Source organism: Phyllobates terribilis, unplaced genomic scaffold (genome assembly GCF_046119375.1).
Source record: "Phyllobates terribilis strain yellow unplaced genomic scaffold, ASM4611937v1 Scaffold_1__5_contigs__length_1240528914, whole genome shotgun sequence".
In the NCBI taxonomy this organism is placed as follows: domain Eukaryota; kingdom Metazoa; phylum Chordata; class Amphibia; order Anura; family Dendrobatidae; genus Phyllobates; species Phyllobates terribilis.
Window position 1 is genome coordinate 857,774,162 of NW_027362761.1, and position 144,179 is coordinate 857,918,340.

At 44.8% G+C, this 144,179-nt stretch overlaps 1 protein-coding gene across 2 annotated transcripts; it reads left to right on the forward strand.

Moving 5' to 3' along the window:
* The first annotated feature begins 2,679 nt into the window (after positions 1 to 2,679).
* LOC141153732 (alcohol dehydrogenase 1-like) lies at positions 2,680 to 109,701 on the forward strand. Of its 2 annotated transcripts, XM_073638819.1 has the most exons (9): positions 2,680 to 2,819; positions 9,850 to 9,951; positions 25,586 to 25,727; positions 29,203 to 29,290; positions 45,059 to 45,275; positions 61,490 to 61,750; positions 61,828 to 61,963; positions 63,268 to 63,406; positions 109,168 to 109,701. In XM_073638819.1, the coding sequence occupies exons 1-9, from the start codon at positions 2,802 to 2,804 to the stop codon at positions 109,190 to 109,192; spliced, it is 1,128 nt and encodes a 375-aa protein (XP_073494920.1). In that variant the 5' UTR covers positions 2,680 to 2,801; the 3' UTR covers positions 109,193 to 109,701. The 2 variants fall into 2 exon arrangements, with proteins under 2 accessions (XP_073494920.1, XP_073494930.1); XM_073638829.1 differs by lacking the exon at positions 9,850 to 9,951 and having other exon boundaries at positions 2,787 to 2,819.
* Positions 109,702 to 144,179: the final 34,478 nt, after the last annotated feature.

The window sequence follows — 144,179 nt, forward strand, 5'->3', positions numbered from 1 at the left end:
TTTTCCCACGCTGTCAGTGACGTGCATGAGGTGAGCTGAGTTCATTGGACATGACCTCGGCTCATCTGGATGCCGTCACAGCCTGACACTGAGGAGCGCAAGCATGCCTGCGCTTCTCAGTGTCTGCGGGATGACAGGCTGGATGGCAGCGTTCTGCTGCAGTCCAGCCTGTCATCTCGATGTAGCAGAGCTGGAGCTATCCTGGGAACCATCGAAAGGTAAGGATGATGTTGCTTTATTATTTTTCTTTTATTGCAGGAGATCGTTGGCTTCAGCTGGAATGGGCGTGATGGTAAGTATGGTTTAATTTAGAACAATAAAGAATTGTGTGTTTATTTCAATTAAAGGACTTTATTCTGGGTGTTTGTGTTTTTTTTTAACTTTGACTATGGGGTTAGTAATGGGGGTGTCTTATAGACGCCTCTCCATTACTAACCTGGGCTTGATGTCAGCTGGCATTATAAGCTGACATCAACCCCAACCCCATTACCCCACTGCCACCGCTACAGGGCAGTGGGAAGAGCGAGGCTAAGTGCCAGAATTGGCGCATCCTATGGATGCTCCATTTCTGGGGCGGCTGACGGCTGGTGTTTCTAGCCTGGGAGGGGGCCAATATTCATGGCACCCTTCCTGGGCTATTAATATCAGCCCCCAGCCATCTGCCTAGCCTTTGCTAGCTATTAAAATAGGGGGGACCCCACATCATTTTTTGGGTTGGGGGACCCCATTTTAATAGCTAGTAAAGGCTAGGTATTCAGCTGGGGGCTGATATTAGTAGCCTGGGAAGCTCCATGGGTATTACCACCTTCCCAGGCTTCAAACATCTGCCCCAGCCGTCTGCTTAACCTCCGCTAGAGCCTAAAATTACGGGGAACCCCACGCCAATTTTTTTTTAAATAAATCCTTTATTTTAACACTAAATGACAAGTACAGTAAACAACACTGTCACTGTACTTCTTATATATGTGACTGACATGTTTCTATCTATCTAATCTATGTGTGATGCTCTATCTTTCTGTTCTAAATTGACGGGTACCGCTGCTGAATTGCCGGCCGGCTTTTTTAAAGAGACGGTGCATGAAAACACTAATATTTTTTTAAATAAATCCTTTACACTAAATGACAAGTACAGTAAGCAACACTGTCACTGTACTTCTTATATATGTGACTGACATGTTTCTATTTATCTAATCTATGTGTGATGCTCTATTCCTTCCTGTCTAAATTGTCGGGTACCGGTGTATGCCGCTGCTGAATTGCCGGCCGGCTTTTTTAAAGAGAGCGTCTTCTGAGCAGTTTGTCAGCTTTTGGACACCTTTGAAAGTGTTTTCCATGTGTTTCTATGTGTTTTTGTTTGCCTGCCATTGGTTTTAACGGTGTTCGACGGTGTTCTAAGGTGTTCGACGAACAGTTCGATGAACAGTTCCTCGAACATCTCGGTGTTCGACGTACCGAACCGAACCCGAACACTATGGGGGTGGCTCAACACTAGTAGTAAGATTCCAAACCCTAATCAAAGAGAGGAAACATACCCAGTTCACTAGGGACTTGGCAGAGTTAAAAGAGAATCGGGCATATAATTTTTTTACATCATCTGTGTCTGAGGTATCATCCTCTGACGCTGATACATCAGACACAGAAAAAGAGAGGGGGGATCCCCATTAAAGGAACAACTCCTGGGATAGAGAAAGGAACTCAATACCCAGATGGAGACATACAAGAGATGCAAACAGACAGGTCACACTGTGGAGGTATTCTTCCCTCAGTGGAAACAGACACTCCTCACCATCTTCCTCATCCCCACGTTCTTTTTTAGAACAGAGAGCCCCAGCTTACGATCTAAGGAAAAGACAATAAGCACACAGGGGCAAAACATCAATTTAGCAAACTAAATAAGGAGGCATATGGGGTTCTACAGAGGGGTCTCAACTTTGTTTCAACCAACAACTATGATTGTTTTAGATGGGACAAAGAACTAAACAACTTTGCTAGAAATCTAACATGTGAGTTATCAACACGCTCAGAAATAACTATGTAACAAGTTGTGCAGTCCATTTTCTCATGCTATTCCTTGTAAAAGTGAAAAAATTATTTGAGGCTAAAAAAATAATTTAGCGGAAAAATGTAAATTTTTTTTTCTTTCATTCCACTGTGCATTAATTCTTGTGTAGCAGTTGAAGGGTTAACAAAGTTCCTGACAGAAGTTTTGAAGTATTTGAGGGGTGACATTTTTAAAATGGTATCATTTTTTATCAGTTTCCATTACATGCCCCTCAAAAGTCCATTTGAATCTGAATATGTCCCTAAAGAAACAGGTTTTATAAATTTCTTGAAAAAATAAAAAAATTGCTGCTAAGCTTTTAACCCTTTAAACATCATGTTCCAAACACATTTGATAAAATAAAGATTATGTGCCTAACCTTGTTAGCTCATTCTGTAGCCAACAATGGGCAGTGTACTAGGCCATAGAAGGCAAACGGTGCAAAAATTTTAATGAAAACCAATTGCAAAAATTATTTTTTAGTCCCAATTGCTTGTCCCCAAAAAGTGTATAACCCATTTAAGGTCAAAATTGTCTGTTACTAAGGGGTTAATAGATAGCCGTAGAAGTTTCTGGCTTCTATTTTACTTGTTTACAGCATTGGCATATCTTTGTGTTTTTTATCATGGTAGGAGTCCTAGGCATTTTGCCATTGATAGTTCAGCAATATTGTCAGTTAATAAATAACTTCAAATCAAGGTTCACTGATTATCAAACTTGTCTTTTGTAAGTAAGGATTGTGCAGAGAAGGACAAATCAAATGGCAACTGCTGGAAAAGTAAGTGCATAGCATTTTATACATTATTTTTTCAAACTTTTGGTAAAACACAACTGTGTAGTCATCTTGCAATCACAAAAAGTGGTTGTCGGTGTCTAACCACCGAAAAAGTGCATTTTTTTTTATGCGTTTTTTTTCAACAGGATTCTATAATGAGTCTGCAACTAAATCACGGAGATGTGTTCTAAGTGCAGATTTTCTGTAGTAAAATGCTTTAAAGTAAAGAATGCTTGCTCAAATCTTCACCAAAAATGCATCAAATAAAGGTGAAAACACAAAAAAAACCAGCAAAAAATGCAATAATCAGAGAAGATTGTTATAGAGTGTTTTGTGTGGACACCTGCAGAAAATATGAAGATAAAATGCAGCACAAAAAAACACAGAATTAATGCTACATATCAACATGGCCATACATGGCTTGCACTACACATATTAAATGTTTTTGGACCATTTTTCTGACTCGCTCATCAAGGGGCAAGAATTGGGAAATAAAGTGTGGCTTTATTCAAAATGAACAAGGCTTGAGATGCAACAACAAGAGGTGAAATGCACCAAATTTATCACACATTATGAGCTACTTTGATAAATTTGGAGCATTTTAACTTTAACTTTTCAGTGTGTAAAAATTAGTCAGTTTAGTAAATTTAACCCAATAAAAAAAAAATGGTGTCTTTCCTGTTGGTTGTTGTGTTTTTTTTTTTTTTTTGGGGGGGGGGGGACTTTTGGGAGATGCCCATATTATATGCGTTTAAGGTTGGCCACCTTGTGAGTTGCAACCTGTCAACATTTTTCTAGCATGTTGCTGTTATCACAAAAAGGCCACGGCCCCACTATCAGTATTTGGTCAGTATTCGGTCAGTATTTTTTCTCAGGAGTGGGAGCCAAAACCAGGAGTGGGGGATAAATGCAGAATTGGTGCCTTGTTTCTATTATACTTTTTCTCTGATTGTTCCTCACCTGCTTTTGGCTCCCATTCCTGAGAAAAAATACTGACCGAATACTGATCAAATACTGATAGTGGGGCCGTGGCCTAAGGTACTGAATATGTACAATGATAAATTGGAGTACTCAACAAGATTTGTTGAAAAGTCAAGGTGAACAAATCTGTAACTTCATAGAAATTTTAGCTTTATTTTTATGATGCACAGGTCCAAATCTTCTGCATAAATCTAGAAAATGTAATCAATAAAATGATTAAATGATATAGATATAAGAATTAGGGTATGATACATACAGTAATTTAACTACCACTAGAGGGAGTTCAGCAGCTTACTACATACTGTTCTGCATTAAACTCAATTCCAGTTAGCAAGAAAACCCAGATGTTATCTTATAAATCTTTAACAACAATTCCAACAAAGTTGTGGCACCGAATAAAATGTATAGGAAACAAGAATGCAATAATTCGGATATATATTGTAGCCATATTTCATTCACAATACAACATAAGACATAGTAAAAGTTAAAAGTTAGTAATTTTTCCATTTCAAAAATGTTGTATTGCATCCCCACTTCTTATACAACAGTCTGGAAACATCTGGGGGGAAGTGAGAAGACCAATTGTTGGAGTTTTGGGAGAGGAATGTTGTCCCATTCTTGTCTGAATTTTAGCTACTCAATTATCTTGGGTAGAGTAGGGCTAATTTATTTGAGTGGAATGGAATTGAATTCTACTAAAATTTTACAAAAATGCACATTCTCATGAATGTCAAAAATTATCCCTGTTTGGGAAATAGCAATTTTTAAACAAGTTTAACTAAAACTATCCCTTTTTGTAATCAGCAATAGGTTTTCTGACTAGAAATAAAGAAAACAATGGCATTTTAATGAGCCATTCAAATATTCTCTCTAACTTGGGATCAGGAATAGGTTCGCTGTTTAAAAGTGAACCAGCAATCCTGCACAAGTGTGCAAAAATAAAAATAGTTTTTAACATGCATAAACTGTGAGATAGATAGCCGCATTTCAATGACTGAATTGTTTGTAATTTTCTTTTGACTTTAAAAAACAAACAAAATAATATTTTTCACCCCTTCACAAAAAACTGCACAAGAAATGAAAAAACTCAGAATAGTCACTCATCAGTTGTCACAAGCACACAAGCACATTTTTTCTAGCTAGCACTAATTTTAATTTTAGTTTCTTCAGCAGAATAAAATGGTACTTTGAACTGGTTTCCAGCTTTCTTCCACTTATAGAATAAAGAAAAAGTATGCAATTCACAGGCAGCATGACATGGTCCAATCCCTCCATGAGTATATCTCATTTCATTCTCTCCCTATATTAATGGATTCAAAGTATAATCCACAGACTATTATTCACATGTTTTATCTTCTACACTGTAGTTGTACACCACTCTGTTTAAAGTAGTTATTTTTTTTTAGCTTTTAACTCAATATCTATAATGCTTAGTTGTGTACTTCATTCCAAAGTGTGTGAAATTGCTGCTGCCTTCCCTGCCTCAGCTTTTATAGTAATGATTGACTGTGCTATACCATGTGATATGATAGCTGCCAGACACCATGAGAAAGATCGCACAGCCACAACTGATTCCATGTGAACAGTCTGGCTATAGTTATTTTTGGCAATATATTAAATGGTGGTGATTTTTATTTTTGGCACCAAATTGATTTTCAAGTTGTTTGATCTCACCAGGGCCTGCAAATTTAATGAAATCGATTTTCTGCTCATTTCTATGCGCTTGCCATCTATCCTTTTGCATTTGAATTACACATTTTTTCTCTTTCTTCTTAATGCACTAGGAAGCAGCAGTTAGGCAGCTAAATATTTTTTACAGAAGAAAAATCTGTAATCACTGTCAATCAAAAAAAGTGTTTGCTTGTGACAAGCGATTTTACTGAGATTTTGAGTTTATTGTGATTATTTTTTTGTGAAGGAGAAAATAATTGTTTTTTTAAAATAGAAAAGAAAATTCCCCAACATCCAGACATTTAACTGTGACTATCTACCTCACAAAGTGTGCGTGTCCCATAAAATTCATTTTTATTTTTTTTGCACACCTGTTTCATTAGTAATGAAACTTTACATCAATACATGCCACACCAATAAGGCAGGTGTTGGCTATTTGGACATGTGCATACTTAACATATTTTGTCACACACTAAAAATTTTGAAAAATTTTAAAAGAATCTAGAAATGTAATTGTGCATGTCTGTTTTTGCACATCTGCTTTACTCCTTACTAGTCCAATTTGACAACTGTACATGCCACACCTATACTGTGACCTGCTGTCACATTTTGCTTTCTGTACATCCACTTACCTAGGTAGCATTTCTTGTTGCTCCCTTTTTGGCAAGGGTTAAATAATTACCAGTGTATTAGTATATAAAAAAATTACAAACAATTCTTACTCACATGATAGAATTTACCTGGATCCAATATAGGCTGCTCTGTTCACCATTCAAACAGTAGCAGGACTTCCAAAACCTGTGACTGGCTGACGCAGTTAGGTGACTTCAGTAGTGCATCATCGGTGATGTCAGCGAAGAAGTTCTGCTGAAGTTACCTTTGGAAGCCAATCACAGGTTCTGCTGCTGCTTGAAGGGTAACATCTCTCCCCCATCCACCTTTCCCCATCTCCTGAACTTGTCATCCACTCTGAAATTTTGGATTCCTCTATGGAGCGGTAAGTGGAGAGAGGAGTGAGGAGCAGAGAAGGGATCAGACAGAGCAGACAGAAAAACATTGTGCAGAGCTCTGTAAAGAGTGTTTTACTACACATTGGAGCCTTATTCAGATCAAGACAGCTCAGCTCTGCTGTATAATGCCCTCCATGTTGCTACAGTTTGTCTCTGAAGGCTAAAATGTGAATGAATAGCAGGAATTCCCCTCTCTGTGCTGTGCTGTCTATGGAAGAAATCACTGCAGCTTTACTCCTACCCCCAGCTACCAGTAGATTGCAAATTACAGATAAAGCATGCAGGGGGGAAAACTGGTGAGGATGCAGGATGAAAGTCAAATAATGGCCAGAAATGGTGCTATTCCTCATAAATACACACAGGGCTTACTCTGGAAAGTTAAAAGCGCAGTTACCCTTTAAGATAATTGAACAAGGATCACTAGTTAAATGTGAAGACTATATTTTAATTTTAGTACAAGAGAGAACTGGGGAACAAAAAAGTGCAATGGGGTCTTATCTGATAAAAGAGAAGGTATAAAAACAGGGAATATGCTCACTTGGTACAGTTGTGTACCACACAACAAAAAAGGAACTATGATAAACCAGCTGCTGCAGATCCAAGGGTAAACGAACCATAAAGGAATAGAAGTTTGGATAATATGTGGCTCCTCTGTGCAGCTGAAGGAGGTCCAAAGTAAGAATCCAGGAGACACGATAAAACTTGATGGGGTTTTATTATCAACGCATTTCAAAGTCAATCGACTTCTTCATCAGGAGATAACCACAGCGTCCCACTGTGGTTATCTCCTGATGAAGAAGTTGGTTGTCCTCTAAATGCATTGAAAACTGCATCAAGTTTTATTGTGTCTTCTGGAATCTTAATTTGGACCTCCTTTAGCAGCGCAGAAGAGCCACATATTATCCACACTTCTGTATATTTTGATTTTGTCTCCTATTATGGATACATCCTCACAGAATACACAAACTGAGTACTATACCAGAATAATATCTATGTCCATTGGAGAATCAGCATGCATCCGAAAAGAACAATATATTCTATTCTAATCTCAAGACCTACTTGAGATAGATCTAGTAATTGTTAACAAATGTGTACTTCAAACAGTCAAAACCTCTGTTATAGGATCAGTTGTGTGGTCAGACCATGCACAATTATCATCTTAAATACTGGAAAAATATAACTGTCTCTGTTCTTCTTCGAAACTAAAGAATTACCTATTATCCAACCCTAAAATAAAAGAGAGAATAAAGGAGCAAATTAACCCTTTCATGACCAGATCACATAGAACCAATATAATGTATGGGGATCAAGAAGCAGCTAACAGTGAATGCCCTAAAATTTAACTTTTAATAGATATGATTAAAAATACTCAAATAGAATGTGCTCAATATACATGAATAAATAAGGTGCAAAACATCCTAAAGTGATATAATGCAGATGCCACTTATAGTATAATCCTATAGGATAACAACCTATATACCACAAGCAAAATGGTAGATACCATATACACTGCTCAAAAAAATAAAGGGAACACTCAAATAACACATCCTAGATCTGAATGAGTGAAATATTCTCATTGAATACTTTGTTCTGTACAAAGTTGAATGTGTTGACAACAAAATCACACAAAAATCATCAATGGAAATCAAATTTATTAACCAATGGAGGCCTGGATTTGGAGCCACCCCCAAAATTAAAGTGGAAAAACACACTACAGGCTGATCCAACTTTGATGTAATGTCCTTAAAACAAGTCAAAATGAGGCTCAGTATTGTGTGTGGCCTCCACGTGCCTGTATGACCTCCCTCCAACGCCTGGGCATGCTCCTGATGAGGTTGCGGATGGTCTCCTGTGGGATCTCCTCCCAGACCTGGACTAAAGCATTCGCCAACTCCTGGACAGTCTGTGGTGCAACGTGACATTGGTGGATGGAGCGAGACATGATGTCCCAGATGTGCTCAATCAGATTCAGGTCTGGGAAACGGGCGGGCCAGTCCATAGCTTCAATGCCTTCATCTTGCAGGGACTGCTGAGACACTCCAGCCACATGAGGTCTGGCATTGTCCTGCATTAGGAGCAACCCAGGGCCAACCACACCAGCATATGGTCTCACAAGGGTTCTGAGGATCTCATCTCGTTAACTAGTGTCAGTCAGGCTACCTCTGGCGAGCACATGGAGGGCTGTGCGGTCCTCCAAAGAAATGCACGCCACACCGTTACTGACCCACTGCTAAACCGGTCATGCTGAAGGATGTTTCAGGCTGCAGATCGCTCTCCACGGCATCTCCAGACTCTGTCACGTCTGTCACATGTGCTCAGTTTAAACCTGCTTTCATCTGTGAAGAGCACAGGGTGCCAGTGGCGACTTTGCTAATCCTGGTGTTCTGTGTCAAATGCCAAGCGTCCTGCACGGTGTTGGGCTGTGATCACAACCCCCATCTGTGGACGTCGGGCCCTCATACCACCCTTATGGAGTCGGTTTCTAACCATTTGTGCAGACACATGCACATTTGTGGCCTGTTGGAGGTCATTTTGCAGGGCTCTGGCAGTGCTCCTCCTGTTCCTCCTTGCACAAAGGAGGAGGTAACGGTCGTGCTGCTGGGTTCTTGCCCTCCTATGGCTCCCTCCACATCTCCGGGTATCTGTTCTATGCTCTGGACACTGTGCTGACAGACACAGCTACCCTTCTTGCCACAGCTCGCACTGATGTGCCATCCTGGATGAACTGCACTACCTGAGCAACTTCTGTGGGTTGTACTGTAGACACCGCCTCATGCTACTGTACCTCTAGGAGTGAGAGCAATGGCAAAATGAAAAAGTGACCAAAACAACAGCCAAAAAGGATGAGAACAGAGAAACGGTCTGTGGTCACCACCTGCAGAACCACTCCTTTATAGGGGGTATCTTGCTAATTGCCTATCATTTCTACCAGTTGTCTGTTCCAGTTGCACAACAGCAGGAGATACTGATTCACAAGCAGTTTTGCTTCATAACTGGACAGGTAGATTTCACTAAAGTGTTATTGACTTGGAGTTACATTGTGTTGTTTAAGTGTTCCCTTTATTTGAGCAGTGTATATATGGCCCCTATATCTCTATGTTAGGAGAAAAAAATAATACCAAAAGGACACTTCAGCATGAATGTCAACAGACAGCAGGACAAATAAATCGCCTAGAATGTAGTTTGGTCAACTTCATACTATATGAAGTCTGTGTGCACTCTTAGTCAAATTCTTTTCCTCACATGATGTGCACTTAAATGCCACATGCTTCCCATACTTCGGCTGTTTGTTCTCATTTGCTATATTTTTTCAGGATCATTGTAAAATGGACTTTTCAAAATCAGCCTTTCTAAGGTCTTTTTCTTTATAGATTATTAAATGTAAGGCGGCAGTGTGTTGGGGACCCAACAAACCTCTTACCATTGAGGAGATTGAAGTTGCACCACCAAAAGACCATGAAGTTCGCATCAAGGTAAACTCTGTTCTGCTTTTAAACTTCTACATAGGTTTGATAAAATAGGAGCTTAATATTTTGCTGTGTTACCCACTGCAACATAATGGAAGCCAATTCATAATTTGTGAGTATTTTTAAGTAATTTTTCTTTTTGCTTAACTCATGGTATGTGTTAACTTTTTTCCCACCAAATTTTTCAAAATGGTGCATTGGTTCATCAATTTTGCATGAAATAAAAAAATGCTATTTTTGTCTATTTTTTTGTGAATTTGTACCTCAAAACATGCTTATTCTGCTACAATGTTGCAAAACTTGTGTAAACATTTCAAACGTTCATACTGTACATTCAATTCAAGTGGTGGACCAGGGTAAATTTGCATAAAACGTATATATGACCCTTTTAAAAATCGCAAGTGATGAATCAAAAAAAAAATTATGGAAAACCCTAACCTTGCTCAAACATTACCGTTAGTAACACACTACGACGTCATGGATTAAAATCCTGCAGGGCACGCAAGATCTACCTGCTCACTCCAGCACATGTCCGGACCCATTTGAAGTTAGCCAATAACCATCTGGATGATCCAGAGAAGGCATGGGAGAAAGTCATGTGGTCAAATGAGACCAAAATTGAACTATTTGGTATTAACTCCACTCGCCGTGTTTGGAGGAAGAAGGGTGAGAAGATGGGTCGGGGCTGGGTCTTCCAGCATGACAATGACCTGAAACACACAGCCAGGGCAACTATGGAGTGGCTCTGTAAGAAGCATTTCAAGGTCTTGGAGTGGCCTAGCCAGTCTCCAGACTTGAGCCCAATAGGAAATCTTTGGAGGGAGCTGAAACTCAATATTGCCAGCGACAGCCCCGAAACCTGAAAGATCTAGAGAAGATCTGTATGGAGAAGTGGGCCAAAATCCCTGGTGCAGTGTGTGCAAACTTGGTCTAGAACTACAGAAAACTTCAGACCTCTGTAATTGTAAAATAGGTTCATGTACCAAATATTAAGTTCTGTTTTTCTATTGTATCAAATACTTATTTCATGCAATAAAATGCTAATTAATTATGTAAAAATCATACAACATGATTTTCTAGATTTTTTTAGATTCTGTCTCATAGTTGATAGATACAATATAAATTACAGACCTCTCCATTCTTTGTAGGTGGTGTGGTAAGACGACTCGCTCGGCAGCTTTCAGAAGTAGACTCAGGAAACGGGTTTTCTCTGCAGGCTTTATTTTATGGCATAAAGCTCTGCAGCTCCAGCAACATAAAACACGACCTTACTTGGCAAAATGACAAAACAAAAGATAAACAATAGCACAGTCCATAGGAGTGTGGGGGTTTTGCCAACACTGGTTGTAGTCTCAGCCTTACTCAGATCCTTCCTGAGCTGTGGCTTTTCCAGTCTGTAGACCTTACCTTTCCAAACTCCACAAAAGAAAAAAAAATGGTGACTGAGTATTTAAGCTTGCTCAGCCACAACCTGAGGGGAGGTAGAGAATGGCCTCCCACCCTCTTTGCCATTCCCATAAAACCACACCCCCTTTTAGAGTTAACCCCCCAGCACATAACATGCTGGCAGAAATTGAGTAGGTTTCAGTTCACACAGGAAAGCAACCTGAGTGACACATACCTCCCCTCGTTTATCACGCCAGTGACTCTGTCACAGTGGGAAAACTTGCAAAATAGGCAGTGTATCAAATACTTATTTTCCACACTGTGTGTATATATATATCTATATATATATCTATATACAGTGGTGGCCAAAAGTTTTGGCACCCCTGCAATTCTGTCAGATAATACTCAGTTTCCTCCTGAAAATGATTGCAATCACAAATTCTTTGGTCTTATTATCTTCATTTAATTTGATTGCAAGAAAAAAACACAAAAGAGAATGAAGCAAAAATGAAATCATTGATCATTTCACACAAAACTCCAAAAATGGGCCAGACAAAAGTATTGGCACCCTCAGCCTAATACTTGGTTGCACAACCTTTAGCCAAAATAACTGCGAACAACCGCTTCCAGTAACCATCAATGAGTTTCTTACAATGCTCTGCTGGAATTGTAGACCATTCTTCTTTGGCAAACTGCTCCAGGTCCCTGATATTTGAAGGGTGCCTTCTCCAAACTGCCATTTTGAGATCTCTCCACAGGTGTTCTATGGGATTCAGGTCTGGACTCATTGCTGGCCACCTTAGAAGTCTCCAGTGCTTTCTCTCAAACCATTTTATAGTGCTTTTGGAAGTGTGTTTTGGGTCATTGTCCTGCTGGAAGACCCATGACCTCTGAAGGACACCCAGCTTTCTCACACTGGGCCCTACATTGTGCTGCAAAATTTGTTGGTAGTCTTCAGACTTCATAATGCCATGCACACGGTCAAGCAGTCCAGTGCAAGAGGCAGCAAAGCAACCCCAAAACATCAGGGAACCTCCGCCATGTTTGACTGTAGGGACCGTGTTCTTTTCTTTGAATGCCTCTTTTTTTTTCCTGTACACTCTATGTTGATGCTTTTTCCCAAAAGGCTCTACTTTTGTCTCATCTGACCAGAGAACATTCTTCCAAAACGTTTTAGGCTTTCTCAGGTAAGTTTTGGCAAACTCCAGCCTGGCTTTTTATGTCTCGGGGTAAGAAGTGGGGTCTTCCTGGGTATCCTACCATACAGTCCCTTTTCATTCAGAAGCCGACGGATAGTACGGGTTGACACCGTTGTACCCTCGGACTGCAGGGCAGCTTGAACTTGTTTGGATGTTAGTCGAGGTTCTTTATCCACCATCCGCACAAACTTGCGTTGAAATCTCTCGTCAATTTTTCTTTTCCGTCGACATCTAGGGAGGTTAGCCACAGTGCCATGGGCTTTAAATTTCTTGATGACACTGCGCACGGAAGACACAGGAACATTCAGGTCTTTGGAGATGGACTTGTAGCCTTGAGATTGCTCATGCTTCCTCACAGTTTGGTTTCTCAAGTCCTCAGAGAGTTGTTTGGTCTTCTTTCTTTTCTCCATGCTCAATGTGGTACACACAAGGACACAGGACAGAGGTTGAGTCAACTTTAATCCATGTTAACTGGCTGCAAGTGTGATTTAGTTATTGCCAACACCTGTTAGGTGCCACAGGTATGTTACAGGTGCTGTTAATTACACAAATTAGAGAAGCATCACATGTTTTTTCAAACAGTGCCAATACTTTTGTCCACCCCCTTTTTTAGGTATGGTGTGGAATTATATCCAATTTGGCTTTAGGACAATTCTTTTTGTGTTTTTTCATTGAAGACAAATTAAATGAAGATAATAATACCAAAGAATTTGTGATTGCAATCATTTTCAGGGAGAAACTGAGTATTATCTGACAGAATTGCAGGGGTGACAATACTTTTGGCAACCACTGTATACAGTACAGACCAAAAGTTTGGACACACCTTCTCATTTAAAGATTTTTCTGTATTTTCATGACTATGGAAATTGTACATTCACACTGAAGGCATCAAAACTATGAATTAACACATGTGGAATTATATACTTAATAAAAAAGTGTGAAACAACTGAAAATATGTCTCATATTCTTGGTTCTTCATAGTAGCCACCTTTTGCTTTGATGACTGCTTTGCATACTCTTGGCATTCTGTTAATGAGCTTCAAGAGGTAGTCACCGTAAATGGTTTTCACTTCACAGGTGTGCCCTGTCAGGTTTAATAAGTGGGATTTCTTGCCTTATAAATGGGGTTGGGACCATAAGTTGTGTTGTGCAGAAGTCAGGTGGATACACAGCTGATAGTCCTACTGAATAGACTGTTAGAATTTGCAAAATGGCATGAAAAAAGCAGCTAAGTAAAGAAAAACAAGTGGCCATCATTACTTTAAGAAATGAAGGTCAGTCAGTTTGAAAAATTGGGCAAACTTTGAAAGTGTCCCCAAGTGCAGTTGCAAAAACCATCAAGCGCTACAAAGAAACTGGCTCACATGAGGACCGCCCCAGGAAAGGAAGACCAAGAGTCACCTCTGCTTCTAGGATAAGTTTATCCGAGTCACCAGCTTCAGAAATCGCAGGTTAACAGCAGCTCAGATTAGAGACCAGGTCAATGCCACACAGAGTTCTAGCAGCTGACACATCTCTTGAACAACTGTTAAGAGGAGACTTTGTGCAGCAGGCCTTCATGGTAAAATAGCTGCTAGGAAACCACTGTTAAGGACAGGCAACAAGCAGAAGAGACTTGTTTGGGCTAAAGAACACAAGGAATGGACATGAGACTAGTGGAAATCTGTGCTTTGGTCTGATGAGTCCAAATTTGAGATCTTTGGTTAAAACCACCGTGTCTTTGTGTGACGCAGAAAAGGTGAACGGATGGACTCTACATGCCTGGTTCCCACTGTGAAGCATGGAGGAGGAGGTGTGATGGTGTGGGGGTGCTTTGCTGGTGACACTGTTGGGGATTTATTCAAAATTGAAGGCATACTGAACCAGCATGGCTACCAAAGCATCTTCCAGCGGCATGCTATTCCATCCGGTTTGAGTTTAGTTGGACCATCATTTATTTTTCAACAGTACATTGACCCCAAACACACCTCCAGGCTGTGTAAGGGCTATTTGACCAAGAAGGAGAGTGATGGGGTGCTACGCCAGATGACTTGGCCTCCACAGTCACCAGACCTGAACCCAATCGAGATGGTTTGGGGTGAGCTGGACCGCAGAGTGAAGGCAAAAGGGCCAACAAGTGCTAAGCATCTCTGGGAACTCCTTCAAGATTGTTGGAAGACCATTTCTGGTGACTACCTCTTGAAGCTCATCAAGAGAATGCCAAGAGTGTGCAAAGCAGTCATCAAAGCAAAAGGTGGCTACTTTGAAGAACCTAGAATATAAGACATATTTTCAGTTGTTTCACACTTTTTTGTTAAGTATATAATTCCACATGTGTTAATTCATAGTTTTGATGCCTTCAGTCTGAATGTACAATTTTCATAGTCATGAAAATACAGAAAAATCTTTAAATGTGAATGTGTGTCCAAACTTTTGGTCTGTACTGTATATATATATATATATATATATATATATATATATATATACTGCTCAAAAAATTAAAGGGAACACTCAAATAACACATCCTAGATCTGAATGAATTAAATATTCTCACGCCTGGGCATTCTGCTCATCAGGAGCATGCCCAGGCGTTGTAGGGAGGTCATACAGGCACGTGGAGGCCACACACAATACTGAGCCTCATTTTGACTTGTTTTAAGGACATTGCATCAAAGTTGGATCAGCCTGTAGTGTGTTTTTCCACTTTAATTTTGGGGGTGACTCCAAATCCAGGTCTCCATTGATTAATAAATTTGATTTCCATTGATGATTTTTGTGTGATTTTGTTGTCAGCACATTCGACTTTGTACAGAACAAAGTATTCAATGAGAATATTTCATTCATTCAGATCTAGGATGTGTTATTTGAGTGTTACCTTTATTTTTTGAGCAGTGTATATATATATATATATATATATATATATATATATATATATATAATATACGAGGGTCAGTCAATAAGTAATGCCTCCTATTTTTTTCTCCTTTTAATTGCCAAGAAATGCAAATGCAATTACATAGGTTGAAAACCACAACATTAATGATTAATTTGTCACTTTTTTCAATATAATCTCCATCCATTTCCACTGTCTTGGTCCACCGTTTAACAAGTGCATGTATTCCAGCATGGTAAAAAGCATTCTTGGGACCCACCGTGCACATACTTTTCTGTATCCCAGTTGTCCAATAATTATCATCACACTGCCTTTACTGAGGCAGATAATGCCACACAATTCATCTGCAGACACCCGGCGGTCACCACGAATTATGTCATCGACTCGCTGAATGTTGCTTGGAGTCACTGCGGTTACTGGCCTGCCACTCCGCATTTTGTCAGCCAACGGTGATGGCCCATCAGCTGTGTTACAGCGACGAACCCATCGTCTAACAGTACTGACATCCACTGTTGCATCACTGTACACATTTTTCAGTCTCTCATGAGTTCGAATGAGCGTTTCACCTTCTGCATGCAAGAATTCAATCACAGAACGTTGTGTAATACGAATATCGATGTCAGCCATTTTGCAAACGGATACAGTCCTGCCACCTGTTGGTGCAGGAAGTTGCAATTGCTGTGGATTGGAGAAGATGGTTTGAGGAATTGTGCCAAATTCGAATATTTAACATAACTACCTTATTTAAGGAGAAAAAAATTAGGATGCATTACTTATTGACTGACCCTCGTATATATACACAGTTGAAACCAGAAGCTTACATACACTATGTAAAAAGACACATACAGTGCCTACAAGTAGTATTCAACCCCCTGCAGATTTAGCTGGTTTGATAAGATGCAAATAAGTTAGAGCCTTCAAACTGCAAACGAGAGTAGGTTTTATGAACAGAAGCATAAATATTACAAACCAAAAAGTTATGTTGCTCAGTTGAATTTTATTAAATTTTAAACATAAAAGTGTGGGTCAATTATTATACAACCCCTATGTTTAATATTTTGTGGAATAACCCTTGTTTGCAATTACAACTAATAATCGTCTTTTATAAGACCTGATCAGGCCGGCACAGGTCTGTGGAGTTATCTTGGCCCACTCCTCCATGCAGATCTTCTCCAAGTTATCTAGGTTCTTTGGGTGTCTCATGTGGACTTTATTCTTGAGCTCCTTCCACAAGTTTTCAATTGGGTTAAGGTCAGGAGACTGACTAGGCCACTCCAACACCTTGACTTTTTCCCTCTTGAACCAGGCCTTGGTTTTCATGGCTGTGTGCTTTGGGTCGTTGTCTTGTTGGAAGATGAAATTACGACCCATCTTAAGATCGTTGATGGAGGAGCGGAGGTTCTTGGCCAAAATCTCCAGGTAGGCCGTGCTATCCATCTTCCCATGGATGCGGACCAGATGGCCAGGCCCCTTGGCTGAGAAACAGCCCCACAGCATGATGCTGCCACCACCATGCTTGACTGTAGGGATGGTATTCTTGGGGTCGTATGCAGTGCCATCCAGTCTCCAAACGTCACGTGTGTGGTTGGCACCAAAGATCTCGATCTTGGTATCATCAGACCATAGAACCTTGAACCAGTCTGTCTCAGAGTCCTCCAAGTGATCATGAGCAAACTGTAGACGAGCCTTGACATGACGCTTTGAAAGTAAAGGTACCTTACGGGCTCGTCTGGAACGGAGACCATTGCGGTGGAGTACCTTACTTATGGTATTGACTGAAACCAATGTCCCCACTGCCATGAGATTTTCCCAGAGCTCCTTCCTTGTTGTCCTTGGGTTAGCCTTGACTCTTCGGACAAGCCTGGCCTCGGCACGGGAGGACACTTTCAAAGGCTGTCCAGGCCGTGGAAGGCTAACAGTAGTTCCATAAGCCTTCCACTTACGGATGATGCTCCCAACAGTGGAGACAGGTAGGCCCAACTCCTTGGAAAGGGTTTTGTACCCCTTGCCAGCCTTGTGACCCTCCATGATCTTGTCTCTGATGGCCTTGGAATGCTCCTTTGTCTTTCCCATGTTGACCATTTCTGAGTGCTGTTCACAAGTTTGGGGAGGGTCTTAAATAGTCAGAAAAGGCTGGCAAAAGAGATCTTTAATCCACACATGTGAAGCTCATTATTCTTGGTGCCTGAACTACTTCTTAATACTTTAGGGGGACCAAACAGAATTCTTGTGGTTTGAGGGGTTGAATAATAAATGACACTCTGAATTAACTTTTAACGTTTTTAAAAAAAAACAAAAAAAAAAAACAAAAACAAAATTTGCTGCAGTGCATTTCCCACTTCCAGGCTGATCTACAGTACAAATGTCACAATGCCAAGTTAATTCCGCATGTGTCAACCAGCTAAATCTGCAGGGGGTTGAATACTACTTGTAGGCACTGTATACATGTTTTTCTCAATATCTGACATGAAATCAGAATAAACCTTTCCCGTTTTAGGTCAATTAGGATTACCATAATTTTTAATATCTGTCAAATGCCAGAATAATAAGAGAGAGAGAATGTTTTAAAGCATTTTTATTACTTACTGCAAAGTAAAAAGTTGACATATATTTCATTGGTATTTGGTCCATTTCCCTTAAACTGAATGACTTGGGTCGAACCTTTGGGATATCCTTCCACATGCTTCTCACAACAGTTGGTCAGAATTTGGGCCCATTCCTCCTGACAAAACTGGTGTAACTGATCCAGTTTTGTAGGTCGCCTTGCTCGCACTTGCCTTTTCAGCTTTGCCCATAAATTTTCAATAGGATTGAGATCAGGGATTTGTGATGGCCACTCCAAAACATTGACTTTGTTATCCTTAAGCCACTTTTTTACCATTGTGGCAGTATGCTTTTGCTCATTGTCCATTTGGAAGACCCATTTCCACACAAGATTTAACTTCCTGGCTGATGTCTTGAGATGTTGCTTCAGTATTGACACATAATCTTCTTTTCTCATGATGCCATCTATTTTGTGAAGTGCACCAGTCCCTCCTGCAGCAAAACAACCCCACAACATAATGCTGCCACCCCGTGTTTCACAGTTGGGATTGTGTTCTTAAGCTTCCAAGCTTCTCCCTTTTTCCTCCAAATGTAACGATGGTTATTATGCCCAAAAAGTAAAATTTTAGTTTCATCGGACCACAGGACATGTCTCCAAAAATTAAGGTCTTTGTTCCTGTGTGCATTTGCAAACATTAATCTGGCTTTTTTATGTTTCTTTTGGACTAATGGCTTCTTTCTGTCAGAGTGGCCTTTCAGCCCATGTTGATACAGTGCTCATTTCACTATGGCTATTGATACAATCTTGCCAGCTTCTGCCATCATCTTCACAAGGTCTTTTGCTTTGTCCTTGGGTTGATATGCACATGTTGGACCAAAACACGTTCATCTCTGGGACACAGAACCCGTCTCCTTCATGAGCGGTATGATGTCTGGACATTCCCATCTTGTTTGTACTTGCATATAATTGTTTGTACAGATGAACAAGGCACCTTCATGTATCTTGAAATTGTACCCAAGGATGAACCAGACTGGTGCAAGTCCACAACTCTCTTCCTGTTATCTTGGCTGATTTATTTAGACTTTCCCATTATGCTAAACAAAAAAGTAGTGTGCTTCAGGTGTGCATATAATAAAAAATCCACAGGTGTGTCTCTAATTAACTCAGATGTTGTTAAAAAACCTATCACAAGCATCCAAACACATGACATCATCATATGGGCAGTCCAGAATTGTTTAAAGGCATAGTAATCTTAGTGTATGTAAACTTTTGACTTCGCAGTTAGTAATAAAAATGCCTTAAAACATTCTCTCTCTCTCATTATTCTGGCATTTGACAGATATTAAAAATTATGGTAATCCTAATTGACCTAAAATGGGAAAGGTTTATTCTAATTTCATGTCAGATATTGAGAAAAACATGTATATGTGTCTTTTTATATAGTGTATGTAAACTTCTGGTTTCAACTATATATATATATATATATATATATATATATATATATATATATATAAAACGTACTTATTTGATTGGAAGCGAGACTGTTGCATAGATACAAGAACAGAATCGGTGTCTGAAACATAAGTATTCACCTGATGTAAAGATTCAGACATAAGCATGGGTTTACGATGAGTTTACTTGTTTACTCGTATGTCTGACCATCACAGTCAATGGCTATTGGCTAGTATATGATATCCTGTGATTACAGACATCCGATGTCATGTATAGCATAGTATGTGACTGTTACATATTATACTATGAGTACAGAATACCAGTCACATTATATTATCCTGTATTTAACATATAATTTTGGATGTCTGTGTGCACAATAAACCACATATAGTGTACAGAGTAATAGGGTATGATGGTGTACTGGTATGATGATACACAGACCTCAGATGTCATACAGGAAAGTATCTGATGGTATATATTATACTATGAGTACAGACATCAGATTTTACACCAGCCACATATTATCCTGTATATAACATCTGATATCTGTGCACACACTATGCTACATATGGTATACATGTGAATATGTGATGGTATATGAAAACTGTTACTACAGACATATAATGGTATATACAGCGTAACATGTGACTGTTACACATTATGATGACTATAGACATCAGATGTTACACTAACCACATTTTATCCTGTATATAACATCAGTGATACAGACATGAGATGTTGTACAGTATACACACTGTCATTTAGATGTATATACAATGTATATACATACAGTCATATGAAAAAGTTTGGGCACCCCTATTAATCTTAAGCTTAATGTTCTCTAAAAATTGGTGTTTTTGCAACAGCTATTTCAGTTTGATATATGTAATAACTGTTGGATACAGTAATGTTTCTGCCTTGAAATGAGGTTCATTGTACTAACAGAAAATGTGCAATCTGCATTCAAACAAAATTTGACAGGTGCATAAGTATGGGCACCTCACCAGAAAAGTGACATTAATAGTTAGTAGATCCTCCTTTTGCAAAAATAACAGCCTCTAGTCGCTTCCTGTAGCTTTTAATGAGTTCCTGGATCCTGGATGAAGGTATTTTTGACCATTCCTCTTTACAAAACAATTCCAGTTCAGTTAAGTTTGATGGTCGCCGAGCATGGACAGCCCTCTTCAAATGATCCCACAGATGTTCAATGATATTCAGGTCTGGGGACTGGGATGGCCATTCCAGAACATTGTAGTTGTTCCTCTGCATGAATGCCTGAGTAGATTTGGAGCGGTGTTTTGGATCATTGTCTTGCTGAAAGATCCATCCACTTTGTAACTTCATATTTATCACTGATTCTTGAACACTATTGTCAAGAATCTGCTGATACTGAGTGGAATCCATGCGTCCCTCAACTTTAACAAGATTCCCAGTGCCAGCATTGACCACACAGCCCCAAAGCATGATGGAACCTCCACCAAATTTTACTGTGGGTAGCAAGTGTTTTTCTTGGAATGCTGTGTTTTTTTGCCACCATGCATAATGCCTTTTTGTATGACCAAATAACTCAATCTTGATTTCATCAGTCCACAGGACCTTCTTCCAAAAAGAAATTGGCTTCTCCAAATGTGCTTTTGCATACCTCAGCCAACTCTGTTTGTGGCGTGCTTGCAGAAACGGCTTCTTTCGCATCACTCTCCCATACAGCTTCTCCTTGTGCAAAGTGCCTTGTATAGTTGACCGATGCACAGTGACACCATCTGCAGCAAGTTGATGCTGCAGCTCTCTGGAGGTGGTCTGAGGATTGTCCTTGACTGATCTCACCATTCTTCTTCTCTGCCTTTCTGATGTTTTTCTTGGCCTGCCACTTCTGGCCTTAACAAGAACTGTCCCTGTGTTCTTCCATTTCCTTACTATGTTCCTCACAGTGGAAACTGACAGGTTAAATCTCTGAGACAGCTTTTTGTATGCTTCCCCTGAACAACTATGTTGAATAATCTTTGTTTTCAGATCATTTGACAGTTGTTTTGAGGAGCACATGATGCCACTCTTCAGAGAAGATTCAAACAGGAGAACAACTTGCAAGTGGCCACTTTAAGTAGCTTTTCTCATGATTGCATACACCTGGCTACAAAGTTCAAAGCTCCATGAGGTTACAAAACCAAAAAAAGTGCTTTAGTAAGTCAGTAAAAAGTAGGTAGGAGTATTTAAAACAAGAAAATGATAAGGGTGCCCATACTTATGCACCTTTCATATTTTGTTTGAATGCAGATTGCACATTTTCTGTTAGTACAATAAACCTCATTTCAAGGCAGAAACATTACTGTGTCCAACAGTTATTACATATATCAAACTGAAATAGCTGTTGCAAAAACACCAATTTTTATAAAACATTAAGCTTAAGATTAATAGGGGTGCCCAAACTTTTTCATATGACTGTATCTATGACAGTGTGTATACTGTATAACATCTGATACTTATGACCATAAGTATTCAGACCCTTTGCTCAGACACTCATATTTAAGTCACATCCTGTCCATTTCCTTGTAATCCTCCCTGAGATGGTTCTACCTGTTCATTGGAGTCCAGCTGTGTTTAAGTAAACTGATAGGACTTGATTTGGAAAGGCACACACCTGTCTATATAAGACCTCACAGCTCACAGTGCATGTCAGACCAAATGAGAATCATGAGCTCAAAGGAACTGCCCAAGGAGCTCGGAGACAGAATTGTGACAAGGCACAGATCTGGCCAAGGTTACAAAAGAATTTCTGCATTTCTCAAGGTTCCTAAGAGCACAGTGGCCTCCATAATCCTTAAATGGAAGAAGTTTGGGACCACCAAAATTCTTCCTAGACCTGGCCGTCCAGCCAACTAAGCAATCGTGGGAGAATAGTCTTTGTGAGAGAGGTAAAGAAGAACCCCAAGATCACTGTGGCTGAGCTCCAGAGATGCAGTAGGGAGATGGGAGAAAGTTCCACAAAGTCAACTATCACTACAGTCCTCCACCAGTCGGGCCTTTATGGCAGAGTGGCCCGACGGAAGCCTCTCCCCAGTGCAAGACATATGAAAGCCCACATAGAGTTTGCTCAAAAACACATGAAGGACACCCAGACTATGAGAAATAAGATTCTATGGTCAGATGAGACGAAGATAGAGCTTTTTGGTGATAATTCTAAGCGGTATGGGTGGAGAAAACCAGCCACTGCTCATCACCTGCCCAATACAATCCCAACAGTGAAGCATGGTGGTGGCAGAATCATGTTATGGGGGTGTCTTTCAGCTGCAGGGACAGGATGACTGGTTGCAATTGAAGTAAACATGAATGTGGCCAAGTACAGAGATATCCTGGATGAAAACCTCTTCCAGAGTTCTCTGGACCTCAGACTTGGCTGAAGGTTCATCTTCCAAAAAGACAATGACCCTAAGCACACAGCTAAAACAACAAGGAAGTGGCTTGAGATCAACTCTGTGATCATTCTTGACTGGCCCAGCCAGAGCCCTGACCTACACCCAATTGAGCATCTCTGGGGAGACCTGAAAATGGCTGTCCACCAACGTTCACCATCCAACTTGATGGAACTGGAGAGGATCTACAAGGAAGAATGGCAGAGGATCCCGAAATTCAGGTGTCAAAAATTTGTTGAATCATTCCCAAGAAGATTCAAGACTGTACTAGTTCAAAAGGGTGCTTCTACTCAATACTGAGCAAAGGGTCTGAATACTTATGACCATGTGATATTTCAGTTTTTCTTTTTTAATAAATTTGGAAAAATTTCTACATTTCTGTTTTTTTTTCAGTCAAGATGGGGTGCAGAGTGTACTTTAATGAGAAAAAAAATGAACTTCTTAGAATTTACCAAATGGCTGCAATGAAACAAAGAGTAAAAAATTTAAAGGGGTCTGAATACTTTCCGTACCCACTGTATGTACAGTACAGACCAAAAGTTTGGACACACCTTCTCATTTAAAGATTTTTCTGTATTTTCATGACTTTGAAAATTGTACATTCACACTGAAGGCATCAAAACTATGAATTAACACATGTGGAATTATATACTTAACAAAAAAGTGTGAATCAACTGAAAATGAGTCTTATATTCTAGGTTCTTCAAAGTAGCCACCTTTTGCTTTGATGACTGCTTTGCACACTCTTGGCATTCTCTTGATGAGCTTCAAGAGGTAGTTACTGGAAATGGTCTTCCAACAATCTTGAAAGAGTTCCCAGAGATGCTTAGCACTTGTTGGCCCTTTTGCCTTCATTCTGTGGTCCAGCTCACCCCAAACCATCTCGATTGGGTTCAGGTCTGGTGACTGTGGAGGCCAGGTCATCTGGCATAGCACCCCATCACTCTCCCTCTTGGTCAAATAGCCCTTACACAGCCTGGAGGTGTGTTTGGGGTCATTGTCCTGTTGAAAAATAAATGATGGTCCAACTAAGCGCAAACCGGATGGAATAGCATGCCGCTGCAAGATGCTGTGGTAGCCATGCTAGTTCAGTATGCCTTCAATTTTGAATAAATTCCCAACAGTGTCACCAGCAAAGCACCCCCACACCATCACACCTCCTCCTCCATGCTTCATGGTGGGAACCAGGCATGTAGAGTCCATCCGTTCACCTTTTCTGCGTTGCACAAAGACACGGTGGTTGGAACCAAAGATCTCAAATTTGGACTTATCAGACCAAAGCACAGATTTCCACTGGTCTAATGTCCATTCCTTATGTTCTTCAGCCCAAACAAGTCTCTTCTGCTTGTTGCCTGTCCTTAGCAGTGGATTCCTAGCAGCTATTTTACCATGAAGGCCTGCTGCACAAAGTCTCCTCTTAACAGTTGTTGTAGAGATGTGTCTGCTGCTAGAACTCTGTGTGGCATTGACCTGGTCTCTAATCTGAGCTGCTGTTAACCTGCGATTTCTGAGGCTGGTGACTCGGATAAACTTATCCTCAGAAGCAGAGGTGACTCTTGGTCTTCCTTTTCTGGGGCGGTCCTCATGTGAGCCAGTTTCTTTGTAGCGCTTGATGGTTTTTGCAACTGCACTTGGGGACACTTTCAAAGTTTTCCCAATTTTTCGCACTGACTGACCTTCATTTCTTAAAGTAATGATGGCCATTCATTTTTCTTTACTTAGCTGCTTTTTTCTTGCCATAATACAAATTCTAACAGTCTATTCAGTAGGACTATCAGCTGTGTATCCATCTGACTTCTGAACAACACAACTGATGGTCCCAATCGCATTTATAAGGCAAGAAATCCCACTTATTAAACCTGACAGGGCACACCTGTGAAGTGAAAAACATTTCCGGTGACTACCTCTTGAAGCTCATCAAGAGAATGCCAAGAGTGTGCAAAGCAGTCATCAAAGCAAAATGTGGCTACTTTGAAGAACCTAGAATATAAGACATATTTTCAGTTGTTTCACACTTTTTTGTTAAGTATATAATTCCACATGTGTTAATTCATAGTTTTGATGCCTTCAGTGTGAATGTACAATTTTCATAGTCAAGAAAATACAGAAAAATCTTTAAATAAGAAGATGTGTCCAAACTTTTGGTCTGTACTGTATATATTGTGTTTCATATGCATGTGTAATGTGTACATATTTGAGTAATGTTTATATATGTGCACAACTAATGTGTATTTATGTGTATTTAATGTGTACATGCATGTGTAGTGTGCATATGTGTGCACATTATGAATATGTATGTTTAATAATTATGTGCATATTTTATGCTTGGTTACATATGTGTACTATACAATTTGTATATGCGTATTATGAGTATGTGTGTAAATGTTAGCGTAATGTACGTGTTTATTTTATACTTGTGTGTATACTTGTGTAATGTACATCTATGTGTAATGTGTATAAGTTTGCCTAACATGTAAATGCATGTGCATGTACGTAAATAATATACGTGTGTGTGTGTATTGCAGGGAAATCATTTTTATTTATTTTTAAAGCACTATTAATTAAAGGATGCTGTACATGTAAAATGGGTTACATATCATATATAAAACATATAAAGAATAAAGTAAACCGATAAACCGGTACAGAGAGAGAGCAGCCCTAATTCACATCTTACATGGGGGCCTTTGGTGGACTTTGTCTGCCCCTGCTTTGTAGCATATTTAGTATGAATCTTTTCTATAATGATCTTATAATCTTAAAATCTTTTCTTTTATTTCAGATTATAGCCACAGGAATCTGCAGGTCAGATGATCATGTCATAGAAGGGGCACTTGCTTACATGAAATTTCCCATTATATTAGGGCATGAAGGTGCTGGAATAGTGGAAAGTGTGGGATCTAAGGTAGCTGGAATTAAACCAGGTAAGGCTAATGTTCCCAGGGATAACTTTTACATATTATCTATACTGTGCTATATAGTTTCAGTATTTAATGCAAGATTTAGCTTTCAAAGTGAAAACATACAAACTGCACATCTAAATAATGTGGAAAAACAGTAATTTCAAGAACTCAATCTTCAAATTTTCCAAATACAAAAAGAGCTTTCTTGATCCGTTCAAAAGATTTGAAAAATGCTCAAGTTTAAAAATAGAACATCCTGCAAAAATTCCTATGTGTTTCGAACCTAGAAATATGTACAGTTCTTAGACATGGTATAATAGTAATTCACTTCTTTGATCAATTTATATATCTGAACTGAATGACTTATCTAAAGAAGTCCTAACCAAATTGGGTGTGCATATATTCAATTAGTGAACAAGCTACTATTATATACAGCCAATATAAAGCCTGATGCAAACACACTGAACAGTGAAAACATTACAAAAATACCATCAGTAGTATGATAGAAAAGAGACGAAAACAAAAATTATATGTATATTTTTTATTTCATGCAATAAATAATTCCAAATTGCTATTAGAAGAACTAGCTGGGTAGAAAGGCAAAATGAGCAATTGTAAGTACATTATGCTATATAATATGATGACTGCAATATATTAATAGGATAAAAACTTTGATGGGACTGCTTCTTTAACTATATTGTAGTGGTCAATACTATTACAGAATGCCGAGTTTATATGTTTTTACTACTTTGGAAAAAAAAATCCCTTAAAAAATAAACTTGCGTATTGGGTTTTACAGATGCAGAGATACCAGATAAGTGCAGTTTCTATTCCCCTCCTAATATAACAAAACATTCTAACTGTTAAAACTGTGATTTATGTTTCTGTTTACAGTATTTATTATTTCCGCAAGGGAAATTGCTCATATGATTCTTTAATCAGTAGTGATGAGTGAGCACTAAAATGCTCGGATGCTCGTTGCTCGGGTTGAGCAAATCGTAATGCTCAGGTGCTCGACCCTAGTAACGAGTCCAATTTAAGTCAATGGGAAACTCAAGCATTTTTCTGGTGGCTCCCCTCCCCCCGGAGGTCTGCAGAGGGCCTAAAAATTGCCCAAATCGATGGGAACAGGGCTGAAATGACATGGGAACAGCATGGGGAAGAACCCTGGAAGCATTTCTGACTCCCAGGTCACTGCTGTCAACAATGTTGTCAGAGTATTATGCTACTTATATGGACTCACAATAAAACATACAAAAACTAAACCAAAATGGATTTTCCTGTACAAAATGTTAAGGAACATCCTTTCCAGGGTAATGACTTATATATAAGACAAAATAAATAAACAAAAACAAAAATGCTCCTCCACACCTTGAGCTCAGGGGGTGACGAAGGCATTCCCAGCCGAAACGCGCGTAGGGTTGAGGGTGGCGTGTGAGCACGATACCTCGGCTCCAGTTTGACATTGTAAGTATGTAACCTACACGTGGGATTTGCTGTTAGACTACAGATCTTGAGATATTGCTCCATGATAGCTGCTTTTAGATCTTATTTCAGTATTGACACACATGTGTTTATCATTCCTCTCCTCTTTCCTCCCCACTTTGGGGGATACTAGTTGTAGATTAGGGTTGGTATACCTGCAGCTATCTTGTCAGATATAAGGATTATCACTTGTACTAATTTATGATATCCCTCTAGTGTTCATACTGTCAACTCTGACATTGATTTTGGTAGCCGTTTGTCTTCGTGCGCACATATGTCTCCCTCCTCTTGTGTTTTTATATTCGTGTTGTGTTCCATTTGTCCTCCTCTTTTTGCTAGTAAAGTACATATATTTTCTATTCATTGGACGTTTTTCGAAGTTTTTCTCTTGTTTTTGTCTCCAATATTTATAAGGCACAGAGGAATCAGAGAGGACATTGGTACAGTCGGCAAGGTACTCCTTCAAAACTCTTCCCTCCTTGTCAGAGTACCCCGCACATAAGGGCCGGGGCACTAGGAGGGTCTGAGAAAACTGTCCCACACCTTTGACAGTTTTCCCCTGCCTCTGCTGCATCGTATTTGTGTCTCCCTCCCATGTACTCCCTGGTTGTCCAAGGAACTGAGACCACTGCTGCCAGCATTTTCAGATGGGAATTTTTTTAATAATTCCTCAACAAGGGCCTTCTCGTACTGCAACATTTTATCAGACCTCTCTGCCACAGGAAGGAGAGAAAGAAAGTTCTCCTTGTAGCAAAAGTCTAGAAGTGTGACCAACCAGTAATTACTGTTGGCCAAAATGTGTACAATGCGAGGGTCATGGGAAAGGCAGAGAAACATAAATTCAGCTATGTGTGCAAAACTACCAACAGCCAAGTCTTCCCTGTCCTGACCAAGAGGACAATTGTCCATGTCCTTGGAGGGTAATATTTGGCACGCTCCAAACAATGGTACAATTATTACCGCAGTAATATGGGATCACATCAATCAAAATCAAAATCAAAAAAATCTAGCTGTATTCTGCTAATAAGCAAATGGAGCAGTAATATGGTGTACTGTATTGCTCTATAAGCAATTAATCAGGATTAAGAGCAAAAAAATAGCCCTAGCCCCTGATATCTGGGGCTATGAATATCTGTAACAGCAGCAGCAGACATAACGTCCAATGGACCCTATTCTGCTGGGTACACTGTCCGCAAACTCTCCTGCCTAACTCCTACTATCACCAGGATTAATATATGCAGCTGGATTAGTCCTTAGAAGGACTGTTAGTTCCGTACCTATACCTAACTAATAAACCGCCAATTCTCTCCCTCACCCACCTGCAGCTCTCCCTACTCTGCCTGTCTGAAGGGTAGATTGTGACGGGCATAGGGTCACCGGGTCTTATATAGACCTGATGACGCTATGCGGCCAGCCAGTCACTGTAACCACAACTAACATGGCTACTGCATTACAGTAAGTTTCAGGCAATCCCCGCATATTTATTTACTGTCTAAAGTGCCCCAAACATGCGGGGCCCCGAGCTTCCGCCCGAGCATCCCGGAAGTACTCGATGACCGCCGAGCATCTCGAACAGTGAGGTGCTTGGGCGAGTACCGAGCAGTTGGGAGCACGCTCGCTCATTACTATTAATCACATACTTAATACAATGCAGTTTTTTTAACATTGTCTATTATGCCTGCTCATCAATGTTGTACTGTATCATGGGGCGCCAGCACGCTTCAGACTCCTTAGATGGTGTGATAACTATTGACTGCAGCATTGGTTACATGGCTGACATAGTATATCCAGATTTCTTCCTTGTTTCTTACTATTGCAATGACCAGAGGGGATTTTTTAATAGATTGGTAGTATTCATTTTTGAGAAGAAAGTGGCTAAAAAAACTAATGTCTCTTTTCTCTTTTCTATAGTATGTATACTTTTGATTGGTTGCTCATGAAAACAGTTAGACAACTTTATGAAAATTTCAAACAACTTTTGTTTTTAATCCTTACTTTGTATATCTAACAGGAGACAAGGTCATACCGCTATTTTTGCCTCAATGTGGAGAATGCAGAAGTTGCCTTCACCCAGAGAGTAATTTCTGCTACAAAAGCCTGTATGTATTAACTGTTTTGATGCTTTTAATAATTTCCATGTATGAAGTTCAAAAGTTGAATGATTATTCAGAATCCAATATTTAAGGTCATTTGCATGAACCATTACTTGTTAAAAAAAAAAGTCAACTTTAAACCCGTCCCGCCATGGGCAATTTTTGTTTTTGAAACTTTTTCTTCTCCTCTTCTTCCAAGAGCCATAGTTTTTTTATTTTTCAAACTATATAACTGTATAAAGGATTGTATTTTTGCAGGATGAATTGTAGTTTTGAATTACACCATCATTTCACAATACAATGTACTGGAAAACAGAAAAAAAATCCAAGTGTGGTGAAATTGTGAAAAAATATGCAATTTCATCATTAATTTTAAGTTTTGGTTTTTTTCATTCTATGTGTGGTAAAAGTGACATTGAAACATGAGTCTTCATGTCAGTACTATTATGGCAATACCAAACTTTGAAAGTTTTATTTTTATTTCAGCTGTGAAAAGAAATCAGAAATTTGTAAAAAAAAATGGTTTGTGTTACTATATTCTGAGATCCTTTTTTGTAAAATCAAATGTTTTTTATTGATTTTTATAAAGATTTACACAAAGGAAAAAATAAAAAAAGGAAAAACCAACAACAACTAGAAAAACTAGAAAAAACATTGGAAAAACACAGTTCTCCTCCCCCCCAACCTTAAGAAACATTAAACATGAGTTATTTATACATCTTGGCTCTGCAAAACCAGTATAATTAGATGAACAAATATCTGAGCATAGTAACAATAGTCAATCCAATTACATATAACTTGTGGAAGTACTAATAACATTTTTATTAATTTTCAGAGTTTAATTTGAGGCATCATATAAACGTAACTTAAAGTAAGCCAAGGCGAAACCCCTCAGTTCCCTAGATGTCAACCCAGGGCCATCAATCCATAGACCCCATATCTTGTCAAATTTAGAGATAGCATCTCTTTTTAGGTATATGCCTTTTTCCAAATTTACTAGCCAGTTAACTTTATCAATAAATTCTGATATCATAGGCTCCTGATCTGCTATCCATTTTTGGGCTATCAATTTTCTTGCCATATATAACATAAGTGCCGCCGCAATTTTGCCGTACTCATCAATAGTCAGATGTTCAACATATCCCAGTATACATACTAATGGTGAAAGCTCTACGTCAATTGAATAAACCATGTTAATCATTGCTACAACACTCTTTCAAAAGGACACCAAGTTAGGACAGTTCCACATCTTATGAAGCATATTTGCTATGTTAGTTTGGCATCTTGGACAATGGGGACTTGAACGAAATCTTATGTTAAATAAGAATTGAGGTGTCCTATATACCTGGTGTATCACATACAGTACAGACCAAAAGTTTGGACACACCTTCTCATTTAAAGATTTTTCTGTATTTTCATGACTATGAAAATTTTACATTCACACTGAAGGCATCAAAACTATGAATTAACACATGTGGAATTATATACATAACAAAAAAGTGTGAAACAACTGAAAATATGTCTTATATTCTAGGTTCTTCAAAGTAGCCACCTTTTGCTTTGATGACTGCTTTGCACACTCTTGGCATTCTCTTGAGGAGCTTCAAGAGGTAGTCACCGGAAATGGTCTTCCAACAATCTTCAAGGAGTTCCCAGAGATGCTTAGCACATGTTGGCCCTTTTGCCTTCACTCTGCGGTCCAGCTCACCCCAAACCATCTCGATTGGGTTCAGGTCTGGGGACTGTGGAGGCCAGGTCATCTGGCGTAGCACCGCATCACTCTCCTTCTTGGTCAAATAGCCCTTACACAGCATGGAGGTGTGTTTGGGGTCATTGTCCTGTTGAAAAATAAATGATGGTCCAACTAAACGCAAACTGGATGGAATAGCATGTCGCTGCAAGATGCTGTGGTAGCCATGCTGGTTCAGTATGCCTTCAATTTTGAATAAATCCCCAACAGTGTCACCAGCAAAGCACCCCCACACCATCACACCTCCTCCTCCATGCTTCACGGTGGGAACCAGGCATGTAGAGTCCATCTGTTCACCTTTTCTGCGTCGCACAAAGACACGGTGGTTGGAACCAAAGATCTCAAATTTGGACTCATCAGACCAAAGCACAGATTTCCACTGGTCTAATGTTCATTCCTTGTGTTCTTCAGCCCAAACAAGTCTCTTCTGCTTGTTGCCTGTCCTTAGCAGTGGTTTCCTAGCAGCTATTTTACCATGAAAGCCTACTGCACAAAGTCTCCTCTTAACAGTTGTTGAAGAGATGTGTCTGCTGCTAGAACTCTGTGTGGCATTGCCCTGGTCTCTAATCTGAGCTGCTGTTAACCTGTGATTTCTGAGGCTGGTGACTCGGATAAACTTATCCTCAGAAGCAGAGGTGACTCTTGGTCTTCCTTTCCTGGGGCGGTCCTCATGTGACTGACCTTCATTTCTTAAAGTAATGATGGCCACTCGTTTTTCTTTACTTAGAATTTGTATTATGTCAAGAAAAAAGCAGCTAACAGTCTATTCAGTAGGACTATCAGCTGTGCATCCACCAGACTTCTGCACAACACAACTGATGGTCCCAACTCCATTTATAATGCAAGAAATTCCACTTATTAAACCTGACAGGGCACACCTGTGAAGTGAAAACCATTTCCGGTGACTACCTCTTGAAGCTCATCAAGAGAATGCCAAGAGTGTGCAAAGCAGTCATCAAAGCAAAAGGTGGCTACTTTGAAGAACCTAGAATATAAGACATATTTTCAGTTGTTTCACACTCTTTTGTTAAGTATATAATTCCACATGTGTTAATTCACAGTTTTGATGCCGTCAGTGTGAATGTACAATTTTCATAGTCATGAAAATACAGAAAAATCTTTAAATGAGAAGGTGTGTCCAAACTTTTGGTCTGTACTGTATATATGGGACAGTCTATGGGATTCACGTAAAGACAATAGTGGAACTCTTTCCAGTATATCTGACCAGTGATTTTCCTCTATGGGTCCCATTACACTCTCCCATTTCTCTTTTGATCGCATCGGCTGGTTTGTCAATATAATGTCAAAGAGAATGTTATAAAGTAATGAGATCAGTCCACGAGAACTATGTAGATTAGCTATTCTCTGTATTATTGAGTTTTGCGGTTCCCCTCCTTCCAGAACAATGCCTTCCGCCCGATATGCATGCATACATATAAATTGTAAGTATTTATAAAGTTCAGAGTGAGGTAACCCATATTCATTTTGCAGCTGTGAGAATTCCTTAATCACATCACCTATCAGCACTTGATTAAGTCTGTTTAAACCCTTGGTGCTCCAGGAGCCAAATCTCACCAGTTGGTATAGATTTGGAAGCCATGGAGTGTTCCATAATGAAGTAAATTGTGAAACACCTTCTATTCCTTGTAATTTTTTCACTGTTCCCGAGTGTCCCAAACTTATGTGCCTCCAATACCTCATAGAGTTTATCTGATTAGAAATAATGCTGTAGCAACATACGCTGATCTCCCCCTCCTCCAGGGTCATCCCATCCCTGAATATGTTGAAGCTGAGATGCCACATAATATACCCATGGGTTAGGAACCGCAAGCCCTCCCATTGTTTTGTTTCTTTGCAATGTTTCCAGTTTAATTCTCGGAGTCTGTTTACCCCATATTAATTTTCAAAACTCCTGACTGACTTTAAAGAAAAACCTCTGATTTATCCATATTGGGGAGTTGTGTAGAACATACAGCAATTGTGACATCTAGATCATTTTGACCAGGTTAGCATGGCCCACAACCGACAATGGTAACTTAGACCAGGCGCCTAGTTTACCTCTAAATTTAATTAAGACTGGATCAAGATTCAACTTCTCATAATCATTTATTTTTGCCGATATATTGATGTCTAAATATTTAAACTCCGGTACCACTTGTAAACTCGAGTTAATGTAGTGGGAAGCATTCTCATCTGTATTATTCAATGGAAGTATGACTGATTTGCTCCAGTTTATCTTCAGACCAGAGTATTTTCCAAATGTTTCTATAGTTTCCATTGCTATAGGAAGGAACTCAGAAGTTTTAGCCAGAAATAATAAAGTGTCATCAGTGTATAACGCGACCTTCTCTTCACTATTCCCTCTACAAAACCCAACTATTCCTGGATGCTACCTGATAACCGATGCCAGGGGTTCAATGGCCAGTGCAAAGAGCAAGGGGGACAACGGGCACCCCTGCCACTTACCTCTACTCAGTCCAAAAGCCGGGAGGGGTGTCCATTTACCCGTATTCTAGCCATCGGCCTATCATACAGCAATTTAACCCATGAAATAAAACTAGGTCCAATACCAAACTTTTCCAACACCGCCCATAAATATTCCCACTCAACAGAATCAAATGCCTTAGCGGCGTCCAGAGAACATACAGCTCTAGCCCCACCATCATCCACCGGCAATTGAAACATTCTCCAGATATTAACAGCTGTGGATCTAGCAGGCATGAAGCCTGATTGGTCAGAATGGATAACTGTAAAAATTACTGTATTCAATCTAGACGCCAGTACCTTCGCAATAATTTTAACATCAGTTGACAATAAAGATATGGGCCTATATGAGTCAGGGATTAAAGGGTCTTTACCTGGCTTAGGTATGACTACTATCACCGCCTCTTGCTTTGAATGGGGTAGGGTTCCCCCCCTCACCGCTTCCTCGAAGGTAGCCAGTAAGTGGGGAAGTAAAATATTTCCAAATTTCTTATATATTTCTGTGGGAAGCCCGTCTAGTCCTGGAGATTTGTTATTAGCCATAGAGGCTACTGCCATTTGTAACTGCTCCAGCTGTAGTGGTCTATTTAAAAATAGGATAAGATTTGTTCTCTATTAAATTGCAGTTTGGATGTATATAGATCTTTATAAAATTCTAGCAGAGTGTTTGAGATCTGGTCAGTCTGGTTTACTACCACTCCTTCCTTGTCCTTCAAAGCACCAATAAAAGAACTCCCCATCTGGGCTGTTGCTATCATGGCCAATAAGTGTCCTGCCTTCTCCCCCTCCCCAAAGAAGTGTGTCTCGGCAAACATGCATTTGTTTTTAGCTTTTTCCCTGATATGTGTGGTGTACGCTTCTTGTGCCTCTCCCCACTCAATCAGGTTCTCTTTTACACCAGTTAGTACAAATTTCTAAAAACTCCCCAAACTGTTTTGTCTTAGTTTTGGATCTGTTAATGGCCTGTATTAAGACTCCTCGTAAGCACGCTTTCATGGCATCCCATAATGTGTTTTGCGACACTCGTTTGTCGTTTTGCTTAAAATAATGTCCTAAAGTAGATGTGATCAGTGGAATATCTATAATTTGAAGCCAGAAGGGATTCATGGCCCACACAGTCAGAGAATCTAGCGGCCTGGGTAAAAGACAAAGAGTAGTCAGCAAGGGTAAATGATCTGATAGCACTCTGGGCAAATATTCCACTGTTCTTACCAAGGGGGAAATATGTTCTGTACCCAATACCATATCAATACGTGATAATGTTTTGTGTCTTAGAATAGTAAGAAAATTGTATAGTGTTAGGATATTTGAGACGCTATATGTCCACTAATGATAGTTTGATAATATTTCTCCAAACTTAGTTATGGTGGCAGTTTTTGTAGCAGTGTCTGATTTATATCTATCCCAAAATGGATGAACAACATTATTGAAATCTCCCATACAAAAGACTGGAACTCCCGGTATCTTATTCATTAGTGAAGCAATATTTTTCAAAATAATTTTGTTACATGGAGGAGGAACATAGACTACCACGAGTAGAATTTCTTTTGTGAATATTTTATAGTGGATGCCCACAAATCAGCCTTCTCCATCTTTCTTGGAATCAATTAATTCAAAAGGGATAGTCCCATGTACTAGGATGCTAACCCCCCTAGAATATGTGGAGAAGGTGGAGTGGAAACTGTGGCCTAGCCATGAATATTTCATGCCCACAACACTGTTTTTCCCAAAGTGCGTTTCCTGCAGACACACCACTGCAGGCAGGTGATCCCAGATATATTCCATGACCGCTGCTCTCAGCCATTATATCTAGTTACAGTGGGTACGGAAAGTATTCAGACCCCTTTAAATTTTTCACTGTTTCATTGCAGCCATTTGGTAAATTCTAAAAAGTTCATTTTTTTTTCTCATTAAAGTACACTCTGCACCCCATCTTGACTGGAAAAAAAAACAGAAATGTTGAAATTTTTGCAAATTTATTAAAAAATAAAAACTTAAATATCACATGGTCATAAGTATTCAGACCCTTTGCTCAGACACTCATATTTAAGTCACATGCTGTCCATTTCCTTGTGATCCTCCTTGAGATGGTTCTACTCCTTCAGTGGAGTCCAGCTGTGTTTAATTAAACTGATAGGACTTGATTTGGAAAGGCACACACCTGTCTATATAAGACCGCACAGCTCACAGTGCATGTCAGACCATATGAGAATCATGAGCTTAAAGTAACTGCCCAAGGAGCTCAGAGACAAAATTGTGGCAAGGCACAGATCTGGCCAAGGTTACAAAAGAATTTCTGCATTTTTCAAGGTTCCTAAGAGCACAGTGGCCTCCATAATCCTTAAATGGAAGAAGTTTGTGACCACCAGAAGTCTTCCTAGACCTGGCCATCCAGCCAAACTAAGCAATCGTGGGAGAAGAGCCTTTGTGAGAGACGTAAAGAAGAACCCCAAGATCACTGTGGCTGAGCTCCAGAGATGCAGTAGGGATATGAGAGAAAGTTCCACAAAGTCAACTATCACTGCAGCCCTCCACCAGTCGGGCCTTTATGGCAGAGTGGCCCGACGGAAGACTCTCCCCAGTGCAAGACATATGAAAGCCCTCATAGAGTTTGCTCAAAAACACATGAAGGACACCCAGACTATGAGAAATAAGATTCTCTGGTCTGATGAGACAAAGATAGAACTTTTTTGGTGATAATTCTAAGCGGTATGTGTGAAGAAAACCAGGCACTGCTCATCACCTGCCCAGTACAATCCCAACAGTGAAACATGGTTGTGGCAGCATCATGCTATAGGGGTGTCTTTCAGCTGCAGGGACAGAATGACTGGTTGCAATTGAAGGAAACATGAATGTGGCCAAGTACAGAGATATCCTGGATGAAAACCTCTTCCATAGTGCTCTAGACCTCAGACTTGGCCGAAGGTTCACCTTCCAACAAGACAATGACCCTAAGCACACAGCTAAAACAACAAGGAAGTAGCTTGAGATCAACTCTGTGATCATTCTTGACTGGCCCAGCCAAAGCCCTGACCTAAACCCAATTGAGCATCTCTGGAGAGACCTGAAAATGGCTGACCACTAACGTTCACCATCCAACCTGACGGAACTGGAGAGGATCTGCAAGGAAGAATGGCAGAGGATCCCCAAATCCAGGTGTGAAAAACTTGCTGCATCATTCCCAAGTAGACTCATAGCTGTACTAGCTCAAAACGGTGCTTCTACTCAATACTGAACAAAGGGTCTGAATACTTATGACCATGTGATATTTCAGTTTTTCTTTTTTAATAAATTTGGAAAAAATTCTACATTTCTGTTTTTTTTTCAGTCAAGATGGGGTGCAGAGTGTACTTTAATGAGAAAAAAAATGAACTTTTTTGAATTTACCAAATGGCTGCAATGAAACAAAGAGTGAAAAATTTAAAGGGGTCTGAATACTTTCCGTACCCACTGTAACTAGATATAATGGCTGAGAGAGGCGGTCATGGAACATATCCGGGATCACCTGCCTTTTACAGTATTTCCACTTGGTCGGCTTGACCGCTAGTATTTGCTGAACCAGACAACAATTTATAGAAACAAAAACCCTACAAACACATTTAAACAAGTAAACATTAATCCATCCATTCAGTCTGGATGAAGAAAGGCATCAGTCCATCCTGTAGCTGTATACAAGGCAAGCGAACAATCAACCTAAAATGAAAAGGGTTAAACAATTCCTGGGGGCCTGCAATATTCGGACATAGCTCAGGATACTTGTGTCCACTTTGCCATGGGCTAGGAAGTAAAGGATATGACCCCAACAGTCAATCGGGAAACTCCGATGGTATAGATCTTTAATTATCCAGGTTCAAAGTTACTGATTTTGACGGATCCTCTGCTCATTCAGATCAATCCAACGGAGTGCGTCTTTCGGATGTTCAAAAACGAAAGTCTCTCCCAGAGCCGCCACTCTAAGTTTCCCATGTAAATCATGGAGTATGAGGTTTTCAGACTGCGCAGCCTTCGTTTTACATCAAGAAACTGTGCCCTACATTTTGAAACTTCAATGGGGTAATCCGGAAAAAAGGAAATTCTTTGTCCGTTAATAGAAATGTCCAATTTATCATGGACAGCCTTAAGGATGGCATCTCTGTCTTTGTAGTGCAGCAGCTTTATTAATACTGGACGTGGAGGAGCCCCTGGTGGCAATGGCCAGGTTGGCACCCTGTGCGCCCTTTCCACAGCAAAGAAGGCAGACAGGCAATCAGTCCCAAACAAAGACCGTATCCATGTCTCAAAGTACTCATTCGGATTATTGCTCTCAGATTTTTCACGGACACCAATCACTCTTATATTATTTTGCCTGAGTCTGTTCTCCAAATCATCTGTTTTAGCTAATAGGCCATGATCTGTTGTCCATGTCTGTAGCTGTCCTGTGATATCGGAGACTGTCTATCCTCCAGATCACTGATTCTGCCCTCTGCTGCTGTAGTGCGTTCGTTAACCTTTTGTATCCCGTGCCTCATAAAAGAAAGTTCCTCTTTAATCTCTCCCATCTAATTGCTAAGTGAGGTGACTGCTAAGTGAGGTTAAAGCAGCTCCATACTGTGTTGCAGCCATAAACACATCTTTTATTGTGGGCTCATTAACCTGCTGATCTGTATTATGGTGGGAAGCAGTGATTTCTGTGTGATGCTGCAGGGCACAGGAATTTACAGAGACCTTATCAGCAGTGTTATTGAATTCCTCTGAGAGCACAGACAAACCATTAGACTTCAATGATTTGTGTCTGTGCCTCAGTCGTAGTGCAGGCTCCTGTATCTGGATTTCTAGCGAAGCCAGCCAGACTCAGTGCTGTACCTGCAGACACTGACTTCCCTGTTCTGGTACCTGCTGCAGAGGAGCCTGTGCCATCTTGGATTCCTCCATTCCCTCCAGCTCCCCGTCATCTTGCTACTGCTCCTCCGGCCATGATCGCTCCTCCTATGCACACCGGTAAGTGCTAGGATGTGTATAGAAGGGTTAATACCGCTTTTTATGAAGTTAAGGGCCCAGTGGATCCTCCGGCAGGCTAGTTATCCCAGGACCTCTTCTAGCACACTTCCACTCACATATCTGGCCAGGCCACGCCCCCATATTCTGAGATCCTTAACTTTTTTTATTTTTCTATCAATTGAGATATGGGAGTGCTGGATTTTTTAAGGGCATTAAGGGCAAGCTAGATTGATACAATTTTGAGGTGTAGACAATGCTTTAATCACTTTTCTTGCATAGGTCCATCAAATGAAAAATGGCAGTTTTGGCTTTTTCATTTTTTTTGCTCTACAAGTTAAATAGTTTTATATTTTGATAGATCAGGCTTTTATGGACACAGCAATGCTGAATATGTTATTTTTTTAAATATCTTAATCTTATCTTTTTCAAATGAGGGAACAGTTGGGTGATTTGAAAATGTTAGTTTTTTTTAGTCTCCTTAGGCCCCCCTCACATGTCCATGTTTGCAGTATGTGTGGTATCTGTTTTTTTTTTCATGGATGACACATGTACCCATTATAACTTATGGTGATCTTCACATGTCTGTGTGTTTACACAGACGGTGTGTCTGTGTGAACCACAAGGAGACATGTCCATTTTTTTATGGCAGCACAGATGACAAGGGTCAATACAAGTCTATGGGTCCTTGATAAACACGAATAGTGCATGGATTGCATGGATGGCATCCGTGTGCCATCCATGTGCCGTCCATGTGCTTTATGTGTTTAATATTGCGGAGTATAGTAGAAGCTTTGTAATTTCATTGTTTCTATATCTATACCAAAAAAAACCCATTGATGGCGATTTGATGGAACATTGATGGAACATTGATGGCACACTGATCCAAAACACTGATGATAACAGTACTGTTTTTTTCCAGTATCGGTTTTATACTGACGTGTAAAGGGACCTTAGGGACATTGGTGTTACAGTCATTACATAAAAATATAAAAGGAATCTGTCAGCAGGATTTCATACCCCAAACTATTTAAATGCACATGTAGCTTTTTAAAAGACATGTCCAGCAACACATTTACATAAACAGTTCATTCCTCCATTACTGTTAAATAAGCATTTGAATTGATATAAAAATTAAGCTGAAGATCTGAGGCCTCTGTCACACCAGCTCTCTTCTCCACCCAGTGCCCCCCTCCTCCTGCTTGACTGCTGACTTCTTTTCCTGAAGTCACACAGCAAAGAAGCTGTCAGTCAAGTAGGAGGAGGCGGTGCTGTTCGGGACACAAAGTTGGAGTGATGGACACTTCAGATCTACAGACTAATTTGCATATCAATTCATACTTTGATTTCTCAGTAATGGAGGAATTAACTAGCTATTAAAAGGTATTGCTGGACTTGACTTTGAAATAGCTACATGCAAATATAAATAGTTTGGGGTGTGAAATCTTGCTGACAGATTCCCTTTAAAAACCTGGAAAAAGTAAACAATTGATACAATTGTTAAGGTATGACTTTTGTCCCATACCCAAAGAGTTTACAATATTTTGGGAAAACTACAGATTCCAGTATGCCCTGAAGATCTTACTTTAGTTGTTAGTGTAATGCAGGTGCCGGAATGCAACGCACAGAGACACAAGACGAGAACAGTCAGGGATTGATATAACCACTTTATATGTATAACAACTATTCTACAAAGGGGGTTAGTAGCAAGGGTAATAAACAGCAACTTGGAATAGCAATGAGAAATATTTTAGTGAATAACAGTACAGTCCTTTGAAACAGTAAAAATCTCTGGCTGCAGCGTCTTCTCTCTTGGCACCAAAAGACCCCTGCAATCTGGCACCCAGGGCCTTTATACCCAGGAAACCCTCTGGATCACATGATCAGGTCCAGCACACAAAAGTCTCTCCCCCTGCAAAAACTTTTAGGAACTTTTGGTTCCAGCTAACACAATTCTTTGTTTCACTTTCAGTTTGTTCCAGCAGAGGGTGGTGTTTGCTTACAGTTACTTAGTGTCTCTTGTCCATCTCTCTACATTAGAATCTGTCAGGAGGTGCTCTTTTGACAAGAAACCAAGCATAGTGGACACAGCAATCCACAGCAATCCACTAATCTGTGCAAAAAAAAGTGAATGTATAAGAAGAGAAGTAAACAGCTGCACAGACAAAAAATAATGCATATAGAGGCTATGATTTGAAAAATTGTTAAATAACAAATCGATACAAACAAATACCATATTTTTTGGACTATAAGATGCACTGGATCATAAGATGCCCCTAGGTTTTAGAGGAGGAAAATAGAAAAAATGTTTGCACTGTTAAGGGGGAGGGGGTCTGCTGCTTACACTGTTATAGGGGTAATGTCCCCTCATCCTGGTATGCATGGCACCCCTCATCCCTCTTCCTGGTATGCATGGCACCCCTCATCCTGGAATGCATACCCCCCCATCCCTCTTCCTGGTATGTATAGCACCCTTCATCCCTCATCTTGGTATGCATGGCCCCCCTCATCCCTCTTCCTGGTATGTATGGCACCCTTCATCCCTCATCCTGGTATGTATGGCACCCTTCATCCCTCTTCCTGGCATGTATGGCACCCCTTATCCCTCTTCCTGGTATGCATAGTCCTGGTATGTATGGCACCCCTCATCCCTCTTCCAGGTATGCATGGCACCACTCATTCCTCTTCCTGGTATGTGGCACCCTTCATCCCTCTTCCTGGTATATATAGCCCCCCTCATCCCTCTTCCTGTTATGCATGGCACAACTCATGCCTCTTCCTGGTGTTCTTGGCACCCCTCAATCCTGGTATGATTGGCAGCCCCTGATACCCATCACACTGCACACAAAAAAAAAAAAATTATACTCACCTCCTCTCTGCTCCATCGATGCATCCTGCTCTGCTGCCGACACTGATCTCACTGTGTGAGCTGCGCATGGCATCACTGCTATGCTCCCTCATACTGTGAGGTGGTCTGCCGGAATAGTCACTGCTCCCCACGCCGGGACTATGAACGTGGGGAGCAGTGACTATTCACTCACCTTAATAGCGCGCACACTGTACCCGCAGCGCGGCTCCTGCTGCTGCTCTACAGTCTCGAGTGTCCGCTATTAAAGAGCATGAATATTCACTACTCCCCACTCCCATGGGAGTGGGTTGTAGTGAATATTCATGGTCTTTAATAGCGGGCACACATGACCGCAGAGCCGCAGCAGGAGCCGCGCTGCGGGTACAGTGTGCTCGCTATTAAGGAAAATGAATATTCACTTCTTCCCACTCCCATGGGCTGCACCCTCCTATGCCCGCTCCTCCGCCAATGCCGCTCCACCTCACCCCCCACCACCCACAGCCACAATATATATATATTTGGACTATAAAATGCAAAATTTTGGAGAAAAAATGTGCGTCTTATAGTCCAAATAAAACGGTAATTAAAAATGTTTAAAATATACAAAATGTACACAAAACAAAATAGGGGTGGATTTAATCATGCAAAACAAACCCAAAAAGAGTCAACAGGATAAAGACATCTCAAGTCTCCCTGAATAAGCAATAATCAATAAGTGCATGTGCAAAAATGAAACACAGATCAATATAACTTGTATCAAGAAGTATTTAAGCAATTAGATAGAAGCAGATTACAATAAATTACTATTATGTGCACTCTCTGACTCTTTGGAGTGTTGGTTTAGGGTTCAATATTTGCTATATTTACAAGTGGCCCTTTGCTTACTTGCTTTATTAAACTTAATAAAGTTAATTTTTCTTATTTAAAAATACACAGCAAAAAAAATGGTGTGGTTTTTGGAGGGCTGGAATGGATTAATAGCATTTCACTTCATTTTAATGGAGAAATTTAATTTGATATATGAGCAAATTGACTTGGTCACAAAACGAATTAACCTCGTAAGTTAAGGTATTACTGTACCTAGTTCTATATGATATATGAAAATGTATTTTTCTGTGTCTGCATAAAAACTCAAAAGTAAAGATATAAATCACCCATTTATATGATTTTAATAATGTTTGACTCTGTTCTAGCTAATGTTTTGTTAACTGTCACAGGTAATTCATACATAGTCTAAACATCCTCTATACATAAGAAATATCTATCTATATAATTGTCTTATCCCGTCTGTCTGTCTTTCTTTCTTTCTTTCTGTCTGTCTGTCTGTCTTTCTGTCTGTCTGTCCTGGAAATCCCGGGTCGCTGATTGGTCCGGCCGCGGCCAATCAGCGATGCGGCATTTCAGAAAAACATGGCGGCCGTTAGCGGCTCATGTGAGGCACGGAGGTCAGCGGCGATGCAGCTGGGAGATGCAGCCGGCTGCTCGCAGCATAAGTCCCCAGACCGCAGGCGACGCTGACCTACATGCGGCTATCGTCGGAAGATCAGCGGCTACGGCTGCTTATCTCCCGAGGACAAGTGTGACGCCCCTACCCTCCCCTCCTCTCCCCTCCCCTGTCCTCTCCTCCCGTCCCTCCCCCCCGCTCGATGCAGCGTCATACTTACCCCTCCCCTACTCTCCCCTCCCCTCCCCTCCTCTCCCCTCTCCTCTCCTCTCGTCCCTCCCCCCGCTCGATCAGGACCCCGGCGTCATACTTACCCTTCCCCGTGCCTGCGCAGCAGCTCCTGTGATGTCTCAGGTCAGAGGGCGCGGTGACGTCTTTACACCGCGCTCTCTCCTGTCCGGTCACAGCACACAGCGTGAAGATGCCGGCTACGCTGGAGTCCAGAGAAGCAGCTGAGAAGGGAGGTGAGTATTGGATTTTTTTTTTTTTTGTATGGGGCCATAGGGGACCTGCATGGGGCACTATGGGGGGATGGGACAGCCTGCATGGGGAATTATATGGGGGGAGAGGTGACATCCTACATGGGGCATTATATGGGCCAGAGGTGACATCCTACATGGGCCATTATATGGGGGGAGAGGTGACATCCTACATGAGGCATTATATGGGGGAGAGGTGACATCCTATATGGGGCATTATATGGGAGGAGAGGTGACATCCTGCATGGGGTATTATATAGGGGGGATGTGACAGCCTGCATGGGGCATTATATGGGGGGAGAGGTGACATCCTACATGGGGCATTATATGGGGGGAGAGGTGACATCCTACATGGGCCATTATATGGGGGAGAGGTGACATCCTGCATGGGGCATTATATGGGGGGATGGGACATCCTGCATGGGGAATTATATGGGGGGAGAGGTGACATCCTACATGGGGCATTATATGGGTGAGAGGTGACATCCTACATGGGCCATTATATGGGGGGAGAGGTGACATCCTACATGAGGCATTATATGGAGGAGAGGTGACATCCTATATGGGGCATTATATGGGGGGAGAGGTGACATCCTGCATGGGGTATTATATAGGGGGGATGTGACAGCCTGCATGGGGCATTATATGGGAGGAGAGGTGACATCCTGCATGGGGCATTATATGGGGGGAGAGGTGACATCCTACATGGGGCATTATATGGGGGGAGAGGTGACATCCTACATGGGCCATTATATGGGGGGAGAGGTGACATCCTACATGGGCCATTATATGGGGGAGAGGAGACATCCTGCATGGGGCATTATATGGGGGGAGAGGTGACATCCTACATGAGGCATTATATGGGGGAGAGGCATTCTTCATGGGGCATTATATGGGGGAGAGGTGACATCCTACATGGGGTATTATATAGGGGGGATGTGACATCCTGCATGGGGCACTATAGTGGGATGTGACTTCCTGCATGGGGCATCATATAGGGGGGATGTGACATCCTGCATGGGGTATTATATACGGGGGATGTGACATCCTGCATGGGGTATTATATGCATGGGGTATTATATACGGGGGATGTGACTTCCTGCATGGGGCATTATAAAGGAGGGTCGGGAGACATATGCTAGAATACCCGATGCTTTAGAATTGGGCCACCATCTAGTTAAAATAATAAAAGGGTTATTCACATCTTTGGAAATTATTAGCTTCCCATAGTATAGATGACAACTTGCTGATTGCTGGCAGTCCAACCTCTGAAACCCTTCCCAATTCTGAGAATGGGGCTCTAAAATGCCCCATCAGAATGCAGCGCTGGCTGTGCATGTATGCCACCACTTTTATGTATGTCTATAAGACTACTGGAGTCAGACAAGTACATCAGCTAACGCCAGCAGTCCTATAGAAAATGAATTGATTGGTCACTGCTCTATTCTAGTGGCTCAATTCAAAGCAACGTTTTTGTGATTGGCTGAAGTGCCTGCAGTCAGTCTCTTAGTTAATGATATGCATATTATAATCTAGTCTATAGATAGGGGCTCACTTACTAAGATGGAAATAACCATTTTAAAAATATACTGTCACTTACCAACACAATGTTTTTTTTACCTGGTCTAAATGCTGCTGTTTCCATAAATTTGTTGTTATGGTGTTTTCTTTTTTGCTCCTGTGCCTGTTTCTGACATATGCCCCATTTTTTATATTTAATTTCTCTATTTAAATCTAGCATTGTTAGCCAAAGCTGTAGTTTTAATGCCTTTTACTTTGTTTCTATTTTACTCAGCTTTAGCATAAAGAATTCCGTAATGCAGAACTCCACCAGATTCACCTGCAAAGGGATAGGTATTCACAACTTTGCGGGTACTAGCACTTTCACGGAATACACTGTAGTGGATGATATTAATGTCGCTAAAATACATGAGGATGCTCCACTGGAGAAAGTCTGTTTGATTGGCTGTGGATTTTCTACTGGATATGGCTCAGCTATAAATACTGCAAAAGTAAGAAATGAGAACCTGATCTATAATTCTAGCCATAATTTACAAATTGATTAATCACTAGTGTTGAGCGATACCTTCCGATATCGGGAAATATCGGATAGGATTGGATCGGACCGATACCCAAAAAGTATCGGATATCGCCGATTCCGATACCGGAAACCAATGCAAGTCAATGGGACAGAAATATCGGAATGAAAATAAACCATTTTGTTAATTCTACATGAAGGAAAACAACTAAGAATAATGTAGAATGTATTGGGGGAGGTGGGGGAGACAATAAAGGCATAGAGGTTTAGCACAATAAATGGAATAGCTGGAATTAATATTTTTTTTTAAGACGTTCTGAGTTACGGAAATATTGACTATGTTAAGTATTTTTATATTTTGTCAGATATTTATGTTTCAATACTTCCATTCTCTTCACCTTCTTTTTTACTTCTCCCACACTTTCTCCTTCATCATCCTCAGCATCAGCATCTTTTTCATCAACTTCTTCTTCACCTTCTTCATCATCTTCTTCTTCTTCACCTTCTTCGTATTATTCTTTTTTTTTACATTCTTCATATTCTTCTTATTCAACTATTATTCTTCTTTGTAACGGGTCCGGGAGGCGGAACCTCTGAGCTACTATACAAGGGGGCGGCCCTTGTAAGGGAGCGGGTGGCAGTCTCTGGATGAATGGACAGGGAGATACGGCAAGTGATCAGGGCAGTCTCTGGGTGAACGGGTAGGTACGACCTGTGATGGCAGAGCCTCCGGGTAGGCTAGCAGGCAGGTGGTAGATGTGTGCTCCCAGGTGAGCAAGCGAGAGTCTCTGGAATAGCAGGTGGTCACGGCACGTGACGGCGGACCCTCCGGGCTGGCAGGCAGGTAGGTAACGGAGAAGCGCTCCCAGGTGAGCGGGCAAGAGTCTCTGGAATAGTTGATGGTCACCGCACGTGACAACGGGACCTCCGGGCTGGCAAGCAGGCAGGTAACGGAGATGCGCTCCCAGGTGAGCGGGCAAGAGTCTCTGAGATAGCTGGTGGTCACAGCACGTGACAACGGAGCCTCCGGGCTGGCAAGCAGGCAGGTAACGGAGAAGCGCTCCCAGGTGAGCGGGCAAGCTGGTCCATAGACAGACTGACCGGAGTAGTAAAGCAGACCGTCGGACCTCAGGCAAGCAGGCAGGTAGCTGATATGCGCTCCCAGGTGAGCGGGCAGGCTGGTCCTTAGACAGACTGACAGGAGTAGTAAGGCAGACCGTCGGACCTCAGACTGGCAGACAGGTAACAAGTATTCAGGCAGGAATCAGGCAGGTAACTGGCAGGTAACTGGCAGGTAACTGGCAGGTAACTGGCAACGGGACCTGAGGGCTGAAGCACAGGTGAGACACAGGTGCAAACAACATTGCTCGGGCACCTCCATTTTGGAGGAGGTGCCTTTTATATGATGAAGTCCTCCGGCCATTGGCCGGGGACTCTTTAGGGCGGCGCGCGCGGCCCCTTTAAGAGGAGGGGAGCGCGCGCGCGCGCGCCCTAAGCACAGGGGCCGGGAAGGAGCGCGCGCCGAGAGCAGAGCAGGAGGAGGACGCCGGGACGGAGCGCGCGCTGACAGCAGAGCGGGGAGAGGACGCCGGGCAGGAGCGCGCGCTGACAGCAGAGCGGGGAGAGGACGCCGGGCACGGAGCAGAGCGGTGAGGGGAGCAGCGTCCCTGCCTAGCAGAGGGCAGGGACGCCAGCGCTACAGTACCCCCCCCTTTAGGCCCCCCCTTTTTTAGGCCAGACAGAAATTTAGCTAGGATGAGAGGGGCATGGATGTTCTCCCGGGGCTCCCACGTTCTCTCCTCAGGACCAAACCCCCTCCAATCTACCAGAAAAAAGGTCTTTCCTCTTACCCTTTTGCTGGCAAGAATGTTCTCTACCTCAAACTTGTCCTCAGCAGAAACCAGAGCAGGAGGCGTACCTGTAGACTTAGAAAAAGAGTTAAGTACCACAGGTTTGAGGAGAGATACATGGAAGGAGTTAGGGATCCGTAAGTTGGCCGGGAGTTTCAATTTATAGGTTACCGGGTTGATCTGACCGATGACCACCAGTGGGCCGATGAACCGAGACCCTAACTTATAGGAAGGGATCTTGAGTCGGACATATTTGGACGAGAGCCAGACTTTATCCCCAGGACGGAATTGAGGAGGGTCCATCGCTAAATGCTGCCAGGGGGCAGCAGGTACTGGCAGAGGAAGAAGGCGGCCGGCCGACAGGTGTCTCGGAACTTTGTTGCGGGCGCAGGACACACAGGCAGAAACAAAGTCCATAACATCCTTGTGCAGGTTAGGCCACCAGTAGTGTCGGGTAATAAGCTGGAGGGTCTTTTTCCGACCGGCGTGGTCAGCTAGTTTAGACGAATGACCCCAGTGTAGGATTCTCTCCCGATCAGGTACCGATACGAACGTCTTACCAGGAGGGAGACAATTTAGACTCACGGGAGCCACCTGCATTACTCTGGCGGGATCGATGGGGCAGTCACATGGTCTATGAGGTGGTGATGTCTCTGCCTCCTCCTTAACAAAGACATCAGCACTAGACCAATAAGGAAACGGAAGTCCAGGTAGATTAGCTGGGATAGGAGAGGGACGGACGGAATGGACGGGAACCAGGCAGGTTTTATGACAGGCCTGTCCCCAGTGAAGGACTTCTCCGGTTTGCCAGTCAAGCACGGGTGCATGTCTCTGGAGCCAAGGCAGACCTAGCAAGAGGGCGTGAGGGAGACCAGGCAGAACGTGAAAGGAGATACTCTCTGAATGCAGCATTCCCACCTGCAGAGTAATGGATTCGGTGATGAATTGGATGGGGCGAGGTAAGAGGCCCCCATCCACGGCAACAACAGACAAGGGTACAGCCAGAGGTTTGGTGGGGATGCGGAATTTCTCCACCAGGGACTGTGAAATAAGATTTCCGGCTGCTCCAGAGTCAAGTTGGGCTAGTTCGGAATAACGATTCTCCCCGCAGATGATTGAGACTGACAACAGCAGGGATGGAGAGGATTTATTTTTGTCTAGATCGACCCCTCTGAGTGAACCTAGATACAGGCGTTCTCCCGACCTCTCCGGGCAGGCACGGATCAGATGCTCCTTACTGCCACAGTAGAAGCAGCTCCCCTCGGCACGGCGGAAATCCTGACGGGATTTGACCATCTTGGTCTGGTCGACCTGCATAGGCTCAGGAGAGTGTACCTGTGGAGAAACGGAAGGAATGACGGGTTCCTGGAAAGTAGGAGCTAGACGTGGAATCCTTCTCTCACGGGTGACCTCTTTGGCACGCTCCTGGAACCGTAGGTCAATCCGGGTGGCAAGGGTTATTAGATCATCGAGAGTGGTAGGAATGTCCCGACCAGCAAGTTCATCTTTAATACGGCCGGACAGACCCTCCCAGAAGACGGATACCAGGGCTTCGTTATCCCAGGCCAGCTCCGAGGCAAGGGTACGGAACCGTATGGCATATTGGCCCACGGTGAGGCTTCCCTGACGGAGGCGAAGCAGAGAAGATGCGGATGAGGTCCTCCGTCCGGGTTCGTCGAAGGCTTTCCGGAAAGCCATGAGAAAGGCAGGCAAGTCGGACACCAGGGGATCTCCTCTCTCCCATAGAGGATTTAGCCAGGCCAGGGCCTCCCCGGTGAGATGGGACATGATAAAGGCAATTTTGGCTCGGTCGGAGTTAAACTGGTGGGATAATAGTTCAAAATGCAGGGTGCACTGATTTATGAAGCCCCGAGCCAGGACGGAGTCGCCTCCGAAGCGAGGAGGTGCAGAGAGCCGGGGTCCGGAAAAGGATACCATGGTACTGGCGGAGGTTGTTGGTGGATCAGACAGAGTGTTCAGGCGAGTATTAACATTCCGCAGGTGACCCAGGATGGTCTCCTGTTGGGACCTCTGACGGGACAGTTCAAGACAGAGGTCCGAGAGCGAGGGAGCTTGGGTGCCACCGGGTTCCATGGCCCGAGCAAACTGTAACGGGTCCGGGAGGCGGAACCTCTGAGCTACTATACAAGGGGGCGGCCCTTGTAAGGGAGCGGGTGGCAGTCTCTGGATGAATGGACAGGGAGATACGGCAAGTGATCAGGGCAGTCTCTGGGTGAACGGGTAGGTACGACCTGTGATGGCAGAGCCTCCGGGTAGGCTAGCAGGCAGGTGGTAGATGTGTGCTCCCAGGTGAGCAAGCGAGAGTCTCTGGAATAGCAGGTGGTCACGGCACGTGACGGCGGACCCTCCGGGCTGGCAGGCAGGTAGGTAACGGAGAAGCGCTCCCAGGTGAGCGGGCAAGAGTCTCTGGAATAGTTGATGGTCACCGCACGTGACAACGGGACCTCCGGGCTGGCAAGCAGGCAGGTAACGGAGATGCGCTCCCAGGTGAGCGGGCAAGAGTCTCTGAGATAGCTGGTGGTCACAGCACGTGACAACGGAGCCTCCGGGCTGGCAAGCAGGCAGGTAACGGAGAAGCGCTCCCAGGTGAGCGGGCAAGCTGGTCCATAGACAGACTGACCGGAGTAGTAAAGCAGACCGTCGGACCTCAGGCAAGCAGGCAGGTAGCTGATATGCGCTCCCAGGTGAGCGGGCAGGCTGGTCCTTAGACAGACTGACAGGAGTAGTAAGGCAGACCGTCGGACCTCAGACTGGCAGACAGGTAACAAGTATTCAGGCAGGAATCAGGCAGGTAACTGGCAGGTAACTGGCAGGTAACTGGCAACGGGACCTGAGGGCTGAAGCACAGGTGAGACACAGGTGCAAACAACATTGCTCGGGCACCTCCATTTTGGAGGAGGTGCCTTTTATATGATGAAGTCCTCCGGCCATTGGCCGGGGACTCTTTAGGGCGGCGCGCGCGGCCCCTTTAAGAGGAGGGGAGCGCGCGCGCGCGCGCCCTAAGCACAGGGGCCGGGAAGGAGCGCGCGCCGAGAGCAGAGCAGGAGGAGGACGCCGGGACGGAGCGCGCGCTGACAGCAGAGCGGGGAGAGGACGCCGGGCAGGAGCGCGCGCTGACAGCAGAGCGGGGAGAGGACGCCGGGCACGGAGCAGAGCGGTGAGGGGAGCAGCGTCCCTGCCTAGCAGAGGGCAGGGACGCCAGCGCTACATTCTTCATATTCTACTTCTTCATCTTCTTCATATTCTTTTTCTTCATCATATTCTTATTTGTGACAGGCATTCCTGTAGTTGTTATCTATAAAAGTTTCATCATTACACCTTTCGTTCTGCCCATCACAAAAGATTTACAACAGGATTTGTCCGCGTTCAGTTTGGCCTGCAGCAGCAGGTCTTTTCCAGGGGCACCACGAGGAGGAACGGACTCACCCCCATACACTGCTTAGTCATCTTCTGCTTATAATTTAGATATTATCTTTTGCTCTGATTTTTAGTCTTATGCTTAATGTTCTTCCGCTTTTTGTTCTGCAGCTTCTTGTACTTCTGCTTCTTGGTTTTCTGTCTCTTGTTCTTCTGTATCTTGGTGGTTGTCTTCTTCTTCTTTGTCCTCTTGGTCAACTTCTTCAGGGTCATCTTCTTGGTCTTCTTCGGGGTGGTTTTCAGGGTCGTCATCTTCGGGGTCGTCGTCTTCGTGGTCCTCGTCTTCAGGGTCGTCGTCTTCAGGGTCGTCGTCTTCAGGGTCGTCGTCTTCAGGGTCGTCGTCTTCTTCGGGGTGGTCTTCAGGGTCCTCGTGTTCAGGGTCATCGTCTTCGGGGTCCTCGTCTTCTTCGGGGTCGTCTTCAGGGTCCTCGTCTTCGGGGTCCTCGTCTTCTTCGGGTTGGTCTTCAGGGTCCTCGTCTTCGGGGTCCTCGTCTTCATCGGGGTGGTCTTCAGGGTCCTCGTCTTCAGGGTCATCGTCAGGGAGATCCAGAGTGATTACCAAGAACCATTTCAAAAAGCTTGAACTTGGAAATGTAGCAGAAGGTACAAGAAGGCTGAGGAACTGCCGAGAACCAGCTGATGGTACTGGAACCCGGATGGGTAGCAGAAGGTACAAGAGCCAATGGAAATACCGAGGACCAGCTGACGGTACTGGAACTCGGTTACTAAGCAGGAGGTACCTGTGCCAGAAAGCACTACCAAGGACCAGCAGACGTTGGTGGAACTTGGATACCGAGAAGGAGGCACCTAATCCAAAGGCACTGTCGAGGACCAGCTGATGGTACTGGAACCCGGATGGGTAGTAGAAGGTACAAGAGCAAATGGAACTACCGAGGACCAGCTGACGGTACTGGAACCCGGATGGGTAGCAGAAGGTGCAAGAGCCAATGGAACAACCGAAGACCAGCTGACGGTACTGGAACTCGGTTACTAAGCAGGAGGTACCTGTGCCAGAAAGCACTACCAAGGACCAGCAGACATTGGTGGAACTTGGATACCGAGCAGGAGGCACCTAAGCCAAAGGTACTGCCGAGAACCAGCTGACGGTACTGGAACCCGGATGGGTAGCAGAAGGTACAAGAGCCAATGGAACTACCGAGGACCAGCTGACGGTACTAGAACTCGGTTACTAAGCAGGAGGTACCTGTGCCAGAAAGCACTACCAAGGACCAGCAGACGTTGGTGGAACTTGGATACCGAGCAGGAGGCACCTAAGCCAAAGGCACTGCCGAGAAACAGCTGACGGTACTGGAACCCAGATGGGTAGCAGAAGGTACCCATGTAAAAAAAATTTGCAAGGCCGCGAGCCAGCCGCAGTTACCAAAACCCACAGTCCTACAGGTGGTGCTTGTCCTATTGGCACTATGGAACCAGTCTTCATTGCCAGATCCCGCAGCCCACATAGGAGTCACCTAAACTGCAGGCACCATAGAGTCGACTAACCGGACCGCAACACGACAGGACAACGCATTGGAGGCAAAGTGACGCTGACACTACCCGGAAACAGCTGGCGTGCTGGAACCAGGCTGGGCAGGAGGGAGTACCCATGCCAAAGACACTGCCGAGAACCAGCTGACGGTACTGGAACCCGGATGGGTAGCAGAAGGTACAAGAGCCAATGGAACTACCGAGGACCAGCTGACGGTACTGGAACTCGGTTACTAAGCAGGAGGTACCTGTGCCTGAAAGCAATACCAAGGACCAGCAGACGTTGGTGGAACTTGGATACCGAGAAGGAGGCATCTAAGCCAAAGGCACTGCCGAGAACCAGCTGACAGTACTGGAACCCGGATGGGTAGTAGAAGGTACAAGAGCAAGTGGAACTACCGAGGACCAGCTGACGGTACTGGAACCCAGATGGGTAGCAGAAGGTACAAGAGCCAATGGAACTACCGAAGACCAGCTGACGGTACTGGAACTCGGTTACTAAGCAGGAGGTACCTGTGCCAGAAAGCACTACCAAGGACCAGCAGACGTTGGTGGAACTTGGATACCGAGCAGGAGGCACCTAAGCCTAAGGCACTGCCGAGAAACAGCTGATGGTACTGGAACCCGGATGGGTAGCAGAAGGTACCCATGTAAAAAAAATTTGCAAGGCCGCGAGCCGGCCACAGTTACCAAAACCCACAGTCCTACAGGGGGTGCTTGTCCTATTGGCACTATGGAACCAACCTTCATTGCCAGATCCCGCAGCCCGCATAGGAGTTACCTAAACTGCAGGCACCGTAGAGTCGGCTAACCCGACCGCAACACGACAGGACAATGCATTGAAGGCAAAGTGACGTTGACACTACACGGAAACAGTTGGCCTGCTGGAACCAGGCTGGGCAGGAGGGAGTACCCGTGCCAAAGACACTGCTGGGAAACAGCTGGTGGTGCTGGAACCCAGGGTAAATACTAAAAACAGAGTGGAGCCAGAGGCGTAATTGGAGCAACTTTAAAATCTGTAGTAGTGTGAATGTGGACAGAGCAGGAGAATTTGCCGGACACACAATTGGGGATCAGCTAACGTTACTGAACCCCAATAACACTGGAGCAAGCGTTGACTGTGCAGACGGCACTTCTGAACAGCAACTAGCGGTATTGGAGCCCAGGGTAAATACTAAAAACAGAGGAGCCAGAGGTGTAATTGGAGCAAGTTTTAAATCAGTAGTACAGTCGATGTGGACAAAGCCGGAGAAATTGTCAGACACACAGCTGGGGATCAGCTGACATTACTGAACCCCAATAACACTTAAGCAAGCGTTGACTGTGCAGACGGCACTTCTGAGCAGCAACTAGAGGTATTGGAGCCCAGGGTAAATACTAAAAACAGAGGAGCCAGAGGTGTAATTAGAGCAAGTTTTAAATCAGTAGTACAGTGGATGTGGACAAAGCAGGAGAATATGCCGGACACACAGCTGGGGATCAGCTGACGTTACTGAACCCCAATAACACTGGAGCAAGCGTTGACTGTGCAGACGGCACTTCTGAGCAGCAACTAGCGGTATTGGAGCCCAGGGTAAATACTAAAAACAGAGGAGCCAGAGGTGTAATTGGAGCAAGTTTTAAATCAATAGTACAGTGGATGTGGACAAAGCAGGAGAATTTGCCGTCCGCACAGCAGGGGAACAGCTGACGTTACTGAACCCCAATAACACGCCAGCAAGTGTTGACTGTGCAAATGGCACTTCCGAGCGCCAAGTGGCGGTGTTGGAGCTCAGGGATAATACTGAAAACAGAGGAGCCAGAGGTGTAATTGGAGCAACTTTAAAATCTGTAGTAGTATGAATGTGGACAGAGCAAGAGAAATTGCCGTCCGCACAGCAGGGGAACAGCTGACGTTACTGAACCCCAATAACACGCCAGCAAGTGTTGACTGTGCAAACGGCACTTCCGAGCGCCAACTGGCGGTGTTGGAGCTCAGGGATAATACTGAAAACAGAGGAGCCAGAGGTGTAATTGGAGCAACTTTAAAATCTGTAGTAGTGAGAATGTGGACAGAGCAGGAGAAATTGCCATCCGCACAGCAGGGGAACAGCTGACGTTACTGAACCCCAATAACACAGCAGCAAGTGTTGACTGTGCAAACGGCACTTCCGAGCGCCAACTGGCGGTGTTGGAGCTCAGGGATAATACTGAAAACAGAGGAGCCAGAGGTGTAATTGGAGCAACTTTAAAATCTGTAGTAGTGTGAATGTGGACAGAGCAAGAGAAATTGCCGTCCGCACAGCAGGGGAACAGCTGACGTTACTGAACCCCAATAACACGCCAGCAAGTGTTGACTGTGCAAACGGCACTTCCGAGCGCCAACGGGCGGTGTTGGAGCTCAGGGATAATACTGAAAACAGAGGAGCCAGAGGTGTAATTGGAGCAACTATAAAATCTGTAGTAGTGTGAATGTGGACAGAGCAAGAGAAATTGCCGTCCGCACAGCAGGGGAACAGCTGACGTTACTGAACCCCAATAACACGGCAGCAAGTGTTGGCTGTGCAAACAGCACTTCTGAGCGCCAACTGGCGGTGTTGGAGCTCAGGGATTACAGTTCAGGTGGTAGAAACATGAACACAACAGGAGACCTGGATACTGTTGCCAACCAATTATTTATTCTGGAAGAGGACTGGCAAATTCATGAGAGATCCAGGCCTTGTTCATTTTGAGAAAAGTAAGCCGGTCAATGTTATCAGAGGATAGTCGCATGCGACGGTCTGTTAGTACACCACCTGCGGCACTAAAGACGCGTTCCGATAATACACTAGCAGCAGGGCAAGCTAGCACCTCCAATGCATACTGGCTAAGCTCTGGCCATGTATCCAGCTTACAGACCCAAAACTTGAAGGGAGAAGAGCCGTCTGGGAGTACACTGAGAGGGCAAGACATGTAGTCTCTCACCATCTGACGGAAACGTTGCCTCCTGCTGACTGGAGCCGTCTGTGATGGTGTAGACATTTGTGGTGGCGAGGACTCAAAACTTTGCCACATTTCGGCCATACTGGTCTTGCCTTGTGCTGAGGCGCTGCTTCTGCTCCCTCTTTGTGCAGAGCTTCCTCCACTGCCTCGACGCACTGAGCTGCTTTGTAAAGCACTAGCAGCACTGCTCTCTGTTGGAATGGAGAACATGGTGGAATGCACCAGTTCGTCTTGGTACTCCCGCATTTTACGCTCCCGGTTCAATGGTGTTATGAGGCTTTGTAAGTTGTCCCGGTAGCGAGGATCTAGGAGGGTGGACACCCAATAATCAGCCGTGTTGAGAAGGTGGGCGATGAGGCGGTCGTTTCTCAGGCACTGCAGCATGAAATCAACCATGTGCTGCAGACTGCCAACTGGCCAAGAAACGCTGTCCCCTGCTTGAGGCATGATCTCTGCCTGCTCTGCATCACCCCACCCTCGCTCTAGATACTGACTACTAGAGCATTGTGTACCTCCCTCCTCTGGACAGATGTCTTCCTCCTCCATTGACTCCTCCTCATCCTCCTCACAAAGTGTCCCCTGCCTAGGCCTTTGTGAGGAACCACGTTGCGCAGACTGTATAGAAGCAGATGGCATTTGTGACTCCTCATCTTCCACCTCTTCCAAAACCTCCTCCCTTAGTGCTTGCAGTGTTTTTTCAAGCAGGCAGATAAGGGGGATAGTCATGCTGACTGGTGCATCATCTGCACTCGCCATCCGCGTGGAATAATCAAAGGCACGCAAAATGTGGCAAATGTCCTTCATAGAGGCCCACTCAGTGGTGGTGAAGTGTGAACGGCGCGCACTGTGACTCGTTTGCGCCAGCTGCAGCTGGTACTCCATTACTGCTGAATTCCACCTGGTGGGTAGGTCACATATGATTGCGATGTTCCAGAAGACGTAATTGGCTGGAGATTCTCTGGCACAAACCACACGTCGCTCTGCTGCTTGATGGCATTCCAGAGCTCCTGCGCTGTGTGGCTTTGATTCCCCAAAGAAATTAATTTTAATACGGCCTGTTGACATTTGGCCACGGTTGTGCTCATATCGGTCATCATAACAGGTAACCGTTCACGGGTCGATGTGGAGGTAGACCGTGACGGCTCCTGCAGCGCTGATTCAGAGGAACTGGAGTATGAGGAGGAGTCAATGTGTACAGACTGGATTCCTGCAATCCTTGTAGTTGGCAGAACACGTACAGCGCCACTCTCAAGATCTGTACCCGGCTCCACAACATTTACCCAATGGGCAGTGAGGGAAAGGTATCGTCCCTGTCCATGCTTACTGGTCCACGCATCGGTGGTCAGGTGGACGTTGCTACTGACGGCGTTTTGTAGCGCATGTTTAATTTTTCCCTCCACATGCTGTTGCAGGGCAGGGTCGGCTTGCCTGCTGAAATAAAAGCGGCTGGGCACGTTGTATTGTGGGACTGCCAATGCCATAAAGTTACGGAAGGTGTCAGTCTCCACCAGCCTGAATGATAGCATTTCAAGGGGCAGTAGTTTAGCAATGCCAGCATTCAGAGCCGGTGCTCGGGGGTGGTTTGCCGAGTATGGGCGCCTTTTCTCCCATGCCTGTGCTAACGATGGCTGTAGACTGGCCTGAGAGTGTGAGGATGACAGGGAAAGTGGTGCTGTGGGTGGAATTACACTGTGTCTCTGTACAATAGTGCCAGAGATTCTTCCATGGCGATCCTGTGAGGAAGCCGAATCAGCTGTGTGTGAGCTGGAGGAAGAGGCTACAACACGAGCTGAAGAGGTGGTAGGTGGCGCTGTAGGTTGGCCTAGGTCTTCAGTGTGTTTTTGTAACTCCACCACGTGCTTGGTCCGCACATGTTTCCACATATTTGTGGTATTGAGGTTGCTGACACTTTTCCCTCTTTTCACCTTCTGATTACACAGCCTGCATTTGACAAAGCAAATGTCATCTGCAACTGTGTCAAAAAAGGACCAGGCACTGCAAGTCTTGGGAGCGCCCGCTTTGGATTTTGGAAGAGCCATGCTCCTAATGGGTGCCGAAGTGGAGGCTACAGGCAACCAAGTCTGCCCCCTCCCTCTCCCTCCTTTTTGGGCCATTCGGGGAATCTCTTCCTCAGAGCTGCTCCCACCACCTTCCTGTCCCTCACGCCATGATGGGTCAAGGACCTCATCATCTACACCACCCTCTTCAAACAACTGCTTCTCCTGGGTAGTCTCGACAGCACAGTACGCACCAGAAAGTGGCACCTGAGTCTCATCATCAGATGCGTACTGAGGTGTGCTGCTGACCATAGGCACTGGCCCACCCGCCTCTTCAGATTCAGAGAGACAAAACCGTTGTGCATCACTGCATACTACCTCTTCTTCAAATTCTCGAATTCTGCTTGGCTAGCCCCCTCTTTCCAAGCCAAGAGATTCAGAGAACAGAAGTAGAGATGGCTCCTGTCCAGGGCTCTCTGACTGCGTGGGCAATTTGGCAGGTGGTGAAGAGACAGATGGGTGCTCTTCAGTGCTCAGGACCTGAGAGGATCTGGAACTAATTGAAGTCGATGCGTTAGCTGCCATCCATCCCACAACGGCTTCAATTTGGTCCTCCCGCAGCAGTGGGGTACGGCTAGCTCCTGCAAAGCTGCGCATAAAGGACTGTTCCCTGGTAAAACTGGGGGATGCTGAGTCACTGGTGCCAGCAGCAGGCACAGAATCCCCACGTCCTCTCCCTGCAGGCACAGAATCCTCACGTTCTCTCCCTGCAGAAACTCCACGCCCACGACCACGACCACATGCCTTACTCCCTGCCTTCTTCATCTTGGTAGACTGATAAAGATAGGCAGAAAAGTACTAAGGGCTTAGTGTGCTTATTCCTGAACAGCTGCTAACAGGTTTAAGAAACACTAATTTTATAAAGTATGGACTAGACTTTAATTTGAGCAAATGTGGCCTACACAACTGTAAAGTGGAGTGTTTGGTGAACTTTATTTATTTTTTTTTTGTCACAAAAAGACACTGGATGTGCCCAAAGATGTAATACCGATAGTATCACAAACTTTTTGTAGCTATTACAATGTAGGAAGGTAGCCTACAATGCACTAGATGAGGCTACAACAAATAGGCTAATACTTATCTGGCTGGGGCTGCAGGGCACAATGCTGCAGAAAGGCTCCTCTAACTACTCCTATACAGTGTGTTTGGAACCAATTTAGCTGAATACGGATGGAACCACCACACTAATAGGAGAAATCAGGAAAAATTATGAATGGGCAAAAAAGGACAATGTATGAGGCAGTGACACACACTGAGTGCACTACAACCAGACGTGGCTGAAGCACACACTACAGGGTGAGCTGCACTCACACACACAGACCTTGCAGACAGCGTTGAACAGTGCAGACGCAGAGCACTGTGCACTAGCGCTGCAAGACAAAAAAAATTTCTCTATCTAGTCCTATATAGTGTGTTTGGAACCAATTTAGCTGAATACGGATGGAACCACCACACTAATAGGAGATATCAGGAAAAATTATGAATTGGCAAAAAAGGACAATGTATGAGGCAGTGACACACACTGAATGCACTACAACCAGACGTGGCTGAAGCACACACTACAGGGTGAGCTGCACTCACACACACAGACCTTGCAGACAGCGGTGAACAGTGCAGATGCAGAACACTGTGCACTAGCGCTGCAAGACAAAAAAAAATTCTCTATCTACTCCTATATAGTGTGTTTGGAACCAATTTAGCTGAATACGGATGGAACCACCACACTAATAGGAGATATCAGGAAAAATTATGAATTGGCAAAAAAGGACAATGTATGAGGCAGTGACACACACTGAGTGCACTACAACCAGACATGGCTGAAGCACACACTACAGGGTGAGCTGCACTCACACACACAGACCTTGCAAACAGCGGTGAACAGCACAGAGAACTGTGCACTAGCGCTGCAAGGCACAGCGATTTATAAAGTAGCTTGGGTAAAGCAGAGTAGACCAAATAGGTAGCTAAAACTGTCCCTCAGAACAACAGCGTCCTATCCCTAACTGAATTCACAGCAGAATGAGCTGAAAATGGCGGTGGCGGCTTTTATAGTGCATCATGACATCATTTCAGCAGCCAATCACAGCCATGCCATTAGTTAAGATGCCTACATGCCTAACAGGATGTGCCCACACTTCTTAGGATCCTCATTGGCTGAATAAAATGAAACTGGTTCATTGCATTATGGGAACTTCCGATTCCGGTATACTATATTGCAAAAGTATCGGAATTAAGTATCGGAATTCCGATACCGCGAATATCGGCCGATACCCGATATTTCAGTATCGGAATGCTCAACACTATTAATCACCAATTAAATACTTATTAACAGTCCATGCAGAACATTTATGAATGAATAAATGAATATTCAAGTCAAGCTTAATCCAATAAAACTGTATTGGCCAATGACTTAGTAGGCTGTCCTGATCATTAAAAGTGGTTATCACTTATAGCAAACTCATTTTCACCGAGGGCCACATCAGCTTTATGGTTGACTTCAAAAGGCCTCTTAAAATTGTAATGGCTTATTCTTCGAGCACGAACTACAATGGACATTAAGAGAGACATCTCTGGGTAGGAGGGTTATAAGACATCTTTCCCTGGGTAGTAGGGCTATAAGACAGCTGCTCCTGGGTAGTAGTGCTAAGGGCACTGTCTTTGGGCAGTTGGGATAAAAGCGCTGTCCCTGAGTAGTAGGACTAAGAGTTCTGTCCCTGTCTAATAGGGTTAATAGAGCTGTTCCTGGGTAGAAGGGCTAAGAAAGCTGTCCCTGGGTAGTAGGTCTAAGAGACCTGTTCCTGGGTAGTAGGTCTATGAGAGCTGTCCCTGGATAGTAGGGCAAAAAGACCTGTCCCTGGTTAGTAGGGCTAAGAGAGCTATCCCTGGGTAGTAGGGCAAAAGAGCTATCCCTGGGTAGTAGGGCTAAGAGAGCTGTTCCTGGGCAGTAGGGCTAAGAGCACTGTCTCTAAGTAGTAGGGTTAATAGTGCTCTTCCTTGCTAGTAGGGCTAAGAGAGATGTCCCTGAGTAGTCAGGCAAAGAGAGCTGGGTAGTATGGCTAAAATCACTGTTCCTGGGTAGTAGGGATAAAAGAGCTGTCCCTGGGTAGTAGGGCTAAGAGAGCTATCCCTTGTTAGTATGGCTAAGAAAGCTGTCCCTGAGTAATATGGCTAAGACAGCTGTCCCTGGGTAGTATGGCTAAGAGAGCTGTGCCATACCTCAGAGTCCAAGATGGACAACTCCCTATGCTAAGTACTGGCTGCATCTGCTCTTAAAAAATGGAATCATACAAAAGTGCTGGCTGACTGCTTGCACTGTGTTCACTTTTTGTGCTGGCTGACTGCATTCACGGTTTGTGCTGGCTGACTGCATTCACGGTTTGTGCTGCCTGACTGCATTCACGGCATTCACTGTTTGTGTAGGCTGACTGGATTCACTTTTTGTGTTGGCTGGCTGCTTTCTCTGCCTTCACTGTTTATGCTGGATGACTGGGTTCTCAGACTTCACTGTTTGTGCAGGGTGACTGCGATCACTGTGTCCATCGTTTGTGCAGGCTGACTGCGATCACTGCTTTCACCATTTGTGCAGGCTGACTGTGATCACTGCATTCACCATTTGTGCAGGCTGACTGCAATCACTGCTTTCACCGTTTATGCTGGCTGACTTCGATCACTGAGATAACCATTTGTGCTGGCTTAATGCGATCACTGCATTAACTGTTTGTGCAGGCTGACTCAGATAACTATGTTCAATGTTTGTTCAGTCTGTCTGAGATAACTACGTTTACTGTTTGTGCAGGCTGACTGTGTTCACGGAGTGCACTGTTCAGTATGACAAAGTTGGCTCCTACTCCTTGTACTGGCGCCACCTCCTCTTTTTATCACTCACTGCATCTCAGATTCCAAGATTGCATGAGCTCCCTGTGCTGGTTTCACCCCCTCTGCTAAGCACTGGCTGTGTTGACGCTGAACCAGTACTTAATAGACGAGGTGGCACTAGCACAGGCTGCTGCCATCTTAGATTTTGAGCTCCGGCTCACACTTCACCACTGCTCCGACCGGATCTCCATTTTCCATGTACGGAGAGCTGGTCGGACAGTACAGTGTTGAAGTATGTCCTGACCTCGCGGGCTGCACAGAATGACATGGTGGGCCACGGGTCTTGAGTTTGACACCTGTGACTTATAGCATTGTTAATGTCTTTTGTAAGCACACCCTAGTACCTTAATTGACAGCTTGCTCTGTGTACATTAACCCTATATCTGTAGGTAAATATAATTTGGGAACTTGACAGGTCCCCTTTAAGTGTTCAGTGGATGTGCTTTTAATGTACAATGTTGGGAATTGCCCTTTAACACAATGGAGATGCTAAAGCCTTAACATTTTAATCATTACAGGTTAAACCCGGCTCTAGCTGTGCAGTGTTTGGTTTGGGAGGAGTCGGCTTGTCGGTGGTTATTGGATGTAAAGTTGCCGGAGCTTCCAAAATTATAGGAGTTGATTTGAACAGTGATAAATTTGCAAAAGCCTTAGAGTGCGGAGCCACTGAATGTATCAACCCCAAAGATTATGACCGCCCTATCCATGAAGTGTTGGAAGAGAAGACTGATGATGGAGTTGATTATGCTTTTGAGGTCATTGGAAATACTGGAGTCATGGTTAGTAACCGAACTGTTGTGAGAAGTTCACTCATTCTGCACTATAGTATATCTTTAATTCTTGTACATTTCTTTAGGAATCTGCTCTATCTTCTTCTCACTTTGGCTTTGGAACCACTGTAATTATTGGAGTGGCTCCTTCAAATGCCAGGATGACTTTGGATCCAATGTCTTTTCTCACTGGTCGAACCCTAAAAGGATCATCATTTGGAGGTATGCATTATGCAATAGAATTAAACACTAAAAAGTAGATGTTGAATGAACAAAAGTGAATAAACTATGTTGGATAGGTCCGTTTATCTGCCAAAAGTTTCAGCAGTGGTGTAAATTTGCTGCTTGTGAGTCCGAATGCAAAATCTCCATCACAGCCCCAACTATCACAGGTCTTGAACATAATATTATAATAGTCCTCTCATATATTCCCTGCACCCACTATCATTTCACCCCTGCGTTTGAGTTTAAGTGTCATGACATTATGGATCTAAGCTACATATCAATCAAGCACAGTTGGGGAGAGCTACATTATGTCCGCTAGTGAAAAAGCAAACTGGAGAAGTGGATCTAAACCAATGAGGTCACTGGCTCTCCAATGTAAAAATAAATAATGTTCAAAGTTCGCCATTTGGTATGGAAAATTTTCCTTTGCAGTAGTTTTTAATAATGTGTCCCAATTAAATAGGACTACCAAATTCCATCAGACAACTGCCCTATTACTTACATCTTTAGTTCCTTTTTTTCATGAGTTAAATCACAAAAACAATTTGATTTTATTGATAATCCCCATGTGTGCTAAAAATTAGAGTTCTATATATTTTTAATGTGGGCTATTGGAGCTAAAGAGAACCTTTTTTAAACCAAGTATCATAAAGCATTATTCCCAAAAAGGTAAGTTATTCCCTATGCATGGAATAGGGAATAACTTGCTAATCATAAGGGGCCAACTACTTGGACCCCCAAGGATTCTGAGATTGGGGCTCTGCACCTCAGTTCTAAATTGTGCGGAGGATTGCATGTCCGGCCTCCACTTTATTCATTGTCTATTGCACTGCCAGAAAAAGCGGAGTGCTCACCTTGTCAGTCTCATAGACAATAAATGGAGCAGAGGCCAGACATGAAATCCTCCGCTCTATTCAGAACTGAGCTTTAGAGCCCCATTCTCTGGGTATCAGAGCCCTGATCACAGGATTCCTAGAGTGACAAGCAGGTAATCTCCTATCCTAAGGATAGGTGATAATTTGCATTTTTGAGAATAACTCTTAAAAAACCCTTAAATAGAGAGTCTTAAAGCCAACTGATGGTGTGGTAAAGTATAAAGTAAAAACCATGCATTGACCATTATTGGAAATTGTTTCCACTACCATATTATATATAATAGGAAAGTAGCATAATATTGCTATAGTACATAGCTTAACATTTAAAAAAAACAAAAAAACAATGGTACAGAATGATACAGTGCCAGGAAAAGGAATATTAGTTTCAATAATGCATGAGATGCATCTGGCCTTTTTTTCTTCCAGGTTGGAAAAGTAAAGATTACGTACCAAAACTTGTGTGTGAATACATGAACAAGAAATTTACTTTGGATAAGCTTATAACACACAAATTACCTTTGGAGAAAATCAATGAAGGATTTCAACTTTTGCGCAATGGAGAGAGGTATGTATATATGCAAACTAAGGGGATATTTATTTCAAATAAATGGCAAATTAATAGGCGTACATGATAGTACACTCCTCAGCATTGAAAAGGCAACCCCAAGAAGGAAATGTTGTGGAATTGGGGAAATTACAAGATGGATAGACATGTTAATTATTTGTAAATTATGAAAAATTGAAAACAAAATTTTCAAAACAGCTCAATATAACAAATATGAGTACCATATGCCAAAAAAAACCACACTTACATGACTTAGCATCCCATCAATGAGGGTATTAATGGTTGTTAGAGAAATATTTTGCACTGCTGAATGCACCTGGGAATGCAAATCTTCAAGATACACTGTTTATAGCACCCTTTGTTGACCGATGAATTTCTCAGATATACTCAATGACAGACAAGTCCGAAGATGATGCAAGCCATGGTAGCATGTTTAAGCCATGGAAGCTGGTCACGGTAGGACATGCATAATGCGGCCTGCCGTTGCCATGTTGAAAAAATGGCTCCTGAAAAATTTTGGAGCAATGGCCCATAAAACTGGTGTCATGACCCAATCAATGTAACAAAGAGCTGTTATTTAACCTGGACTGCGGACTTGCAGGGTCTGGTTACTACTGTATACTATGCCCCAAACCATAATTTTAGAAGAAGGACATGATGTCCCTCGTGAAGGCCTGTTTATGATTTTGCCCACATGGTCTTGTCAGATTGTAAGAGTGGCACATTAAGCTATGAGCCAGTTGTTCAAATGATCTCACGCCATCATTCTCAAAGGTCATCATTGTGCAGAGCAAGACAGCAATGGAGGCTGAAATGGATGTCTATTTTTATCAATGATGAGCCTGTTTTGTCTTGCATGAAATGATAGCCAGATATTGGTCTGGAGACCATATGGGTAACACCATGAAGGGGTCTTCATAAGCAAACATGAAAGTGTATCAGGATCTGTTTTTCAACACAATATTACTAGAATGCATATTGTTTGTGCTACTGTGAGCAGCCTGCATGGCCTAAACATGCTGCCATGGCCTGCAGAGCTTCTGGATTTGTCTCCATTCAAGCGCATCTAGACATCATTCGTCGGCAATTGCAAAGGGAGTTGCCAGCAGCAGATCTTGATGATTTACATGCCCAATTGCATTCAGCATAACAGAACATTCTTCAGACAAATATTAATTACCTCATTGATAACATGCAACGGTGAACTACAACCAGAGAAAAAACGATCCTTAAAAATACCTTTTATTAATTACGTTTAAAAAAGGACTAAAAAATCCATACACAAACAACAATAATCCTCAAAGAAAATCCTCAAAGGATGGGACTTCACATTTAGATCTTGTACCTACAGGAAGGAATACAGATTAATACTATCCCTATTTTATCCCTAATATCTCTCCCTTCCTGGCAGCGGAGGTTGGCACTTTAATTTGTACTTCGTGGCGCCCCCGCTCCATGTCGATTTCCCTTATATCCCTACAGAAGCCCTCTTCAAAATATTAAAAAACCACAATAGTGAGAAAAGGGTAGAAAAGTAAGTGAACGTATAGGTTTTAGAAGCCGGTATATAGTAGTAAATATGACCAGATCTGTTCAATGGGACAGATACCAGCAACTGGAGACCAGATTGATCCTAGTATTGCTTAAATACAATTAATTCATAGACAATTAGCAGTCAATATCCTGATGCACTATAGTGATCCACTACACATCTATCTTGGTCAATCCCTCTTGAATAATAAATCTCCAGTGTGGATTCCACACAGATAGGCATCACATAAACAGCATAATATAATATCCACAATTAGTCATTAGGGCAAACTTAGGCATTAGAGCAAATTTAGTTATTAGAGCAAAATATTATCTGTAGAGGGCTATTCAGCACAATAATCTCTAGGTTAGAACAAACAATCTGACAATTCAAATGGATAGAGAATGGCACCTAACACTTAACCACTTCGCACCAGAGCCTGTTTTTGCCTTTGTGACCGGGCCAATTTTTTCAATTCTGACCACTGTCACTTTATGAAGTAATTACTCTGGAACGCTTCAACGGATTCCCCTGATTCTGAGATTGTTTATTCGTGACATATTGTACTTCATGATAGTGGTAAAATTTCTTCGATATCACTTGCGTTTATTTGTGAAAACATCGGAAATTTGGCAAAAATTTTGAAAATTTTGCAATTTTCAAACTTTGAATTTTCATGCCCTTAAATCAGAGAGATATCACACAAAATAGTTAATAAATAACATTTCCCACATGTCTACTTTACATCAGCACAATTTTGGAACCAAAATTTTTTTTTGTTAGGGAGCTATAAGGGTTAAAATTGACCAGCGATTTCTCATTTTTCCAACAAAATTTACAAAAACATTTTTTTAGGGACCATATCATATTTGAAGTCACTTTGAGGGGTCTTTATGACAGAAAATACCCAAAAGTGACACCATTCTAAAAACTGCACCCCTCAAGGTGCTCAAAACCACAATCAAGAACTTTATTAACCCTTCAGGTGCTTCACAGGAATTTTTGGAATGTGGAAGAAAAAAATTAACATTTAACTTTTTTCACAAAAATGTTACTTTAGACTCAATTTTTTTCATTTTCACAGGGGTAACAGGAAAAAATGGACCCCAAAATTTTTTGTGCTATTTCTCTTGAGCGCGCTGATACCCCATATGTGAGGGAAAACCACTGTTTGGGCGCACAGCAGGGCTCGGAAGGGAAGGAGCGCCATTAGACTTTTTGAATGTAAAATTTGTCTGAATAATTAGCAGACGCCATGTTGCGTTTGGAGAGCCCCTGATGTTCCTAAACAGTGGAAACCCCCCACAATTGACACCATTTTGGAAACTAGACCCCTTAGGGAACATATCTAGATGTGTGGTGAGCACCTTGAACCCCAAGGTGCTTCACAGAAGTATATAATAATCAGCTGTAAAAATAAAATTTTCACATTTTTCCCACAAAAACGTTTTTCATCCCTTAATTTTGTATTATCATAAGGGTAATAGGATAAATTGCACCATGAAATTTGTTGTGCAATTTCTCCTGAACACGCCGATACCCCATATGTGGAGGCAAACCACTGTTTGGGCGCACGGCAGGGTTCGAAAGGGAAGGAGCGCCATTTGACTTTTTGAATGTAAAATTTGTTTGAATAATTAGCGGACGCCATGTTGCATTTGGGGAGCCCCTGATGTGCCTAAACAGTGGAAACCCCCCACAAGTGACACCATTTTGGAAACTAGACCCCTTAGGGAACTTATCTAGATGTGTGGTGAGCACCTTGCACCCCCAGGTGCTTCACAGAAGTTTATAATATTGAGCCATAAAAATAAAATTTTCACAGTTTTCCCACAAAAAATGTTTTTCATTCCCTAATTTTGTATTATCATAAGGGTAACAGGATAAATTGCACCATGAAATTTGTTGTACAATTTCTCCTGAGTACGCTGATACCCTATATGTGGGGGAAAACCACTGCTTTGGTGTATGGCAGGGTTCGGAAGAGAAAGGAGCGCTATGTTGGCTGGGATAGGCAGCAGACACCATGTCACATTTGAAGAGTCGCTGACATGCCGAAACAGCAGAAACCCCCACAAGTGACCCCATTTTGTAAACTACACTTCTCAAGGAATTCATCTAGGGAAGTAGTGAGTATTTTTTAATTTTTAAATTTATACCATTGGGCAGTGAAAAAAGCATAATTATATTTTTACCACAAAAAAATGTTTTACCCTCAGATTTTACATTTTCATACAGGACAATGGGTAAAAATGGTGCCGAAATGTGTCACACAATTTCTTCTAAAAGTGGCAATACCCCATATGTGGCTGTATCGTACCACTCAGCCATACGGCGAGATCTGGGGGGGGGGACGGAGCGCTATTTGACAATTGGAGAACAAATTATTGTAGAATAGGCATTTGGATTTGGGAGCACAAAATTTTCTGAATTTCTTTTAGGGGGCAAGGGCCATTTTGCTGTTCCAGAGCCTTTCTGCTACCAGTAACTTGGAAGTCCCTTATATTTTTAACAGATGACAGACCTGTGTGGGGACTAGCTTTTTTTGAGGACTGAGTTGAAGCTTTTATTGGGAACATTTTACGTAACATTTATCCGGCGCTCTAGGCTGAGCACTTACATCGGGGTTTCCATCTAAATTTCCAAGTGATGTAATTCAGATGAAACCCCTGCGGGATCCATTCACTGTAATGAGGCAGCAGAGTTACTCTGGACTCTGTCTGGCCTCTGTTTAGTGGTGTCCTTTTTTTCAGAAGTGCACAAAACTGTGGCCAACCGCACTTTTATGCACGCCTAAAACAAATGACACCGTGGGATCACAGGCCAGACGGCATCCACAGTGGCCTATATCTGCATCATTACAGGGAATCTTCCGTCAGGGGTTCCGGCTGAATCACATATTTCAGAGATTTACACAGAAACTCTGGCGTAAGTGCTCAGCGCAGAGCGCAGGATAAATGTGTGCCGAGCCATACTGCGATCTTTGGGAGACATAATAAACAAATCAGTAGCAGGTGAAGAATTGTTTTTATTTATTTTTTTAACGCCGTTCCTAGTGTGATATAACTGATTAGAATACTTTATTCTTCGGGTCGGCGCGATTACAGAGGTACCAGATTTATATCGGGTTTTTATGACTGACAGCTGTCACACACAAAGAGAGGCATTTTTTTTGCAAAATCTAGTTTTTGCATCGCCATATTTTGAGAGCTATAATTTTTCCATATTTCGGCCGACAGAGTCATGTGACAGATTGTTTTTTCGGGATGAGTTGACATTTTTATTGATACCATTTTTGGGTACGGGACATTTTTTGATCGCTTTCTATTCCGTTTTTTGGGAGGTAAAATTAACAAAGACCAACAATTCAGGAATTGTTTTTTGAGGTTTTTTTTTATGCCGTTCTGTGTGTGGTAAAAGTGATCAGGCAGCATTATTCTTCGTGTCAGTACGTTTACAGCGATACTACACTTACTGTATATTTTTTTTATGTTTTGGCGCTTTTACACAATAAAACAATTTTATAGAAAAAATATTTTTTTTGCATTGCTTTATTCTGAGCGCTATAACTTTTTTATTTTTCGGCTGATGGAGCTGTATGGCGGCTTTTTTTTTGCGGAACAAGATGACGTTTTCAGCGGTACCATTTTTATTTCCATTTTGCTTTTTGATCGCATTTTTTTCCACTTTTTGTTTGGCGATATGAGGAAAAAGCATAGTTTTTTGCTCCGTTTTTTTATTTATTTTTATTACGGTGTGCACAGAAGGAGTTAATTAGTGTGACAGTTTTATAGCTCGGGTTGTTTCGGACGCGGCAATACCAAATATGTGTACTTTTTTTATTTTTGCATAAATATACGGATTTATCGGTTTAATATTTTATTTATTTATTTATTTTAATTTATTTTGTATTTTTTTTTAACAGTTTCAAAACATTTTTTTTTTACTTTTTTTACATTTTTACTTAGTCCCTGTATGGGACATTAATTTTTATTTTTCTGATCCCTGATCTCATGTAATGTAATAGACATATATTACATTACATGAGATCTTCACTGACTTTCACAGTCAGAGTCTCCTGCCAGGCTTCAGCTGCAGGCTGCAGGCTGAGCCAGGCAGGACACCATATATGGCAGAGCTGGAGGCGGTCATGTGACCTCCAGCTGCCATAGCAACCCAAGGTCCTGGAAGCTATCAGGGGTCGTCGGAGAGGTAAGTGGACGACCCCCTCTCCTCCTGCTGTCTTCTATATGCCGTGATCACTATAGATTGCGGCATATAGAAGACAGCAAAGGGTTAACATCTCTGGGACCTGATCCAATCAGGTCCCGATGATGTTCCCTGTCAGAGCTATCGCTCTGCACCGCTCCTGCAGTGCTTGCAGGACCCTGGGGGTCCTGAGCGCTGCGGGACCACCCACCGTTTTTAAACGTCCGCGCTGCACAGAGCCCAGGCAGCGTGGACGTTTATCTACAGTGGGCAGTCGGGAAGCGGTTAATAGTCCCATATATATAGTCCCAAACATGAAAAAGCACTTATCATTAGTGGATCCTTAGTCCCTCTGGCAATTCATACAGATAAAGAATAAATAAGACTTAATAGTCCCATATAAATAGTCCCCAAAAAACGGCACTTATCATTAGTAGTCTCTTAGTCCCAACGCGTTTCCCCCTGGTTTCCACCAGGGTTCATCAGGGGACCTGAGGAGGACATCAGTCTCTCTCTTCAGACAACCAGTCAATGCTGCATGTGTGCAAAGAAACATCCATACCCCATATATATATAAGCAATTCCCACCAATGTATAATTAACATACCCCTGCTGTAACTCCCAGAGTGCATATGTCTCATGTCTGCAGCCGGATACAAGTCTGTGGAACGCACAATGTGCGAGTGGAACGCATGCTAGGCGGAAGTGACGACTCACTGATGACACAAACCGGAAGTGAGGTCACTGAAACGCTTCTAGAGTTACCGGAGTACACAGATGGAAGGTGACCAGGCTTAAAGGCTGACATCTAGTGGTGCCTGCCAGAAGTGACAGAAAAAAAACGGCAATACCCAAACAGGAAACAATAGTTATCCCAAAAAAACATGCACTGGAGAAAAAACTGGTGGCACAATTTCAGAATAATGGTGTACTCACATTACCCCACAAGAGGGAATAATGGATATAAGGGGAAATAGAAATCAGCATATCAAAAAATAAAAAATGGGGGGCGGGTATCTCCCTGCATAAAATGCAGGTGTTATCCACATTTATCCACTTATTTGCCCTTCAGAAAAATCAGGGTTGTTAAAGTGCGGATGTGTAGCATAGTCCCAAAATAAAGATATAAAGATAACCACAATAGGTACATATAAGTAATGGCCGAAGGCCAGTATCACAGAAGAGTTGGTTCTCTCTAGCTCTCAGTAGCACATTCTCAGATCAGATGAAGCTCGAAAAGCTCAACTGTTCATTCAGGGCCCCCTGGGCCATTGATTCCATCCAGAAGATCCAGCGGGCTTCCCGTTGGAGTATTTTCTTATTCCAATCTCCCTTTCTGATCAATTGTTCCACAACCTCAAGGACCCTAAATGAAATACATCCAACATCTCCCTCATGTTTGGAGATTACATGTCTGGCGAGTGGTGTATCTCTGCTATGTCTCACATCTCCAAGGTGTTCGCCAATCCGAACAGATAGTTCACATTTTGTTTTCCCAATGTAGTCAATAGGACATGTGCATGTGCAGAGATACACCATCCCCGATGTCCTGCAGTTGGCGAAATCTCTCATATCATACACCCTTTTAGTCACTGTACTCACAAAACTTTTAGACGGTGTGATAAATTTGCAAAAAGAACAGTGACCACACCTGAATGTTCCCTTAGATCTGTTCTGCAGCCATGCACCCTCCTTCTTCTGGGGAGCAAAGTGGCTATGTACAACAGCATCCCTCACAGACTTCCCCCTCCTATAGGTGACTGAAGGTGTCCTTGAAATCAAGGCAGCCAAATCTGAATCTGCCTGTAGGATGTCCCAGTGTCTTTTAAGGATTTCCATGTCTCTTTTTGACTGGTCATCATATGTGCCTATCAACCGTGTAATGGTCTCAGACTCAGGTCTATCCCTTGGGGTAAGAAGGGATGACCTATCTACTGCCCTTGCTTGTTGATAGGCCTTCTTTATCACCTCACACGAAACCTATTGGCCAGATCGTGTGATTCAGACTGGAAATCACTCCACGAGGAACAGTTCCTCCAAACCCGTAGAAACTGTCCCTTGGGGATATCTCTCTTCAAAGGGGGGGATGGAAACTCCCCCACTCAAGAAGACTATTGGTAGCACATGTTTTGCATTACAATGTGGTTTTCAAAGAGCCATCTCTATTTCTCGAGATATGCACATCGAGAAAAGAGATCTCCTCCACTCCTATCTCACATGTAAATGACAAACCAAAAGTGCTGGTATTCAGGTAAGTCACAAAAGACCGAAAAGATGCCTGGTCTCCTGTCCACAGGACGAGGATGTCGTCGATGTATCTACCCCAGAAAAGTATTTGTGGGGCCCAGACGACATCCTCGTCCCTGAACACAAAAGTATCCTCCCACCAACCCAGGAGCAAATTGGCGTATGTGGGAGCACAAGGGCTCCCCATCGCTGTGCCCCTGAGTTGGTGGTAGTACTTCCCCCTAAATAGAAAATAATTATGTCGCAGGACAAATTCCAGTAATTCCAAAAGGAACTTTTTGTGCGGTCCCAAATGAGTTCCTCTAGTCCTCAAATAATATTCAACGTCCGCCAGGCCCACCTCATGCCGAATGCTACTGTACAGGGCCTCAACATTCATTGAGGCCAGGATAGTATCAGCCACATCTTCCAGCTTATTTAGGAGGTCCATCGTGTCCCTCAAATACGACAGAAGGGCTAAGACAAATGGTCTTAAAATCTTGTCCAAGTATATGCCAGAGTTTTGACACAGGGCATCAATCCCTGCAACAATTGGCCATCCCTTTAGGGGACTGATGCCCTTATGTATCTTAGGGAGTGCATAGAACGTTGCTGTCACAGGCCACTTTGGGAAAAGGAAGTTAAACTAATTTTTTTAAATCAAGTTCATTGACCATGCACAAGACAAGATCTTAGATAGTCCCACACTATATTCCTTAGTGGGGTCATTCTGCAGAATTTCATATGTTGATGCATCCGATAAAAGTCCCTGACACATTTCAATGTATTGAGTGCTATCCAAAATGACAGTGTTGCCGCCCTTATCTGAGGGCTTCAACACAATTTCACTGTCAGAACTCAAAGATTCCAGGGCTTTTCTCTCTTTCAAAGACAAGTTAGGACATGTCGGTTCATACCTAGGGTTGATCTTACAGATCTCATCTGAGACTAGCTTTAAAAATATATCAATACTCCCTATATCACTACCTGGAGGCATTCTACTACTCTTAGGTTTAAGATCAGAGAAAGGTCCCAATCCTGTCCCCCTCTGTTCCTTTTCCGATAGTTCAGATAGTGTAATCACGTCTGGGAGATCCTCCAGGGATATGCCCAATTGTTGACATTTCAATCTATCATTATTTAGAAAGAACTTTCTCCATTTTAATTTCCTGGTAAAGAGATTGATATCCTTTATCCAAGAGAAAGGGTCAAACCTTGTTGTTGGGACAAAAGTGAGACCTCTTGAAAGGACAGACCTCTCACAGTCAGACAGAACATGGGAGGACAGATTAACTATCTGATTGTGAGTTCTCACCAAAGGATCTGTAGGAATCCCCCCCTATCTGTATCTTTGGGGACCAGTGCGCTCCCGCAATTTGTAGGAAAGGAGCCCTCTCATCTCTAAAAAAGAAGAGGAAGATGATTGAGCAGATGAGGGTGCAGAGTTGCCCACCCTTTGTTCGAAGTCTTGTCTCAGCCATCTCCTTTGGCTACCCCTCCTACCTCGTCCTCTCCCACTCTGATTTATTTTGACACTGAAATATTTTGAACCTCCTTCAGTGTCTGAGGACTCAAGGTCTGAGGAAGATATGTCTACAGGGAATCTGGTCACCTCAACTAAGCCTGGGTAGGCACGCGTCTCATGGAAATCTGCACAGTCTCATAGATACCTCTTATGTTTCCTGTCTTTGATATTTAGTTGGAACCGCTCAACCGCTGTCTTTAAATTCTCTTCCTTATTGGAAAAGTCAGGGTTAGTCTTGTGTTTTAAAGCTTCCTCAGTTAGTTCTTTCAATTTTATAGAAGTCTTTTCTCGTGTCACCTTTTCTTCATCTAGGAGAATATGCATAAACCTAACTGAGGATGCCGTAGACTCCTCTTCCCACTTTTGCAATAGGCTTGGAGTCCTACATCTAGGGGCTGGTTAAATATGTATCCTCAGGCCCCTCGGAACTATTTTTTGTTTGATATAATTATCAAGAGACTGCACCTCCCACCAAGATTTCATATTTTCTTTAAATGCACCAAGGAGTTAGATGAACACTGTTTTAAGGGTAGGGGTAGCTGAGGAAACACTGTCCGATTCAGCCTTAGAAAAGACTTCTCGAGCATCATCCATCCATTTATTTGTATCAAGAGGGCCTGATAAAAAAACAGCCATACTAATCTGATCTATTAGACAACCAAATAACAAATATATGAAAAAGGTCCTTATTATTCAACTACAACCAGAGAAAAAAACGACCCTTAAAAAATACCCTTTATTAATTACGTTTAAAAAAGGACTAAAAAATCCATATGCAAACAACAATAATCCTCAAAGAAAACCCTCAAAGGATGGGACATCACATTTAGATCTTATACCTACAAGAAGGAATACAGATTAATACTGTCCCTATTTTATCCCTAATATCTCTCCCTTCCTGGCAGCGGAGGTTGGCACCCTAATTTGTACTTCGTGGTGCCCCCTCTTTTTACTGATGTCTCTGTCTGCAACCCGTTGACCAAATAAAGTGCTTTTTACTGAAATTGCTGGTGGTGAGTGTTGCTTCTCTTGCTTTCCTCTGAATTTTCATTATCATTTACAGGTATTAAGCTGAGCACCACAAGACATGACTATTATCTGGATATATTTGATGTAATACTATTTTTTCTTGAAAAAAATGCTGGCACTACTACCATACCCAGTTACAAGAAAAAATAGGATTAAACAAAATATATCCAAATAATAGCCATGTCTTGTGGTGCTCAGCTTAATACTTGTAAATGATAATGAAAATTCAGAGGAAAACAAGAGAAGCGGCACTCACCACCAGCAATTTCAGTAAAACGCACTTTATTTGGTCAACGGGTTGCAGACAGAGACATCAGTAAAAAGAGGCTTATTTCACTGATGTCTCTGTCTGTAACCCCGTGACAGAAATAAATAGCATTTTACTAAAATTGTCGGTGGTGAGTGCCACTCCTTTTGCTTTCCTCTGAATTTTCAAGATCATTTACAAGTATCAAGCTGAGCACCACGAGACATGGCTATTATCTGGATATATTTTGTTTAATCATATTTTTTCTTGTAACTGGGTATGGTAATAGTGCCAGCATTTTTTCCTTTGGTCCTTGTGAATAAATCGAGATGTTTTGAAAATGTTGTCTCCATTTTTTAATCAGTTATATACCATTAACATGTCTATTCATCCTGTAATTTCCATAATTACACGACATTTTCTTCTTGGTGTTGCAATTGCATTGTTTAAGAGTATATGATGACCAGTCTAAAAATCACATTTAGGGTATATGCACACAGTCAGGATTTGTAGCAGAAATTTCCTGAGCGTATTTGCCTTTTCCTGGCACAAAAAAAGGCATGCGGATTTACATGCATTTTTGACGCATTTTACATGCATTTTTACGTGCATTTTTTAAAGTGTTTTTGAAGCGTTTTTGTACATCACTGAATGCTTTTTTGAGCTAAATAAAGTTATTTGGTGGGGCATTGCTTAAGCCCTTGGATTACCATAAGAACTGGGGTGAGTATATTGGTTCATTTAAATGATTAAAGAATGTGTCGGCTGTAATTCAAATAAAGTGTTTACACTGTGTCTGTGTGTTTCTTTACTTTAATTAAAGTTAGGTCATGAAAAGGTCTGATTCACACTTTGACATCACCAAACAAAAGAGCTGGGTGTCAGCTAGTCCCATTCACCCAATCTTCATTAGCATTTCTATTCATGTAATTAATGCGTCTGCTGTGAGCTGTTATTATTACCTTGGGAAGGTTAAATTAGGCAAACATGGTCCCTGGCCATTAAATAACATCTCACAACTGGTTTGTTAGCCACTATGTCCCCACAAACAGCAACAAGCAGCGCTTTGGACACAACCTATTTATGTTGCGTCCAAAACGCGGTGTTCTAATGCCGCACTTTTGTCGTCGGTACATGTGAATCTACCACTTATAATGACACTTCAATTGGTCAAAATCTGCAGCGGAGACTAGCGTGTCAGCTACAGAGATTAATACACTGTGGGTGAGTTTGGGTACGTGGCCACGATCAGGAGCTGCTGCAGGTTCACGCTGCGTGTTTATACAGTGTCAGCATCCAGATGTTATGTCATAGTGGATGGGATCTCTAGAAATCCCACGTCCACTATGCGTGCATCAGAGGCTGCGAATCACTCGTGGACAATGACATGCGGCGCGTCATTCCGGACCACAGCATGTCAAATTCTCTTGTGGAGTCGCTAGTCTCCACAACAGAAATTTGACCACGAGAATGTATTGAATGCGGTAAATCTGCATGGTTCAGTGAATACATGTGGATTTACCTACATTCAATAGAATGCAACGTTTTGGACGCAGAAAAAATTTGCGTCCAAAGCGGTGCTACGTCTCAATTATGGGCACAGAGCCTAAAATTTAAAAAAAAAAATGGCGTGGGCTCAGCTTCATTTTTATAACCAGCAGAGGGAAAGCCGACCTCTGGGGGCTGATATTAGCAGTCGCAGAAGGGGCCATTAGCCAACAATGTTCCCTGGCTATTAATATCAGCCCACAGCTGTTTGTTTAGCCTTTACTGGCTAGATTACAGGGGGACCCTAGAAAAAAATTGACATGGGGTCCCCCTATAAAATCTAACCAGCAAAGGCTAAACTAGACAACTGCGGGCTGATATTAATAGCCAGGGAAGGGGTCATGAATACTAGCCCCCTCAACGGCTATTAATATCACCCCTCAGCAGTCCCAGAAATGGCACATCCATAAGATGCCCCAAATCTGGTGCTTAGTTTCACTCTTCCCACTGCCATGTAGTGGTGGCAGAGGGGTAATGGGGTTGGGGTTCACGTCAGCCTTATATTGGTGGCTGACGTCAAGCCCAGGTTAGTAATGGAGGGCATCTATAAGATGCCCCCATTACTAATTGCGCAGTAAAATGGTAGGTGCTTTTGCAATAAAAGACACGGCCAGAATAAAGTATTTTAATGAAATAAAACACACGGTTCTACAATTTTTTTTTATTACACGCCTCCGCGAAGCCCTCGATCTCATGAAAAAAACGTAAAATAACAAACAACCATATCCCTCACCTGTCCGCCGTCAATGACGCAATCCATGATCATCGTCGAGTGTCCCACAACGATCCAGGTCACTTCTACAGCTGTGACATCAGAAATCACTGTTTTTGTTTTATTTTTCATTTTTTTTACCTCGGGCACGCGGGCTGGGAAGAGCAGACTACTGTTATCAGCCAGAGCAGCAGTCGGATGAGAGGAGTAGCAGCCTCCTCTCCCAACCCGGGTACCACCCGCAGCGCGATTCCGGCGCAATTTTGCGCCTATTGATTTTCATTGAAATGCTGCACATTTGCATGTATAGATATTATTCATGCAGGTTTGCTGCGATTCAATAGGCGTGAATTAGCGCCGGAATCACGCTATAAATAGTCCTGCTGCTTTTTTTGCCGCAATGGTAATCCGGAGCGGAATTTTCCGCATCATGTGCACAGCACATGCGGATTACCATTGCTATACATGAAGGACCTATTAAAAAGCAGTTTTAATGCATTTCCGTGGCGGAAAAAACACTGCGGAAACGCATTAAAACCGCATCGTGTGCACATAGCCTTAGAAATTAATACCTAGAATGATTTTCCATATCACATTTTTCCAATTTAAGACAAAATACTGTTAAAGGAACATGGAATACCATGTCATCTGTTAAAACATAATGCAGAATGGTCTTAGACTGGCTCAAAATATAACTGGTCTCGTGTAGTTGATGAAAAAGGCTTCTGCCTGCTTCCCGGCTTCAGAGGTGCACCGCGCATGTTCGGAAGCAAATAAGCCTGAAGACTAGTCTGAAGGCAGGGTATTTTGTGTAAAAATGTACACATGCTGGTGGTTAGCGGGCATGGGGGACCTGTCATGTTCCATTTAAACATATCAGATATATGAACTTGAGTTCCTGTGTTGGTCACTTGCACTTTTGGGCTACGTTCCCACAATGAAATTTTGGTGCATTTTTGACGCTTACATGTTTTTGCTTTGTCAAAAGGCAGAGTCTTACAGTTCTAGAAAAGTGGATGGGATTTATACAAACGTCATACCCACTGTGCTTCTAATTAATGCTGCGTAAACTGACCTGTGGTGCATTTTTCAAATCTGCAGCATGTCAATTTCTCTTGTAAGTTTTTTATACACAACATTCCCATAGACTTGCATTAGGTGCGGAAATTCCGCAGGTTAAAAACATACATGCATTTTTTGTGTGTTTCCATAGAGGAAATGCATCAAAAGCATATGTAATCTGCACCTAAGTATGTCAATAAAATTTTGTCAAAGCAAAAAAACGTGAGGTATCAAAAACAAAGCAAACTTATTTAAAGCATAACACACCAGAGAAAAAAGTCTCAGTGTCAAAAATGTGATAAAAACGCATGTTAAAAATACTCAACAAAAAAGGGCAATGAAAAAAGGCAAGTAACCTAATTTAGACAATAGGTGTAGGAATGGTTAAAAATCAAAAATGCACCAAAAGCTCATTGTGGGAACGTAGCCTTGAACCATTGAGAAAAAATAAAAACTCCTACTACAGTATGCAAATTATATAAAACAAATGCACTTACTCATATTCCTTATGAGAAGAATAACCTAACAGGCTATCTCTGGAACAGTCCTCTCCCCCCTTCCAAAAAAATAATGCGGTAACTCATCATTTGAAGACAAAAGGAGTCTCTGTACCTCTGATAGGTCAGTCCAAAACTATTATGGCATTTTACTTATTTGTTTTAAATTGATCTAGTATTTTTAGATTTTGCAGTACCTAAATTGTTGGAATGGCAACCACACAAAACTGAAACCCCCTTTCGGCACTACACAACTATTATCAGATACATTTTCATGGGGTTATTCCTATCTCAGGCTTTTATGGCTGAGATGGGAATCGCTACATGTATTGTAAGTGCCGGCCATCAGAGGAGTTGCTACGAAAACAGCAGAGAGTAGTACAACTATTGTAGAAATAATTGTGCGTTCTGGAAACATTGTAGCAAAGCAAGTTATGTTGTTGCCATAATTGTTAAGTTGAAGAAACAGCATAGCTCGCTGTGCTAATCTGTTTTTTAACTCCCATTCAATTCTATGAGAGCTATGTGGGCAGTGTAACACAGTTACGCTCAGATGTTTTCGTTGCCACTCCCACTAGTGCTTCCTAGCAGTAGTGATGAGCGAGCACTAAAATGCTCGGGCACTTGTTGCAGGGGTCGAGCAAATTGGAATACTCGGGTGCTCGGTCCGAGTAACGAGCCCAATGTACTGTAAGTCTATGGGAAACTCGAGCATTTTTCAGGCAGCTCCCCCTGTCGGTCTCTGCAGAGGGCCTAAAAATTGCCCAAATCGAGGGGAACAGTGCTCAAATGACATAGGAACAGCATGGGGAAGACCCCTGGAAACATTTCTGATTCCCAGATCACTGCTGTCAACAATGTGGTCAGAGGCATTACGCCACTTTTACCGACTCACAATGAAACATACAAAAACGAAACCAAAATGGATTTTCCTGGGAAATATGTTAAGGAACATCCTTTCCAGGGTAATGACTTGTATATAAGGCAAAATAAATAACCAAAAACAAAAATACTCCTCCATACCTTGGGCAATGTTCACACGTAGAATTTTTGATGCGTTTTTGTTATTTTGCATTGCTTTCAACCGTGACAAATGCTTTCACCGGGAAATGTAATTTTAACATTTTACAACCTTATCTGGCCATGTGGTGTGTGAGACATGATCAGACACATCCTGTTTCATTTATGAAGGAGGGACTCTAAAAGTCACAAAGCCTATTTTTATAGGGCCATCAGGCGGCCTTTACTATTCTTAGAGAGCCATCAGTGGGCTATGCTTTGCTGTTCCCATTGCTAAAGAGTAGCTCTCATATACTGTTATTGTGTATGCAGTGAGTGGCAGGGCTGCCCAAAATTTGGACGCACCCCAATACCCCTTTGAAAATTTGGAGGCACCCCAATACCCCTTTGAAGAGACTTAAAGGAGGGCCTCCTGAAAACAATGTTCCCATTATTAGAAAGTGGGTCTCCCATACTGTTTACCTATGCAGTGAATGCAAGGGTTGCCAAAAATTTGGAGGCACTCCAATGCCCCTTGGAAGAGATGTGGAGGTCAGAGGGCCTCCTGAAAACAATGTTCCCATTATTAGGAAGTGGGTCTCCCATAGTGTTGGCCTATGCAGTGAATACAAGGGATGAAAAAAAAATTGGGAGGCACTCCAATGCACCTTGGAAAAGACGTAGAGGAGGGCCTCATAAAAAAATGTTCCCATTAGAAAGGAGTGGGTCTCCTATACTTATAATGCCCATGCACATGGGCCCTGGGGAGTATACATGAGCATACTGTATATATATATATTTTTTACGAGCATCATAAACACCCTTTAAAAAAATTATGTGGGTGTTGCATTATGGACCACTATCACCCTGGTGATATGGTGGTGTAGGATGAGGATGAGGAGAAGGAGGAGGACAAGAGCAAATAGCCAAAATTAGGAAACGTATACCCATGTGTGGGTGTGAAAAGGTGCCTGGGAATACACCTCCCAAAAGTCACTGGGTTTGAGTTTATGTTATACTGCTATCATTTGGTGGTGTTGAGAAGTCTGGCCCAATCCAGCCCTTGTTCATTTTGATAAGATTCAGCCTGTCAGCATTTTCAGTTGACAGGCGGATGCACTTATCAGTTATAATTCCACCAGCGGCACTAAAAACCCGCTCTGATAAAAGGCTAGCGGTAGGGGAGGCCAGGACCTCCAAGGCATAGAGAGCCAGTTCATTCCACGTATCCAGCTTGGATACCCAATGATTATAAGGCACAGCGGAATCACGGAGGACGTTGGTACGGTCGGCAAGGTACTCCCTCAGCATCTTCCCAAACTTTGCACTCCTTGTGAGAGTACCCCGCGCCTTGGGGCCTGTGCGATGGGAGGGGCTGAGAAAACTATCCCAGAACTTTGTTAGTGTTCCCCTGCCTCTGCTGGATTGGAGTTGTGTCTCTCTCGCCTGTACTCCTTGATTGTCTAATGAACTGTGACCTCTGCCGTCAGCGTTTTCAGATGGGAATTTTTTTAATAGTTCCGCCACAAGGGCCTTCTGGTACTGCCCCATTTTTGTAGACCTGTCCGCTTCAGGAATAAGAGATATAAAGTTCTCTTTGTAGCATGGGTCTAGAAGTGTCACCAACCAGTAATGACTGTCATCCAAAATTTTGAGAATGCGAGGGTCACAGGAAAGGCAGCGTAACATAAACTAAGCTATGTGTTTCAGACTGCTAACAGGAAAGACTTCCGTGTCCTCACCAAGAGGATGACTGACCATGCTCTCCTCCTCCTCCCTGTCCTCAGGCCATCCACGCTGAACATACGGTATGACAGTTGTGCAGGTAGTACCGTCTATAGCGCATGAAACTAGCTCTTGTTCTTCCTCCTCCTCCTCTTCCTCATTGTGACCCAATCCACGTTGGGATGAGATGAGGCTCGGCTATGTGTAATCACCCTGTATGGTTCCTTGCTCCATCTCATCGTGCTCCGCCTGCAATTCATCCTCTTTGATTTTGAGCAGAGAGCTTTTCAGAAGTCAGAGAAGCGGGATGGTGATGCTAATTATGGCGTCATCGCAGCTCATCATCTTGGTGACGTCTTCAAAGTTTTGGAGGATTGTACAGATATCTGACATCCATGTCCACTCCTGAGGTCTTATGTGTGGAGTCTGAACTGAATACCAACTGCCTTGTTGATGCTCGTACTCAACAACTGCCCTCTTCTGCTCACAAATCCTTCCCAACATCTGCAGTGTAGAGTTCCAACGCGTGGGGACATCACACACCAGTCGGTAAGCCAGAAGCTGTAAAAGCTGCTAAAGTACGGCAAGGGCAGCAGAAGCTGTAGCTGACTTTCTAAAATGGGCACACAGGCGACGTACTATGACAAGCAGATCCGGCAACTCCGGGTAGCTTTTGAGAAACCGCTGAATGACGAGATTAAGCACATGGGCCAGGCATTGTACATGTGTGAGCTCGCCTCGCCTCAGAGCCACCACCACACATGACCATGCCTGGCTGTAGGTTCAGCGGTGTCAGCCACAGATCTGCCTGCTCTTTCCAAGCTGTCCACATCTCTTCAGCATTGTGAGGTTTGTCACATAAGCATGTTAGCTTCAGCACAGCCTGTTGCTACTTGGCTGAGGCAGTGCTGCAGTGCTTCCAGCTTGTGACTGATGTGGTCATTTCGGAGATGGAGACTGAAGAGGAGGAGGAGGATGAGGAGGATGAGGTACAGGAGCTGTAAACTGTGGGGACAACCCTGCTTGACCTACGGCCCACAATCCTCGGCATCGGGAGGATGTGTTCCGTCTGGGTCCCGGCTTCCACTTTGTTAACCCAGTGTGCCATCAGTGAGATGTACCGTCCCTGCCCACAAGCACTTAAGTGGACTTTCCTAGTAACTGCATTGTTGAGGACATGGCAAATGTTGTGGGACACGTACTTGTGTAATGCAGGGACGGCACATCGGGAAAAATAGTAGTGGCTGGGCACAGAGTACCGCCGCCATCAGGTTGCGGAAAGCTTCCATCTCCACGAGCCTAAAAGGCAACATTTCAAGTGCAAGCACTCACGAAATGTGGGAATTTAGTAGTGTGGCCTGTGGGGCCTTGGCTGCGTATTTGTGCTTGCGTTCCAAGGACTGGGGTATGGACCACTGAACGCTGTGCTGGAACAAGAAAATGCTTGCTGATTGTGCTAGTTGAGAGTGTGCAATGACAAGTGCAGGGCAAGAGGCATCTTCGCATGCACTATGGACAGGGGATTGGCTTGCACGCACAACGGCAGAAGAAGCAGTGGTGTCACCCGCAAACACTGTTCCTGGACCCTGGGGGTCAGGGCTTTGCTGCCATGTGCCTGATCATGCTGTTGGTGGTCAGGCTGGAAGTTTTGCTACCCCTGCTGATACTGGCCTGGCAGGTGCTGAAAATGGCCTTTTTGGGGTTATCGGCAGAGTCTTTAACCCCTTTACTCCCTAGGGTGGTTTGCACGTTAATGACCGGGCCAATTTTTACAATTCTGACCACTGTCAGTTTATGAGGTAATACCTCTGGAACGCTTCAACGGATCCCACTGATTCTGAGATTGTTTTTCATGACATACTGTATTTCATGATAGTGGTAAAATTTCTTCGATATCACTTGCGTTTATTTGTGAAAAAAAAATGAAATTTGGTGAAAATTTAGAAAATTTAGCAATTTTAAAATTTAAATTTTTATGCGCTTAAATCAGAGAGATATGTTACACAAAATAGTTAATAAATAACATTTCCCACATGTGTACTTTACATCAGCACAATTTTGGAACCAAAATTTTTTTTATTAGGGAGCTATAAGGGTGAAAAGTTGACCAGCGATTTCTCATTTTTACAACAAAATTTACAAAACCCTTTTTTTTTTAGGGACCACATCACATTTGAAGTGACTTTGAGGGGCCTCTATGACAGAAAATACCCAAAAGTGACACCATTATAAAAACTGCACCCCTCAAGGTGCTCAAAACAACATTCAAGAAGTTTATTAACCCTTCACGTGCTTCACAGCAATTTTTTGGAAAGTGGAAGAAAAAAATGAAAATGTAACTTTTTTCACAAAAATGTTACTTTAGACCCCAATTTTTTTATTTTTTTAAGGGTAACAGGAAAAAATGGACCCCAAAAGTTGTTGTGCAATTTCTCCTGAGCATGCCAATACCCCATATGTGGAGGCAAACCACTGTTTGGGTGCACGGCAGGGTTCGGAAGGGAAGGAGCACCATTGGACTTTTTGAATGTAAAATTAGCTTGAATAATAATTAGCGGATACCATGTTGCGTTTTGTGAGCCCGTGATGTGCCTAAACAGTGGAAACCCCTCATAAGTGACACCATTTTGGAAACTAGACCCCTCAGGGAACTTATCTAGATGTGTGGTGAACACCCTGAACCCCCAGGTGCTTCACAGACCTTTATAACATGGAGCTGGGAAAATAAAAAAAATCTAACTTTTTCCACAAAAATTATGTTTTAGCCTCAAATTTTTTTATTTTCACAAGGGTAAGAGGAGAAAATGGACCCCAAAAACGTTTGTGTGATTTCTCCTGAGAATTCCGATACCACATATATGGGTAAAAAGCACTGTTTGGGCGCACGGCAGGGTTCAGAAGGGAAGGAGCACTGTGTGACTTTTTGAACGCAAAATTGGTTGGAATTGAGAGTGGACGTCATGTCGCGTTTGGAGAGCACCTGATGCACCTAAATAGTGGAAATCCCCCACAAGTGACCCCATTTTGGAAGCTAGACCCTTCAAGGATTTTATCAAGGGGTATAGTGAACATTTTGAACCCAGAGGTACGACATAGAAATTGATAACATTAGGTCATCATATTGAATAAGTTGTCATTAGTCTTGAGCGCAAGTTCTCACTACTTGAGTTTGCATCGGGTACTCAGGTATGCACCATGTATCGTGGGTGCTCGAGTGACATGCTCGAGTCCCCACCCCACATGTTTCATGATTGTTAGACACCCAAAAAGAAACATGTGGGGACCGCTCGTGCATGGCAGGCAATCCCCGCCAGTTTTTTTTGGCCGCGAAGTATATGGGGCGGAGACTCAAGCATGTCACTGGATCACCCACAATACTCTGTGCATACCCAAGCACCCGATGCAAACACAAGTAGCAAGCACTTGCACTCAACACTAGTCGCCATATCGTCACTTTTTCTTTTCTTTACTTTTGAAAAAATCCCAACCCCAACACAACCCTAACCCTAGCACAACCCTAACCCTAGCACAACCTTAACCCTAGCACCACCCTAACTCTAACACAACCCTAACCCTTAGCACAACCCTAACCATAGAGTTTATTTTTTACGCCTTTCCTCGTGCCATATAAGTGAATAGACGACTTTATTCTTCGGGTCGGTGTGATTACAGTGATACCAGATTTATAGCGGGTCTTTATTATTGACAGCTGTCACACACTAAAAGACGCTTTTTTTTGCAAAGACTAGTTTTTGCATCGCGATATTTTGAGAGCTATAATTTTTCCATATTTCAGCCGACAGAGTCATGTGATGGCTTGTTTTTCGCGGGACGAGTTGGCGTTTTTAACGGTACCATTTTCAGGCACGTGACATTCTTTCTATTCCAATTTTTGTGAGGCAGAGTAAACAAAAACCAACAATTCAGGAATAGTTGTTTTTTTATGCCATTCTGTGTGTGGTAAAATTGATAAGGCAGCTTTATTCTTCGGCTCAGTACATTTATAGCGGTATCACATTTCTATAGTTTTTTTAGGTGCTTTTACACAATAAAAACTATTTTATAGAAAAAAATATTTTTTGCATCGCTTTATTCTGAGAGCTATAACTTTTTTATTTTTCGGCTGATGGAGCTGTATGGTGGTTTGTTTTTTGCGGGACAAGATGACGTTTTCAGTGGTACCATTTTTATTCATATTCATCTTTTCGATCGCGTTTTATTCCATTTTTTGTTTGGCGGTATGATGATAAAGCATCGTTTTTTGCTTTGTTTTTGTTTTGTTTTTTTACCGTGTTCACTAAAGCGGTTAACTAGTGGGAAAGTTTTATAGGTCAGGTCGTTCCAGACACGGCAATACCAAATATGTGTACTTTTATTGTTTTTTTTTTTCATAATACTATTTATTGATGGGTACATTTTATTTTTATTTTTTAGGGATTATTTTATTCTTTATTTTATATTTTTACAATTATTTTTTTTTCACTTTCTGATTCTTTTTTAACTTTTACACATTGTCCCACTATGGGACTTTCACTTTTTACATTCTGATCTCCTGTATAGCACAGGAATGCAGCAGCATCCCTGTGCTATATAGGCTGTCACCGCTGTAGAAGGAGAAGATACTGTGATTGTGCACTGCACATGATCAAATTATCTTCCTGGTGTCAGGTGACCCGGCTGTCGTCGTGACGACAGCCGGGTCACATGACAACCACGGGACCCGGCCACAGACACCGCGGGACACTGGAGAGGAGGTGACTACCGGCGCTTACCTCCTCTTGCCACCGGAATCCTGCGATCGACTTCGATCGCAGCATTTCGTGGGTTAATGTGCTGGGAGTGGTGCGGGAATGCTCCCAGCACATAGCAGTGACAATCAGCTGACACCCGGCGGCGATTCCACCTGCACAGTCTGTGTGCAGGCGGAATTGCCAATGCGTGTTAATACGTATCTGGTTCATAAGGCCCAGGGCACAGATACGTATTAGTACGTATCATGTCGGAAAGGGGTTAAAAAAACAACCAGACTCAGGAAGACCTAACTGTTGTACTGGCAACTTCCGTCATGTTGGTGTTGAGGAGAAGGGTTGCCCCCCTTCTGTCTGCGGCCACCACACTGCTTCTTCCTGCCTGTTGGGGTGCTCTGCCTCCCTCCCCCTGTGTGCTGCTCTCCTCGCTCTGCATGTCCTCCTGCCAGATTGGGTCAGTTACTATATCATCCACCACCTAGTCTTCCACTTCCGCACCCTGGTCCTCCTCCTGACTTTCTGGCAATTGTGTCTCATCACCGTCCTCCTCTTGTGACACTTTCCTACCGTCGCCTTCGTATGACTGTGGCTGATCAAATATTTGGGCATCGCTACATGCAATCTCCCCTTGCCCCGCTTTAAGGGGACCAGGTGAGAGGCCGAATCTATAAATGGAAAAGTGAACAGCTCTTCAGAGTGTCCAAGTACGGGATCAGTTGTCTCTGGGCACTCGGTATGGTAGGAGGAAGGAGGATCAGGGTGAGGAATATGCGGTCCAGACTCACGGCTACTGAGACTTGAACGTGTGGAAGACAGGGCGGTGGTGGTGGCTAAGTGACTGGAAGCATTATCTGCTATCCAACCAACAACCTTTTCACACTGCTCTGTGTTCAATAGTGGTGTTCTGCAGTCCCCTAGGAATTCGGACAGGAAGGTCAGGCAAGAAGATGTGGGTGTGCGTTGTGGCACAATTTCAGCTTGCCCACGGCCTCCGCCTCTGCATGCACCATCACCATCACGTTCAGTTCCCCGTCCCTTGCCACGCTCCTTGCCAATTTTAAATGGAGGACAATATCTTCCACGCTCACTACAAATGGCTGAATTTGGAGCAAACTTATATGTGATCCGTGTGATGGACAAACCACAGTTTTAAATAGCTGGCCTGTAGGTAACTATTTTTAACAGCTACCTTGTGCCAATAAGTTCGCTGACACACTGCAACAAAATTTCAATGGAGGCCAGAAATGGCAGAATTTTCAGCGCAATTATTTGTAATCCATGTGACGAACAAACCACAGTTTTAAATAGCTGGATTTTTAGCGCTGTAATATGGAAAGGACCTGGCTGTATTCTGCAGTGCCGACAAGCAAATAGCGCAGAAAAACTGTGTTTTCTGGATTGCTCTTTAAGCAAATAATGAGGATTAAGATAAAAAAAAATATTCCTGGCCCCTGATACCTGGGGCTATTTCTACAAATATAATATCTGTAAAAGCACCAGCAGACAGAACTGGAATGGACCCTCTTGCGATATGCACTGCAGTCTGCTATATACCCTGCCTGCCTGCCTAGCACTGATATCTCTGCAGCTGGATTAGTCCTCAGAAGGACTGTTAGTTGAGATGGATATGTTTAGAGAATCTTGTGGAATAGCTTCACTAACTAATAAACAAACAAATCTCTCTCTAGCTCAGTAGCACCTCTCCCTACACTGCCTGATTGCGTAGTAGACTGATGAGCATAGCGACTCCAGGTCTTATATAGACCTGATGATGCTGTGTGGACAGCCAAACACTGTAATGCCCACAACCAACATGGCTATGGCATTATAGTGCGTGGCAAGCAATCCTTGCATGTTCACTGGCTCTCTAAAGAGTTCCCGCCTGAGCAACCCAGAAATACGTGCCGAGCTTGTCGAGCACCATGTTGCTCAGGCGAGTACAGAGTAGTGATTGCGATTCTTGTGTAATCAGTGTTTGCAGTTTTGAGTTAATGCTCTAGGCCAGATCAGAAGAAAAGACCTGCCTACAGGCCCGCCCCTATCTGTCTCTGTGTCTGTCTTTATGATGAAGAACATACTTGTGCTTCGGGGTGGGTCTGTGGGCAGATCTTTTCTTGTTGGTCTGGCCTAGAGCACCAGGATAAGACCCTGCCTACAGTCCTGCCGCGGAGCACAAGTATGTTCCTCATCAAAGTGACAGCTAGACAGAAAGACAGATGGGGGCAACCTGTGGCGGGTCTTTTCTTGCTGATCTGGCCTAGAGCACCAGGATAAGACCTTGCCTACAATCCCACTCCAGAGCACGGGCATTTTATTAACTCAAAACTGCAAACACTGATTACACAAGAATCACAAGATGGATTTCCTCACCTCAAGTATCACATTAATCAGTGCAACACTGCCTGTAGTTTACTTAGAAAAATCCTGCTGACAGGTTCACTTTCATGTAAAGATTAATGTAAAATAGACAATGACAGAGTTCACTAATAAATTATTTAAATTTGATTCAAAGTAGAACTTCAATTTAAAGTATATTATGAGTAATATGAACAGGGCCCTGGATTCTGAGTACAAAGCCCCCCCTCAGTCTGAGTGGAGTGGAGGAGAACATCAGAGTTAGTGGGAATCAATTCACATGACCTGGTCCATCAGCCACAACAGTAATCTCTGGCCACTGAATGTGAGCAGTGAGAACCACCTCTTGGCTAGTGACATTCACAGCTCATATTTATTTAGTCAGCCTGGGGACATTACTTATATTTCACTCTGCAATGATAACATTGTGCCAGGCCGGCTTAGGAATAGAAGAGCCCTGGAAGTCATCAGGTAAGAGTCAGTTTTCACGGCTCTCATCCAATGACCCAAGATTACTGTCATGGCCGATGGACCGGGTGGTGTGAGTGTGAATTGATTTTCTAGTGCATATGCTTGATCTCATCTCCGCTCCATTCATTGTCTATGGCAGTACGGAAGAAAGTCAAATAGAGAGCTTGGTGATATGTGGTATAAACAAGTGTATTACATTCTCAAGCTGCATAGATGGCATACCTCTATAGATGCATAAATGGCTTAGCTCTTCCTGTTATACTGTTTTTATAACTCACAATAATTTCTATGGAAGATATAAAAGCGGTTTAGCACAGATGCACTTGGCTGTTCTCCGCGATCAGAGCACTGTGGCATCATGCTGACAGGTGTCAGCATGATGCCACAGCTGTGACAGTGACCCAGCTGTAAAAAGCTTACCACGGGTCATAGGCGCCGCCTGATGGTACTACTACCACCATCAGCCGACACCTCCTGCCATAGGAAACAGTGAGTACAGGCCATTTTAATAGCCAGTATAGGCTAAGTATACAGCTAGGGTTTGATATTAGTAGCCTGGGAAGCTCCATGGGTATTACCCCCTTCCCAGGCTAAAAACATCCGCCCCAACTGTCAGCTTTCCCTCTGCTGATTAATAAATTTACAGGTGACCCGACGCTATTTTTTTCCAGAAATTTACTCATTTATTAATAAATGACATGAACAGTAAGGTACACACGCTAAGCACGGATTATATCTATCACATATTTATATCTGTATATCTATCTATCCATATATCTATTGTCTATTGATATCTCTATCCATATATCTTCTATCTATACAGCTATCCATATCCATACATCTAGCTATCCATATATCTATTATCTATCTATCTACCCATATATCTATTTATCTATCTACTGTAAGGCAGCGCTAGTCATCATACTGGGGGTAACTCGCTTCGCTGCATCAATCAATGCACACGTGCAATGTCTTTACGTTTTTACAATTCATTGGTTTATTATCTCATCATAAACCGCATATGACCGGGTCCAACTCCGTGGCACGCCGACACACATAAACACAATGTTCATGAGCCAAGTGGCACACAGGCCCACTTGCTCCAGGTTACAGCTTACGGCAAGGTAATAAAGTAGCAATGTTCATATCACAATGTCCATATAGCACAGGGTATTACCTTTGCCGGGTTTAGCTGCTGCAGTCCATTACGCTTGCCACCACTGTGGCTTTGTGGCTTCCCAGGTAGGGGTCTCTAGCCGTCGTTCCCTCAAAGGCCACTGACATCCACACAGGATCCAGGCTCTGCCTTTCAGGACTCTTACTCAAGCCGGCTCTCCCTCAAAGGCCACTGACATCCACACAGGATCCAGGCTCGACCTTCCAGGTACCAGGCTTCACTCCAAAGCCGCTGCCTTCCAAGGCCACTAGCATCCGCACAGGATCCAGTCTTTGCCTTCTGGCTTCACTCGGCCTCACTAGGCCTCTCACAAACGGTGTCCCACACACCCACGGAGCACAGGCCTCAGGCCTCACACCGAACACACCTGTCTCAAATTAAGCAGGGTTTATATATGCTGTGCACAGACAGCCACATACTGACAGGACCTTGCTGATGTCACAGTCATGTGATCAGTCAGCTGTGTGTATAGGTCCTTTGTGCTGTCCCAGTCACGTGTGCAGAGCTTTACTGTGCATACAGGACCTGTGTGATGTCACAGTCATGTGACCAGTCAGTTAAAGAGGAAGGTACATGGTCCGGTAAACACACCCTGGACCATTTACAGTAATGCTAGCAAGCTGCTGCATTACATATTCCCCCCCTCTGTTCAAACTTGTGGGGGCTTGAACACATAATATACACAATAACATTATAACCCCCAGCTCACAGAGAACATGAACTTTACAATTGTGCTACTCAGCCCCTGGAACCTTAGTCAATGACATTAGCCCATTCCTTAGGGACCTACCATTTGTCACTGTCACAGACTTCGTCAGGTCACCTTTCCGGGTTGTAACTTTGTCAGGTCTCCCCCGCTCCCAGCGGTCAGTTGTAACCTTGTCAGGTCTCCCCCGCTCCCAGCGGTCAATCGAAACCCTGTCAGGTGTACCCCGCTCCCAGTGGTCAATACAGCAGCGTGACTCACATGCCCTGGTATCTAAGGTCCGGTTCGACTCCGTACTGTCCCGTCCTCTATTGGGTCGTTTGTATGGGCTGCTCAAACCTGAGTTACTGGAGGTCTCACTACTAGAGATGAGCGTTGTTCTACTCGAACTGTTCGCCAATCTCAAATTCGAGCTGTTTTGGGCGGTGTTCGAGCCGTTCGGCGAACACGAACAATTTGAGAAAAATTCGGCTGTTCGAGGTTATGTTCGATAACTGTTCGTGCACCAAAATCATAACTGGATTTTTTCTCAGTAATGATGAAAATTAATGTTAATACGCAGTTTGAGTGTACAGCGGGGTGGGGGGAGGGGCAGGGGATGGATCTCTGCAGGAACAATGAAGATCTCCATTTTTTTTTCTCTTTCCCGCATTTACAGTGGGGAGGTGCAATCTGTCAGCCTATCAGCAGCGCACACACGGAGCGAAGTGCTTTTTTTCACACAAGCAAGGGCATGTGTCATTGGCAGTGTATGTCACATGTCCTTGCCCTATAAGACCAAGCCATTTTCCCCGTCGCCACCATTTTCTCACTGCTGCAGCTGCGTGTTAGACGGCACCGCTGTTGCTGTGTGCGCTATACCTTGTTAATTTCAAGCCAATTTTCGCACAAATCTACAGATAGCTTGGGAGTAGGGAATAGTTGTGATTGCAGTCCTTTTAAGGACTAGGTTACAGCATTTCCTACGACTTTTATCAGGGAGGTCTGTGCTCTTAAATAGATAGGTTGTGGGAGTAAAGACTAATTGTAATTGGAGTCCTTTTCAGGACTAGGTTACATCAGTTCCTATCAGTTTTTGCCAGGCAGGTCTGTGCCAGTGCTGTGCAAGTTTTTTTCACAGCATTTGGCTGAATCTAGCAAAGCTAATCCTTTTTGGCCTATTGCAGAGTGTGTTAGTCAGTGGAGTAGCCTATCTGTGTTGCAAGATATACCACCTGTGTATAGAATACCAATTTTTTTACTGCACCTAGTGAAGTAAAATCTTTTGGGCATAGCATCATTCTATTAGTCCATCTATACTGACCTCCATCAGGTTGCAAATTAAAACTAATTTTTATCTGCATCTACAGTACCTCTGAAAAAATATTTGGGCTTCTACCTGTGTGTGGGACTTGTTGTATTAGTCCATCTATACTGACCTCCATCAGGTTGCAAACTGAATATATTTTTTTCCTGCATCTACCTCTGAAAAAATATTGGGCTTCTAGCTGTGTGTTGGTCTTGTTCTATTAATCCATCTATACTGACCTCCATCAGGTTGCAAACTGAATATAATTTTTTTCTGCATCTAGCTCTGAAAAAATATTTGGCCTTCTAGTAGTGTGTCGGACTTTCTCTATTAGTCCATCTATACTGACCTCCATCAGGTTGCAAACTGAATATAATTTTTTTCTGCATCTAGCTCTGAAAAAATATTTGGCCTTCTAGTAGTGTGTCGGACTTTCTCTATTAGTCCATCTATACTGACCTCCATCAGGTTGCAAATTAAAACTAATTTTTATCTGCATCTACAGTACCTCTGAAAAAATATTTGGGCTTCTAGCTGTGTGTGGGACTTGTTGTATTAGTCCATCTATACTGACCTCCATCAGGTTGCAAACTGAATATATTTTTTTCTGCATCTACCTCTGAAAAAATATTGGGCTTCTAGCTGTGTGTGGGACTTGTTGTATTAGTCCATCTATACTGACCTCCATCAGGTTGCAAACTGAATATATTTTTTTCTGCATCTACCTCTGAAAAAATATTGGGCTTCTAGCTGTGTGTGGGTCTTGTTCTATTAATCCATCTATACTGACCTCCATCAGGTTGCAAACTGAATATAATTTTTTTCTGCATCTAGCTCTGAAAAAATATTTGGCCTTCTAGTAGTGTGTCGGACTTTCTCTATTAGTCCATCTATACTGACCTCCATCAGGTTGCAAACTGAATATAATTTTTTTCTGCATCTAGCTCTGAAAAAATATTTGGCCTTCTAGTAGTGTGTCGGACTTTCTCTATTAGTCCATCTATACTGACCTCCATCAGGTTGCAAATTAAAACTAATTTTTATCTGCATCTACAGTACCTCTGAAAAAATATTTGGGCTTCTAGCTGTGTGTGGGACTTGTTGTATTAGTCCATCTATACTGACCTCCATCAGGTTGCAAACTGAATATATTTTTTTCCTGCATCTACCTCTGAAAAAATATTGGGCTTCTAGCTGTGTGTGGGTCTTGTTCTATTAATCCATCTATACTGACCTCCATCAGGTTGCAAATTCAAAATAATTTTTTTCTGCATCTAACCCAGCCAATAGTTTTGGCCTAATACCACAGTTTGGCCACTCAGCTCTGCTCGGTTACCATCCATTGTTTTTTTGTGCAAACAACTCCAGAGTTGTGAATTAGTTAACCACCAAAATGAGTGGAAAAAGGCCTGCTGCTGGTGGAAAGGGGAATAGGCGTGTTGGGAAGGGGAAAAAAGGTTGTGTCCGTGGGGTAGGTGTTAAAGCAACAGTAACATCTGCAGAAGAAAGACCATCTTCCAGCCAAACTAAAATGTCTACTTCTTTTAGCGGACAATGTGATAAGATCCCTTTCTTACGGCCACGCCAATCGCTACAAATTCCAGATGAGGCACAAAAACAGCAGGTGCTTCAACGGATATCAAGTGCTCCTTTAAGTGGGCTCTCCTCCACATCAACTTCAACATCACAAATACTCCAGTCCTCAAAGGTGTCACCCAAATCGCACTTGCTTCCTCACAGCTCCCAAATCTCCAGCTGCCCGTCTGAGTATGAGGTAGAACAGATGGTTGAGTCTGCAGAGCTGTTTACTCATACTATAGCCTGGGAATCAGAGGTCGACTCCAGCGCTTCTGTGAATCCAGACGAGGAAATGATCTGCACTGATGCCCAGAATCTTTATGAGTCGGATCCAGGACCAGACGCAGAAGGTTCTGACCATAATGTAGACCCTCATTCCCAAACTGTAACTCCTGTTGGTGGAGACAATGAGGAAGACGATGATAAGACTCAAATACCTGATTGGAGCGACAACTTTAGTTTTTTGTCAGGGCAGGAACAGGTTGGCTCTGAGGACGACGGGTGTGATAACGCACAGGGTGATGATGATGAGGTCGGATATCCCACTTACTGTCAACCCACAGTCAGCCAAGAGATGAGGTCAGCAGAGGAGGTGGAGGAAGATGCTAGTGACGACGAGGTCAGGTTGCGCCTTCCTGGACAGAGACGTAGTACTGGAAGCACGTCAACAACTGCATCCTCAAACACAACTCTGCCTCTCACCACAAGTCGTGGTGGCTCTTCAGGTCGCATGGGTGCTAAGCCTTGCATAGCCTGGGCATTTTTTCAGATCGATAAAGATGACCCAACTCGTGTTATCTGTAACATTTGTCAGCAAAAGCTAAGTAGAGGCCAAAAAATACATAGTTTGAGTACTTCATGCATGAACCGGCACATGGACATGAAGCATAAGTTGCAGTGGGAAGCTCAGTGTGCTACAATGCGGCCTAGCCGGCCGGGCCAACCACCGTCTGCCATATCTTGTGCATCCGCGGCCTCTTCATCCTCTGTGACTGGGGGGACAGCAGTCACACCTGTTTTGGGGCGCAGACCTGCCACCTCTTTACCCGCAACAGCCAGCGTGATTGGCAGGTCATCATTTTCTTTGGAGGTGGTAACACCAGCTGGTGTTGAGCGCTGTCCGACATCGATAGCACCACCTTTGGATCAAGGCAACCTAACATGTCCACCTGCATCTTCCTCACAGACCGGCAGTTTGCCGGGGACACCCTTATCAACCCCGTCTAAGCACAATAGCCAGCCCTCGGTCCCTCAGATGTGGACAAGTAAAAGACCATTTCCTCCTAGCCATGAGAAAGCTAAGAGGTTGAATTTCACCATCTGCAAGCTCTTGGCTACAGAAATGCTGCCTTTCCGCCTGGTGGACACAGAGGATTTTCGAGACCTTATGTCCGTCGCAGTGCCCCAGTACCAGATGCCCAGTCGGCACTACTTCTCAAAGAAAGGTGTGCCTGCGCTCCACCAGCATGTCGCACATAACATCACCGCTTCTTTGAGAAACTCTGTGTGTGACAGGGTGCATTTCACCACAGACACTTGGACGAGTAGGCATGGACAGGGGCGTTATATGTCGCTGACTGGGCACTGGGTAACTATGGTGACAGCAGGACAAGGGGCTGCTGTCCAAGTCTTGCCGTCCCCACGAGTTGTGCGTCAATCCTCTTTATGTCAAAGTTCCTCCACTGCTTCTGCCTCCTCAACCTCCTCTCGGTCTTCCACCTGCACCCAAAGCCTGTCTGGTCATGCCACAAGCTTTCTAACTGCGCAGAAGGGATCCTGCACACCTCCTTACTATGCTGGCAGTAGGGCTCAACGTCATCAGGCGGTTTTTACATTGAAATGTCTGGGAAATGTGAGTCACACAGCTGAGGAGTTGTGGTCAGCTCTGGAGAACCAATTTCATGAATGGTTGTCTCCACTGGACCTGAAACCAGGGAAGGCCGTGTGCGACAATGCTGCAAACCTGGGTGCGGCCCTTCGCCGGGGCAATGTCACACACGTGCCTTGTATGGCTCACGTGTTGAACCTGGTTGTCCAGCAATTTTTAGCCCACTATCCCAGACTAGATGGCCTTCTGCAGAGGGCACGGTCGCTGTGTGCTCACTTCCGCCGTTCGCATCCCGCAGCTCAGCGACTTACATCTCTACAGAAGTCGTTGGGCCTGCCACTTCACCGGCTAAAATGCGATGTGCCTACCCGGTGGAATTCAACACTGCACATGTTGCAGCGACTGTGGCAGCACCGACAAGCCCTGGTGCAATACGTTCTGACGTATAGCCTGGGCCAACGAGATTCAGAGGTGGGGCAAATCACGCTGGAGGAGTGGTCTCAGATCAGGGACCTATGCACCCTTCTGCACAGTTTTGAAATGGCGACGAAGATGTTTAGTGCTGACGATGCCATTATCAGCATGACTATTCCGGTGATTTACATGCTGGAGCACATGTTAAACAGAATTCGGAGTCAGGTGGTGGCACAAGAGGAGGTGGAGGAAGTAGAGGAGGAGGAGTTGTATGCGGAAGGGCTAACATCTGCAAGGTCCAGACGGTCGGCAGCACCAAGGCGGCAGGCATGTGAGGGTGGGGGAGATGGTTTTACCAGGGCGCATGGTAGCAGCCAAACTAGTGAGGAAGGTGCAGGAGCCCAGGAAGAAGTGGAGGACGAACTGATGGAAGACTCATCAGATGAGGGAGACCTTGATCACATTTCTGTTGTGCGAGGTTGGGGGGAGAGGACAGAGGAAGGAAGCATGATTGTTACCTCGCCACCAACACAACAGGGACTTGGTGCTCCTGGATGCGCAACACACATGAGTGCCTTCTTGCTGCACTACCTGCAACATGACCCTCGAATTGTGAGAATTAGAAATAATCCTGACTACTGGGTTGCCACACTGTTAGATCCCCGGTACAAAAGTAAATTTGCAGAAATTATTCCTGCCATAGAAAGGGATGCACGCATGCAGGAGTATCAGCAGAGACTGTTGCAGAATCTTACATGTGCTTTTCCACAAAATACCAGTGGTGCACGTAGTGAATCTCACAGTTCCAACTTGCCAACCGTGGGACCGTCAAGTGTTCAGCACTCAAACCGTAACAGAACCACAGTATCTGCTGGTAACATCAATTTTGCGGAATCATTTCACCACTTTTTTAGCCCATCCTTTGCAAGGCCACAGGAGACAAGAAGTCTGACACATAGTAAACGCCTAGAGACGATGGTACAGGAGTATCTCCAAGTAAACATTGAAGCCACGACTGTGTCACTGGACCCTTGCTCTTTTTGGGCTTCCAATCTGGATAAATGGCCGGAGCTAGCCACTTACGCCTTGGAGATCTTGTCATGCCCCGCAGCCAGCGTTCTGTCTGAACGTGTGTTCAGCGCTGCTGGTGGTGTGCTGACAGATAAGCGCACGCGGCTCTCCACTGATAATGTAGACAGACTCACGTTCATAAAGATGAACAAATCATGGATCCGAAACGACTTTTCTACCCCTGTGTCATCCTGGGGAGAGTAAAAGCTTGATGATTGGTTAAAATCACCCTACCAACCGTTTTAAGCTTTCAAATTACTAATCATGTTTATCTGTATCTTGACTGGAAAATAATTTGGGCTTTGTAGCAGTGTGCAGCACTGATCCTATTAGGCCATCTATACTAAAGCTTCACCAGATTTAAAATTAAAAATAATTTTTAGCTGCATCTAGCCCGGAAAATAATTTTGGGGCTCCGAGATGCGCAAGGCACATAAGTGCCTTCTTGCTGCACTACCTGCAGCATGACCCTCATATTGTCAGAATTCGAAGTAATCATGACTACTGGGTTGCCACACTCTTAGATCCCCCAAACTTTTCGATCAACCTTTTCATTTTAATAAAGACCAAAAAAATGGTCATTTTTGAAATTATAAGCATTAGCAGGTTGTTAGAAACTGAAATCAAACAGTTTTCAACTCAAAACTTTATTCTAGGTGATGTTACATTTTCACATAGGACCCCTTGTTCGAAAGGAGCTTCTGAACTCTCTCGTCCATTGAATTTGTCAGGTTTTGGATGGTTTCTGCTTCAATTGTTTTGCATGAGGACAGAATACCCTCCCAGAGCTGTTGCTTAGATGTGAACTGCCTCCCGCCATAATAGACACTCCTTTTAATGATGCTCCAAAGGTTCTGAATGGGGTAGAGGTCAGGGGAGCATGGGGGTCACACCATAAGTTTGTCCCCTTTTATGCCCATATCAGCCAGAGATGCAGATGTTTTATGTGCAGCATGAGATGGTGCATTATCATGCAGAAAAATGATCTTGCTGTGAAATACACGGTTCTTCTTCTTGAACCATGGCAGGAAGTGCTGTTTGAGAAAATGCACATACATTATGGAGTTCATCTTTAGCGCCTTCAGGGATCCTAAAGGGGCCGACAATCTCTCTCCTCATGATTCCAGCCCAAAACATTACTCCACCTCCTCCTTGTTGGCGCTGTAGCCGTGTTTGCGTGGGGTGTCCATCAACCAGCCATCCTCCACTCCATCCATCTGGACCATCGAGCGCTGCACGGCACTCATCCGTGAACAAAACAGTTTTGAAATCAGTCTTCATGTAATGTTTGGCCCACTGGAGCCGTTTCTGCTTGTGTGAAGTGGATAGAGGAGGTCGACAGGATGGCGCATGCACAGCTGCAAACCTCTGAAGGACCCTGCATCTTGTTGTTCGGGGGACGTTGGAGGCACAAGCAGCTTCAAAAACTTGTCTGCTGCTATGACAAGGCTTTTTTGCCGCTGCTCTTTCAACCTGACGTAATTGCCTGTAGGAAAGAGTCCTCAATTTGCCCTTATCAGCACGCACACGTGTGTACTGTGAATCAGCTACATACTTCTTGATTGCCAAGACACTTCATCCTGATCATCGCACAATGTTGATTGTAGTCATGCCTTGACCTAAACACTCCACAATTTGTTGCTTCTCAGCAGCCGACACATCCTTTTTCTTTCCCATTTTGGCAGAAAATGTAGGCTGCTTAATAATGTGAGAGAGCCTTCTTAAGTAGTCTTGCCTTTCATTGGACACACCTGCCAAACTAATTAGCACAGGTGTCTGCAATTGCTTACAGTGATATAAAGAGCCCTGACACACATCACCATCAATGAGTTTAACTGACAAACAAACAAATTCTTCCCTTATCACTCCTAAACACTTTTTGCATAATAATTTGGAACGCAATGTACATGTGCTTTTCCACAAAACACCAGTGGTTCACGTAGTGAATCTTACAGTTCTAACTTGCCAACCGTGGTCTGTATGGAGTTGTTCAATAAAGGGCCCAAAATTAAGATAACATAGATGGGAGAGGTCACTATGAATAGGAATTCCTAAGTATTTGATACCCTGTGAGGGCCAGGCAAAGGGAAAGTTGGACTGGATGGAATCCTATATGGATTTGGGGAGGGAGACATCGAGGGCCTCAGACTTCGCTGCATTGATTTTAAAATTTTACCATGTAACAAAGTGATCTATTTCAGCCATAACAGCATGGATGGATATATGTGATTGAGTGATATATACTAGGACATCATCAGCAAATAGAGAGCACTTGTACTCGGTGCCTCCCACCTCAATCCACCTAATATTGGGGTTATGGCGAATTGATGAGAGCAGGTGCTCCGTCACTAGGATGTATAAGAGAGGGGACAGAGGACATCACTGCCTTGTCCCATTGGTGATTGTGAAAGGTGATGAAAATGTTCTGACGCACCCCCTGGGCCTTGGGACACCCGGAGCCGGACCCTTTTTGGTGGATGCTGGTGGTTGTAGTCTTCGTGGCGGCGACCCGGTTCCGTGGCTCAGGGTGGTCAAACCAGTGGCGGAACTATTTATGTGGTTTTGATGTTTAAATGTCCGACTACGCCACCCGTGGATTGCGGTCAGAGTGAACCGCCGCTACAGGGCAGACCGCTGAGGCTGGTGTTGTGGGTGCAGCAGAGCGTAGCATTACTCCCCACGGGAGGAGTATAGCCTCAGGGCAGTGTATGCGGAGGATGGGGGTGATGGTGCAGGGCAGCAGCAGTAACGACACTGAGTCAGTGATGCAGTTCAGGGCCTTTACTCACAGTTCTTATTATCCAGACCACGTCTGCAGGTAACGGCTGCCCACGTCGTACTGTGCTCACCAGGTGAGGGGCTCAGACAACTCCCAGATAACTTTGGAGCACTTCACAGGACCCCCTTTGTGTGTCCTTTGTCTGGCCTTTCTTACCAACACTTCTGTCCGGCTGCCTCGGGCCTCCTCTTGGTAAACTTGGCGCCAGTTTCCCTGACCCTATGTGGTGCCTTCCTAGCGGGTGTAGCGAGGGGCTGCGCCACATAAAATGTCAGAGCCTCCGGTTTCTAGCTGAGGGTCGTTTTCTGCCTCCACTAGTTTGGGGACCGGTCTCCCCCTTTGGCCTGACCCCTCCACGCAGGTGGATTCGGGCGTGCGGTCGCGACTCGCCCGTCCGCACCCCTGGGATCCCTTCATTCCTCGTTCCTGGAGCCTTCTCCGCTCCTCTTCCTTCCTTCTCCCTCTTCCAGGCCTGGGCCTCTGTTACTAGGCCCGCCTCCGGAGCAGAGCTCATGCAGAGCCCCTGCTCCCTGCCACTTCTGCTCAGACTTCTCTGCACTGAACTAAGATGGTGCCCACCTTTTATACTCCCTTCTCAATGCACCCAGGAACTGCTTCCTCCCTGCTCCTGCACTACAGGGTTCCCCTTCCTCAGTGTTCCCTCCCCCCACTCCAGCCAGGGACAGGGACTGTCGTGCCCATCTCAGGGGCATATTGGTCGCCCTGCCCCACGGCAATGTGATGTAATGCATGCAGGTGTCGGGTCCTGATCCACACTCCATCCTTACCTGAGAGTGAGATATCACACCTCTGGGTGAGGTGCAATACGTCTGTAGCAACCGAGCCCTCAGGGTGCTACAGTTCCATTTATCTTCAGCCTAGGTGACGTATTGCGATACAGGGCCGTGATTTTGGCTATAAAAGGGTCCCCTAGACCCCTACCCCAAGCTTTAAAGAGAATCATATATGGCGTGCCAGGAGACTCTATGGAATGCTTTCTCAGCATCCAACGAGAGTATCTAATTACAAATTTTTAACTGCATCTAGCCCAGGAAATACTTTGTGCCTAGTAGCAGTGTCTGCTAGTCAGCGGATTATCCCGGCTGTTAAGCAAGCTGCACCACCTGTAGTTTAGACACTTAATTTTTTCAAAGGAAATGCTTCGGGACCATGGGATACTTAGTGAAGAGCATCAGGAGGCACCCCAAGGCATAGGGGCTGGGACTGGCAGTAGGATGCCTTGCGGTGGACAGCCGAGCTCGATCCTTATAAAAGCTTTTTAACTGCAGCAGCTTTAGTGGACGCTACTGGAGCTGGAATTACCGCGGCTGCTGGCATGAGACTTGCCCTCCAATAGATCCTTGTAAATGGATTTAAAGTGTATTCATTCAAATTAGAGAGACAATTTAAATTAAAAAGCTTAGAGCTGCCTCCACCACAGGGGGGCTCGCTCGACCCACCAGCGGACAGGCACCAGTATTGGGAGAGGGGGGCTGGCCGTCAGGGTTCACCGCGGCTCTGGCACAAACCCGGCGACACGGAGGTGGCACGGGCAGGAGCGGACTGGCCGTGTCGGCTTCTCACTTTTTGGATTTTAGAAGGGCATGACATGCCTAAATCTGTGTCTCCCCCTCCTTTTACTCCTCCACCTCTTTTATTTTCGCATGACTATATGTACTTGTCACTTTTCCATGTGTTAGTTATGTCTTCTGAGCAGTTTGTCAGCTTTTGGACACCTTTGAAGGTGTTTTCTATGTGTTTCTATGTGTTTTTGTTTGCCTGCCATTGGTTTTAACGGTGTTCGAAGGTGTTCGACGAACAGTTCGACGAACAGTTCGGCGAACACACGGGTGTTCGACGAACCGAACCGAACTCGAACACTACGGGGGTGGCTCAACACTACTCACTACCTCTAAACCCACGCCCACTACTCTCAGGACATCTTGAAAGGTCCCTAACTTCAGCTGTAGCTGTTCTGTTATTTAGGGGGCCCTTTCTCTGTTGGATCTCACTATTTCTAGACGGCTGCCATCTTCTGCTGCTCAGATGATGCTGTCTATCTACTCGCAGTCTAGCGAGATTCAATTGTTCTACCTCCTGCAGGTAGGTCACTCGGTACTCAATCAGCATACGTATATATTCTAGGCTTTCTTCTGTTCCTACAGTGGAGAAGGACACCATGCCGTCTTCGTCTGGTATCCAGTCCTGATGATCACGTGGACTGCTTACTTTCACCACACCAGACTTCTTGACCATCATCTGCATGGCTCGACCGCTTCTCCCAATGAGCTTTCTCACCAGAACATGAGGCACCCGGATGACCTCTTCACGCATACTGTGAGCTTTTCTCCTAAGCTCCAGTTGCCTAACGGCTTGTTCCGTCTTCAACCGGAGAAACCGCTTCGTGCGAATACATCGCCAATGTATGTCACTCAGGATCGCCACCCTCTTCACTGTGACTTCGATCGTGGACAGGACCACCAGCTGTTTAGCTTCTGAGGTCAGGTACACCTTACAGGCTCCCACGGCTTTCTTAAACTCCTCATGCACGAACTCACGGGTGCATTCTTCCCTCAAGTCCTCGGGTACATCTACGAGGCACTTGTACCGAGACGTTTCGGTCTCACCAGTGGTTTCCAGACGATCAACCAGCTCAGGTTTCAGGGACAACTGACTTCCAGCTTCTTCACCCTGGATGCTTCCCCTGAGCTGACTCACAGCTACCACTTCACAAATTTTTGTCTTGACCACTTCCGTCTCATATTTATGTGTGGTTAACACTCTCTTAGCTCTCCTCAGGTCCACCTTCTCATGGTATAAGGGAGTGAGTGCAACGTGTTCGCCCTTTTCCTTCTCCAAGAAGGCCTCGCTCACCGAGTGATACTTTGTCAGGCGACTTTTGAGCCCGGAAACCTCTTCCTCAAGTTCCGTCACTCGCCTCTCAGCGGCCCATCTCTGAAGCTCTTCCTGCTTTAACTGCTCTTTTAACAGTAGAGTTCTCTCAGACCTCTCTTGCTTCAAATGGGCCTGAAGCAATTCCTTGAGCTCCCTGATCTCGGCTCTTACTTCCACCGAATCATCCAAGCTCGCATCACTCGAGGAGGTATCTGCTTCACACCTTCCCTCACCAGCGGCCAACTCCTGGCCGTGGTCTGTGGCTTCTCCGATGGACTCCTCCATCTTTTTCCGCTCAGCTTCCATCTTGCTGACTGTTTCTTTAAGGCACGTCTCCGCCCTCTGGAGAGTTTCACAGGACATCTGTAGCTCCTTCACCTGAGCTTCCAGACTTAGGGTCTTTCCACGGAGATAATCATTCTCCTCACGGGTCTCTTGCAGAGTGGTCTCACCCACTTGGCGCACTTGCTCTGCACCCGCCTTATCCTCCTCTAGTTTTTTCTTCACCTTGAGAAGATCCTCATAATCCCTCTTACTCTGTTTCAATTCCCTACTGCGTTCACCACACACCTTCTTGGAGTCACACAGCTCCTGGTTGAGCTGTTTGCGCAGTCGTTCTAGGATTTGTTCGCGTCCAGAAACACCATTCTGCCGCACCTCCTTCTCAAGCTTCAACTGCAAAACCTCTTCCTGGATTTTGCGGCGGTCCTCCTTAATTGCGTAGAACATTTCCTTCCACTGGTTAATTTCCTTGTTGCTTCCCTTTAGATCTCGCTGTAAGTTCTTCACAAGCTGGTGTATTTTCTGCTGTTCAGACTCCAGGATCAACTGGTCTGAGGACACGTTCCCCAGGTTTTCACATAATTGCTGCCCGTCACTCTGACCCTGCTGGCCGATAGGTTCCAGCTCTTGGTCACGACTGGCCGCCACCTCTTCTACCTCTAATGGAGGATCCACACTTGAAACAAAGGCACACAGTACTACCCTCTCTTTATTTTTATTTTCAGCCAAGTCTACAGGAGCAACCTTTTTGTGGCCCTTGCGCCGTCTACGAGATGGGGACTCTCTCACCTCGTCTAGCCCCTCCTGACTGACCTCTCCTTCTACTTTCGTAGTGTCACCGTCAGCTACGGGGTCTGTGTCACTCCCCATGGTGTTGTGGACTAACAGGTTACCTCCCACTTTGACGTCACCCCCTTCTACTGGAGTTGCCCCGTTATCAACGGTCACATTGTCATTTTTAGGAGGCACCAACCCACCACCAGTAACAATTTTCAGTTTTCTACACTCCACACTCTTGTGAAAATCCGCCCCTTTTTTAGACTCCGCCCCCTTTTTAACAACCACACCGGCAGGGTAATTTTTACACAAAAAATCAGCAGTAGTCTTAGGACTCAGTTCACAGCATCTCTTACCACCTCCCCGGGCACTCTGGGACAACACTGGCGCCCCCGGAGAGTCCATAGAATGGTCCACTGCCACCATTCCATCTGGTGCCCACAGCTCCTGCGGTTCCTGCACCATGTCCAGTAAAAGTTTCCCAAATACCTGCTCCGGTCCCAACCGGACCTTCAACCGCTCAATAGCTCCAGAGAGATCTGCTGCTTTGCTCACAGCCATCGCGGTACGCTGTTCACACTGGAACTTCACCGCTCTCCCGGAAAAAATATTCGTGGCCCCGCCGAGCCACCGCAAACCAGGTTTGAGTGCGATGATAATCTTCGCAACCCCGCCGAGTTGCTGCAAGATGCTTTAAACTTCGTGAGCCCCGCCGAGCCACAACAAACCAGGTTTGAGTGCGACGCCAATCTTCGCAACCCCGCCGAGTTGCCGCAAGATGCTTTATCCACACTCGTCGTCCTGTGCCGTTGCCCCTAGCAACCGGGGTGTCGTTGCCGCTAGCAACCGGGGTGTCGTTGCCCGCATCCTTGAACCATATGTAAGGCAGCGCTAGTCATCATACTGGGGGTAACTCGCTTCGCTGCGTCAATCAATGCACACGTGCAATGTCTTTACGTTTTTACAATTCATTGGTTTATTATCTCATCATAAACCGCATATGACCGGGTCCAACTCCGTGGCACGCCGACACACATAAACACAATTTTCATGAGCCAAGTGGCACACAGGCCCACTTGCTCCAGGTTACAGCTTACGGCAAGGTAATAAAGTAGCAATGTTCATATCACAATGTCCATATAGCACAGGGTATTACCTTTGCCGGGTTTAGCTGCTGCAGTCCATTACGCTTGCCACCACTGTGGCTTTGTGGCTTCCCAGGTAGGAGTCTCTAGCCGTCGTTCCCTCAAAGGCCACTGACATCCACACAGGATCCAGGCTCGACCTTCCAGGTACCAGGCTTCACTCCAAAGCCGCTGCCTTCCAAGGCCACTAGCATCCGCACAGGATCCAGTCTTTGCCTTCAGGCTGCCAGGCTTCACTCGGCCTCACTAGGCCTCTCACAAATGGTGTCCCACACACCCACGGAGCACAGGCCTCACGCCTCACACCGAACACACCTGTCTCAAATTAAGCAGGGTTTATATATGCTGTGCACAGACAGCCACATACTGACAGGACCTTGCTGATGTCACAGTCATGTGATCAGTCAGCTGTGTGTATAGGTCCTGTGTGCTGTCCCAGTCACGTGTACAGAGCTTTACTGTGCATACAGGACCTGTGTGATGTCACAGTCATGTGACCAGTCAGTTAAAGGGGAAGGTACATGGTCCGGTAAACACATCCTGGACCATTTACAGTAATGCTAGCAAGCTGCTGCATTACACTACCCATATATCTATTTATCTATCTATTAATCTATCTATCTATTAATCTATCTATCTATCTATTAATATATGCAGTATATATATATATATATATATATATATATATGTATACACACAAATATATATACCTAGGGCTTATCTTTAGGGTCAGCTAGGGCCAGATTTCCTGCTCAGCGATAGGTGCAGAACCTACACATGTGGTCACAGTTGTTGGTATCCCTCGTTTGGTGGTCAAAGAAATAACTTGAATCTGACAAAAGTAATAATAAATTAAAAATCGATGACAATGAACAAATAAAAGTCAGACATTGCTTTTCAACCCTGCTTCCACAGAATTAAAAATAAAATTAAACTCATGAAATAGGCCTGGACAGAAATGATGTTACCCCTGAAAATAATGTGACAAAATTGACATGTTAAATCAAATTGTGTCCACTAATTAGCATCACAGGTGTCTACAATCTTGTAATCAGTCATTAGGTCTGTATATAGGGCTACAGATACTCACTGTGCTGTTTGGTGACATGGTGAATGACACTCAACATGGACCAGAGGAAGCAAAGGAAAGAGTTGTCTCAGGAGATTAGAAAGAAAATGATAGACAAGCATGTTAAAGGTAAAGGTTATAAGACCATCTCCAAGCAGCTTGATGTTCCTATGACTACAGCTGAACATATTATTTAGAAATTTAAGATCCATGGGACCGTAGCCAAGCTCCCTGGACGTGGCCGGAAAATTGATGACAAATCAAAGAGACGGATAATACGAATGGTAACAAAAGAGCCCAGAATAACTTTTAAAGAGATTAAAGTTGAACTTCAAGCTCAAGGAACATCAGTGTCAGATCGCACCATCCGTCGTTCTTTAATCCAAAGTGGACTTCATGGGAGACGACCAAGTAGAACACCATTGTTGAAAAAAAATCATAAAAAAAGCCAGACTGGAATTTGCCAAACTACATGTTGACAAGCCTCAAAGCTTCTGGGAGAATGTCCTATGGACAGATGAGACAAAAATGGAAGTTTTTGGCAAGGCACATCAGCTCTATGTTCACAGACGGAAAAATGAAGCATATCAAGAAAAGAACACTGTCCCTACTGTGAAACATGGAGGAGGCTCTGTTATGTTCTGGGGCTGCTTTGCGGCATCTGGCACAGGGTGTCTTGAATCTATGCAGGGTATAATGAAATCTCAAGACTATCAAGGGATTATAGAGAGAAATGTGCTGCCCAGTGTCAGAAAGCTTGGTCTCAGTCGCAGGTCATAGATCTTGCAACAGGATAATGACCCAAAACACACAGCTAAAAACACCCAAGAATTGCTAAGAGGAAAACATTGGACTATTCTGAAGTGGCCTTCTATGAGCCCTGACCTAAATCCTATTGAGCATCTTTGGAAAGAGCTGAAACATGCTGTCTGGAAAAGGCAACCTTCAAACACGAGACAACTGGAGGAGTTTGCTCATGAGGAGTGGGCCAAAATACGTGTCGAGAGGTGCAGAAGTTTCATTGACAGTTACAGGAATCGTTTGATTGCAGTGATTGCCTCAAAAGGTTGTTCAACCAAATATTAAGTTAAGAGTACCATGATTTCTGTCCAGGTCTATTTTATGAGTTTAATTTTTTTTAAAAATTCTGTGGAAGCAGGGTTGAAAAGCAATGTCTGACTTTCATTTGTTAATTTTCAAAGATTTTTAATTTATTATTACTTTTGTCAGATTCAAGTTATTTATGTGACCGTTGTGGGTTTTTCTTTCATTAAACGAGGGTTACCAACAATTGTGACCACGTGTGTATATACTAGCTATTGAACCCGTTCTACGCACAAGTGGCGAGCATTTTTATTGGTATATGGTCCCCCATCCTGTTATGCTCTGTTCCCATCCTGTTATGTGCTGTTCCCATCCTGTTATGTGCTGCCCCCATCCTGTTATGTGCTGTCCCCATCCTGGTATTTGTGCTGCCCCCATCCTGGTATTTGTTCTGCCCCATCCTGGTATTTGTGCTGCCCCCATCCTGGTATTTGTGACCCCCCATCCTGGTATTTGTGCTACCCAATCCTGTTTCCCCATCCTATTATATACTGCCCTCATCCTATCTTAGTATGCGTGGCACCCCTCATCCCTATCCTGGTATGCATGGTACCCTTCATCCCTATCCTGGTATGCATGGTACCCCTCATCCCTATCCTGGTATGTATGGCACCTCTCATCCCCAATCCTGGTATGCATGGCACCCCTTATTCCAATCCTGGTATGCATGGCCCCCTCATCCCCAATCCTGGTATGCATAGTACCCCCTCATCCCTATCCTGGTATGCATGGTACCCCCTCATCCCAATCCTGGTATGCATGGCACCCCATCCCTCATCCTGGTATGCATGGCCCCCTCAGCCTTATCCTGGTATGCATGGCTCTCCTCATCCCCCAATCCTGGTATGCATGGCACCCCATCCCTCATTCTGGTATGTATGGTACCCCTCATCCCTATCCTGGTATGCATGGTACTCCATCCCTCATCCCTATCTTGGTATGTATGGTACCCCTCATCCTGGTATGCATGGCTCCCCATCCCTCATCCTGGTATGCATGGTACCCCTCATCCCTATCCTGGTATGCATGGCACTCCTCATCCTCCAATCCTGGTATGCATGGCACCCCATCCCTCATTCTGGTATGTATGATACCCCTCACCCCTATCCTGGTGTGCATGGTACCCCATTCCTCATCCCTATCTTGGTAAGTATGGTACAACCTCATCCTGGTATGCATAGCACCCCATCCCGCATCCTGGTATGCATGGTATCCCTCATCCCTATCCTGGTATGCATGGTACCCCATCCCTCATCCCTATCTTGGTATGTATGGTACCCCTCATCCTGGTATGCATGGCACCCCATCCCTCATCCTGGTATGCATGGTACCCCTCATCCCTATCCTGGTATACATGGTACCCCATCCCTCATCCCTATCTTGGTATGTATGGTACCCCTCATCCTGGTATGCACTCTGCATCCTGCATATGTGTCTTCAGCAAAATGGCGCCAGATAGCGCGCTATGTGCATGCGCCGATTCCGACGCCGCACTCCTGCCCCGGTCTCTGGCCAGAACAGAGGTGCCGCGGCAATACTCCTCCCAGTCAGGTTAGTACGTAAGTATGGCGCCGGAGATCGCGGTATGTGTTCAGTGCCTACACATACCGCAATCTCCGGCGCCATACACTCCTCTTACCTGTAACGGCTCAATGCGTTCTTCTGTCTGGAGCCAGACTGCGCAGGTGTGTTGCGCTTGCGCAGTTTATAGAGGCTTCGGACAGAGGGACGCCTCTACGATTATATTATAGATATATAGATAGATAATAGATATATGAATAGATATATATACGTATATATCTATTCATATATCTATTTATCTATATAGCCATATATCTATTATCTATCTAGCCATGTATCTATTATAATACAATATTATAATACATATATTATAATACTTATATAAATATAATACATATATAAATATTATAATATCTATTATAATACAATATTACAATATTATTTTACGATGTGGCCGCTCTGTTAAGGGGATCTTCGTGGGACCCTTGTTATTTGGACTGCATCAGAAAGGTAAGGATGAGGTTGGTTTATTATTTACTTTTATTACAGGTGATCATGGGGACAAGGTGTAGGTGAGTATAATGTGTTTTATTTTTGTTTTAATATTTTTTTATTAATTTTAACATTTTTTTTGACATTCAACACAGCACAGGCGCCGGCGGATGGGACACAACTGCTCCCATACAGCGGTGCCTGTGCTCGCTGTTTTCTATGGCAGGAGACGCCGGCTGATGGTGGTAGTAGACCCATGGTAAGCTTTTTAGCCCGGGTCACTGTCACATGTCAGCATGATGCCACAGCGCTCTGACCGCGGTAATGATATTACCGCCGATCAAAGCCTGTGTTTCCTGCACTGTCACGCAAATGAAAAGCTCGGGAAGGCAGGTAAATTTGGGTCCCCCATTCAAATGAATGGGGTCCGTGTTCGGGGTTCAGGTACTGTTCTGTACCCAAACCCGAACTTTTAAAAAACTGTTCGGTGTTCAGCTATATTAGCCAAACTCGAACAGTCATGGGTTCGCCCATCACTAGTCTTGGCCATTAAAGGATGAGATGAGAAGAACCCTTTAATTTAAAGGAGGCTTTTTCAATCATTTTATTAATATATTCCCTATATTGGTTTCAAAGTAAAGCTTGGGACTTCTGGAGAACAGTTAAGGCAACAATTGACAATATGCTGTGTAAAAATGTGTATTCTTTCTCTGATTCATATTAGAATTGACAAATGTGTTTTTATCTGCAGTATCCGCACAGTGCTGATTTTATAAGGACCACATCAGGCCCAGACGAGCTATGATTGCGTCTTCCAGATGAATATACAGTTTTTTTCCTTGTATCTCTTATGTGTCTAGGTAATACAAAAGCCCTTTGACACTCACTATACGAGTATTAAACAATGATCATCTGACTCCATAACCGGAACTGGAGTTGAAATAATTCTCAGCTGTTTAAAATGAAGAATAGTTTGTTTTAATCAAATCTACATTTTCATCTCTCACGAAACACGTTTATAGAAATTTACTGTCAAGAGGAAGTTTTAATTATGTTCTATTCCTTTATCTGGGTATTTAGGTTGATAATTTTTTTGCTTTGTTTTTTTCTTTTTACTTTTTTTTTCCTTTCGACTTTTAAGCTAGACTACAGTAATAAACAATTTTACGTGATTCTTTACTTTTGCAAGATAGATTAATTACATAATACAAATTTTTGAACTGCACCATGATGTTAGACTGTGTACTTTTTTGCTTTAAACTAAAATAAAAGATATATAGATATATATCAATGCAAGTTTTTTTATTGTGCACAACCTACGGTATGTATAAGAGTGGTATTATTTCTGGGAAAAAGAAGATCCTGTGTTTTGGTCCCCCAGAGCTACCAAAATAATAGTGCTAATAATATTGTCAACCTCAGGCTGAGTTCACATAAGCGTATAAAAAATCATCAGAGATTCATCCTGAAAGCTCGAACAATTATTTTCTCACTGATCATCCGTGTGGAGTACGCTATTTTAAAGCAGAATTAATAATTTAGAAGACTATTTACAGATTCCTATGAAAAAGATTTGCAAAGATTGCCTTATATAGTGCCCCGAAGCATGCCTGTTTACCCGTGGTAGAGCCACTGGAGGTTGGAGCTGCCAGTTTTCATGCCGTAGAGAAGAAACGTAGACAGGATCTTGGACTCTATTTCTACTATGGTCTCGCAGGACGTTTTTTGAAGGACTGTTCTACTCGCCCTCAAGCAAGCAAGCTGTTGGGAAAATGTCTTAGTCTTGGATAATTTCATAGAAAAATGTAAATATCCAGAAGGAGAAAGAGTTTACACTTCATTGAAGTAGAACCACATTGACTATATGGTGTAGTGAGGAAAACTCAAGCCAAGACTCCCTGCAGTGTACATGTAGTTAAAGCAAGATATCTATTGTGGGGAAAAGACAGAAAGACTGTGATTTGTAGATTCAAGAGGCAGAGAAGGGGGAAATCTAACACCATTAAAGGTAACTATTGTTCTCTTTAGAGGAAACTGGACATCTGAAAATAGACTGTTCGGTGCCAGTGGTCAGATAGGAATATTGGGGTTTGTATCGATCCGATATTGATGGGATATACATTTTCAACTTCAAGATTAAAAGGGGAAGAAAATGCATATTTTTTCATAACTGTGAGACATGCTTATCAGCCCAAAATTAATAGTAAAAAAATAGCTGACAACAGCCATGCCATGTTTCCTTTCTATGAAAAGGTAAAATCATGATAAAAAAATATGATGTCAATATCGAACGCCTGTGATCCTCAGAAGCAAAGATATTGTGAATGTTGGGAATCTCATAATTTTCTGAAACTGAAACCGCAACCCACAATCTGACCCACATGAGGACATCAAATGGAGGTGTGTGGGTGTAAATTAGGAACTAATTAAAGGCAAATGCCAATTATGATCTGGGTTCAATGCTAAGGAATAGAGATGAGTGAACCTTTAAAGGTTTGATTCGTTTCAGATCGGTGAACTTCCTGTTGTTCGCCGAACACCAGGAAAAGTGGTATCAATTGACACATAGTACAAATAGTATAATTATTATTATAACGCCATTTATTCCATGGTGCTTTACATGTGAAAAGGGGCATACATAGCAATCAACAAGTACAATAATCTTGAACAAAGAGTCACCCACTGGTACAGGAGCATGCCCGTGAGGGTTCACAAACAATCTACAAGGGATGGATGAGGATTCAGTATCTGAGGGTAGAGTTGTTTGTGCAGTGGTATGGTGGTTACTGCAGGTTGCATGCTTATTAGAAGAGGTAGGTCTTCATGTTCCTTTTGAAGGTTTCCACGGTAGGCAAGAGTGTGATACAAATCTTGTATGCGATTGTGGCAAGAGGAGATAAGAGGGAAGTAGAGAAGGAGAACTTGTGAGGATCGGAGGTTGCATGCAGGTAAGTACTGGGAGACTAGGTCACAGATGTATGAAGAATACAGGTTTTGGATGGCTTTTTATTTCAAAGTTAGGGTTTTCAACTGGAGTCTCTGGGCAATGGGGAGTCAGAGCAGGGATTGACAGAGGGGAGAGGCTGGGGAATAGCGGTGGACAGGTGGATTAGTCAGCCAGCAGAGTTTAGGATAGTAAAGTCAGTAAAAAGTAGGTAGGAGTATTTAAAACAAGAAAATGATAAGGGTGCCCATACATATGCACCTGTCAAATTTTGTTTGAATGCAGATTGCACATTTTCTGTTAGTACAATAAGCCTCATTTCAAGGCAGAAACATTACTGTGTCCAACAGTTATTACATATATCAAACTGAAATAGCTGTTGCAAAAACACCAATTTTTATAAAACATTAAGCTTAAGATTAATAGGGGTGCCCAAACTTTTTCATATAACTGTAGATTGGAAGGGTGCAAGAGTGTTAGAAGGGAGGCCACAGAGCAGTAGGTTGCAGTAGTCATGGCGGGAGATGATGAGGGCGTGCACTAGTATTTTTGCAGCTTCATGGTTGAGGAATGTGTGGATCCCGGAGATATTTTTGAGTTGGAGTTGGCAGGAAGAGGAAAGGGCTTGGATCTCAGGTTTGAAGGATAGATCAGAGTCAATCTTGCGGAACTGGGGAGAGTGGGCAATCATTGACTTTGATGGATAGGTCATTTGGGGGTGTTGAATGAGTTGGTGGAAAGATGATGAATTCAGTTTTATCCATGTTAAGTTTTAGAAATCTAGCAGAGAAGAAAGATGAAATAGCGGACAGACTTTGTGGGATTCTGGTTGGTTAGTTGAAGGTGATATCGGGTCCAGAGATGTAGATCTGTGTTTCATCAGCATAGAGGTGATCCTGATGAGACTCAGATATCCGAGGGGCATGTGGACTGTATTGTGCTGTCAGGCAGGAAGAGGAAGAAAGTTACTCTCAGGGCGAGGAGTGGGAGAACAGATAGGATGACGATGAGGTTGTAGATCTCACTTGGTGTGAACCCAGAGTCACGCAGCTGAGTAGCTCAGCAGAGGAGGTGGAGGAGGAGGAAGATGAGGAGGTTACGTTGCAGCTTCCTGCACAGACACTGAGTGATGTAACTGTGGCTGTGGCCAGCAGCGGTTGCGGGTCTGCAGTTCGCAGGAGCAGCAAGGTTTGTATCGCCTGTGTTTTTTTGGAGACCACAAAGGTTGACATGACTCACGTTATCTGCCAACTTTATTAAAAACGACTGAGTAGAGTCAAAAATTGCAATAATTTGACTACTACATGCATGAAATGGCACATGCGTGATGATCAACTTTCATTAGACTGGGGATCTCACTGCGCTAAAATGCAGACTAGCGGGCCTTACCAACCACCAGCCGCCTCATCAATCGCAACTGCTGCTTCTTCCTCCTCCAGCTCCATGGTAAGTGTTCTCACACAGGTCTCCGGGCGCAAAGCTTCCACTTGTTTATCTGCTCCAGTCAGGGTAAGTGACAGCCCATCAGCTGTTACAAAAGTGGACATGCCTGCTGTTTTTGACTGATCTCAGACAGTGAGCATACCATATCTTTCTCAATCCACCATAACATCTCCACCTGCACCTCTCTCACAGTACAGCAGTTTGTCATGTTCACCCTACTCCACCCTCTCTCAGCACAGCAGCTAGCCCTCGGTCCCGCAGTTGTGGTCATGTAAAAAATTGTTTCCTCCTACACATGCCAAAGCAAAGAGCTTGAACGTCACCATCTCCAATCTGTTAAACATGGAAATGCTGCCTTGCCGTCTGGTGGATACAGATGTTTTCCAAAAGCTGATGGCCGTCATCATCCCCCAGTACCAGTTGCCCAGTCACCATTACTTCTCCAAGAAAGATGTGCCTGCGCTACACCAGCATGTTGCAAACAACATCACCCATTCCTTGAAAAAATATATGTGAGCCAGGGTGCATTTCATCACTGACACCTGGACAAGCAAGCATTGCCAGGGGTGTTACATCTCACTGACTGGCCACTGGGTGATTCTGATGGCTGTGGGGGCAGGCGGGTAATGGGCTGTTCCGCAAGTCTTGGAATCCCCAAGGATTGCAGGGCACTTTGGGATAAAGAACTAAACCACTACCCATTATAAGATGGAGAACTAAACTACTAGACAACAGGGATTGGAGAAATAAACTACTAAACACCTAAGGGTTGGAGAGCGAAACAAATACACATCAGAAGATAGAGTACTAAACTAATAAACAACAGAGGTTGGAGAACTAAACTACTAAACAGCTAGGGTTGGAGAACTAAACCACTACACACCATGGGATGGAGAACTAAACCACTAAACACCATGGGATGGAGAACTAAACCACTAAACACCAAGGTGTCACTAGACACCAAGTCTTGGAATCCCCAAGGCTTGTGGGACAAACATTTGTATCTAACACTTTATCCAGTGTTTCTGCCTCCTCCATCTCCTCTAGGGCCTCCACCAACAGTGCAGAGAAAATTCCCCCCACTTCCATACTGCACATCTAGGGCTCACCGCAATCAGGTACTGTTTAAATTACTATGACTTGGAGATTGCAATCACGCAGATCAACAATTGTGCACAGCTATCCATGCCGAGTTTGAGCAATGGCTGTCTCCACTGAATCTGGAGCCAGGGAAGACCATGTGCGATAATGGTGCAAACCTGGTGGCAGCCCTACACTGGGACAACCTTACACGTTCCTTGCATGGCTCACATCCTCAACCTGATGGTACAGCAATTTCTCTGCCACTATCCCGGTCTGGATGCACTACTGTAGAAACCATGGTCACTGTGTGCTCACTTATGCCATTCACATGCTACAGCATGCTCGCATGCTGGAGCACACTTTGAATAGTCTGCGGGAGGAGGTGGTCGTCCCAGGGGAAGAGGAGGAAAAGGAGGAAGCATAGGAGGATGCAGAAGGATAACAATATTTCTAAGTTCCGGACTGTCGTCATGCAGGTGGTTGCCATGGGAGGGTGGATTACAGTGATCAAGAGAGGCTCATGGTACCAGATAAACTATTAGTGAAGGTGCAGGAGCCGATGAACAAATGGAGGAGGACGAGGAGGAAAAGGTTTTGGACGCACAGCAGTTAGGAAGTGAAGAGGATAATGATTAGTGTTGAGCCACCCCCGTAGTGTTCGAGTTCGGTTCGGTTCATCGATCTGTTCGTCGAACTGTTCGTCGAACACCTTCGAACACCGTTAAAACCAATGGCAGGCAAACAAAAACACATAGAAAACACCTTCAAAGGTGTCCAAAAGCTGACAAACTGCTCAGAAGACATAACTAACACATGGAAAAGTGACAAGTACATATAGTCATGCGAAAATAAAAGAGGTGGAGGAGTAAAAGGAGGGGGAGACACAGATATAGGCATGTCATGCCCTTCTAAAATCCAAAAAGTGAGAAGCCGACACGGCCAGTCCGCTCCTGCCCGTGCCACCTCCGTGTCGCCGGGTTTGTGCCAGAGCCGCGGTGAACCCTGACGGCCAGCCCCCCTCTCCCAATACTGGTGCCTGTCCGCTGGTGGGTCGAGCGAGCCCCCCTGTGGTGGAGGCAGCTCTAAGCTTTTTAATTTAAATTGTCTCTCTAATTTGAATGAATACACTTTAAATCCATTTACAAGGATCTATTGGACGGCAAGTCTCATGCCAGCAGCCGCGGTAATTCCAGCTCCAGTAGCGTCCACTAAAGCTGCTGCAGTTAAAAAGCTTTTATAAGGATCGAGCTCGGCTGTCCACCGCAAGGCATCCTACTGCCAGTCCCAGCCCCTATGCCTTGGGGTGCCTCCTGATGCTCTTCACTAAGTATCCCATGGTCCCGAAGCATTTCCTTTGAAAAAATTAAGTGTCTAAACTACAGGTGGTGTAGCTTGCTTAACAGCCAGGATAATCCGCTGACTAGCAGACACTGCTACTAGGCACAAAGTATTTCCTGGGCTAGATGCAGTTAAAAATTTGTAATTAGATACTCTCGTTGGATGCTGAGAAAGCATTCCATAGAGTCTCCTGGCACGCCATATATGATTCTCTTTAAAGCTTGGGGTAGGGGTCTAGGGGACCCTTTTATAGCCAAAATCACGGCCCTGTATCGCAATACGTCACCTTGGCTGAAGATAAATGGAACTGTAGCACCCTGAGGGCTCGGTTGCTACAGACGTATTGCACCTCACCCAGAGGTGTGATATCTCACTCTCAGGTAAGGATGGAGTGTGGATCAGGACCCGACACCTGCATGCATTACACCACATTGCCGTGGGGCAGGGCGACCAATATGCCCCTGAGATGGGCACGACAGTCCCTGTCCCTGGCTGGAGTGGGGGGAGGGAACACTGAGGAAGGGGAACCCTGTAGTGCAGGAGCAGGGAGGAAGCAGTTCCTGGGTGCATTGAGAAGGGAGTATAAAAGGTGGGCACCATCTTAGTTCAGTGCAGAGAAGTCTGAGCAGAAGTGGCATGGAGCAGGGGCTCTGCATGAGCTCTGCTCCGGAGGCGGGCCTAGTAACAGAGGCCCAGGCCTGGAAGAGGGAGAAGGAAGGAAGAGGAGTGGAGAAGGCTCCAGGAACGAGGAATGAAGGGATCCCAGGGGTGCGGACGGGCGAGTCGCCACCGCACGCCCGAATCCACATGCGTGGAGGGGTCAGGCCAAAGGGGGAGACCGGTCCCCGAACTAGTGGAGGCAGGAAACGACCCTCAGCTAGAAACCGGAGGCTCTGACATTTTATGTGGCGCAGACCCTCGCTACACCCGCTAGGAAGGCACCACATAGGGTCAGGGAAACTGGCGCCAAGTTTACCAAGAGGAGGCCCGAGGCAGCCGGACAGAAGTGTTGGTAAGAAAGGCCAGACAAAGGACACACAAAGGGGGTCCTGTGAAGTGCTCCAAAGTTATCTGGGAGTTGTCTGAGCCCCTCACCTGGTGAGCACAGTACGACGTGGGCAGCCGTTACCTGCAGACGTGGTCTGGATAATAAGAACTGTGAGTAAAGGCCCTGGACTGCATCACTGACTCCGTGTCGTTACTGCTGCTGCCCTGCACCATCACCCCCATCCTCCGCATACACTGCCCTGAGGCTATACTCCTCCCGTGGGGAGTTATGCTACGCTCTGCTGCACCCACAACACCAGCCTCAGCGGTCTGCCCTGTAGCGGCGGTTCACTCTGACCGCAATCCACGGGTGGCGTAGTCGGACATTTAAACATCAAAACCACATAAATAGTTCCGCCACTGGTTTGACCGCCCTGAGCCACGGAACCGGGTCGCCGCCACGAAGACTACAACCACCAGCATCCACCAAAAAGGGTCCGGCTCCGGGTGTCCCAAGGCCCCGGGGGGTGCGTCAGAACATTTTCATCACCTTTCACAATCACCAATGGGACAAGGCAGGGATGTCCTCTGTCCCCTCTCTTATACATCCTAGTGACGGAGCACCTGCTCTCATCAATTCGCCATAACCCCAATATTAGGTGGATTGAGGTGGGAGGCACCGAGTACAAGTGCTCTCTATTTGCTGATGATGTCCTAGTATATATCACTCAATCACATATATCCATCCCTGCTGTTATGGCTGAAATAGATCACTTTGTTACATGGTCAAATTTTAAAATCAATGCAGCGAAGTCTGAGGCCCTCGATGTCTCCCTCCCCAAATCCATATAGGATTCCATCCAGTCCAACTTTCCCTTTGCCTGGCCCTCACAGGGTATCAAATACTTAGGAATTCCTATTCATAGAGACCTCTCCCATCTATGTTATCTTAATTTTGGGCCCTTTATTGAACAATTCCATACAGACCACGGTTGGCAAGTTAGAACTGTAAGATTCACTACGTGAACCACTGCTGTTTTGTGGAAAAGCACATGTACACTGCGTTCCAAATTATTATGCAAAAAGTGTTTAGGAGTGATAAGGGAAGAATTTGTTTGTTTGTCAGTTAAACTCATTGATGGTGATGTGTGTCAGGGCTCTTTATATCACTGTAAGCAATTGCAGACACCTGTGCTAATTAGTTTGGCAGGTGTGTCCAATGAAAGGCAAGACTACTTAAGAAGGCTCTCTCACATTATTAAGCAGCCTACATTTTCTGCCAAAATGGTAAAGAAAAAGGATGTGTCGGCTGCTGAGAAGCAACAAATTGTGGAGTGTTTAGGTCAAGGCATGACTACAATCAACATTGTGCGATGATCAGGATGAAGTGTCTTGGCAATCAAGAAGTATGTAGCTGATTCACAGTACACACGTGTGCTTGCTGATAAGGGCAAATTGAGGACTCTTTCCTACAGGCAATTATGTCAGGTTAAAAGAGCAGCGGCAAGAAAGCCTTGTCATAGCAGCAGACAAGTTTTTGAAGCTGCTGGTGCCTCCAACGTCCCCCGAACAACAAGATGCAGGGTCCTTCAGAGGTTTGCAGCTGTGCATACGCCATCCTGTCGACCTCCTCTATCCACTTCACACAAGCAGAAACGGCTCCAGTGGGCCAAACATTACATGAAGACTGATTTCAAAACTGTTTTGTTCACGGATGAGTGCCGTGCAGCGCTCGATGGTCCAGATGGATGGAGTGGAGGATGGCTGGTTGATGGACACCCCACGCAAACACGGCTACAGCGCCAACAAGGAGGAGGTGGAGTAATGTTTTGGGCTGGAATCATGGGGAGAGAGATTGTCGGCCCCTTTAGGATCCCTGAAGGCGCTAAAGATGAACTCCATAATGTATGTGGATTTTCTCAAACAGCACTTCCTGCCATGGTTCAAGAAGAAGAACCGTGTATTTCACAGCAAGATCATTTTTCTGCATGATAATGCACCATCTCATGCTGCACATAAAACATCTGCATCTCTGGCTGATATGGGCATAAAAGGGGACAAACTTATGGTGTGACCCCCATGCTCCCCTGACCTCTACCCCATTCAGAACCTTTGGAGCATCATTAAAAGGAGTGTCTATGATGGCGGGAGGCAGTTCACATCGAAGCAACAGCTCTGGGAGGGTATTCTGTCCTCATGCAAAACAATTGAAGCAGAAACCATCCAAAACCTGACAAATTCAATGGACGAGAGAGTTCAGAAGCTCCTTTCGAACAAGGGGTCCTATGTGAAAATGTAACATCACTTACAATAAAGTTTTGAGTTGAAAACTGTTTGATTTCAGTTTCTAACAACCTGCTAATGCTTATAATTTCAAAAATGACCATTTTTTTGGTCTTTATTAAAATGAAAAGGTTGATCGAAAAGTTTGGGGGATCTAAGAGTGTGGCAACCCAGTAGTCATGATTACTTCGAATTCTGACAATATGAGGGTCATGCTGCAGGTAGTGCAGCAAGAAGGCACTTATGTGTCTTGCGCATCTCGGAGCCCCAAAATTATTTTCCGGGCTAGATGCAGCTAAAAATTATTTTTAATTTTAAATCTGGTGGAGCTTATTATAGATGGCCTAATAGGATCAGTGCTGCACACTTCTACAAAGCCCAAATTATTTTCCAGTCAAGATACAGATAAACATGATTAGTAATTTGAAAGCTTAAAACGGTTGGTAGGGTGATTTTAACCAATCATCAAGCTTTTACTCTCCCCAGGATGACACAGGGGTAGAAAAGTCGTTTCGGATCCATGATTTGTTCATCTTTATGAACGTGAGTCTGTCTACATTATCAGTGGAGAGCCGCGTGCGCTTATCTGTCAGCACACCACCAGCAGCGCTGAACACACGTTCAGACAGAACGCTGGCTGCGGGGCATGACAAGATCTCCAAGGCGTAAGTGGCTAGCTCCGGCCATTTATCCAGATTGGAAGCCCAAAAAGAGCAAGGGTCCAGTGACACAGTCGTGGCTTCAATGTTTACTTGGAGATACTCCTGCACCATCGTCTCTAGGCGTTGACTATGTGTCAGACTTCTTGTCTCCTGTGGCCTTGCAAAGGATGGGCTAAAAAAGTGGTGAAATGATTCCGCAAAATTGATGTTACCAGCAGATACTGTGGTTCTGTTACGGTTTGAGTGCTGAACACTTGACGGTCCCACGGTTGGCAAGTTGGAACTGTGAGATTCACTACGTGCACCACTGGTATTTTGTGGAAAAGCACATGTAAGATTCTGCAACAGTCTCTGCTGATACTCCTGCATGCGTGCATCCCTTTCTATGGCAGGAATAATTTCTGCAAATTTACTTTTGTACCGGGGATCTAACAGTGTGGCAACCCAGTAGTCAGGATTATTTCTAATTCTCACAATTCGAGGGTCATGTTGCAGGTAGTGCAGCAAGAAGGCACTCATGTGTGTTGCGCATCCAGGAGCACCAAGTCCCTGTTGTGTTGGTGGCGAGGTAACAATCATGCTTCCTTCCTCTGTCCTCTCCCCCCAACCTCGCACAACAGAAATGTGATCAAGGTCTCCCTCATCTGATGAGTCTTCCATCAGTTCGTCCTCCACTTCTTCCTGGGCTCCTGCACCTTCCTCACTAGTTTGGCTGCTACCATGCGCCCTGGTAAAACCATCTCCCCCACCCTCACATGCCTGCCGCCTTGGTGCTGCCGACCGTCTGGACCTTGCAGATGTTAGCCCTTCCGCATACAACTCCTCCTCCTCTACTTCCTCCACCTCCTCTTGTGCCACCACCTGACTCCGAATTCTGTTTAACATGTGCTCCAGTATGTAAATCACCGGAATAGTCATGCTGATAATGGCATCGTCAGCACTAAACATCTTCGTCGCCATTTCAAAACTGTGCAGAAGGGTGCATAGGTCCCTGATCTGAGACCACTCCTCCAGCGTGATTTGCCCCACCTCTGAATGTCGTTGGCCCAGGCTATACGTCAGAACATATTGCACCAGGGCTTGTCGGTGCTGCCACAGTCGCTGCAACATGTGCAGAGTTGAATTCCACCGGGTAGGCACATCGCATTTTAGCCGGTGAAGTGGCAGGCCCAACGACTTCTGTAGAGATGTAAGTCGCTGAGCTGCGGGATGCGAACGGCGGAAGAGAGCACACAGCGACCGTGCCCTCTGCAGAAGGCCATCTAGTCTGGGATAGTGGGCTAAAAATTGCTGGACAACCAGGTTCAACACGTGAGCCATACAAGGCACGTGTGTGACATTGCCCCGGCGAAGGGCCGCACCCAGGTTTGCAGCATTGTCGCACACGGCCTTCCCTGGTTTCAGGTCCAGTGGAGACAACCATTCATGAAATTGGTTCTCCAGAGCTGACCACAACTCCTCAGCTGTGTGACTCACATTTCCCAGACATTTCAAAGTAAAAACCGCCTGATGACGTTGAGCCCTACTGCCAGCATAGTAAGGAGGTGTGCAGGATCCCTTCTGCGCAGTTAGAAAGCTTGTGGCATGACCAGACAGGCTTTGGGTGCAGGTGGAAGACCGAGAGGAGGTTGAGGAGGCAGAAGCAGTGGAGGAACTTTGACATAAAGAGGATTGACGCACAACTCGTGGGGACGGCAAGACTTGGACAGCAGCCCCTTGTCCTGCTGTCACCATAGTTACCCAGTGCCCAGTCAGCGACATGTAACGCCCCTGTCCATGCCTACTCGTCCAAGTGTCTGTGGTGAAATGCACCCTGTCACACACAGAGTTTCTCAAAGAAGCGGTGATGTTGTGTGCGACATGCTGGTGGAGCACAGGCACACCTTTCTTTGAGAAGTAGTGCCGACTGGGCATCTGGTACTGGGGCACTGCGACAGACATAAGGTCTCGAAAATCCTCTGTGTCCACCAGGCGGAAAGGCAGCATTTCTGTAGCCAAGAGCTTGCAGATGGTGAAATTCAACCTCTTAGCTTTCTCATGGCTAGGAGGAAATGGTCTTTTACTTGTCCACATCTGAGGGACCGAGGGCTGGCTATTGTGCTTAGACGGGGTTGATAAGGGTGTCCCCGGCAAACTGCCGGTCTGTGAGGAAGATGCAGGCGGACATGTTAGGTTGCCTTGATCCAAAGGTGGTGCTATCAATGTCGGACAGCGCTCAACACCAGCTGGTGTTACCACCTCCAAAGAAAATGATGACCTGCCAATCACACTGGCTGTTGCGGGTAAAGAGGTGGCAGGTCTGCGCCCCAAAACAGGTGTGACTGCTGTCCCCCAGTCACAGAGGATGAAGAGGCCGCGGATGCACAAGATATGGCAGACGGTGGTTGGCCCGGCCGGCTAGGCCGCATTGTAGCACACTGAGCTTCCCACTGCAACTTATGCTTCATGTCCATGTGCCGGTTCATGCATGAAGTACTCAAACTATGTATTTTTTGGCCTCTACTTAGCTTTTGCTGACAAATGTTACAGATAACACGAGTTGGGTCATCTTTATCGATCTGAAAAAATGCCCAGGCTATGCAAGGCTTAGCACCCATGCGACCTGAAGAGCCACCACGACTTGTGGTGAGAGGCAGAGTTGTGTTTGAGGATGCAGTTGTTGACGTGCTTCCAGTACTACGTCTCTGTCCAGGAAGGCGCAACCTGACCTCGTCGTCACTAGCATCTTCCTCCACCTCCTCTGCTGACCTCATCTCTTGGCTGACTGTGGGTTGACAGTAAGTGGGATCTCCAACCTCATCATCATCACCCTGTGTGTTATCACACCCGTCGTCCTCAGAGCCAACCTGTTCCTGCCCTGACAAAAAACTAAAGTTGTCGCTCCAATCAGGTATTTGAGTCTTATCATCGTCTTCCTCATTGTCTCCACCAACAGGAGTTACAGTTTGGGAATGAGGGTCTACATTATGGTCAGAACCTTCTGCGTCTGGTCCTGGATCCGACTCATAAAGATTCTGGGCATCAGTGCAGATCATTTCCTCGTCTGGATTCACAGAAGCGCTGGAGTCGACCTCTGATTCCCAGGCTATAGTATGAGTAAACAGCTCTGCAGACTCAACCATCTGTTCTACCTCATACTCAGACGGGCAGCTGGAGATTTGGGAGCTGTGAGGAAGCAAGTGCGATTTGGGTGACACCTTTGAGGACTGGAGTATTTGTGATGTTGAAGTTGATGTGGAGGAGAGCCCACTTAAAGGAGCACTTGATATCCGTTGAAGCACCTGCTGTTTTTGTGCCTCATCTGGAATTTGTAGCGATTGGCGTGGCCGTAAGAAAGGGATCTTATCACATTGTCCGCTAAAAGAAGTAGACATTTTAGTTTGGCTGGAAGATGGTCTTTCTTCTGCAGATGTTACTGTTGCTTTAACACCTACCCCACGGACACAACCTTTTTTCCCCTTCCCAACACGCCTATTCCCCTTTCCACCAGCAGCAGGCCTTTTTCCACTCATTTTGGTGGTTAACTAATTCACAACTCTGGAGTTGTTTGCACAAAAAAACAATGGATGGTAACCGAGCAGAGCTGAGTGGCCAAACTGTGGTATTAGGCCAAAACTATTGGCTGGGTTAGATGCAGAAAAAAATTATATTCAATTTGCAACCTGATGGAGGTCAGTATAGATGGACTAATACAACAAGTCCCACACACAGCTAGAAGCCCAATATTTTTTCAGAGGTAGATGCAGAAAAAAATATATTCAGTTTGCAACCTGATGGAGGTCAGTATAGATGGACTAATACAACAAGTCCCACACACAGCTAGAAGCCCAAATATTTTTTCAGAGGTACTGTAGATGCAGATAAAAATTATTTTTAATTTGCAACCTGATGGAGGTCAGTATAGATGGACTAATAGAGAAAGTCCGACACACTACTAGAAGGCCAAATATTTTTTCAGAGCTAGATGCAGAAAAAAATTATATTCAGTTTGCAACCTGATGGAGGTCAGTATAGATGGATTAATAGAACAAGACCCACACACAGCTAGAAGCCCAATATTTTTTCAGAGGTAGATGCAGAAAAAAATATATTCAGTTTGCAACCTGATGGAGGTCAGTATAGATGGACTAACAGAGAAAGTCCCACACACCACTAGAAGGCCAAATATTTTTTCAGAGCTAGATGCAGAAAAAAATTATATTCAGTTTGCAACCTGATGGAGGTCTGTATAGATGGATTAATAGAACAAGACCCACACACAGCTAGAAGCCCAATATTTTTTCAGAGGTAGATGCAGAAAAAAATATATTCAGTTTGCAACCTGATGGAGGTCAGTATAGATGGACTAATACAACAAGTCCCACACACAGCTAGAAGCCCAAATATTTTTTCAGAGGTACTGTAGATGCAGATAAAAATTATTTTGAATTTGCAACCTGATGGAGGTCAGTATAGATGGACTAATAGAGAAAGTCCGACACACTGCTAGAAGGCCAAATATTTTTTCAGAGGTACTGTAGATGCAGATAAAAATTATTTTTAATTTGCAACCTGATGGAGGTCAGTATAGATGGACTAATAGAGAAAGTCCGACACACTACTCGAAGGCCAAATATTTTTTCAGAGCTAGATGCAGAAAAAAATTATATTCAGTTTGCAACCTGATGGAGGTCAGTATAGATGGACTAATAGACCAAGTCCCACACACTGCTAGAAGCCCAATATTTTTTCAGAGGTAGATGCAGAAAAAAATATATTCAGTTTGCAACCTGATGGAGGTCAGTATAGATGGACTAATACAACAAGTCCCACACACAGCTAGAAGCCCAATATTTTTTCAGAGGTAGATGCAGAAAAAAATATATTCAGTTTGCAACCTGATGGAGGTCAGTATAGATGGACTAATACAACAAGTCCCACACACAGCTAGAAGCCCAATATTTTTTCAGAGGTAGATGCAGAAAAAAATATATTCAGTTTGCAACCTGATGGAGGTCAGTATAGATGGACTAATACAACAAGTCCCACACACAGCTAGAAGCCCAAATATTTTTTCAGAGGTACTGTAGATGCAGATAAAAATTATTTTGAATTTGCAACCTGATGGAGGTCAGTATAGATGGACTAATAGAGAAAGTCCGACACACTGCTAGAAGGCCAAATATTTTTTCAGAGCTAGATGCAGAAAAAAATTAGATTCAGTTTGCAACCTGATGGAGGTCAGTATAGATGGACTAATAGAATGATGCTATGCCCAAAAGATTTTACTTTACTAGGTGCAGTAAAAAAATTGGTATTCTATACACAGGTGGTATATCTTGCAACACAGATAGGCTACTCCACTGACTAACACACTCTGCAATAGGCCAAAAAGGATTAGCTTTGCTAGATTCAGCCAAATGCTGTGAAAAAAACTTGCACAGCACTGGCACAGACCTGCCTGGCAAAAACTGATAGGAACTGATGTAACCTAGTCCTGAAAAGGACTCCAATTACAATTAGTCTTTACTCCCACAACCTATCTATTTAAGAGCACAGACCTGCCTGATAAAAGTCGTAGGAAATGCTGTAACCTAGTCCTTAAAAGGACTGCAATCACAACTATTCCCTACTCCCAAGCTATCTGTAGATTTGTGCGAAAATTGGCTTGAAATTAACAAGGTATAGCGCACACAGCAACAGCGGTGCCGTCTAACACGCAGCTGCAGCAGTGAGAAAATGGTGGCGACGGGGAAAATGGCTTGGTCTTATAGGGCAAGGACATGTGACATACACTGCCAATGACACATGCCCTTGCTTGTGTGAAAAAAAGCACTTCGCTCCGTGTGTGCGCTGCTGATAGGCTGACAGATTGCACCTCCCCACTGTAAATGCGGGAAAGAGAAAAAAAAATGGAGATCTTCATTGTTCCTGCAGAGATCCATCCCCTGCCCCTCCCCCCACCCCGCTGTACACTCAAACTGCGTATTAACATTAATTTTCATCATTACTGAGAAAAAATCCAGTTATGATTTTGGTGCACGAACAGTTATCGAACATAACCTCGAACAGCCGAATTTTTCTCAAATTGTTCGTGTTCGCCGAACGGCTCGAACACCGCCCAAAACAGCTCGAATTTGAGATTGGCGAACAGTTCGAGTAGAACAACGCTCATCTCTAATAATGATCCCCTCTCTGTAGTCCGTGGTTGCCAGGAGGGGATGAGGGAAGCAAGCTTGAATGTCATCCCGCCACCAACACACTATGGACTTGGACCTCATGAAAGAGACCGACCCAGGAGTGCCTTCTTGCAGCAGTGTCTGCAACATGATTTTTACCCGTATTGTTATAATTAGAAATAGTGCTGACTACTGGGTTGCCACTCTGTTCGACTCACGGTACAAGAGTAAATTTTGCCAGATGCCCCCCCCCCCCCTGGAAAGGGATGCGCCCATGCTGGAGTATCAAAACATGCTTGAAGACAATCTTGAGAGTGGTTATCCCTAAGACAGCAGTGAGACACACAGTGTGCATCACTGTTATAGACTTCCAACCCCAGATACGTTGAGTCATCAATGCAAAAACATTAGCCGCCTTGCAGCGCTGGGGTCCTGCTTTCCTACCCCACCAAGGACAAGATCTGCAAGTCGTTTGTGTGTTCTCTCCATGTTTGCTAGAGTTTCCTATGGGTACTCATTTTTCTTCCCACACTCCAAAGACATACTGATAGGAAATTGAGTTTGTGAGCCCTAATGTGGACAGTGCCACTAATGTATGTAAATGTCTGTAAATCGCTGTGGAATTAATGGCACTATGTGAGTAAAATAAATTTAAAAAAATTAAATTCTTGGAGTCATTTCACTCCTTTTTTAGACCAGACTGTTCACCTGCAGAACAGAGTACAAGTCTGACATGTAGTGAACGACTGGAGAAGATGGTGCAGGAGTATCTTGAGCTCAATATCAATGCTATCCGGGGGATTTGGACTCCTTTGAATTTTGGTCTAGGAAAATATAAGAGTGGCCTGAGCCAGCCTGTCACGCCTTGGATTTTTTGTCATGCCCGGCAGCCAGCGTTCTCTCAGAACGTGTCTTCAGCACTGCTGGTGGTGTCCTCATGGATAAGTACATCCAGCTGCCCCCTGAAAGTGTAGACCACCTAACTTTCATCAATAAGAATAAGTCATGGATCTCCAATGACTTTTGCACCCTAGTCGCAGACTTGGCAGACTAGGCGATGGTGTAGCTTTTAGTGTGCTGAACTGATCTCGCATTATTGCAGTCTGTGACACCTTTGTCGTGACTTCTGTGCTTGCAATTGCTACTGCTGCTGATGTTACTAACAATTTTTTGAAATGTGGAGACTCCAAGTTGGGTCTCCATCTGGTGGTTTGCCTGTAGTGGAAGAAGTGACAGAGCCCCATTATATTATTTCAACTCTGAGGAAATTGATCATATATGTAAAGCGCTGTGGAATTAATGGTGTTACATAAGTGAGTTAAAATAATAAATAATTGTAAAATATTGATGCCACTTTAGTGGTGTCTGTCCCGAATTTTTGTAATTGTTTGGACTCATATGTGTTGCCTGAATTTGGCAGGGCTCTCAGAGCACCAGGCCTACACCTGTCACTCATCCACCTGTTACTGATCAAAGTGTAAGCTAGAAATGCTTTTCCAAGCACTGTCCCATGCTGAAATGTAGCCTGGTTTCAGGATTACGTTATTAGCACAAAGAATTTATATTTTGAAATGTGGACTCCTGGCTGGAGCAGAATATCAACCCCAAAGAATTAAAAGCTCAAATGTGGCATAGTTTATTTAGCTCAGTAGTAACAGAATAAATTTTGATTTTATAATGTCAACCCCTGGCTGGAGCAAAACATCAGCACCAAAGAATTAAAAGCTCAAATGTGGCATGGTTTCTGCAGCATGGTAGTAACAGAACAAATTTATATTTTATAATGTCAACCCCTGGATGGAGCAGAATATCAGCACCAAAGAATTAAAAGCTCAAATGTGGCATGGTTTCTGTAGCACGGTAGTAACAGAACAAATTTAGATTTTATGATGTAAACCCCTGGCTGGAGAAGAATATCAGCATCAAAGCATTAAAACAAGCTGAGTTGTGGCATGCTTTATGTAGTATAATAGTAAGAGAAAACATTTGATTTTTTACTGTGAACCCTAGATACAGAACAATCTCAGCACAAAAGAATTACAAACTCAGACGTGGCCTTGTTTATGTAGCACGATAGCAGCAGAAAAAAATAGGTCGATTTCACAGCCACACATTATCCTATCTATCTAAACTGACTTACAAGCAACCGCCTAGCTAACTATCTCACTCTCTCACTATCCAGGAGCAGCAGCAGGAGCAGCCTCTCTGCTCTGTTACACTGACAAAATAGCACTAAAAAACATGTCCGCTCTTTATATGGAGCGGGACATGTGACTGGAGCAGCCAATGACATAAGCCCTTGTTATCTGGACATTGTGAATGGTTCCTGCACCCTTATTGGCTCGCTGTAATCTCCACACCAAAGTCCTAAAAATGCAATAGTGGAAACGCGATCATTTAGTGCATTTTGTCCGAATTTTTCCGATTTTGAGTAATAACGGTCGGGGGTCCGATCATGAATCCGAATGTGCAATCTTCGTGTTGAATTTGAAAAAAAACGAACGTTTTCTGAACATGTTTGCTCATCTCTATTTATGACCTCTCTTTCGGTCCCATCACTAAGACAGTTATGAATCCATCTAAAAGTTGCCTTATCCATTCCATAGTTCATCATTTTTTCAATAACGATGGTATGAAATTTGGCACCAGCCACCACTTTCTTCAACCACTTCACCACCTGGCTACTTCACTCCTTTTCCACTGACATCCCCACTGTCATCATGAGTGACTTCAACATCTCCATAGATATTTCCCACTAGTGATGGGCGAGCACTAAAATGCTTGGGAGCTCGATGCTTGGGTAAAGCAAATTGGAATGCTCGGGTGCTCGACCCGAGCAACGAGCCCAATGTAAGTTTATGGGAAACGCGAGCATTTTTCAGGCGGCTCCCCCCGGAGCAAAGGGCCTAAAAAATGCCCAAATCGATGGAAGCAGTGCTGAAATGACATGGCAACAGCATGGGGAAGACCCCTGGAAGCATTTATGACTCCCAGGTCACTGCTGTCAACAACGTTGTCGGAGGTATTACGCCACTTTTATGGACTCACAATAAAACACACAAAAACAAACCAAAATGGATTTTCCTGGGACATATGTTAAGGAACATCCTTTCCAGGGTAATGACTTGTATATAATGCAAAATAAAAAAACAAAAACAAAAATACTCCTCCATACCTTGGGCTATGTTCACACGTAGTGTTTTTGATGTGTTTTTGCACTTTTGCATTGCTTTCAACCGTGACAAATGCATTCACCGGGAAATGTAATTTTAACATTTTACAACCTTACCTGGCCATGTGGTGTGTGAGACATAATCAGACACATCCTGCTTAATTTATGAAAGAGGGACTCTGAAAGTCACAAAGTCTATTTTTATAGGGCTATCAGGTGGCCTTTACTATTCTTAGAGAGCCATCAACTGGCTATGCTTTGTTGTTCCCATTACTAAAGAGTGGGTCTCCTATATTGTTATTGCGTATGCAGTGAGTGACAGGTCTGCCCAAAATTTGGATGCACCCAAATACCCCTTTGAATATATGGACGCATCCCAATACCCCTTTGAAGAGACTTAGAGGAGGGACTCCAGAAAACAATGTTCCCATTATTAGGAAGTTGGTCTCCCATACTGTTTGCCTATGCAGTGAATGCATGGTCTGTCAAAAATTGGGAGGCACTCCAATGCCCCTTGGAAGAGACGTGGAGGTCAGAGGGCCTCCTGAAAACAATGTTCCCATTATTAGGAAGTGAGTCTCCCATTGTGTTTGCCTATGCAGTGAATGTAAGGGTTGTCAAAAATTTGGAGGCACTCCAATGCCCCTTGGAAGAGACGTGGAGGTCAGAGGGCCTCCTGAAAACAGTGTTCCCATTATTAGGAAGTGGGTCTCCCAATGTGTTTGCCCATGCAGGGAATGCAAGGGTTGCCAAAAATTTGGAGGCACTCCAATGCCCCTTGGAAGAGACGTAGAGAGCCTCATGAAAAAATGTTCCCACTATTAGGAAGTGGGTCTCCCATAGTGTTGGTCTATGCAGTGAATGCAAGGGCTGCCAAAAATTGGGAGGCACTCCAATGCACCTTGGAAAAGACGTGGAGGAGGGCCTCATAAAAAAATGTTCCCATTGGAAAGGAGCAGGTCTCCTATACTTGTAATGCCCATGCACTAAGTGTATGGGCTGACAAACATTTACCCCTGGGGGGTATACATGAGCATACTGTATAAAAAAAATTTTTTTCAGCCATCATAAACACCCTTTAAAAAAATTATGTGGGTGCATGGGAATACACCTCCCAAAAAAAGACACTGGATTTGAGTTTATGTTATACTGCTATCATTCGGTGGTGTTGAGAAGTCTGGCCCAATCCAGCCCTTGTTCATTTTTATAAGAGTCAGCCTGTCAGCATTTTCAGTTGACAGGCGGATGTGCTTATCAGTTATAATACCATCAGCGGCACTAAAAGCCCGCTCCGATAAAACACTAGCGGAAGGGCAGGCCAGGACCTTCAAGGCGTAGAGAGCCAGTTCATTCCACGTGTTCAGCTTGGATACCCAATAAATATAAGGCACAGAGGAACCACGGAGGACGTTGGTACGGTCGGATAGGTACTCCCTCAGCATCTTCCCAAACTTTGCACTCCTTGTGAGAGTACCCCGCGCCTCAGGGCCTGTGCTGGATTGGAGTTGTGTCTCTCTCGCCTGTACTCCTTGGTTGTCCAACAAACCGTGACCTCTGCTGCCAGCGTTTTCCGATGGGAATTTTTTTAATAGTTCCGCCACAAGGGCCTTCAGGTACTGCCCCATTTTTGTAGACCTGTCCGCCTAAGGAATAAGAGATATAAAGTTCTCCTTGTAGCATGGGTCTAGAAGTGTCACCAACCAGTAATGACTGTCACTCAAAATTTTGAGAATGCGAGGGTCATGGGAAAGGCAGCGTAACATAAACTAAGCCATGCGTGCCAGACTGCTAACAGGCAAGACTTCTGTGTCCTAACCAAGAGGACGACTGAAAATGCTCTCCTCCTCCTCCCTGTCTTCAGGCCATCCACCCTGAATATACGGTATGACAGTTGTGCAGGTAGTAGCGTCTATAGCGCAGGAAACTAGCTCCTGTTCTTCCTCCTCCTCTTCCTCATTGTCACCCAATCCACGTTGGGATGAGATGAGGCTGGGCTGTGTGTAATCATCACCCTGTGTGGTTCCTTGCTCCACCTCATCGTGCTCTGCCTGCAATGCATCCTCTTTGATTGTGAGCAGAGAGCATGTCAGAAGACAGAGAAGTGGGATGGTGACACTAATTATGGCGTCATCGCTCTCACCATCTTGATGGAGTCCTCAAAGTTTTGGAGGATGGTAGAGATGTCTGACATCCAAGTCCACTCCTGAGGTCTTATGTGTAGAGTCTGAACTGAATACCAATGGCCTTGTTGATGCTGGTACTCAACAACTGCCCTCTTCTGCTCACAAATCCTTCTCAACATCTGCAGTGTAGAGTTCCAACACGTGGGGACATCACACACCAGTCGGTGAACCAGAAGCTACAAACGCTGCTGAAGCACGGAAGGGCGGCAGAAGCTGTAGCTGACTTTGTAGAATGGGCAATACTTTGACAAACAGATCCGGCAGATCCGGGTAGGTTTTGAGAAACCGCTGAACCACGAGGTTAAGCAAATGGGCCAGGCATTGTACATGTGTGAGCTTGCCTCGCCTCAGAGCCGCCATCAGGTTCCAGCCATTGTCACACACGACCATGCCTGGCTGTAGGTTCAGCAGTGTCAGCCACAGATCTGCCTGCTCTTTCAGAGCTGTCAACAACTCTTCAGCATTGTGCAGTTTGTCACCTAAGCATATTAGCTTCAGCACAACCTGTTGCCCCTTGGCTGAGGCAGTGCTGCAGTGCGTCCAGCTTGTGACTGATGTGGTCATTTTGGAGATGAATGCTGAAAAGGAGAAGGAGGCTGAGGAGGATGAGGTGCAGGAGCTGTAGACTGTGGGGGCAACCCTGATTGACCTAGGACCCGCAATCCTCGGCGTCGTGAGGATGTGTTCCATCCCAAGGTCCGACTGGGTCCCGACTTCCACTATGTTAACCCAGTGTGCCGTCAGGGAAATGTACCGTCCCTGCCCACAAGCACTTGTCCACGTGTCTGTGGTTAGGTGGAATTTCCCAGTAACTGCATTGTTGAGGGCATGGCTAATGTTGTGGGACACGTGCTTGTGTAATGCGAGGACGGCACACCGGGAGAAATGGTGGCGGCTGGGGACCGAGTACCAAAGGATGGCTGTAGCCATCAGATTGCGGAAAGCTTCCGTCTCCACGAGCCTAAAAGGCAACATTTCGAGTGCAAGCAGTCGCGAAATGTGGGAATTTAGTAGTGTGGCCTGTGGGGCATTGGCTGCGTATTTGCGCTTGCGCTCCAAGGACTGGCTTATGGACAACTGAATGCTGCGCTGGGATAAGGACGTGCTTGCTGATGGTGCTAGTTGAGAGTGTGCAATGACAGGTGCAGGGCGGGAGGCATCTTCGCATGCACTATGGACAGAGGATTGACTTGCAAGCACAACAGTGGAAGAAGCAGTGGTATCACCTGCAGACACTGTTTCTTGACCCTGGGGTTTGGCCCACAAAGTCGGGTGCTTTTCTGCCATGTGCCTGATCATGCTGGTGGTGGTCAGGCTGGTAGTTTTGCTACCCCTGCTGATGCTGGCCTAGCAGGTGGTGCAAATGGCCTTTTTGGGGTTATCGGCAGAGTCTTTTAAAACAACCTGACTCGGGAAGACAGTTGTACTGGCAACGGTTGCCCGCCTTCTTCCTACCTTTTGGGGTGCTCTGCCTCCCTCCCCCTGTGTGCTGTTGCCCTCCCTCTGCATGTCCTCCTGCCAGGTTGAGTCAGTTACTATATCATCCACCACCTCATCTTCCACTTCTGCACCCTGGTCCTCCTCCTGACTTTCTGGCAATTGTGTCTCATCATCGTCCAACTCTTGTGACTCTTTCCCACCATTGCCTTTGTATGATCGTGGCTGCTCAAATATTTGGGCATCGCTACATGCGATCTCCTCTTGCCCCGCTTCAAGTGGTCCGGGTGAGAGGCCCGAATCTATAAATGGAAAAGTGAACAGCTCTTCGGAGTGTCCAAGTATGGGATCAGTTGTCTCTGGGCACTCAGTATGATGGGAAGAAGGAGGATCAGGGTGAGGAATTTGCGATCCAGACTCACGGCTACTGAGACTTGACCTTGTGGAAGACAGGGTGGTGGTGGTGGTGGCTAAGTGACTGGAAGCATTATCTGCTATCCAACCAATAACCTTTTCACACTGCTCTGTGTTCAATAGTGGTGTTCTGCGGTCCCCTACTAATTGGGACTGGAAGGTCGAGCGAGAAGATATGGGTGTTTGTTGTGGCACAATTTCAGCTTGCCCACGGCTTCGGCCTCTGCATGCACCATTACCATCACCATCACGTCCAGTTCTTCATCCCTAGCCACGTGCCTTGCCCATTTTAAATTGAGGACAATATCTTTCACGCTCACTACAAATGGCTGAATTTGAAGCAAACTTATATGCGATGCGTGTGACGAACAAACTACAGTTTTAAATAGCTGACCTGTAGGTAACTATTTTTAACAGCAAACTGGTGTCAGTAACTTCACTGACACACTGAAACAAAATTTTAATGGAGGCCAGAAATAGAAGAATTTTCAGTGCAATTATATGTGATCCGTGTGACAGACAAACCACAGTTTTAAATAGCTGGCCTGTAGGTAACTATTTTTAACAGCGCTGACCTTGTGTCAATGAGTTCACTAACACACTGCAACAAAATTTCAATGGAGGCCAGAAATGGCAATATTTTCAGCACAATTATATGTGATCCAAGTGACGGACAAACCACAGTTTTAAATAGCTGGACTGTAGGTAACTATTTTGAACAGTGCTGACCTCGTGTCAATAAGTTCGCTGATATACTGCAACAAAATTTCAATGGAGGCCAGAAATGGCAATATGTTCATCGCAATTATATGTGATCCGTGTGACGGACAAACCACAGTTTTAAACAGCTCTATTTTTAGTGCTGTGATATGGAAAGGACCTGGCTGTATTTTGCAGTGCCAACAAGCAAATGGCGCAAAAAACAGTGTTCTCTGGATTGCTTTTTAAGCAAATAATCAGGATTAAGGTAAAAAAAAATTAGTTCTGGCCCCTGATACCTGGGGCTATTTCTAAAAATATGTGTAAAACCACCAGCAGACATAACTGGAACTCTTTTTTATTTATGAAAGTACAAAACACAAATACAAACATTATACTAGAAAAACTAAAACCCTAGCAAAACATAACTCAAAAACCCCAAGGAGTCCAAAAATTCCAAAAACTTCCAGAGTCCAGCAAAATAATACATAACAGACACAGAAGTGTCCTTGCTTTCCTGAGGACCCCCCAGGAAGGGAAGACCTTGACATACTTTTTTTACCAACCTTGCCCGAAGGCTCACAAAACCCCCAACATCCGCCCACATTCATACCCGCACATTCACACCTAACCCCTAGGCAAAAGGAAAACAAAAAACTGGCCCATCGCCCAAAATAAGAGATAGGCCACCCTGGCCAAAACTTAACGCTATATACACTGAATTTTTTTTTTAACTACCCACAACCAACATTCAAGGTCCCACGAATGTCTGTGGCCTTACCACAACAAGGTCCCATGAAGTTTGTGGCCTAATATTTTTCCACACGAAAGGTCCTTTTTGCCTTTTCCTGGCATCCTGCAGGACTTCCAATTTTTCCACCAAACCACCAAAACCCCTCCCCCCTCTACTCTGAAACCTCCCACCCAACCTACACTAACCCCCCCCACACACAACATAGTACACATACCACACAATATACATACAATAAACAATATGCAACCTAACAATACATAGAACGATTTATACACAACATAACAAAGCATTCTAACAATACAACAACTTACCCTAAAAAACAAAATCAGACCCAAGTTCAGTGCTTGCAAACCCTATATTTCAGTTTCCAATACCACAAAACAAAAGACTGCAAGTGAGGGTAGCAGCCCACCACCAGGAAACTGGAGACTACGGAGGCTCTCATCCTAATCTATCACACAACCCCCTGTCCCTCCGTAATAAAGAAAAAGAAAAACTGTCCCTACCGCCCTACCAAACTTTCCCTACCTGTCTCTACCTGTCCCTCACTGGTCCTCACTACCAACCTAGTGCTAACTACCTATCCCTAAAGACTGTCCCTATATGTCCCTCCATGACCCTACACAACTATCTGACCCTACAAATAAATATAAATAAATATAAAAGACTAAGCTCACCTTATTACAAACACACAGAACCTAACTCTTCCTAGGGCACATTAAATGAGAACCCCCTCCATAGAAGGGAAGCCCTCCCTACACCCAGCCTCTCATACTCCAGCGAGCGCACTTTTGCCAGGTCACCCAGGATGTTCCTAATCACCTCTTCCTAGGGGAGGGCTTTCTGCTTGGTGGACACTAAACACCATGCATTCCACGTGTAGAACCTAGTCACTAAGCTAACTAAGAAAACTGTGCCCCGATCTCGGCCACCAAGGGACCTGAATGGCCCATAGGCCCACGCCGCATAGGAAAGGCCTGCCAGCCTAGGCCATCCAATGGAAGCACCCACCCTACTGTAGACCTCTGTATTGAAAGGACACCGAAGCAGGAAGTGCTCCATGCTTTCAAGCATGCCGCCATACTCCTCGCGGGGACAATCCCGGCCATCATTTCCTGTATTTCAGGTTGTCCCTCACATACAGTCTCACATACAGTCTCCCATGGAAGCAGCGCCAAGCCAAGTCCCAAAACTTGAGCGCCAGGAGCTTCTGAAAGTGTGTCAACTGGACCCTATTGTCAAGTAACCTCCTTGACATGGTCCTGATCTCCCACACTTCAGAACCGGGGTAGCATAAGCCAGAAGATGCCCATGAGGCGCTCGAAGGTCCTTCACCTGCCCTCCTGTCTCCCATTCCTGGAAGAAAGGCCAAAACCATTACCTACAGGAGAATACCCACAGAGGAGCCCTCTCTAATCAGAGTTTGGCGATGTTTGCCTTAAGAAAGGTGTTTACTAGAAACACCACTGGGTTGACCATACCCAACCCTCCTAGGCTCCTCGTGTGATACGTGACCTCCGTCTTGATTAGATTCAGCCTATTCCCCCACAATAATTGGAAGAACAGACTGTAGACCCGTGTCCAAAGAGGCTCTGGCAAGATACAGACGCTAGTATATACCACACAGGTCACTGATAATACTTCCCAGATACGTATTAACCACAAAGAGACTAGAGCTACATAAACTCTTGCTCAAGTAGGATACATTTACATATGTTAAAATAAATATATTTTTATTTCAATAATTTAAAACAGAAAAATATATAAAATCAATTAAAAGCAAAAAGCCTTCCAATTCCAATTTGCAAAAACCCTTAGTATAAACTCCAAAAACATGTATCAATGGTTAATAATAATGGCCCATTTTTTAGGTGGTTTTATATGATTTTAATTTCAATTTTTTCATGTTTAGTACTCACCTGCTGTTTCTGGTTGGAAGAGTGTTGCTTTGGAGTGGTCCTCAGTGGTCCTTTCTTGGAGGGAAGTCCGAAAGAATCTGTCATAGGTTCCTCTATATTTAAAGATGGTTGATTCCATGAAGAAAGAAAAAAGGAAAATTAAATTAGGAAGAGCCACTACAAATATTGTATATACCTCTGAGACTATTTGAACCGTAGTACGGGGCATTATCATGCATGAAATGATCTCGATGGTCCAGATGGATGGAGTGGAGGATGGCTGGTTGATGGACACCCCATGCAAACACGGCTACGGCGCTAACAAGGAGGAGGTGGAGTAAAGTTTTGGGCTGGAATCATGGGGAGAGAGATTGTCGGCCCTTTTAGGATCCCTGAAGGGGTAAAGATGAACTCCATAATGTATGTTGAGTTTCTCAAACAGCACTTCCTTCCATGGTTCAAGAAGAAGAACTGTGCATTCCGCAGCAAGAGCATTTTCATGCATGATAATGCCCCGTCTCATGCTGCACATAACACATCTGCATCTCTGGCTGCTATGGGCATAAAAGGGGACAAACTTATGGTGTGGCACCCATGCTCCGCTGACCTCAACCCCATTGAGAACCTCTGGAGCATCATCAAAAGGAGTGTCTATGATGGCGGGAGGCACTTCACATCTAAGCAACAGCTCTGAGAGGGTATTCTGTCCTCATGCAAAACAATTAAAGCAGAAACCATCCAAAACCTGACAAATTCAATGGACGAGAGAGTTCAGAAGCTCCTTTCGAACAAGCGGTCCTATGTGCAAATGTAACATCACCTAGAATAAAGTTTTGAGTTGAAAACTGTTTGATTTCAGTTTGTAATAACCTGCTAATGCTGATAATTTCAAAAATGACAATTTTTTTGTTCTTTATTAAAATGAAAAGGTTGAAAACTCTGCTGTGCATAATAATTTTGGAACATGCATTTTGAGTGCAGTTTGAGTTTTTTATTTTTTTTTAAATATACTGTTATCATAGGCAGTTTGTACAAAAACCTTTCAACTGTACTCTAATAGTTATTTGACTGGAAAATTACAATGACTGCAATTCATATAGGTAATTTAGGAAAATCTGAGAAAATATTATTTGCATAATAATTTGGAACACAGTGTAGACCAGTTATTCGGGGTTTTAAAGATATATGTACCATATGAAATCAGCATTACAGTTATTATAATCTTAGCAATTCCCTGTATTTATGATAAGGAATTCCCTTACATTTATAATTTATTAACTGGTCAAAGTGCAATACTAACACTCACATATTATGTGGGCCATTTTTTAGGTTATTAACCATTGATACATATTTTTGGAGTTTATACCAAGGGTTTTTGCAAATTGGAATTGAAAGGCTTTTTGCTTTTAATTGATTTTATATATTTTTCTGTTTTAAATTATTGAAATAAAAATATATTTATTTTAACATATGTAAATGTATCTTCCTTGAGCATGAGTTTATGTAGCTCTAGTCTCTTTAAGATACAGACGCTGCCCAAGTATATTAATAAAGGGAGCAAATACCCTTTAGCCAGGCTAACCCTTTCCCTCAGGGTCAAGGACCAACCCTTCCACTGATCCACCTTCTGGGCGGTGATCTTAAGTCTGCCCTCCCAGTTTTGCTGGGGATAGTCCCCCGGGCCGAAACTGAGGCCTAATATTTTTCCTGTGGAAGGGTGTCTGGGAGATCAAAACTTGGATTTCCCCCTCCCAGCCAGAGACTCTCACACTTATCCCGGTTGATCATGGACCCGAATGCCAACGAGTAGCGCTCAACCTCAGACATGACCCAATCTGCCTCCCCTCTCGAGGATACAAAAAGGGAGATGTCATCGGCGTATGCCACTACCCTCAAGGTGGCTTCTGGCTCCGCCCTCTCCATCCCGACTCCCACCAATGGTTCACGCTCCTGTAGCACCCTGAGGATTCGGCTGCTACAGGGGTATTGCACCTCAGCCAGAGGTGTGGTATTCCACTCCCGGGTAAGGATGGAGTGTGGAACTGAGCTCAGTTAGCTGCATGCACTACACACATCCCATTTCCGAGGAACAGACCGATGGTACTCCCACTAGAGAAATGTGCAGGTACGACAGTGTCTGTTCCTGGCTGGAGTGGGAGGGGGGTGGAACATCCCAGTAGTGTAGGGGCAGATAGGGGGAGCAGTCTGGGTAGTGCTAGGAGCTCATTGGGTGCTGGTCACCTGAGCTCACACATAGAGGGAGTATATAAGGTGGGCACCATCTTAGGACAGGGTCTTTTGCAGAGTGAGGTCAGTCTGTCAGTCTTTTGCAGAGTGAGGTCAGTCTGTCAGAGCAGAGGAGAAGAGCAGCTCCAAGGCCAAGAGAGAGAGAGAGGAGAAAGAAAGACCCAGAGGGGGAGAAAGAAGGAACTCCAAGAGCCCAAATTAGACCAGAGGGTGAAGAGTTGGCAACAGGGTACCGGATCCCAAGCTGGCAGAGGCTACAGCACACCTTAGCCAGGAACCGGAGGTCGTGGGCAGGACTGATATGCCACGATCACCCACTAAATCCACCTGGAAGGCAGACCAGGAATAGGGTCAGGGAACCCAGAGACAAGGGTTTACCACCAAGAGGCCCGAGGGAGCCGGACATAGGTGGATCCCTGGTGGGGAAGGCCAGAGAAGAGGACAGGACAGAAAGGGAGCTCAGGACCACGCTCCAGAATCACCTGGGGGTTGGCTGAGTCCAGGACCTGGTGGACGCAGCACGGCTCGGGTGGTCACTTAAGGCCGGAGTGACCGGAACAACTGCAGTAAGTAAACAAACCCTGAACTGCACAGCCCGACTCTGAGTCTCATTCCCATCCTCGCTGCACCACCACAACCCCCATCCTCTGCAACTGACCCCCTGAGGCTATACCCCTCCCGTTGGGGGTTATACTACCAGAGCTGCACAAGCACCACCAGCCTCAGCGGACCCTGCTGCAGCGGCGGCCGTATTGACCGCAAATCAACGGGTGGCGTAGTCGACACAAAGAACACTAATAACATCTGTAAGGACTGCCACACACTGAGCTTGACACCCTGGGCACGGACCGGGTCACCGCCACTCGGAGACTACAACCCCCATCTGATCCGGCTCCGGGTATCCCCCAAACAACACTGGCCCAGGGGGCGCGTCAACTTTGGCGTAGTCGGCAGGATAACGTGCCCGCAACAACCGGGTACTGCGTGCCTGAAGAAAAGTTCACCGTTACCTCAAAAAGAAGTCTCCCGCCGGTTCCGGAGGGTCCCCGCCAACGGACCCCATCACAGGTCGTTTCCCGCCGGTTGTCCGCCATTTGCAGCTTTTTCCCGCCATCCATGGAGTTTCCCGCCACTGGGAGACGATTCCCGCCATTTCCAAAGATTTCCCGCCTTGGGGGAGCGGACGCCATTATGGGCGTGCCAGAGGGTGGCAAGAGGCCACCTCCCATCGTGGGCCAGGTCGAAGAATGGCGCCAAAAGCGGAAACCGCGCCCACCAACAGAGACTGTGATGCTGGAAGTGTCCATCAGCGTAAGAGAACTGCCCCTGGAACTGACAATCACAAAGTTGCCCCGGGACCACCCTCGATGTGGGCGGAGACAGAACAAGAGAACAAAGATGGGTGTCGCCTGGAGGAGTCTGGAGAGAGCGCACCCGGAGACGAGACGTCTGGAAGAGAGTCCAGAGAGAGCCTACCCGGAGATGGAGGGAGAATCAGGCAGCACCGACCCAGTGGTCAGGAGCCTGTTGCAGGTCGCCACTCCAGAAGGCCTGCTGGAGATCCTAGCACAGCTCCCCCGAGACCGGGAGTGTGCACAGACCGCGCTGGAGGGCCTCGCACGGAGGATGGCCCGGGTACAGCGAGAGACGTTGGCGGAGTGGAGCCGAGAGATGGCCCAGCAGACCGAAATCCGTCAGCGGAGCACGCCGCCCGAGACGAGGAGACAGACCGCCTCTGAGGATGGCGCAGGAGGAATGAAGGCAGGAGACGGCGCCGAGAAGGGAGCTGAACGGACGGAGGCAGGTAAAGGGGACGTCTATACCCCGAGCCGGGAAACCGCGTGCCTGCCCCAGCTCCCCGTCGCAGAGCCCGAAATTCCCCCTGCCGTGCCCGTCGCTGCATCGTCACCGCCGCCGACTAGGCCTCAACCGGAAACCGCGGCCGCGACCCCTGTGACGTCACACGCCTCGACCTCGAGCGTGGCCAAGCAGGAAATACCACCGGCCTGGTCGCAAGGCCTAGTACCCCCGGGCGCCGCAATACCAACAGCGCCCCCTACCTCCGCGGAGCCACCGGCCTGGTCGCAGGGCCGAATAACCCAGGGCGCCGCCGTTCTTACGGTGCCCTTTGCCTTTAAGGTGCCCCAGGCCTGGTCGCAAGGCCTGGTCGACCCGGGCACCGCTACCATCAACGCGCCCTCAACATCTAGAGTGCCGCACCTGGGTGAAGACCTGTTCGCCCAGCATACGTGCCCGGATGGGCAGCCCTTCATCTGGCCCCAGGAGTACATTCAGCTGGAACTCCAGAGAGCAAGGCCCATGTGCGAGCCCCTGATTCCGGCTCCGAAGCCCGTAAAGAGGACCTCGCCCCCGCTGGAGGAGGCACAGTTCGAGTGGGACCCCACCGGAGAAGACCTCATGGGGTTCACTCAGGAGACTCGGGCGGCCGCAGCAGAGCGTGCAGAGTGCTGCCGGCAGCAGCTCGAGGTCTTCGAGAGGGAGTGGAGAGAGAGGCGGGTCCGGGAACAGCAAGCGCAGATAAGGAGCGCGGAGCAGAAGAGCCGGACCAGGAGGAATCCCCGTGCAGCTCATGGTCCCCCTTCCACCGGGACTGTGATAAAATTCAACATGCAGCACGGATGGGGCTTCATTAGAGACCATCAGACCCCCGGCGACGTCTTTGTAACCCGCAGAGACGTAGAAAGCCATCTGCCAGAGGGACACAGAGGTCGTGACCTGTATGTAGGGGACGAGGTCACCTTCACCCGGCACAAGTGTGCCAAAGGACCCTACGCCCTCCATGTGCATCGCCTGACGGAGGAGGAGCTGCGGTGTGAGGAGGAGCAAGAGGACCCAGACGGGTCTGAAGAATCTAAAGAAGGAGCAGGAGGACGCCGTCGTTGAAGTACGGTAGAGAGAGACTGTACATAGTTACCCGTCAGGGTATAAGAACTGTTCTAGTTAAAATATAGTCCCCGTTGGGACCAGCCAAGAGTGAACTGTTAACCCCGTGTGTCCCTATTCCCACTGACCGAGGACTGAGAGCGGTCAATCCTCCCTAATACCTGGCCGAGGACTGAGAGCGGCCATATCCCCTTGTATATAGTTGCGCTACCTAAAGCGCCCCCTACCGGTTTTATAGGAAACCGTGTTTCTTCAAGAGACTGTCGCACTTTACCCGGTCACAAGTTGCACCGTGGCCGGAGGAACAAGAGTGTTATTTATGATAAGTTTTATATGAAAAGTTTATGCTGATAATATATGATGTTTTATATGTTTATGTTTTATGAAAAAAAAATGTATGTTTGTGGATGTTTATATCTTACAGCCCGAGGACGTGCTGTGATTTACCAGGGGGGAATGTAGCACCCTGAGGATTCGGCTGCTACAGGGGTATTGCACCTCAGCCAGAGGTGTGGTATTCCACTCCCGGGTAAGGATGGAGTGTGGAACTGAGCTCAGTTAGCTGCATGCACTACACACATCCCATTTCCGAGGAACAGACCGATGGTACTCCCACTAGAGAAATGTGCAGGTACGACAGTGTCTGTTCCTGGCTGGAGTGGGAGGGGGGTGGAACATCCCAGTAGTGTAGGGGCAGATAGGGGGAGCAGTCTGGGTAGTGCTAGGAGCTCATTGGGTGCTGGTCACCTGAGCTCACACATAGAGGGAGTATATAAGGTGGGCACCATCTTAGGACAGGGTCTTTTGCAGAGTGAGGTCAGTCTGTCAGTCTTTTGCAGAGTGAGGTCAGTCTGTCAGAGCAGAGGAGAAGAGCAGCTCCAAGGCCAAGAGAGAGAGAGAGGAGAAAGAAAGACCCAGAGGGGGAGAAAGAAGGAACTCCAAGAGCCCAAATTAGACCAGAGGGTGAAGAGTTGGCAACAGGGTACCGGATCCCAAGCTGGCAGAGGCTACAGCACACCTTAGCCAGGAACCGGAGGTCGTGGGCAGGACTGATATGCCACGATCACCCACTAAATCCACCTGGAAGGCAGACCAGGAATAGGGTCAGGGAACCCAGAGACAAGGGTTTACCACCAAGAGGCCCGAGGGAGCCGGACATAGGTGGATCCCTGGTGGGGAAGGCCAGAGAAGAGGACAGGACAGAAAGGGAGCTCAGGACCACGCTCCAGAATCACCTGGGGGTTGGCTGAGTCCAGGACCTGGTGGACGCAGCACGGCTCGGGTGGTCACTTAAGGCCGGAGTGACCGGAACAACTGCAGTAAGTAAACAAACCCTGAACTGCACAGCCCGACTCTGAGTCTCATTCCCATCCTCGCTGCACCACCACAACCCCCATCCTCTGCAACTGACCCCCTGAGGCTATACCCCTCCCGTTGGGGGTTATACTACCAGAGCTGCACAAGCACCACCAGCCTCAGCGGACCCTGCTGCAGCGGCGGCCGTATTGACCGCAAATCAACGGGTGGCGTAGTCGACACAAAGAACACTAATAACATCTGTAAGGACTGCCACACACTGAGCTTGACACCCTGGGCACGGACCGGGTCACCGCCACTCGGAGACTACAACCCCCATCTGATCTGGCTCCGGGTATCCCCCAAACAACACTGGCCCAGGGGGCGCGTCAACTTTGGCGTAGTCGGCAGGATAACGTGCCCGCAACAACCGGGTACTGCGTGCCTGAAGAAAAGTTCACCGTTACCTCAAAAAGAAGTCTCCCGCCGGTTCCGGAGGGTCCCCGCCAACGGACCCCATCACAGGTCGTTTCCCGCCGGTTGTCCGCCATTTGCAGCTTTTTCCCGCCATCCATGGAGTTTCCCGCCACTGGGAGACGATTCCCGCCATTTCCAAAGATTTCCCGCCTTGGGGGAGCGGACGCCATTATGGGCGTGCCAGAGGGTGGCAAGAGGCCACCTCCCATCGTGGGCCAGGTCGAAGAATGGCGCCAAAAGCGGAAACCGCGCCCACCAACAGAGACTGTGATGCTGGAAGTGTCCATCAGCGTAAGAGAACTGCCCCTGGAACTGACAATCACAAAGTTGCCCCGGGACCACCCTCGATGTGGGCGGAGACAGAACAAGAGAACAAAGATGGGTGTCGCCTGGAGGAGTCTGGAGAGAGCGCACCCGGAGACGAGACGTCTGGAAGAGAGTCCAGAGAGAGCCTACCCGGAGATGGAGGGAGAATCAGGCAGCACCGACCCAGTGGTCAGGAGCCTGTTGCAGGTCGCCACTCCAGAAGGCCTGCTGGAGATCCTAGCACAGCTCCCCCGAGACCGGGAGTGTGCACAGACCGCGCTGGAGGGCCTCGCACGGAGGATGGCCCGGGTACAGCGAGAGACGTTGGCGGAGTGGAGCCGAGAGATGGCCCAGCAGACCGAAATCCGTCAGCGGAGCACGCCGCCCGAGACGAGGAGACAGACCGCCTCTGAGGATGGCGCAGGAGGAATGAAGGCAGGAGACGGCGCCGAGAAGGGAGCTGAACGGACGGAGGCAGGTAAAGGGGACGTCTATACCCCGAGCCGGGAAACCGCGTGCCTGCCCCAGCTCCCCGTCGCAGAGCCCGAAATTCCCCCTGCCGTGCCCGTCGCTGCATCGTCACCGCCGCCGACTAGGCCTCAACCGGAAACCGCGGCCGCGACCCCTGTGACGTCACACGCCTCGACCTCGAGCGTGGCCAAGCAGGAAATACCACCGGCCTGGTCGCAAGGCCTAGTACCCCCGGGCGCCGCAATACCAACAGCGCCCCCTACCTCCGCGGAGCCACCGGCCTGGTCGCAGGGCCGAATAACCCAGGGCGCCGCCGTTCTTACGGTGCCCTTTGCCTTTAAGGTGCCCCAGGCCTGGTCGCAAGGCCTGGTCGACCCGGGCACCGCTACCATCAACGCGCCCTCAACATCTAGAGTGCCGCACCTGGGTGAAGACCTGTTCGCCCAGCATACGTGCCCGGATGGGCAGCCCTTCATCTGGCCCCAGGAGTACATTCAGCTGGAACTCCAGAGAGCAAGGCCCATGTGCGAGCCCCTGATTCCGGCTCCGAAGCCCGTAAAGAGGACCTCGCCCCCGCTGGAGGAGGCACAGTTCGAGTGGGACCCCA

What these genes read in the sequence shown, in the direction of transcription:
- LOC141153732 (XM_073638819.1), top strand. An exon ending in GGTAGCTGGAATTAAACCAG is followed by an intron (nt 25,728 to 29,202) that starts GTAAGGCTAATG and finishes TATATCTAACAG; the next exon opens with GAGACAAGGTCATACCGCTA. An exon ending in TTGGAAATACTGGAGTCATG is followed by an intron (nt 61,751 to 61,827) that starts GTTAGTAACCGA and finishes ACATTTCTTTAG; the next exon opens with GAATCTGCTCTATCTTCTTC.